A 125310-nucleotide genomic window follows, 5' to 3' on the forward strand; every position below is an offset into this window, starting at 1 on the left:
AAAGTCTCGTGCGTGGGTTTTTTCATGCATGTGGATGAAAAGTGATTTTGAAAAAAAAGAGAGATCACATATTTCTCAGAAATTACTACTATACTAGTCAGAATATGTATCCCAAATTAGAAATATATAAATTAAATCCCCCTTTTGCTTCTTTCAGAGCAGGAATTTCCTTCAAAAACCATTGCGTCTGAAAAAGACATTTCACAAGCAAGTTTAAAAAAATAAATTTAAAAGTTTCTTATATTTCTGACAAAAAGGTTTTGCTCTGGACTATCAGACAAGGAGAAAAATGATAGCAACTCACATTTGGCTTAGAAACATCTATATTTAAACCAATCTTTCACTGAAAGAAGACTCAGCCCTGAGTGCAGACAGAGCTGACCATTTCATCACCTGCTCATGGACACGTGAAGGTGGATGGCCGAAAACCTGCCCATTCCTGTCCCTCAAACAGCAGCACAAGAATGGAGCTCTTAAAAGCCTCGACTTCCTCTCCCATGCCACTTGTGCCTTCCTGAATCCAAAATCTCGCTGTTCCTCCCCTGAGTGACAATGCTGATGTCAGCTTCTACTGCTGAGCAGCTCAGAGCCAGCCCAGACTCCTAACCGGCCAGGCAGCCCTTGAATCTGCCAGGAATTTTGCTGAAACACCAATGAATTAAAAAACTTCTCCTGCTTATTATGTCAGCAGCATGTATGTGGGCCTTGCATATGCTAAGGAGCAATAAGGAAACATCATCAGAGTGTTCACACATCTCTCACTCCACCACTTTAGACACTACAAGCTACTGGTACAGCAAAAATTTTACAGTCTCTCCTGGGTTCATAAACCCAAGGGCCTATATAACTCTCAGTATCTCCTAAACTCTACCTCACATTTAGACAGACACAGCACAGCATTTCTTTCATGAAATGCATGTTGCAAACAGCCATAAAACTCCTTGGATGAAGCACAGTTGGAATGTATTCTGGGGAAGTAAATATTTCACCACTAATTATGACACTTCTCAGGAGCAAGGACAGAGAACATCAATGTTTAGATCACTAAAAAACCCATATTTGCTACACATGGACACCCTTGTTCAGTTATAGCCAGTAATTTCTCCTGAGCTTGGGGCTTTGATAGCAAATGGATGAGTGGAGAGTGGGATCAGTAAATAAATCACTGCCTGAGAAGCTGCTCTCTTAAGCAGAATACACTGATATTTCTTATAGGAGAAAGAAATACTTTCTTGGCTTTGACACAGGTAAGCCTGGTGGAAGCAAAAAGCAGAAGGAAAACCCTGCCTCAGGTGTCACGCTTTGCCGTGCAGCTCACGCTCCATCCATGGTCATTACTGCACTTATTTTTCAGAAGTGAAGTTTCTTCACTTTCTTGAAGAAACAGTCTGTTTCCATTAATAAAATCCCTACTGTGTGTTGAACAGATGGAAAGCATGAACTTGTGCATGGAAAAGTAGGGGGGAGGATTACCAAAAGCATTTTTCAGTTTTTAATTTCTTCCACAGTCTGAAGAAAATATAACCCATATTATCTCTACAGTTGCTTCAGCCAGTTCTTGCTCTTAAAATTCAGGGAAATAATAAATTTCAAAAGAGCATTTAAGGGCCACTCAGGATTCCCAGCCGTTTTTGAATCACGAGAGAGAAAACTCAGCAGATCACAAGAGATAAAGCTAGAAGGAGCCAAACTCATAAGTTTAAGTTTTAAGACATCTCCAGCAGATCCAGAAGGATTTGGTCCAGAGTTTGCCTTGTAGTCTAATCATCCTAAAGGCTGCTGGCAATGACAGAGCACAGTTTCTCTTTTTTCATAGTGAGAGTCACATGAATTGATAAATGCTGCCTCATTTGAAAGCTGGGTGCTTATTCCCTGGCTCTAATAACACTCTGCAGACTTATGACTGATTAATTGACAGGCATTTGGGATGCCTAGGGATGAATACCAACAACAAAGTGAAATGTCAGCAAGTGAGTGAAATATACTGCAAGGTTTGTGTGGATTATGAGAAGCTGTATTATCAAACAAGAGAATGAAGTCAAGGGATAAGCAAGTGTAGAATCAGAGCATGCAGCAGGATAGTGATAATTAAGTCCAGGGAGATAATTTTATAAACATAGATTTAACAGCTTTACTCAAACGCTCATCTTTTCTTGTATAACCAATAGGTTTATTCAAAGATCATGTTGGTAATCAACTCGAGTAGAAATGGCAACGTGAGGAGAAAAGGTGTTGCACAGTGGAATGATTAGGTTGAAGAAAAGCAGAATCACAGTCTCCCTGCTGCCTGCTAATGATTTAATGACCTCAAATGTGATCCATAGAGGGCTGCAAAAGAAGCTGTCTTTTGAAATTCAAGAAGTTTCACATCTGTTATGCCCATTTCCAGACATAACTGTGACAATATTCATATATAAAAAAAAAAAAGTCTGTCACTTTGTGCTCAAGTGGCAAATCTTTTCAGTAAATATATATAAATATATATCAGCAAGTAAGCTATAATGTCCCTTAGGTTGGAATGGTGACCTCAATGTCACACAGAAAGCAAGCTGTGTGAATTGCCCAGCAGCAGTGCCATGAAAATAAACACATTTATTTATGAGAATTGCCTGTTCTTACACACCTGTTATTGGGTGCCCCATAAGCACCATCTTACTTTTATAATGAGCCCGGCCAGAAAAGAAAAGAAAACCAAATGAAATGTTATATATTTCACCACAGAGTTTTGCCTGCCATAAGCATGAGCTGGAACAACTGTGCACAGCTTTAGGAGAGGACAGGAGAAAAGCACAGTGATAAGATCAATTGCTGCAAATATCCAGTAGTAAACCACCATTCCCTGAGGTGCCTGCTTTCCCAGCAGCTCCCCAGGCACAATACTGCACAATCAATGTTCCACACTGCATCTATAAATGAAATCTGCAGCCTCCAAACCCATAAGGGGTCCATGGAGTGATTTTAAGATGTCCAAGAAAGGGGATTACGGAAGCAAGCTCCTATACTCTCTGTAAAGGTTGGAAAGGGAGTTTTTTGGCCCACAGTTGCTAGAAATTGAAATTCTCTGAGTAAAGTCTTTAAAAAGGCTAATGGGAGTGATAACCACAATCACAAGGCATGACCTGTGGTCTCATAAAGACCAGCACAAATGTCTGTGCCATCAGATGATTCCTCAGCCTTTCTGCTGCAAACACCAAGCCAGAACCCGAGAAGCCTTTGTAACAGACATCTCATTAAAAGGTGTGCCTAAAACTTGCCCTTTCAGCAGATTTCCCTACATCCAAAACTTTGTTTTAATAATAATAATAATAACAATAATAATAATAATAATAATCTGAGACATACACAGTTTGCAAAAAGCACTTCGGTTGTTGGGTTTCATAAGCTTAGAATCAATGGGAATACTGGAAAGAAGCTTCAGTATAGCGAGAGATTACAAGCAGAATTATAATAAATTACAATGACAATAAATGCGTATTAATTTTAAAAATTGTAAAGACTGATTTCATATTTAAACCATTGTTTCATTAAAAGGGATTTTAAATACCTATAATTACAGGTTAGTTACTATTGTTCAGAGCATTTTATATGAACACATAAGGCAAATGCTCAGAAATAAATTCCAGGCACTGATTATTTTTAATAGTGCAATGTTTCTTCTATGGTAATTACTGGGGTACAATGTCTATTAACCTATTCAGCATTCCTAGAGGAATTTAAGTCAAAAGCAATCTGATTAACTTTAAGGTACAGGCTTCCCATCTCTGCTTTCTCTCCCCCTTCTCCACTCAAATAAATATAAATGTGTGTTAGCTATGCAGAGAATCAATGAAATTATATTAAATTTGCAATTCAGCCAAGTGTCTGCAAATTCAACTAATTATTTATATTTTGAGTCTTGTTGATGCTGCAGTTATTGTAAAGCTCAACAGTCCATCTCTTTATTGTAACCAGTATCTGAAGCTTTTACATGTCCATTTCATTAAATTTGAAACATTTTGTGGCCTAGTTAAGTGGCGTAGACAGTTTTCTAATTATTTACCAGAAATTGTGAAAAATGGTTTGGTCTCCTGAAATACGTTTTATAAAGTAGCATATTTTCAATAGATGCCAATAGCTTAGTACACATGCTTTTAAAATATTTGGATGTTTGGAAAATCATTACTGACTGAGTTTCCCTCCCACAGGACTTCTGTAAAAAGCTTTGGGGGTGGCTGGAGAGCAGCAGGTCCTTTCAGACTCCACAGCAGGCCCTGCTCCAGGAAACCGTGAAAATACCCCCAAGAAAACATCGTTCTCCCTATTCCAACAGTAAGAAAGCAATTAGCTTGATGTTAGCAAATCCTGACAGGGAGAAGGAAAGCCTGCCCAAAGGCGTTGGGCAATGATTTTGAATCTGTAATATGCCAAACATTGGTGCAAATACTTCAAAATTGATTTGAATCCACAAGGAAGAGTTCACTGCAAAGACCTGCCATCCATGGTTGCTAAACACCCCGTGACATCTATCAGAGGAGTGCAGGTAACAATCTCACTTTTCCTTGGCAGACATCCTGCCTCTGTGAATTCAGCTTTAAAAATGTCGAGTGGATTGTACGTTACTCATTTCTGGTTTAAAAGGGTCCATTATTAGCAAAAATGACATCTTGGTAGGGAAAGAAACTTTCAGTGTAATCGACTGTGGTGGTGCGAGAGTTGTTTTGTCAAGTTCTTATGTGTTTTATGTAAGCAGTTTTGTATTTTTAGAAGAAGTTCTGTGTAATGGTTTCTTCCTTGTACCCCCTGTTTTCCCCAATGGTTTTTTCCCTATGCATGTTATATAACCATTCTGTTATCTGTCAATCACCCTACCTTACACCTGTTCCTGTCAATCCTCTCTCTCTCTCCCCTCAGGCGCCCTTCCCTGGATTCTGGAAAGCTCCAGGGAGGGCGTCGAGTGATAGGCTGGTGCCTGGGAAATCCCCTACTCCCCGTCTGTGACTGGTTCCCCTGTTCCACGGTTACACACCCAGTTCCACCCCATGTGATTCTGATTGGTTGTTGCCTCATTACCACCCCCTGGTCCTCCCCCATTTATAAGCTCATGTTCAAGCTTTGTTCAGGGCTCTCCTAAGCAGCAGTGATCAGGCTTGGAGCTTCCGTCAGGTCTCCCCCATAATAAAGCCTTTTACCCTGCTCAGAGAGTCCTCCTTCTTACCGTCGCCATGGTTGCCAAGAACATCTCATCCTACGCTGGGTGTGGGGAACCAAGTATCCATGGGGAGGAGGTGGCTAGTGAGACTAGCTGCCCCGACCCAGAGCTGCGGTGTGGACATTGAGCTAGCCCGTGGGCCAGCGCTGCCAGGCGCAGGCAGGACACTGTGACAGTCTACAAAATGATTTGCAGGGATTTCAGCAAAGCAATTAGGGAAATTACTGGACTACAAACACTGTAGTTTGTAATTTAGATTGTAGATTTCATCTTGACTGATAGACCTGTTGGGATTTCCATCTAAATATACATCTGTGTTTCCCTCTTGCCACACCAACCTTTAATGAATTATATGTGAAATTTTCTTTTCTTGTATTTTTTATTAGCATCTTACCCAATTTAATCCATTTTAATCCTCCTGTTGTCCTGCTGAGCAGAACAGATGCCCAGCAGGACTGCAGAAAAAGGGACAAATGGATGCTCTGTCTACAGGGCTCAGGAGCCACTAAAGAGAAATGCAAACCAAATTAAACCTCTAAAAGTTACCAAGTGCTCATTGGGCAGGGGGAGGCAAGGTAAACCATTTTTAAGTTCATAAGCAATCATAGAATGACCTGGATTGGAAGAGTCCTTAAAGACCACCTAGTTCCAACACCCTTGCCGCACTGGGACACCTTTCACCGGACCAGGTTCCTCAGAGTTTAATCCAGCCTGGCCTTGAACAATCCCAGGTATGAGCATGTTCTCTGGGCAACCTGTTCCAGTGCCTCACTACCCTCTCAGTAAAAAATTTCTTTCTAATATGTAATCTAAACTACTCTCTTCCAAATTGAAACTGTTACCCATTGTCTTGTTACTATGTGTCCTTTGAAAAGTCTCTCTCTCTCTCTCTCTCTCTCTCCATCTTTTCTGTAGGTTCCCTTCAGATACAGAAGGCCACAAGTGGGTCCCCCCAAACCCTTCTCTTTTCCAGGCTGAACAAATCTGATTAGTTTTTCCTCATAGGAGAGGTGCTCCAGCCCTATAATAATCATCTTGGTGGCCTCCTCTGGGCTCACTCCAACACTCACTCCTCCCGTTCTAGGGACCCCAGGGTGGGATGCAGGATTCCAGTTCCTTCTGACTGCATGGATGATGCTGCTCCTGATATGAGCTCAGTCTTCTGCTCTGCTGTTTGCTGTAATAGTCAGTTCAGACACAGCCGTGCCAGCTGCACTGGGAGGGAACACAAGCATGGATAAACAGAACATTCAGAATAATTAGATACCCACAACACTACAAATAACTTAAATAGGGGTTTTCACACGCTGAAGAGTGGGATGGAGCTGTTCATGGCAGATTATTTTGTGGCTGCATCTGAACTGACTGTTATAGCAAACAGCAGAACAGAGGAGTGAACTTAAAGCAGGAGCAGTCTGAACCATCCATGCAGCCAGAAGGAAGATTTAATTTCCAACTTTATGTGTGCCATGCTGCAGCCCTTACACATAGACCATACCCAGCCCTAATGGCTGAAGAAGAGGTTATGTTGTGATAGAGGGGTGGGAACAGTTCCAGGTGCACAGCTGGAAGCACAAAGATTTGAAGGTAGTATCAAATGGCAGATGGAAATCTAGCATCGCTGGATCAACATGAAATCCAGAACATGACAGAATTAGCAACTAGGAGGGTCACAAACACCAAGAACTTTTAGCATCAGGATGCTAGAGGAGGCTACCTGAAATATTTGTTCCCTTAAAATCCAAAGTTACTGTTCAGGTAAAATACAACTTTACACATCATGTGCCTGAAAAGAGAATTGTCATCATTGCTCATTGTCATTGCAGGCAGATGAGACAGTCTTCTCCATATATTACACAGGAGGAGATGGAATACATGTGGTACAGACTGATGCTAGTGGGACAGAACTGGGATAAGGAGGGATGGTTCCCTCCACCTTGCAGGTGAGGTAGGTAGACAATTTGCCACAAATCACCAGGGAAATTCAGGATCACATCTCAAACTGAACATAAACTGTCCCAGGCTCTGCAGCATGGTTTCTGCATGGCAAGAAAGGAGATGTTCAGTGGGACAGCCCTAAGAACAGCAGTGGAGCTGTGCCTGCTAAGCCAACATGAATCTGATACATTTATTAGGAAGGGAAAATAAATTAGTGAATAAATTCACTGTTGTCCCAACATACAAGGGTGTCCCCATAAAAAAGTGTCTCTTCTCACTGCTGGCATATCAGAGAGATTAAGAGATTAATGGAGCAGAAAAAGATGGTGTCAACAGCAAAATCTGTTACTGCAGCTGTACCCCTCCAGAGCATTAAACTGCAAATTAGGTATTTGCCCCCTTCCCTACAATTTCTCAGGGAGACCACCTTAAGAATACAATGAGCAAAGTCCAGATACAGGCTCAGTCCTGCCAAAACTTCACTGTAAATGAGGAAGGGAGTTTGCAATCAGTTTGTAAATCTGGAAATATTTGGCCTTAGGCTCACATCTGGCATTAAAATGTGGCAGTTTCTGGTAAGCAGGCAAGACTGTTTTTCTCATCATAACTTACTGGTCTTCCCATCATCCTCCAGTTCACCAAGGCAAAACCCTATTCCACCTACCTCTGAGAGCATGTGAACGTTCTCTTTCTGGCAGGATTGCCCAGCTAGTCCCTACTTACCATCCTTCATAATGCAAGCTGGATGCTGTACCTGCTTGCACATCCTGAAGATGTGACTTGGCAGTTTTTCATTACTGTCTCTGAAAACCATTCTGTATCCTTTTGTAATGCAGGTAGATAAAAGTGTTCTCTCCCTTCAGGCCCTATAGTGGTTTAATTTTTCAAATCTTGAGTAAAGCAAATAAAAAATCATATTAAGTGATTCTTTTTACTGCTATTTATACCTAAGATATGCCATTTAACGATGCATTAAAAAGAAATATGTATGCCAGAACAAAGAATTACTAAGCTTCACCCACAGTGCATTGTGACAAAGCATTTATTTCTAGCTGTGTTCAGCCACCAGCAGTGACTCACAGTGCATCCTGACAGCTGCCATTGGTGTGTGGCCTCCTGAGCAGTCCTCATTAGTACAGTTTCTTAGCCTATCATTTCACAAAAAGAAATTACTATGGAACAGCTCCCAAATGAGCACCTCTCCCTGCAACTCAAATTCAAGGGTTGAGGCAAGGGACAGAATATCTGCCAGAGAACAGGGTATTTTGTAGGTTGATCAGCAGTGGAAAGCAAATAAACCATGTTCTGAAAGTAGAAAATTGACTTCCTCCAAATCAGTAGAGATTATAAGCATGTATGCTTACTCTGAAAAGGAAAAGCAAGTGACTGATTCTGCATACAAGAGCAGCCCTGGACAAAGGCAACGTAGCTCCCCAGCCTCGATACTGTTCAGCAGGCAGAGGAAATGATCCCTTTCTCACAAAGGCTGAGGTTTCTGGATGATGGAAACACTATCCCTTCAGTGTAGGCAATATTTTAAGGAAAAAAAAAGGGAGCGGGGGGGAGGAAATTGCCTTTCTGACTCTTTTGGTTGGTGCCTTTTAGGCTCTTGGATGCTATGTCCTTGGAACTAAAAGCTCAAATGTGACTGCAGAAACAGAAGGCTGTTTTGTTGTGTTCCTCCCAAAAGGCTTCTTCAGCCTTTTGTGAGGAATAAAAGCATTTGCTTACTTATCTACCTGTAGAGAAACACAAAGCAACACTTCATATATCCATTCCAAATCAGAAACAAAAGGTAAAAGCCAAAAAACTGGGTGCCTGCTAAAGGTTCATAAATTTCTTTATGTGACTCCATTTCTTTAACAAGCTTCTTTTCCTGAAAAATCCTCTACTTTAAAGCAATTCTGGAATGGCAGAAAATAATTAAGTGACCAGAATACTTCTCTGAACATGTTTCAATTGTTCATCATGAAGTTTCTTGAATGTATTTGACTGGCAGCTTGCTCCGCGCCCCCCCCCCCCATAAAAAAACTAGGACTAGAAACAGCAGAGCAGGAAACAGAATTTGCAGGTTATTTCCCTCCAGACACTTCTCTTAAGTCTAATATATAAGGGGAACATATCTAGAATGTGGAAGACAGCTCTGTCATCATGTCAAAGATGAATAGAATATCAAGGTATATATTTTAAATATTCAAGTATGGAAAAACTCTTTGACTGCTTGTCGTTAATTATTTGGTTGCATGTAAAAAGTTAAATTAACAGAAAAAGAAGTTCTCTTATTCCCTAGACAAGCAAATCTGTCAAGCACAAGATATTTTTGTTCATTTTTTTGGCTGGGTAGTATTTTTGTATGGTACAAATTGTTAATAGTTATGATTATAAAATAATTACTAAAATATAAGATCCATTTTATGGCATCAATCCAAAATCATTTGCTGCAGCACATAAGCCAGTATATGAAATTTGCTGAACCGAGGCTTTCACTCCTGCTATAAAATCACAAGACTAGAATACAAAACAGACCATTCAAATACAAAGACTTTTATGAACATTAACATAACATATAACATGTGTTTAGAGAATATGAGACCAGAGATGCTCAGAATAAGAGGAAGTGTTTACAAAGTATACATAGTCCTATTCTTTGGTCAGTCTGTAACAGCAAAAATAGTTTATATTTGGGGTATTTCATCCAATCTTCAAGATCTCTCATAGAGGAGTATAATGATAAAACATGGGGCTGGCTTTGGCTTTCACAACACTGAAATCAATCAAGTACCTGTATGCAGTCCAGAGGGATGATAAATCGTGTTTGTCACACCTACAACCAATTTTCTCGGAAGAAGAAAAAAAAAATCTAACAATTTAGAGGAGCCTAGATGCCCTGTATTTATTCTTTTCCTGAAAGCCATAAGTGAAGACAGAACACATCTCTCCTTTATCTTTTTTTGTTGTTGTTTTTTTTTAAATGAACATCTTTTTAAATAGAGCCTTTCTTTTTAGAGCTAGATTTCTTATTACAGCTGAAGCTTCTGCTTGAGGCAGAAGCTATTTGAAATGTTTGAAAACACTCAGGGCTCAATGTAGCAGTCTAGACCATACTTCATAAAAATGAAGCTATATTAATCTCAGCATTTATCAGGAAGCATAAAAGAGGTTAAAATGTCTCAGATTTTTTATGAAAAACAGTATCATGAAAAATCTTTCCTATTATATCTGTTTAATTTACTACCTCCTTCTATGTATACATTCTAGTTACAAGACACGTTTGTTTTCTTCATTGGTCAGTCTTCACTGACCTTCTTCACAGGTCTTCATTAGGACAATATGAGATTTTAAATTGGAAAAAAAAGTGCTCTTGTGAGCTCTTAGTTATAGAATTACTCATTTCCACTAGATCTCTTAGATACATCACTGATCTATATAATCCTAATAAATATTCAAGCAGGTCAGTCTCAAACACAGCTGCCTGCTTATCAGGCAGATGATGTTTCTGGAGCTAAAGAAAATACAGGAGAGTCATTTTCTCTGCATCAAGTCCAGCTGCCTTTGGTTACCCCCAGCCAAAATTACCAGGTATACAGAAGCGTTGATGTAGGTTCAACATGAGAGGTGAACTTGTGTCTCTGAGCACAAGGTGTGCAGTGAGACTCATTAGTTGCACTGCAACAGTGACCAGACAAGTCTCGGGAGCACTGGGACTGAAAACACAACCTGAAGTTAAGGTTAGAAATAAACCACATACAAAAAGAGACACAAGAAGAAGAAATGTGAGAGACATAGAAGAACATCCGTGTGCAGAAATATCAAACACAGTAAGACTCTTCTATTTACAAAAACAAAAACTAGAACCTGCTAGAAGATGAAAGAGAAGGTTTTCACACCCGAGAAGGTGAAAACAAGTTCATTGTTGTTTCTCATCATATGACATATTGATATAATCAGACACCCAACTTAAAAAAACATTTTTTCCTGTAATACAAAATCGCATCATGGAAACACAAGATTGCGAAGATAAAATATGTAAGTTACTTCAAAAGGCTGCTTTAAAATTCATGGACTACCCAGAGAAGGATCACTGCCCACTTGTTTCCTTCCTTTCCTTAGCACCCAATGAGTTGCAGCTGCCAGGTATGAGGTATGGACTAGAAAGTTATAGGACTCCTTCAGCTTAATCAGGTGGCAAAAAATTCATTTCAATTCAAATGTTCAGGGAGGAAAAAGCAGCACCAGTAGCAATGAAAATTTAAGATTTGCCCATCAGAATAAACAATATACAGAATAGGCAGTAAGCATATATCAAGCTTGTTATTGCTATTCTATGCTATGAGAATTAGAGCTGGGATTGAGAGATTGCAAGCAGCTCCAGTACTCATCGCCTGAGTTACAGAGCTGCTTTCTAACCAAAGGCCTTTAAAAACAGAAGGCATCATGACTAGTTTGTGGGCATAATTTTTACTTATTTTTATTTTGACTGAAACAAGCAAAGAAATCCAGGCTTTAGATGCCCTTGTGATCACTCAAATGCAATTGAGTGCCCTAAAGCCCAATATATTAAAATAATCTTTATAAATAATTTTGAGCTGACACATAAGAGGTAACATGGCTGAAATGACAAATTGTCATCTCTTGATGTGCATTAGCCCAGTGTCACTCAAACCGAATGTATTTTAATTCATATAAAATTAGAATTGCCGGCTCCTGTGGACTTTTCTGTCTTTGAACAAGGTATGGCTGAAAGGCCTGCCAGGAGAAACCCATATTCCTTTTGTAGCAGTCTACAAACCTTCTGCATGTGCCACTAATGTTGGACATGGGAGCACAGCTGCTGCATGTCAAAATGCTTCTGTGGTGGAAGTGGTGCTTTGGAAAACAAACCAGGCTAATAAAAATGTCTTTTATAAGCTGACAAAAATATTACAAAGCTGAATGAAAGAGATTTGAACAACATCAGAAAGAAGACCTGAACTGTTCTGTCTCGAAAAGTCCCAGGCAAAGAAAGAAGCAAAACTTTCTGAACACGGAGAACAGCAACAGCATGACTAAAGGCCTTGTCAGACACAAAATCATCCTTCTCACAGACGTACATGACAAACAGGCACATTCCTGTGCCCTTTGTTGTCATTGCAATTCCACATCCATAATCCAGAATTAAGAGTCAGAAAGTGAAAGCCCTTGTTCATACAAGAGCTTCTTCATTGTCAAAGATCCTGAAAAAGTTTGTGAACAGCATGAGAACACAGACAGTAAGGGAGGCCCAGACTTCATCTCAGGGTTATTTTGCATATAATTTGATTTGATGTATTTTCTTACTTTGTATTCACTGATTTCAAATCCTTCCTCAGTATCCAATTGCTCATACTGGATAAGCAAGTGGTCAATGAAGACCACCGACATAATTAACATCTATTTTAACAACCCACCTCAAACCTTCAATTTATAAAACAACGCATAAGTGTAAAAATATCACTAGTCACAGTCCTTGCCATTTCAAATTTAATCATCTGCCCCTCATATTTGTTACATTCACTCATTACATCATCTCATAATTTAAACTGTAAACAATTGGGAACAAAAAATATTCTGTCTTCCATATTCTTGTGCTATGATACCGTGAACAGTGAGACCCTGCCACAATAGCTCCTTTGGAAATAAATATGTGTTAATTAATATTATTATAGCCTTCCAAGCTTTTCTTTATAATTTTAAAGTATGATTTTTGCTATATTTTTTTTAGGAGTAGCAATGGAAGCTGCCATCTGATTGGCACCTCTTTGCGCTTTGCATGACGTGCCCCTTAGAGCACATATCTTCCATGGAAAAGTGTGTTGTAGCAGCAGTCAAATAAATGAATTCAGACAGGGTTTGTCCTTCAGGGGAAGATGCCTTGGTTTTGTCACGCTCCATATTTTTGTTGTGCTCTAAAGTCACAGGACAGCAATCCACAGTGCACAGCACCTCAGAATTGTGGTGGAGATTAGGAATGGAAATTGTGTTCTTTTGGGAAAAGCAATCTTTCACACTACATCTATTGACCAAAGTGCTGCAACTCAGGTGGCTCGTTAGCATTTTAGCAACTTCCAGGTTCCCACAGCCTGATGGAGGAAGCAGGTGGATCTTCAGACGTTCCTGGTACATATTTTCTCTCTTTCCAATTCACTGAACACAGAACACACAAAAAGAGACAATGGCAAAATGAAGTTTGCCTGAATGTTTCCATTAAGCCAGAGCTATTTATTTCTAAGAGCAAACCTGACAATAAAATCTCATATGGGGAGTGTTTTCAACTGAAAACCTGCTCAGAGAGTGCACGCACAAAATGGTCTCCTGCCTACCAAAGGGAAATGCTTGTGGCATTGAATCACACACACACACACACACACACACACACCCGTTAGTAACAGTGAATAGGAACAGCAACATTTTCCTGTAATAATGGAACACTATGCCCTGAAAAGATCACTTTGTACTATTTGGTTTGCGGGCAGGTTTAATGCCACAGTTCTTTGTATAGTGTGATTCTGTGCATTCATAGAAGTGAAAATCTATACAGTTTGGGATTTTTTTTTTTTTTTGAGGTATTTGTATTCTAACAACCATGAGTATTAAATAAAGTCCCTCAGATGTTACCCACAAGACCGCCAGTTTTTCTAAGTACCTGATGGCTGTTGAGTCATAAGAGACCACAGCCCATGTCCCGTTTACTGTACAACCAGTTCATCCATACAGAAAACAAACATATTGATGCTTTTCTGCCTCCCTTTTCTATTCCAAAGCCAGCCTGTGACCCCAAGGACCATGCTGAACTCCTTTCAGTGCTAACAACTGTTCTGAAACATGAGCAAAGCAGGACTGATGGCCGACAGAAGCCTTCTTTACACTGGGAAGTTAAGATTTTACCAGTCACTTACAAACATCCCACTGAGACTAGTTCAGAAGCATATCTTTAATTATTAGAGTTCAGTCTTCCACCTGGCAGAACAAACATGCAAAGTAACCCATGGGTTTAATAATTTACCCTCTGCAACCACAATTGGGTCATACAGCTAATTCATGCTGTAGATTCTGCTGAGTGAAGCACCATAAATTATCCACACAAGCAAAAAACCCAAAAAACCCACAAAAACAAACAAACAAAAAACCCCACACTTTCACACTTTCAGGGACTACATTTAACATTCAAGTATTTGCGTGCAAGACTTTCACTACAGTGAACCATGAAGACGTTAACACCATATGTTATTGTCCTAGGGTGTGCATTTATTTACTTAGAGCACAGGAAAGAGCCAACTTTCCATTCCCAAAACAGTCATTCAGCAACTGTTAAAAATTAAGACTTCTAAAATACCCAGGAATAGCATGTACTGGTGTTATTTGTTTGATTTTAATTGAAATATTTTGACATTTGGATTTTAAAGGACTGCCAGCAACCTTCAACTGGTAGAGAGAGGAAGTAAGATATTTCTATAATATTTCTACCATTTCATTTTAGTTCTCAGTAATAAAAACATGAGTCCAAACTACCTTGCTTATCTCCTTAGGCAGCTATAAACTGAGCATTCAACTTGTGAATGAACTCTCACATGAATTTAACATGCAAAATCTGAGTTTTCTAAGGAGCTGGTCAATGCACACGGTACAGCCCACCTGCCTGTCAGACCCACATTCCTATGCTCAGATGAAGTCATGAAGAACAGTTTAGTCTGATCTAGGAACCTCAGTCCTGTTGAGGCATAATACCAATCACAGGATAAACCTTCCTCGGTATAAGGAGTCTATTCACTTGTTTATAATGTCAATTTAACAGCTATTAAAAGTGGTCCTTACTAAAGCTTGAGATGCCCTTATTTAGACAATTCTTCCAGATTTATGAACAACAGCTCTTAGTAATTAAATGATCTCTAGTTATGACGATTAAGAAGAGGACAACTGGAAGAATGACACTGTATACAGGGGTACTAGTTTCCTTTCTGTTCTAAGATTTTGTTGTTTCAAGCTACAAAAATCTCCTCAGGTGATTTTTGTTAGAGAAAATGATTATTGCAGTCACTCTCGCTGAGGAAGACTCAGGTTCAGGTCTACTAACATGAAGGGGGGGAAAAGTAGCTTATTAGGGGCAAACTTCTTTCCTGGCAATAAGCTCCCCTGAATTAAAAAACCTTCAGTAACACGCTGTAATTAGGAAATGTAGCATTTTTTCCTTCAGTTTAAATGTATTTAGAAGTTTTTTAACAATTCTTTCTTATTAAGATTACCACAAAATACTGAATAACTACAACTGAAGAGTGTAAGTGAACTTTTTGAAGCAGCATTAAATTCTATTTAAGAAAAAAGCATTTCTAGAGTTTGCTACTTGGTGAAAAATAAAATCAACTACAACTACGCCAGAGAAACTGAATCTAAACTGTGAACTGAGTGTGCTGGTTGCTAGCATTACTGCAGAGTACTGGGCTTAGTGTTCTAAATCTGCACAGTAGACAATTTAATAAATATTGAACGTATCAAGTTATGAAATAATCATGTGCTAAGAACACTTCTTGCAAAAAATATGACAAGTCTGTCACAGTGCAGCTGTTGTTATTCAGACATAAAACCCATTTATAGAAAGCACTTTAACAGAACCAGTTATACAGCTGGATGGCATACACAGCGATATGATTCTTTCCTCCCAGATAAGCATTTAAGCACCTTAAGTAAGTGTCACACAGGTGAACTGGCTTAAATAGGTTCCAGCTACCTACAGGAAACAAGCGGCTCTCCTCTGCTGTCTAATTTGATGCATGCTGGGAGCACATATTGCAGTTAAAAAGAGTGAATATCCCATCAAACTTGCTTGATGGCCAATTTAGATATTCCAGCTTGATGGTTGTGCTTCAGATAATTTTGGCCTTCAGGCTGGAAGCAGTTCAGCAGGCTGAATATTCTACTGTTTTATTTCTGATAAGGATAATGAGGTTGGTTTGGTTTTCCCTCACAACTGAAGTCCCATATACACACGCTCCAAAACAATTCAGAAATGAAAATAAAAGCTTTGCCTCTTGTCATGGGTTGGCACAGTTTGGTTTTTAGTCAAGAAGGAATATGGAATGCTTTTTCCCTGTCAGGACCTTGGAATTGCTTTAGAAAGGACAGGGACCTATCAGGAGGCTAGTTTGGGATATTGGTATCTGTTTTGACCACTGAGGATGTCATATGCGACTTTGGGAAGTACCCATATAAACCCTCATTCTCTGCAGGTTGCTCTCTTGCCTTAGGGTCAGTCACCAGGTAACATCGTGGGCAGCAGAGGAGGGCCCGGCTCAGGCCACACTGCCTTTAGGCAGCTGGGCTGGGCCGGGCAGAGCCTCTGGGAGCTGCTGCCCGCACAGGGAGCAACCTGGGCCGGCTGAGCCCCCTTTCCCCTGGCTGAGCCCCCTTTCCTTTCCCCCAGCTGAGCCCCCTTTCCCCCGGCTGAGCCCCCTTTCCCCCGGCTGAGCCCCCTTTCCCCCGGCTGAGCCCCTTTCCCCCAGCTGAGCCCCCTTTCCCCTGGCTGAGCCCCCTTTCCTTTCCCCCAGCTGAGCCCCCTTTCCCCCGGCTGAGCCCCCTTTCCCCTGTCTGAGCCCCCTTTCCTTTCCCCCGGCTGAGCCCCTTTCCCCCGGCTGAGCCCCTTTCCCCCAGCTGAGCCCCCTTTCCCCCGGCTGAGCCCCCTTTCCTTTCCCCCAGCTGAGCCCCCTTTCCCGCGGCTGAGCCCCCTTTCCCCTGGCTGAGCCCCCTTTCCTTTCCCCTGGCTGAGCCCCCTTTCCCCCGGCTGAGCCCCCTTTCCCCTGGCTGAGCCCCTTTCCCCCAGCTGAGCCCCCTTTCCCCTGGCTGAGCCCCCTTTCCTTTCCCCCGGCTGAGCCCCCTTTTCCCCAGATGAGCCCCCTTTCCTTTCCCCCGGCTGAGCCCCCTTTCCCGCGGCTGAGCCCCCTTTCCCCCAGCTGAGCCCCCTTCCTTTCCCCTGGCTGAGCCCCCTTTCCTTTCCCCCAGCTGAGCCCCCTTTTCCCCCAGATGAGCCCCCTTTTCCCCCAGCTGAGCCCCCTTTCCTTTCCCCCGGCTGAGCCCCCTTTCCCCCAGCTGAGCCTCCTTTCCCCAGCTGAGCCCCCTTTCCTTTCCCCTGGCTGAGCCCCCTTTCCTTTCCCCCAGCTGAGCCCCCTTTCCCCTGGCTGAGCCCCCTTTCCTGCGGCTGAGCCCCCTTTCCCCTGGCTGAGCCCCCTTTCCTTTCCCCCAGCTGAGCCCCCTTTCCCCTGGCTGAGCCCCCTTTCCTTTCCCCCAGCTGAGCCCCCTTTCCCCTGGCTGAGCCCCCTTTCCTTTCCCCCAGCTGAGCCCCCTTTCCCCTGGCTGAGCCCCCTTTCCTTTCCCCCAGCTGAGCCCCCTTTCCCCTGGCTGAGCCCCCTTTCCTGCGGCTGAGCCCCCTTTCCCCTGGCTGAGCCCCCTTTCCCCCAGCTGAGCCCCCTTTCCCCTGGCTGAGCCCCTTTTCCCCCAGCTGAGCCCCCTTTCCCCTGGCTGAGCCCCTTTCCTTTCCCCCAGCTGAGCCCCCTTTCCCCCGGCTGAGCCCCCTTTCCCCCAGCTGAGCCCCCTTTCCCCTGGCTGAGCCCCCTTTCCTTTCCCCCAGCTGAGCCCCCTTTCCCCTGGCTGAGCCCCCTTTCCCCCGGCTGAGCCCCCTTTCCCCTGGCTGAGCCCCCCTTTCCCCCAGCTGAGCCCCCTTTCCCCTGGCTGAGCCCCCTTTCCTTTCCCCCAGCTGAGCCCCCTTTCCCCTGGCTGAGCCCCCTTTCCCCCGGCTGAGCCCCCTTTCCCCTGGCTGAGCCCCCTTTCCCCCAGCTGAGCCCCCTTTCCCCTGGCTGAGCCCCCTTTCCCCCAGCTGAGCCCCCTTTCCCCTGGCTGAGCCCCCTTTTCCCCAGCTGAGCCCCCTTTCCTTTCCCCCAGCTGCCAACGGGGGAGAGAGGAGGCTGCAGCTCGGCAGTGCTGGCCACGTGCCCGGGGCCACAGCAGAGGGGGCCAAGCCATGGCCTGGCTTAATAGCCACTGGCAGCGGAGAAAGAAAGCCTGCAGCTTTGTAACTCGAAGCTGAGCCACGCTAAATGAGACCAAGGGGTGGAAAGGAGGACATCCACCAGCCTCTCCCATCAGCAAGGCTTTGCATCTCCGCATCCTGGGGCAGAGAGCACATGGCTACTGCAGGCCTGAGCAGATTTAACCCTTTCCTAGCAACATGAAGCTTCCAAGGCCTAACCCTTCCCTGAGAGAGAGAAGAAAGAGACAGAGTGGACGTGGAAAATACACCGCATGAAGTCAGTGGATCAAGAGTAAAAAAACTGATAATATTATTGGACAATGGGATTGAGGAAGTGGATATTTTTAACCAGACTTCTCTAGGGTTAATTATGGAGAAATGGACTGTTCCTTGTAACATCTTAATGTTGTTTGAGGGAATGCTGGTTCTGATCAAAGTTGGGGATTAATATGATTGAGATTTAAGTGAGAATCTCAAAGCCCCTTGCTCCTGGGTTAAAAGGAGGTCTCAGCCTTTGAGACAAAGATGATTTTAAAGAGAAAGTGATTTGAAACCCTTGGCTCCTGGGGTAAAAGGAGACCTTTAATTCTTTAAAGATAGAGACAATTTTAGAGATAGAAGAAGAGAATCCTTGTTTTGTACTAGAAGAAGCATTCTTAAGCAGTACCCCAGATATACACTGAGAGGCCCATGAGTAGCCAGGAGAAAGGCTGCTAATGGGTGGAATTGCACAATCTGCAACAATTCAGGGCAGTTGTAGATTTGTGACATTAGGAGCCACTAGACTGTTATAATCTTGTGGCGAGTGTCTCCATGGTACTCTAGAAAGACTCCTCTCCCAAAGTGATGAAGGATTATGTTTAAATGGTGAAACTGACTTAAAATCACAGGTTGTTTCTCTCTATGCTGTTTTGTAAGAAAGTTAACATTTTGCAGGAGGAGGGAAGAGTGTTTTGGAGTTTCATTCTGGTTTACTTTTTTCCCCAACTTTCTTTTTTCCATCCTTTTAGTGTGTGTTAATAAAAATATTTGTTTATTTTTAAGCTTGAGCCTGCTTTGCTTTTTCTCCTAATCTGTCTCCCACAAAAAGAGAATAAACCCTAAAACCACTACACTAAATTTGGCAACCAAAATTTAGCAACGTGAAACCACTACACCTCTAGAACAGGTTTATAGTCATAAGGCTTCCGTAGTGTAATTACACTCCCCTTGTTTAGAAGCAAATTTACTTAACTTCTTTACTTATCATTTCATTTGATGGAAACTTTGGAAGGGAGGAGTTTATTTCATATGGCCTATGAAGGTCTTCAGAATTTTCATTGTGTAGGGACTTTTTTCCTCGGTGATATAGGAAAAAAAATTGAATTAAGTTGGATTCTTTAATCCAAAACTACAAAATCCTGAGGTTTCAAGGTAAGGCCTTACATAGGTCATAAGAGGGAGCTTAAACCAAGAGGAAAGAGTCAGAAAATCTGTGAATATTAGTGATGAATTTAAGAAGAACATTCAAATGTATTTTTCCACTTCATAATACATTTGAAATTTTTACAAAACAAAATTATAACAGTCTTTAAATGAATGGTACAAAAATGAGAAATATACTTTTTAAGGCTCATTTCTAAATACACCAAGTAAAAATAACCTGGGAAAGGAGTAGTGCGTTTCTTTCACATATGCTTGCATTCAGCAGATTATTGTGGGTGCACTACCAACATATTCAACCATTGTAACTCTGATTACATACCCTACAACTGATATGACACGTGTATTTAAATAATTATTTCCATTTTTCTTATTTGTATGTTGATTTAAATATTTGTATTTGTAATTCTTGATACACTAAAGTAGTGATGAAATACAGAAGTAAGACCATAGGCGAATACTTTAAATTCAAGTGAAAATTTCCCCACCTGTAAAGGACTGTATTTCTATTAATGCTAGGTCCTGGAAAAAGAAGTTTTACAACTGCTCCTTAGGATATTGTAATAGAGCAAAAAATTGGATCACTGTAGATAAAACCACTCTTGAACACTGCCTCTGGATTTAACCGAGAGAATGGAAGAAAACCTTCACCTCCTTCCTAAGACACAATTGACAAGGTTTCTCCTTTTCTTCCATTCAAAGTCATATAGTAACTCCAATTATTACTGGGTTTTACCTACAGTATGTTAAGAACTTTACATATTTTTAATTATGCTCCAATATCAAAGATCAGATCAGAATCAAATTCAGCAGGTTTCCTGGTATTCTTCTACAGCCAACCATTTCTCTGAAAACTGTAGCTGGCCAAACCACTGACAATTCAAAGACCTACACATCAAGTGGTTGAGTCACACATTTCTGACTCTTCCATCTCTCTTAGATTCCCTCTATATCCCACCCCAAAGCACTACAGTAGCTGCCTGAACCAAGGAACTTTCAGCTTAGAAGATTAAATTTGTATTAAGCATAAAAATAAACCCACACGTCATAGACTTTAATGGTCAAAAGGGCCAGCCAGGCCATCTACTTTGAATAGCACGACAAGGACCATTACATTTCATCCAGTGCATGCATCCATTTGACTGGTTCCATTTGAGCAAAAACACTTCTGATCTAAACAGATTTTTACTGAAGTTCACTTTATGAGTCTGGCCATTGAGCATGGCAGAGACTTTCTGTTTGCATAACACCTCTCATGATACAACTCTGATCCTGATTAGAATGCAATATTTTTCTAAAAAATAAACATTGTGCCATATCTTCTTCTACTATACTGATGTCTTTTTCATTCTCCCATGTTCACAAATTGTCTTAGAGTTTATGATTACATGACAAAACATCCTCAACTTGGCTGAAAATTTTCAGCTAGAAACACAGCCTCTCATGTTGCTTTCATTGTGGTTGTACTTTTTATTCTAAGAGAAACTGAGAGTTCATACATCTTCCTTTTTTGCAGCCTGATCACCAAGTTCTGCTCTCCCTCAGCTGACACACACTGATATCACCTTCAAGTCTCCAGCTAGTAACCTACTTTTCACCCACCCTAACCCACTCCTAAAGTCTTCTAGTGCTTCCTCTGTTAATAAGTTGGTATTTAGGTATCTATTCCTAGTATTTCACAGCTATAATTCACTCTTGACATTTTCCCAACCATTTTTATACCAGTTTTTCAATCAATTTACCTATATAAACACTTCAGGTTCCTTATGGGATTGAATTACACCCATTGATCATAACCTTTGTCCAATTCAAACACTGTAAATCCTTCAGCATTTGAGAGATTTAAACAAACCTCAGCAAATAAGTGTGTTAAGGGGTGAAAGTATTTTCCTTTCTGTCAACTAGATACCACAGGTAGAAGTTTTGATGTTGAGATAACAGCATTACCAAGAGTACTTCATGAGAACAAGCAGAAAAAAGTGATTCTTCTGTGGGTTTTTAAAGGACTTCAATGGATATGGATTTTAGAATATATATATGCTGTAAAAAAATAAATAACTGAAGTATCATGATGTGAAATACACCTGAAAGAACCACTCAAATATGAATATATCTTTCCATCTGCAATTCATTTGATTTTCCCGATATGTGCTTGGGGAAAACAAGGAAAGCATCTCTAATTGCTTGCCATCAGTAAGCCTACCTGAAAGCTCACACACACCACAAACTCCTGGGAAGGGATAAGGGGAAAGGGTATAATCAAAGAAAAAAACCAAACCAACCAACCAACCAAAAAAAACCCACAACAAACCAACAAAAAAAACCCCCCCACACCTCATGGGTTGAGATAAGAACTGCTTATTAACTGAAACTATATATATATATATATATATATATATATATATATATATATATATAATTATTATAATAATAGTAATGAAAAGGACAAAGAGGAATAAAACCCAAGAGAAAGAAGTGATGTGCAATACAACTGCTCACCACACACTAACTGGTGCTTAGCCTGTCCAAGCAGCAATTGGTGACTCTCAGGGTTTATACACTGACCATGACATCCTGCAATATGGAATATCCCTTTGGCCAGTTTGGTTCAGCTGTCCTCTAACTGTGCTTCCTCCTGGCTTCTTGTGCAGCTGCTCACTGACAGAGCATTCAACACTAAAAGTCCTTGATTTAGAGTACATCCTTCTCAGCAACATCTAAAAATCCATGTGTCATCAACCTCATTCTGATACTGAGTCCAAAACACAGCACAGTAACAGCTACAGGAACAAAACTGAATATATCCCAGCCCAAACCAGGATAAATTACATGGACTTAAGACTGTCTGAAATGTTCACCATTTTCAAAGGAATCTCTCAAGTCACCTCCATTTGCTCTACTTTGGCTCACACTGCCAACCAGCCTGTGGTGCGAGCAAACTGGGTCCCATCTGGAAGAAATTCACACAAAAGGCACATTCTGCACATGCCTCTACCTGCTACTGACCTCTCCAGCCACAGTGTATAAGAGAAAAACTGCAAGGGAGAAAAACTGGGAGGTTTGAAGTAAACCTCCCAAAACATACTGAGGGAAGGCAGCGTGCTCAGCATCAGGTGTGTGGCTGTGTGGATCTGCTCCTATGGTGCTGTGACGGTGGTGGCAGCTTGTGCCATTCCCCATGCCACGGCAGAACTCCTCACCTCAGCAGAGCACTTAAAGCCACACTCAGCCTGGGAGCTCCTCACCCTTCCTTCTGCTGAACACCCAGCAGTGACGTTTTCTTCATCTTTAGATCTTGAAAGGCTTTGAGGACAGAGACTGTTTTATTGTATTTGATGCCCTTTCACAAGGTTTGGGCTGGCATTCCTTTTGAAACATCCAACTCCAAATAGAACTGTGGCACATTTGAGATCAGATGTTGGATGGAAAGAAAACTACTTGTTACATCAATATGGCTGCTGCACAGGGCTATGTTCTGGCATAGTGCAACCCCTCAGAAATGCAACCAATTATCTCAGTATCTCCTTTACTGATGCAGACTACTGAAGTGTGTTCTCCAGCAAAATTTCAAATTTTAGATGTGTGTCTCCTGTTCTTATTCAAGTAGTAAAATATAATAATTTACTATAAAGATATACTTTGAAGAGTTGATACTTGCAAAGAGATCCATCTGCAATGCTTTACTGCAGAAACACATTTTCTTTTCAACTTGTAAAACTGGGATTGGAATTTTGAAGGCTTCTGGTTATAGGTTTATTTGGTAATCGGGTTTGTTGCTGTTTTTGATTACTGCATAATTCTATCAGGGTGACTTTATTATCAGAATCCTTATTTTCTGACCACAACAGAGGAAATGTTTTCAAATGAATGATTTACATCTTCTTAGTGATTCTGCTTTTCTAATCTCAAACAGCTCCGTAATCATAGGACAAGTGATTCTCACTGAATTTACAAAGCAGTAAGAGTTTTAAGCTCCTCAGTGTCCAACAGCTCAAAAGGATTTCTCTTTTGGATTTTTCCATTTTTCCATCATCGTTTCCAAAATATTCAGCTTACGAAGGAAACACCAAAGGGTCAAAATATGTGAAGTATGAAAATGAATTGCCATTTTCTTCAAATTACAACAAAAAGCATTCATTTCCATCTTTTGTAAGTTACTTGCAACTGTATGCCATAATCTGTACATTTTTCTGCAACTTAATTATAGTCCTCCTCACTAATAAAAGGAAAGAAAATATAGTTTATGGCAATTTGCAGTACTTCTAATCAAGTGATCTAAACCCACAATTAACCCATACCCTTGTCTCTTGCACTTCAGTTTAAGATTTTTCATTCAGAGAATATATGTCGTTATATTCTCTTCATTGCAACAGACTCTTTTTTCAAAAAATTTTATGCTTCAATATCTAAAAATCAGTTTATTCTAATATAGCAATCCACTACAGAATCCATGTACAAATAGCCCATTACCAACATCCATTTCAAAGCCCAAGCAAATCTCAGAAAGGAAGATCTGCAAGTTTGTCTGCCTGAGCAAGTTAAAGCTGAACCAGAAATTACATTTTTTCTTGGATCACGTGCATGCACTGCCTTGATGACCTCATTCTTCTCCCAGCTGTTTCACTTAAGACCATAAATCTCATAGTATGTCTGAAAGAGTTTAATTTCTATTGAAAGAATCCATTATGTCCACTTCGACACCTCCAACTCAGGTATTCAGTAATGCTAAATCAGAGGACGCTTACCACTTCCAAAAAAACTTCAAAACCCACAGATTTTAACCATCTACTACAAACCATGGACTTCCACACATCAGGTGGGGTGATGCTAGGAGCTTAAACAACAGGAGAAACCACCCTTGTAAAAGGATCTGTGCTTGGCACTTGGATGATTTGTTTATATCCATGGAGCCTCTGGCCCCTAAAATCATAAATGAATTCCTTCTATACAAAATAACTACTTTTTACTTCCTTGCCATTAGTCACAGAATTATATCAGAATCATTATAAACAGGCAGCACGGCACACATCTGTACAAAGCTAGGCTGTTATTTGAGAGACAAAGTTATAGCTAAAACAAAGCTTCAGGCAGGGCAAGGCAAGCTCAGAGAAATGGAGGCCAGTGAGTCTTCATGTCAAGGCCTCACCGAGTTGGTGCAAGTCCCTAGCAATGACAATACTGTGTTTATGTGGTTAAAGGCTGCACTGGTAGCAAGGTCACTCTCCAGGGAGGGCATAATGTTGCCTTGAAACTCCTTAAGCAGCAGGTAAAATAAAACTGAGGTCTTTTAAATCCCTGGGAGAGTACCCAAACAGCATGCTACACAATACCATTTCTGCTTGGAGCTCCCATCCACCACAGGATGGTTTCTGCCAGGCTGAAAGCAGTTTGTGTGTTGGGCAACCTGGGCTTTGGGAGAATGGGTGGAGTTTAGGGGACCCAAAGCTTCATTCAGGCGGCTGTTTAGCTTAGCAGGACCAGGAAGCTCCAATCACACTCAGACTTTGAGGAAACTTTAAAAGAAATATATACTAATAAGCTTTTAGCTTCTTCATAATGAGTCAGTTAATAGAATATCTTTTCTTTTTTTTCTACTTTCTTACATACAGGTGTCTAAACTCCAATTATGTTCTCTTCCAAGTATCAAACCAGCTCTCTAAATTTAGTGTCGAGGTACAAATTAGGAAGCTGATTTCCCTCAGCTCCTCATATAGAAGAGACAGACAGACTCCTCCAGAGGGTAATTTTGATCGTAAGAACTACAACTTAATTACCATCCCAATATAGCTAAAAAAAAAAAATACAAAAAACCTCTTGCTTTGCAATATTTTTATTAAGATGATACATAGAAAAGTGATCACAAAAAGAGATAAAAATATTTGAACTTACTGAAGAAAACCAAAAAAGGTAATTCAGACAAAAATTACTTAATAATCATGAAGAAAGTTTCATTTCCCCTCCTTAAACACAACCTATAAACAGCTTCCTAAAGCAGTAAGAATAAATACTGGATGCAATTACAGCTTCAATATTTATCTTTCATTTTTTCATCGTACTAAAAGCACTAAATGCTTTTGGTCTTCCAGGTGGTGAAGTGCATATTCCTCAGTATAGGGACAAATCCTAGAGAAGGGAAAAAAATGAAAGAAAGAAAAAATAACACAAATAACACACAAATAGCACAGCTACTTAGTCTTCAGTGAAGTATGCTTCCAGTCCTTCCAGTTCTGTATCAGCTTTTGCATTTGAAGAGGCAGAAGTAGAACTTGAATTTATGTTTTCCTGGGTATTATTTTTTTGTTGAAGGTTTCCTGAGTTATTGAATTCCTTCTTCAGTTCTCTACCACCATTTAACAGCTTCTGACTCTCTGTAAAGTACTGATTAGGATGATTCAAAGAAAACCCAATGTCATCAACCTGCACATAAAAGGAAAGGAATACCAAATTATTACATTTATTTCTAAAAATCATCTTTTCCATATTCAAGAACAGATTAATTAACAATTTAATAAGTTCCGATTTTGTTAAAGAAAAAGGCATTGGTTTGTAAATAATGTCTCAGTAAATTTTAGCATGACACGAAACTAGTTTCATCAGAAATTTTCTTTCTCCATTGTAAAAATAAGATAACTTTAGCATATTCAAACATTATTTCACACTGTCTTTACTACAGTAGCGAGAATAACAAAACATCTAAACAAACATAACATGTAAAAAACCATCTAAAAACACATAAGTAAAATGGCATCTCTTTAGAGATGTAGGACTATTGAACATGCACCTTAAAATGGACTTTCAGCACCCAAGAGAGAGTGAAAAAAGTTTAGAGTGCAAATGAAAGTGGAAAATACTACTAGCAGTTCTAGCAACTGCACAGTATAAATCTAGATCTTAAGTATCAGTGTGAAACTGCAAATGGGAAAGGGTCGCTTCATGTCTTCTCCTGGTTTCCCCAGAAAGCACAAATGCAATATTTACAAGGCAGTGGGCTATAGCAAACAGAAACCCTGCAGATCAAGCTTATCTATGCTCCATCAGTGCCACCATAAGCATGTGGACGCTAGATTCACAACCGTTACCATAGAACATTTAACCTTCAGAGCAAAAGAATACAGAAAACTAATGCATAAGGTGCAGCATATTTTTATTACTACTTTTTACTTAGCAGGTGCATTCTTTCAGCTCTGGAATTACATGATCAACAAACATTCAATTAATGCTCATCAAATACTTCAAATCAACAAAGCTTTCAGCTTTAAAAGGAAGCTATTCTGATGTATTCAGCACAAATCAAAGTTATAACTTTTGCATTTCTTTTGGGGAAGCTCAGAATTGGAAATGCTTACTTTAAAATATGCTTTCACCTCCTATTCAAGGCAACCTGCAACTTTCATTTGCTTGTCAGTTCATGTGAATTATAGGAATCTTGTTTTAAAAATACTGCTCTTAAAATACATTGGAAGAATTACCAAGCATGGGGTTCAACACACCATGGAAGACTAAGAGTCAGTCATATACCTGTAAATTTCTGCTCCCACTATATTCACTTTTTTCCAGAAGGGAGGGGCCAATTCAGGCATAATAAGCAACTCTGCACACACACAGAGTCTCCTGAGGACATACTGTGGCTAATTTAATATGCCAAACCCCATCAATTTAAATTTCAGCCACTTGTGAATAATCATAAAGCAGAGGATCAGTGTGTGCTCTAAATGGAACTCTGATTAAATGCACTACCACTGCCTAGCTTAGCTCCATTAGAAAATGGCGACATGGATAACAAAATCTAATTCAGACATGAATTAGCAACTGTAGTCAATGACCTTGCTTGAAAAATCTTAAAAGTAAGTAACAGTCCTAGCACTTTAATTTGGTACTCAAAGGCATAATGAAAAAAAAAATCCAAAAAACCTAACCCAAAGTCATCACTGAATTTGATTTTAGTCTTATCTGGATGAGTTTCATCCAGACAGCTTTCATCCATGCTCCAATTTTCATTACATGAAAACTAAATTACTTCTTTACATGAAAAAGGCTTAAAAAGAAGTGATATAGTGAAAAACTGGCATTCCTTTTAGAAGCTCTTAATGAGCTCTGGTTTTTTTTACCTTAAAATCTCAGTTCTCTTCAGGTCAATTTAAGAGTCACTTTGTAACTCTTAATTTTATTCTAAACTCTCCCCAGCAGTCTGGAATAAGCTGTAAAAGCAGCTCATTGTATGAACAGAGCCTACAACCACATCTTCAGTGGTGATTGATGGTATTTGTGAGTTTTAATTTGTGGGGTTTTAAAAGCTATTTACAGGTAGTTAAAATTGTTGTATGATTCCATGTACCATTTTTTCCTTTTCAAACTTGAATGCTACTTAAATAAAACTCTTATCAGATGAAGCTTAGACAATGTTTAATTAAAAAAATTCCACCCATTCAAACTTTTTGTGAGAGCCTTACAAGAGAAAGGGGAAGATTTTTTCGTTATCTTCATTTGTGATATGGTACTATATAGAAAGAATTCTGTTCTCTGTAATTTTCAACAGGGTTCAGTAAACATTTCTCTGAATAAAAATATCCTGCTCTGGCTGGAAATTCATGAAAATGAGTCTTTTTTTACATTATACTGCTCATACAACTTTATGCAAGTTCTACCATGTTTTTAAGTAATATAGATCAAAGCACATTAATTTTAAAAGCCTTATTATTAACTTAGTTGTAAGTTAGCTGAAACTTACTACAAGAAAGAGAGAAAGTAGATTTCTCTAACAGCTTTGCCAATTCACACTGGTAAATCTATCTGGAATCCATCATACCCAAAGTTTGCTGGCAAAACTTTAAGGTTTTAACATGCAGAAGCTTTAAAACTTTACATTTTTAACCCAGCAAAAAGACCTGCCACTTCAGAAAAAACTGTATAATCCATCTAAGTAGGTGATACTAAGACTTTTTTTTTGATTCAGCACATTTTGCACACACTGGCTCTCATACAAACTCCAGTTTAGTATCCCTGATATAGCAAATATTGTTTTGAAAATCCTGAAATAATAATTTTGAAGCTATAAAAGCTTTGGGTTTTAACCAAGAACTTCTAAAATGACAGCTGCTAATGCTACAGCTGATATCAGAGAAAAGCCATGTGGAGCAATCATGGTGCTACAGATTTCCTTTCCCACACTTACTGAAGAGTTAACAAATTGCCTACACACATCTTAGTTCTTGCCAGGTCCATGCACTGGACCACACAGATGATGTCTGCCTTTGTTCTGTGGTTGTGAAAAAGTGAAACCAAAGTTCAGGAGAGGTCTAGCATTGAAGATAATAAGCCCAGGTTACAGAAAAGGCTTAGAGCATTAGGCTTTTTGTTAGCTCATGCTATTTGAACCAGTAGCACTGAAGTGCAAGGACACAACCCCCACCACCCATCCCCCAAAAATGTATGCAAACATTCTAACTCTAGTCCAGCTGCATGTATTAGCATAGTCTTAGTGCCAAGCACGAGACAACTTAAGCTAACCCTCTGAATATCGAGAAATAAAATCTTGAACAAGTCTGTTACAAAGTAATTCACAGTCAATCTAACCCACATACATCATACTTTTAAGAACTGCTGGCTGCACCAGCTCTTCCCAACACATATCAAACACTTTCTTGGTAAAATTTTTACATAATTTAAGTTAAAATTCTCCATGTGAGCAAGTCCATCACTTCCATGAAAATTTTACTTAAGATTTTTCCCCTGCTCAAAGAAACAAGCAAAGTTATGCTAATTTATTCTTCTGAAATTTCCTTTACTAAAAAAATCTGCTACTTATATACAGGAAAGCAAAGGTTTGACTGAAAACAAAGGTCACCAGCTTCAGAGACACAACTTACCACCCCACATAAAAAAAAAAAAAATGAATAAAGCATATAGCTGTAGAATAGAAAAATCAGTCCAAGCAGACTGGTAACAGTAAAAGTTGAGCAGCTAAATTCTGTAAAAAAATTGTCATCATAAGCATGTGTCATTCAAACTACAGTGTCTATGTATCCTGCTTTCTCTCACTGAAATAATTATCAAGAGCAAAGCAGAAAGACGACTGTGAATGCAAGCAGCAAAGACAGATATTTATATTACCACAAAGCTGATAAAAATGCTTTTCTGGATTTTTCTGTAGAAGAATGGAAAGACAGTGCTCCTAAAATGCACAGTACTGATTTATCTTTTGATGAATGTTGATCTTGGGGTCTATAGTCATTTGGGGAAAATATTTTTTCTACTGACATGAGCTTACGCAGAGCGAGTGTTACCTAAATTTAAAATTGTACAGAATTTTGAATTTCCTTCCACATTATTAGACTCGTTGTCAAATTTTCTAACATTGTAAGACAAAGTGTTCCTTTCAAAATACAGCTGCCAAAACAACACTGGACATGGGTTTAGGGTACACCTTTGCTATACATTCATACATATGACTGCTGGAAATACATGAAGACAAACAGTTCAACTTAAATCAACTGTGAAAACCACTAAGAACAAGAAAGTCAGTGATAAATGCCTCTGGGTGGGTCATCTAATCCTCCTCCATATCCTTAGTAAGACTGTTCCACAGTCTGCTGTTCGAAAAGGATGTTTCTATTTTTTGGTTTTTATAGAGAACAAAGCTATAAGAACAGCTGTACTTCACTGGGGTTTTTTTTGATGACAAGGAATCTTGAACCAGTGCAAAATCTGGTTCTTTGGATTAAGAAATCCCACAGGAGATGGGAGTGTGGCCATTTGTTACCTTAAAAAGTTTTGGACAAAACTTTACAATAACTTTGCTTACAATTAAGCAAATGGGAAAGCTCTGAGAATGCTCATCTTGATTTAAAAAATAATCATACAGGACTACAAATGTGAAAAAATGCCAAATAAAAATTAACAAAAGGAACCATGCAATTGCTGGGAGATTAAATTAAGAGGTTTTAGATACTTTTATTTTTTAAGTTGTATCTAAACACATCAAACTTGCTCAATGCATTAAAGCCTACAAATGTGATTATAAGCAGGATATTGAAAAAGCTAAATGACTTGAAATAGATAAGATTCAACAATATTGACCTTCTTCGGGAAGACAGCATAATGTTGTACTACATCTTGTAATGTGAGGCCATTAATAACATCAATATATAAATGCAGAAAATTACAAAAGAATATTTGAAATTACTGAAAAGAAAACGATCAAGGCAAAACAACTAATGATAGATGGGGAAACTGAAAATAGTCTCAGGCTTCATTCATGATTTCCAAGGCCTTCCTCAAGACAAAGTGGGAGATTACAGCTGAACAAAGGATAGTAACTACTCACATCATGTGTCAACTCGAAGTACTTCTGACAGGCCAGTTGGTAATGCATGCCCTTCACCAGCTCCAGGACCTACATGGAGGGAGAGGAAGTGACAGACAGATTCACAAGCAGCACACATTCAACTTATTGATACTTTCAACAACAAGGTATTCCATGACTGCCTTGTACAACAGCTCATGGACATCTGCAGCACGTGACGCCTGTGAATCCGACTAATAACTGACAACATTTTAAAATGCCCAGGCTACATTAAAAACAAGAAAAAACAACAGGAAAGTATGCCCGACCCTTAAAATGTAATTTCAATACTCTTAATTTCAAGAATAAGTTGAATCTATATTTTGGTAATATAATTGTGACAGTTATTGTCAAACCATCATATTGCAACATTTCTTCCATAATTGCAGACATAAATCTAGCAATTCAAGTGGTTGAAGCATGAAGCAATCAAGGACATGATTTGTATTTTTATTTTCCACATTACCAGTTCATGCAGATGCACAGTAAAATACTACTGTGCTCCCATCAAGAAAATTTAATGCAAATCCTTAAGACAAGTATCTGTGAGAGCGGAACGCTTTTACCTTCAATCAGATTTGTCCTTTTTGAAATGAAGCTATTTCTAGTCAAGCTCAGCAGAATATGTGAGTGAATATGCTGTTTTGAACACGTATTAGGAAAATCATGCCATCTTTTGTAAATACAATTTGCTTTCCAATTCTGCTTCAGGTAATCTCTTCTGTGCTGCATGAAGTCCCATTCTTATCACCAGAATGCAATGCTGGTTGAAATATTTTAAAGTTTCATTACCTCCTCCCTCCTTTATATAATCAAAATGTATGCTCTCTCTGCTTATCAAACAGAGAAAATTGCTGGAATTAAGAGATAGCCTCAGTGGAAGGAAAAACAGTTTTCAAGAAATGCTAATTTCAAGCCATTTCCCAAGGTTGACCTTTGTGTCAAACACAGCAATATACAGCTTAAATCCCTGCTGTACTCATTATCGGATGCTGCCTTGTATTTATTGACAGATATATAAATAAATTACATCTGTGAATGGATAAAAACAGCAACACACTGCCAGGAAAGTACTTAGCCCCATTATTTCTCTGTAATAGCCCAAGTGATTACATTTCTATCCCTCTTGCCACCTCCTGTTAAACCTGCTGTAAAACAGAAAGGCCAAGGCCAGCTAGGCAATGAAGTCTGAAATCTGCCACTGTCTGTGTACATACATATATTTTTTCTCATCTCTCCTTGAAATTGACTGAAAAAGTTAGTAGCTAAGGATTGAAAAAACTCATCTATTCTAAACACTTCAATTTCATATTACCTTACCTTTGCTTGTTTGTTCCTTACAATATAATCTACGCCTCACAAAAGAGCCATCTTTATTTTAAAGAAAATTCTAGCTATATGTATATACTTTCTTAAAAGTACTTTTCACCTAATATGGAGTAATTATCAGAAGACCTATTGGTCTGTTGGTTAAAAGAAACATTCATGATATTCTGTAGCATTCAGACCTGTCTAACCTGAATTTTCCAGTTGAAAAAAGTCAGCTAATTCAGTCCAGTTCATAAATACTCAAAGGCTTTCTCAAAATTCTTCTTTTTAAAATCAAGATTACATGTAATAAAATTATATAAATAAAAAGTTTTCTAAATTTAGATGTAAATACATTTTAAATCTCAGAACCTTATGCGAGCAAACAAACTCAGGTATGGACAAATTCTTAGTCTAAACCCTAAGAGATTAAAAAAGTTAGTATATATGTAAGTGTCAACTGGACAAATCAAATTTAACATATTTAAAGAAGAACAGCTTTAGCACCTTAACTTGCTTTATCAGGGAAGAAGTTGCTAACAGGAAACAAAAAAGGTTGAATACTGCAACAGAATGGAGTCCAGCTAGAAAGGAGTCCTTCTGTGTGAGAAACTAACAATCCTCTGTTAAAATAAAACAGATTTATCATCCCTAATAAATATTGTCTTCTCTACTACATTTGTGTTCATAATGAAAGCAAGCTTGCAGCTGTTTTGTCCTAGTACTTCCCAGAAACAGACCTCCACTCAAAGCTTCATTCGCAGCAGCATTTCTTTTGCCTCTACATACATTAAGCCATTTACACTGCATTGCTTTATTTTGTAAGTAAAGGTACACACTCAAGGACTTTTCCTGTTACTCCTTATGTGCCTTTGTCTTCACTGCCATCTGCAAGTCGCTTTTCTGATGTTGCTCTACTGACTGCTAATGAGGCTGAGATGATGTTTGGCAGATGTATGCAGCCACCTGCTTTTACAGATCCCCAGCACTCAAAGTAAAGATGTTGCACGGATACTTGGGGCTCTATAATTAGACACTGTTACTTTCAATTTACCCAAAGCAAGTTTGGGTTTGGGTTTTTTTTTACGTTGCGGAAATAACTTATCATGAAAATCTTCCTACTTGCACTCAGCTATGTATGATTGATTTCTAACTTTTCCTGAAAAGCTTCTTTAGCTGCAAGGGAAAATATTTTTGCAGACAGCAATAACCTAAAACTTTTTAAATATCAGATCAACAGGGAGAGTGTTAGGCTTTTTTTCACTGTGGTGGTCTTGTGGTGGTTTTTTTTGCAGGTTTGGCAGCTTTTTGTTCAGTGTTTTGATGGAATTTTTTTCATTCATAGTAACATATAGCTGTATCAGAGGCCTAGGCACAGACTGGCTTATTTATTTCCATCTCTGTGAAGAACTTCCAACCCACCAAAACACTAAATCTGTTGAAGAATATGACACAAAGTTCAGTGAGTGACTTAATCAAAACCTTTAATTTAATCCAGTGATAGGGGAAAAAATTAAATTAAGAGAAAAATTCTACTAGAAAGAACAAGCTGCCTTCTGAAGTTATGTGCTGTTCATCAACCTAAGTATTTTTCCCTAAAGAATTTTTTTTACTCCTAATAAAAAAGCAGAAAGAACAAGTCTAGACTCTGTTTCTCCTATTTGTAGAACCAGCAATTTTTACTACTTTTTGCTTTTGCTATTGTTATTGACATGATTTGGGAAAAAGGTAATTTCTCCAAGAAAACTTTCTGAAACAAATAATAGATATTTCAAAATCACTAATTCAAAGCCTATCATTTCTATCTCCCTATATGTTAGATGTGCAGGCAACACATTGCAGCACATTTAGTACAGATAACTACATCATAACAGATGTATTTATCACAGAATCATAAAATGGTTTGAGTTGGAAGAGACCTTAAAGATCATCTAGTTCAGACCACCTGCCATGGATGGAGACACCTTTCACTAGGCCAGATTGCTGAACGTCCCATCCAACCTGGCCTTGAACACTTCCAGGGATAGGACATCTACAGCTTCTCTGGACAACCTGTTTCAGCAACTCACCACCTGCACAGTAAAGAATTTCTTCCTCCTATCTAGTCTAAACCTCCCTCACTTTCAGTTCAACGTCATCATTCCCCCTTGTCCTGGCGCTACAAGCACTTGTCTCATATGTAAAGACATATCTTAACATATACTTTATATTCTTCAAATTGATTAGCTATTATCAAAACTGATTTTATTAAGATTTTACCTAATTAGCAGTATACCAGAGAGAAAAATGAAAAATTATATACGATAAATTCAAATGCACCTACAAATTCACACATTAGGTACTCAGCTTCTCCAAGAAGCATTAAAAAAAAAAAAAAAAAAAGGTACTATCACAAATATTGACTAACATAAGGAAAACATTCAATTAATAATAAAGTTAAATAATTCAGTTCTTGGAATAAGCGTCAGGATTAGCTCTCTACTTTAAGCACTCTGATAACTAGGCAAGACCTCTAAGTCATCTGCTGCATTACTTTGAGACAATTACTTCAGCAGATACAACCCTAGACAAGATACAGCTTGAGAAAATCTAGACTGGAACAACAGGTTGGATCCAAATACTTCAGAGCAAGCAGATTCACAAATTCAAATGCTTTGATCACTTTTTTCATTACTGACAATACTACAAAATGAATGTACTGAAAGCAATCTAATGCTCAGGCTGACTACTGAAGTCATGTGAGGTCTGGCAGTATTTTTGCTCTGTTACCATCATCACACGGTCCAGCTTTCCCTTTTCCCACCCATCTTGTGAAAAAGCCCTTTGGGATAGGGTTTGTTCCTACCACAGCAGTCAAATACTTCATCTGTACTGGAAAAGCTCAGCAAGTCTTATGAACCTTAAAGGAAAGGATGCATGTCAAGAGTACGGAGAGGCCCAGACACAGAAGGCTGAGAACAACACTAGAAAACTGAACATCTTGGCTAAAACCACAGCCATTAGGGCTAGACACTAGCTCCCATTGTGGCTCAAATAACAGCCATGAGGAACAAGCTTCAAAGACAAGGAAGGGCCTTGTTTGTGGGTTTGAAGGGAAATGTGAGCCCTCTAAACCAAAAGATGAAAATCCCAGCAGGGACCAATTCATCTATACATAGTTAAATTCAAAACAGATGTTTAAAAAATTATGCATAATTCCTAGAATTTTGGAACAGATCAAGGAACAAGCATAAGAGGTCCTGAGCCCCAGAAAAAACATACCATTTATTTAGCTACTGGAAATATAGTTATGTGAGACCATTGAAAGACTGGCAAACTATCCACCCCTAATATCTACTCACAGAGCTAAAGGAAGAAAACAATTCCTGATGCTCAGCAACTGTCATCGGCATCAAAGAAGACTCCTAAAAGCCACAGTCTGGACTGAAGGATCTTGATATGTTACTAGTCACAGAAACATTACTGGACCATGAAAATGGTGCAAAAAGAAGGGGTAGCAATAATGACAACTTGGAGACAGATGGCAACAATTTTTCTTCCTCTTCTCTTACTGGATATCTCAAAGACTGTCTGATGTAAAAGATGAATTTCTGAGAATAATTGATTTTGCATTATTTTATTTTAGTTTTATAAAGTCTTGCATGGAGGGTGCATAATTTTGTGGGTTTTTTGGTTTAACACTAGGAGTGGACACTGAAAAGCACTTCGCCCTAATTGCACTTAAACACCACAGAAGTCGTGGACAGGACAACATCCATTTCTGGGCAAAGAAGATGTTGATGGAGACTGTTTTCCTGAGTCACTTTTGATAAGAAAATATAAGACTGCTACTGAATCCAAATTCTACTTTACCAAAAAAAAAAAAAAAAAAAAAAAAAAAAAAAATCACAATTCACATTAAATAAGGAACTACATTAAATATGAAGATACTGCCTTACTGTGCAAATTCACTGAAGAACTAACCTCTACTAAATCCTACCCACACACACACCAAGGCATCTAAGCCAGTAAATCCTCACCAATCTTTCCAATGATTAGCAGGATAAAAATCCCAGACCAGCATCAATTCTTGATGTATATATAAGGAAAAAAAGCCAAAGGAAAGTATCTCTAGGTCCTGTCAGAGATATATAGATGCTTATTGATATGAACCAGAAGAAAACAGGGAAAAAAAAAAGAAAAAGGTAAAAGCACTCCCAGGAAAAAGTAGGAGTATTTCAGGAATTTGTCAAGAATTACTATAGTGAACAATAAACTCTTCAAAACTATTCTCTTTTAATTTGTATCTTAATTAATCCTTCCAAAGGAGACTGCTTGAAGTAGAACTTCCACATTCTTTTCCATTTGGTACAACAGTTTGTTGATGCCTGATAAGTAATGGTGACATTCCATATGAACTAAAGAAAACAATTTAAAGTGGGTTTTTCCTATGGACCTAAAGCAGGTTCCAGTCAGTTAATCCACAGAAGTATTTGGTCTCAGCTTAAATCGCACCAGTACATCTTCTTCCAATGAAAATGATGACAACCTTTTACTGCCTAAAACTCTTGCTAGAGCAAGCAGTGTGAGTCACAGATCTTCAGGACACATCTCAAAGTTCCAATTCCTCCTTTTTTTTTTTTTTTTTTGCTATATAAGATAGATTTTCAATTTAAGTTTACATTTTTAAAAAGCTGATAAAAATTACTGCTTAATTTCATTAGGTGTTTTATGTGTTTTTTTGTTTGGAGGAAGTTAGCACAACAGATAATGAAGTATGTGAGTTTTAGAAGTTTATTATAGAAAAGAATTACATTTGTATACTGACTACACAGTAGTCCTCCACAAGTCACTGCAAGAATAAAAAAAAAAATCTCTAAAACACTGCCAGAGTCATTTAAACTTCTTTTCTAATCACAGTGCAGTAAAACAAGGTATTAAAAAATTCTGGATTGTATCCACTATTGTAATAAACCTACTTATAATATTAAACAATAAAAGGTGGTGGTGATAATCATCACATCAGTGGGAGCCCTGCAGCCAGAAAGCCCAGATTCTGGTATAAACCTTTTATAAGAAGAAATATTTCACAATACACACAGACAAATTGCATATGGCATTCCTACATGAATAGAAAGTAAAATTGAAAAGCAGTGCCTTAATGAAAGTGTCAAGCAAAATATGCCTTACCTGAGTTATTCCACTGGGAGGGATCTTGTATGACTGCAGCTTTTGCTTCAGTAGCTCAGGATCACTGTGGCGGAATGGGCACCCTGACAGTAAAAAATAAGCAAGCTCACAAACAAGGCAGTTTACTCAGGAGTTAGTGCAGTAAGGCACTCAAGAGACCAGCTAAGCTGTTCCTAATTGTCTAACAGCTTATTAATAGGAAAGTTAATTACCCATGTGTACAATTGCTTTTTTTTTTTTCTTTAAATAATTACTCTACTGCAGAGTTATCAGGGCACCACAGGCTCAAGAGTCACATAAAATATCCCACCATAAACAGGCCACAGTTATTATTCACTGACAGGAAAAGAGTTTAAGTTGGTTCCTGACTAACAATGACTGTGTTGGTACATTTAATGTCTCTGGAAAAAAGACAAGAAAATAAAAGTAATGAGAGACAACTGGTCTTTAAAAGCATAGAGCGTTGTAAAAATATCACCTTTTAAGTACTTCAAAAGTTCCACCACCTAAGTAAAAGTGGATTTTTTTTGTCCTAGAGTGAGTTTTGAGACACAAATGAATGAAAGACTTAGCATAACAACAGTGAAGCGAGTGCAGGTTTTCCATGTTTAGTCATACAACTGTAGGAGATTTTAAAATACCCTAGCAAACTTCAAACTTCCTGTATGATTGAATTCATATCTCAGAACACCTCTAATTGGTCATTTCTTAAAGTATCTGCATATTTAAAGTCTCCTTGGACTACATGACACAATGTATATAAAACCAGTAGTTATCAAGTCTGATCTAAAGAGGACAGCTCAAGACCCCTATGGTCTGGAAATTAAATACATAATTTAAGAGACTACAGGAGGGAATAACTTCTCTAGCCAAGGGATTCTGCTGTTTGCTGAACAAGTCCTGCTGCTGCTCCTCTTGGAGCTGCAAATGGTCTGGTTACTCCTCAAACACAGCAAAGATCAAATAGAAAGATGGCTGCATTTTAAATTCCAATCTCTGCATGAACCTGTAAATGCTTGGGGGTTTTCCCCTTAAGGAACTCACCATGATAATCTCCTTGGCTTGGTGGATTGGACATGATAATCTTCATGCAGCTGTATGGGGTATAATCAGTCCTCTTTCCTTCTTTCCCATAGTTGTGACGAATGCTGTAAGCATATCCTTTGTCAAACTGAATAAAACCAGAAGAATAAATTCTTAGATATTGGGTCAGTAATGCTATCTTCTCTGCAAATAGAAATATTGAATAACAAAATAAATTTTCCAAACGTACTCAAACTGAGGAAAATAAAAGCCTATTTGCTGACTGCTAGCTTTGGGTTTATATTACACAAACTTGCATTTATATTGTGCATATATTATGCAAACTTGCATACATGCTTTACAGACACAATTCAAGAGAAGTGTGTGACTGCATTGATTAAAGGTCTCTTCAGCTGGTTCTGTAATGGCTTTAAAGATAAAATGATATAAAGGTCAAAATTTTGGACACCCCAATATTAGTAAATGGAGAAAACATGGTAATTTAAAATCCTACACAAATGTCCATAAATTGATTGTCTGATCAGAGAAAAAAAAAACAGAAATACAGACTGCTTTACTTGGGTTTACGTTCTTGTTCTCCCAAAGTATAATGCTACGTCTATACTTCAGCACTGAAGTTAAATTCTTCAGATTCTAAAATGAAACATACTTCGCTTGTATAAGAAAAGTTTGCTCTTTTGTCTACCCATAGACTACGAATGCCTCCAATAAAATGAAATCTTCTAAAGGATATAGATGTAATCAAACATTTATCTTTACAGCAGAACACAAAATTATCAATATATTATTTTAGATAAGTCCTGTGGAAACCATTCAACTGCATGAGTTCATATCATTTTTATGTGCTAATGGGTGATATAAAATTTGTAGAGCAAACAGATTACTTAATATATAGATTCCATTAAATTGCATTAGCTACTATAAGACAACAAGGAACATTTGTTCAAATAACATACTTCAAGTTCTAAAACCCACAAATATGATAACATAATGAAGCATCATATTTAGAATTACACCTCTCCAGTCTCTTTTTGCCTCAAAAAAGAACTATGACAATAATAAAAGGAACAACTCTGCTATTGCTCAATTCAAAATTATAGCATTAATCTCAAAATCTTCATTGAAACATAGACAACTCCCATAAGAATTTAAGTTTTCTTCTCAAGACCCATTTTAAATTATTTTTTTACTCTGACTCTGGTATTTTACTAATAGAAGGCAATGTAATATATTGAGAAAAATCATTCAAACATACCACTATTAACACTACCACTGCAAGGATATTCTCATTTCTACCAATAAAAGTAGTTCCCTATTTGGCCTGTGGATGGCCAAATAGTACTTCAGGATATTTATATACCTATGAAATCTCTTGACTGGCCTAAAGATGACAAAAACAAAATAGAAACATAGGGGGGTTGGGGTTTTTTTTGTTTCTGTTTTTGTTTTAGTATAAAACACTTCAATGATTTTGAAAATATAGTTACTTGAAACTCTATAACATACCATGCAAATATACATGATAAATGTGTATAAAAATACACAGAGACTTTGAGAATAAAATCCTAAATTGCACCTGACTCAAACAGTAAAAAAAGAAACTTCTTCATCAAGATGCTGCTCATAATCAAGTCAATACAAGACGACAACTAAAATTCAGCACTCATCCCTAATAAGGCTTAAGGACATCCAAAGCTCTGAACAAACATTGATTAATTAATCCATACTGTGCATTTGACAAAGTGACTTTACTCTACTTGAAAAGACTTTTTAAAAAGCAGGAAGGAGAAGAAAAGAGAGAAAACAACATTTTGTTTTCCAGCACAGCCACAGGCAGGATCAAGCAGGTGGGAATACTCCTTCCTATCTAGTCAGCCTTTTTGCTCAGGAGATAAAAGAACTGGTTGGTTGAATAGCAAATGAACGCTACTTTTTCTAAAAACAGAGTTGGGCTTACCAACTCATTAGAAAGAATTCTCTAGGTGTGTGCTCACACTCAAAGGATCAGGGAACAGCTCCTCACCTCTTCACAGGGCACCAGCAGCTGCTGAACAAGTCCTGCTGCTGCTCCTCTTGGAGCTGCAAATGGTCTGGTTACTCCTCAAACACAGCAAAGATCAAATAAAAGATGGCTGCATTTTAAATTCCAATCTCTGCATGAACCTGTTAAACTGAAGATGGAATCTGTGATCCTGTAGCCACCTATTCTTCTAAACAGAAGCTCTGGAATATTTCCTCCTTTTCAAAAGAAGAATTAAAGCACATTTCATCTTCTTAACAAAGGATATTTGAGAAAGCAATTAAGTTAGACTAAATTTTTTTCAAGGGTAAAGCAAATCATGAATGCTTCAGGAGGTACTGCTTAGTTTCCTAGAAAATTAACACCCCTGTTTAACAGTTCTGTATACTAAAATCTTGAGCTGTACTTCTCACATCCCTCGCCTTAATGCCCACAGAAATTACTTTTAGTAACTAATTCATTACTTTATGCTGAGAAGCAGCTCTTGCAGTAAATAGAAACAGCTACATAGGAACAACACAGCCTGGGGACAGGTTTGGTATTTTCTCGTAGTTTTCTTGTAATCGTTTGGTTCTCTCTTTTTGCAGTGGCAGATGGCAGAGAATAGCACAGCTACGTGGGGCAAGTTGGCACATGTGCAGTCACATGCATCACTGAGAGCTGTCTCATCCCTGTGATTCAGTTTTTTCTTATCCTTGATCAAGGAAGCAGGATTTTAGCAGGGCAAACATCTGACAGGCTGTGTGGTCCTCCTCAGCAGGAAGAAACCACGAATTGGGGCATTTCACTACAGAAAACACATCCTGCAGAGCAGCCTTCTTTGTGCACTGGGGAATGAACTCCATGGTCTGCCTCATTCTTTCCTAATACCATTACTCTAGGATGTGCATAAAGGAGAAAAAAAAATAACCACGAGGAGCAACCTGTTTTGCTAGAAAAAGGATCGATGTAAAATCAGACATGTTTGAAATCTGCAGAAACAAGAAGACAGTAGGATCTGTTCCTTCCTATTTAATCTAACACTCCAAATTGAAGCGGTTCAATTAAAGTTCCTTGAACAAAATAAATTATAGACTGCACATATCATGCATGTAGGTGTTTGCAGGGTCATTTTAATTGCTTATAAATTGCTTTGTTTTAAACTATTCTAGAGAAATAGCTTAAAACCCCACCAAACTACTTATTGCCATCTATTCTAACTGCATTCTATTAAAAGGGCATTATGGCAACAACCTGTAAAAGGTCAGACTCGAGTGATTTGAAAAATCATCAAACCTTTTTGGTGATTTTTGTAAGAACTTTTGAGGGTCTTATTGAACCCTGATATGAACTTGCTCAACAGTAATGATGCTGCAGGAGCAAGTACATTTCCCGTGTACTCTGCGTGACAGTTTCCACTGAGATGAAACAAACACAAAACCAAAAAATTACTCATAGAAAAGCTGGGTACGTTCTACACATCCCACCACATTTGTGCTAAATATCAACAGAAACTGCTATGAAAGTTACTATGAAATAGTAATACTGAAGCAACATCATTACACTATTGAGATGAGCTCCTGCTGGTCACACTTGACAGCAAGGATTCTCTACAACATTTTAACTGTATGGCCCATGTCAGGACCATCTCACTTACTTTGCCTCTATTTAGCTCTCTGAGCTTTCTAAAATCTGCAACATATTTATAGTTTATGTGTGAGGTGAATGGGCCATGGCTTTGGCAAGGGGGAAAGATATCAAGAAATACATCTTATTTAAGCAATGAAGGATTCACACTGAGGCCAAGAAGCTGAGGCAAAGACAGCCCTATCAAAAATTGTCACTTGGATCTTGGAATGTGCAAGTCCAGGCATTAGCAGCAGGGTGAATTTTTGTTTTAAAAATACTGCAAGTCAACTCTCCAAGCTTTAACTCTTTAACTTGGTCACTAAAGACAAAGTTTTTTAGGGACTTCTCTTTCCTTTAGGCATGGCTGTAGGATGCACGTGATATCAGCAGAGCACTTCAGACCAGACAAGTGGGTAGTTTTGAGGTTCTATGCACCAGTGTCTGTTGTAAAGAACTGACATGTCCACTGTACGATACTCAATGTGCTAACGGTGACAGCGGGTATCCTGGTGGCACTGAGGCTTTCTTAGACAACCTCTCCCTATAAGAAACAAAACTCTTAGTACTGGTAAGTGGCACAAAACCGACAGTCCAAAGCCAGAATCAAGGAGGCTTGGGAGACAGTTCATTTGGTATAGATAAGTGTACTGTAGCCAGGCACTTACCTTTTGCTTTTATGGGGTAGAATCACATGAGTATCAGGGTAATGCAGATTAATTTGTCTAGTAAATGTTAGTTAAGGCATTACGTACTTATGTACGGTACTAGACAGCCTTCACTCGAAGATATAGAAGTTACAGATTATAGTATAAATAAAAAGGAATGGCTATAGATACAGACATGTAAAAACTATAAATTTGCAATTGGTATAGCCTAATATCAGATTACAATATTCCAGATTGGAAGTTCAGGAAAGGCTTTGTTCAATAAGTTCTTCTCACATAAACGCATACAAGATCTTTAGATATGGAATGAGGATGTTCCTAAAATTTGAGGACCATTTGGCAGGTGCATGTTTTCCTTTGAAGGAAAGTTTTCAACAGACAAAGCAGGAAAGCATGGCTCCTGTCTGCCCCATAATTATCAGTTTGATATAACAGAACACACTTTCAAAAGAGAGCGACAAGAAATGACATTCCCTAGCCACTCCAGGCACTGAACAATAGGCATCCTGGCATCCCTGGCAGTTACCTTCCTTATATCACTTGCCATTATTTGCAGGTTAGTATCTGTAAATAGAACTAGGTGTCCCATAAAATTTGTTATCAAATCTGATATTCAGCATGCATATTAGGATGGAAAATAATTTGCTCAAAGGTGTTGCAAGCCCTGTATGCTCAGGTTTGCACTTCCACAAAACTTTCATGTTTCAGTTAAAACTACTTTTATATATTCTTGTACGATTTTATGCATCTACTTCTTATAATACTGGGAAATTTTTTTATTTATTTAAAGTCTATCAACTAAGCAAAATGGTGCACTAACTTTGTCTATCTTCTTGACTGTCCATCTGATTAGCTCCAAGTCTGCAAAATTCAAAGAAGTAATGGCTTAACACCTTTTTTTTAAACAGTCATTGGGTAATTTCCTGTCTAAAATTGCTGAGTCTGTATAGATAACAGCTTCAAATTCATAAATTTATCTCACACAGTCGTGTATCTGCTGAAATAATTGGTTCTCCTTTTCATCCATTTCCTAGGCAGTCACTTAAATCATTATTGTTGACACTGCTTAGTTGGCATATCTTTATCCAAGCAACTTTTCTTTTTTTAAGCTCATTCCTAAAATAACCTCAACTTGACATTATCTTTTTGCAAGCACAGTTGTATTTAGGAGCACAAATAAATGCTTCTCTATCTGCCAACAACAAAAATTTGTCTTAAATTACCATCCTGTAGCCCAATTTCTATCTCAAAGGTACAGATCAGAGACATCACCTAAAACCAAGCTGGAAAACTATTACATTGTGTAGCAGTAAGCACAGACCAATTCACAGTGGTATAAAAAAACCTCTTCTCCTCCAGGTCCAGAATTATCAAACTACATGAGGCAAGAACCACTTAGCCCTGGAGATGGTTTCATCTACTACAAGAAAATCAGATTTTTTTATATCAGTCAAACACCTTGTATACTACCCATATGAGTATAAAGTGTGTGGCTGATGAACTAGCAAACATATGATACCACAGGTTTTTATTTACAGCAGTCTAAGCTTGCCTTTGTATAATTTAGCTAAATACACAATTTATGTACACAATTTCTTCACACATTTACATGCACCAAGACTTTGAACCAGGAAAAGTAAAACATAAACCACAGCAGGCTGTCGTCTGCCTCAAGACAATGCATCAGATTACCAGCACAACACATCTTAAAACTGTCTCTATAACAACTTAGTTTTTTCTTAGGCACATGTTTGGTCACCTAGAAAAGATTTTATTAGCTACTTCAAATCATTGCAATATTTCTTTCTGTATCTAAATTTTTCTGATGGTTTCAGTTGGGATAAAGTTGATTTTATTTCCAGTAGCTGGTAGGGTGCTATGTTTTGGATTTAGTATGTCGTTAACACATTGATGCTTTGGTTTATAATTAGTGCTTGCTCTGAGTCAAGGACTTCTCAGTTTCCCATGCTCTGCCAGTGAGGAGGTGCACGAGAAACTGGGAGGAAGAACCGACAGAAGCTGAGAGTTATTCCATACCACAGAAATCATGCTCGGTACATAAACTGCTCTAAGTTGTGTGGGTGCTGCTGGTCACTGCATAGGGACTGAGGGGGCATAGGTCAGCACATGGTGAGAAAATTTACTATGTGTCACTTGTGGCTTGTTGAGGGGGGATGTTTTAATTTGGGTGGGGCAGGGGCGGGAATCCTCTCTCTATTTTTATTTTGATAACTAAGAAAGTTCAACAAAAGTAGAGTAGTAACTAACTGCATCTGCAGAAATAAGATTCCATTTCAAACATCTAAATCCAGACATCTCCCATTACCATCAATGGTGATCAATTCAATCAGAGGAGTCTGGGGAGCAATTCCATTTGCCCAGGAGGCTCATTAAATAAATCATTCTCTAGACACTATTGACTATATAGGCTAGATTTCTATTGGTCATAATGGCAGTTTATTATCCAAGTGTAAAGAGAACGTATATCAAGGAGAAAAGAAATTCAGTATGTCTGTATCAAAACTGAGAGAAATCCATACTTATATGTATGCCACAGCACCATGTATTACAGATTCACAGAGAACGTGCATGAAGACTGGCCAGGGACACAAAGTCCAGAAACTAATTTCCTACTGCTAGTTTAAGCTCTGTCAATTCTCTAAACAAGAATGCTCTCATATGATGTTCTATAATTTTGAAGCTTCAGATTTTCAAATGCAGCAGCATCACTCAAAGAGAATCAGTGACTGAAAAACATCCCTTCAACCAAAGTGACAAAATTATCAAAATTTGATACAACTGTGACAAAACCCCCGGCCTTTTACTGAGACATGGTTAAACCTCTTGGACAAGGATCAGTGACAGAACAAAAGGATATTAAGTCCCAATCACATGTTTCAAGATGTCAGCAAATCCTCAGTATAAATGCAGATCTTTTAAAAAAATATTTATTTTCTAGATAAATTGATCACTGGGAAAAAAAAATCAAATCATTCTTAAAATAACAAGGAGAGACTGAATAATGAAGAAATTTCCTCAGACAATAAGTATTCCTTATGACTAGTCTAGAAACATATACACAACTTTTTTGAGGCAGTCATAAAAGAATGACAAAAGCAAGGCAGTGAAACACAAAATAGTACATGGATGGTTGATGTTTGTTAACCCTTTTGAACAAAGAGTAAACCAGATATTGGAACCTTCCTAACAGCATAGTTTGGCTCAAGATCACTGGCATTCTCTCTCTAAAAACTCTGCTGTAAAACCAGATATTTTTATTTATTAACAGGACAATAAAAGACAATATTAGATTTTAAGGTAATGATCAAACAGAAGTGCAGAAAACCAGGTATCAGCCCTTGATGTCATAATGAATAACTGCTTATATACAAAGAGCATTTTATATAATTGTATATTCCGTCTTATGCAAAGTGCACTATAATCAAGACATATTTCAACTTGAGACTGCAATTATGACAAGAGCCTCTCTGCACTTGACAAAAGAAAGCTTGTTTCAAAAAAGCCTATTTTCCTTTTTTTGTCTGTTTGTTTGTTTTATTTTTTTTTTTCTTGACTAAAAGATTACTTGACTGCAGGGAAAATGGGAATACAGAAGAATACAGAAGCTCTACTACCAGACTGCTCTGAATTGTCTCAGAAGAAGTAACACACATCTCATCTTCATTGCCTGCTGTAAACTCCTAAAAACAGGGAAATAACTGTGGTAACAAAGTAAAAGAAGGAGCCCAACTATTGTAATTGTTTTTTTAAAAAATAAAGTTTGTTAGAATTATTAGTATTGCTCCAGTTTCCATGCCCAAAATTCAACTCCATTGAGTACTCAAAATAAAAACTGGAATTTAAACAGTAAAACTTGCCATACACATTTCCACTTGTACAGCAGGGGACCAAAAGAAAAACAGGGAAGCAGAAAACAAACGATCAAAACAATCCAAAACCCCAAAAGACCCACAAAGAAACCATATTTGCAGACATTTTGTTTCTCTTCTTTGTAAGGAGACTTAAGATGGGATGCAAAGAGAAGTAAAAGCCTAGCACATACCACATTCTATGGAATTCCGTTTCACAGCTAAATAGCATTGTACATTTCATACAAAATTAGAATCCAACCTTCCTTCAAGAATTAGTAACACCCATAATGTCGAAATACTTAAGCCGCATCACAGTCATTTCCCTTTCCTAAATCAATATATTAAATTTCCAAAACACAAATTGCACATAGAACAAATAATGTATGAAGAGCTGTTCCGCCTTTATTCATGAGATTCAACAGATTTCAAAGACATGAGGCAGAATGTTAAATCAATTCTGAAAGCAAAAGTACATTTTTATTTACATCATGCCTACTGTGATATATCAGCAGAGTGCACATTTGATACAATATGCTGCTTTTCTGGATGACTGAATATGAAATATAGCCATGATTTACTGGCAGAATATAGACTGAATACGACAGCTATATAATCTTACAGCAATTATATGGACATTATTTAAAAAAAAAAGTATTCAGAATTCTGGGGTTTGTTTTTGAAAACAGTTTACACAATTACAGGATATCTGAATGTTTGATAAAATTATTTTAAAGAATTGCTTCAACTAAGAGTATCAAGATTAAAAAAGAATCTATCAAAACTTTTCTGTTCAAAAAGCAGAGGAACAAAACAGGAAGAGATCTGCTGTGTCATTCAGCTTGTCCTGGAGGGCAATAAAAAGACAGGGATGAAAAGATTTGCATCTCAAAAACTGCTAACCCTGTCTGAGAACTTGGAGTAAATAGCCAAAGAGCTCAAATACATTACCAGTGGTGTGTGCAGCAATGTGCAATGGGCATTTTCCAGCAGATGGTTAGAGAGAGGTGTATGGTTAAGAAGGTATTCAAGAGTCTGCTAAAAGCTCTATATTTAGTGACACTCAGATACTTCAATATCCCTAAACTTAGAAATTGAACAGCCACATAGGCAAATCCATCTATTACTTTTCTTAAAATGTCATGGAATGACTTTCTTGCAGCTGCTGCAAGGGCCAATAAAACAGAAACCTCTTCTGACAAGTACAGTCCATCTACACTGATAATGAGGCACAAAGACTGACAAGTGATTCCGAACTACAAAAGGAATCTTAGAAAATTAAAGGTCTGGCTTCAACATTCATTTTTATACATGCAGTTCTAACAAGACACTACATCATGGAATATCTACAGCAATGTGTGTTGCTGAGAAGAAAGTAAGTCATAAGAGAGCACATTCTGATCTAAATTAGTTTTAGTACAGGAAAGATAATTATTGCTTTCACTCTCTTCACTGCAAGAACCATATCACCAACCAGCTCATACATCAGATTATTAAATACAGATTTCTGTGTCTAATATGTAACAACTACAGAAAGTGATCCTATTTCTTTTTATAGTAGCTTGCACAGTTAAACACCACTAAAACTTCGCTAGCACTGTTAATGTCCTGGAAGAGAGATTATAGCTAGAGCTCTTCTCTATCACTGAGACATGCCACAGGGTGAAAGACTACCCCAAATTTTCCCTTTTAATGTGATTCAGAAGATGAAAACAGAAAATCATACATTTTTTACAGGTAAAAAAATGCTGAACAAATTAAAGAATTTTACAGTGCATAATCATAGGCAAATGCCACCATAACCTTGGCATTACAACAAAGACTGCAGAGTCCAGTTTCAACAAGAACAACAGGGAAAATTGAAAAAGGGATTGAGTTTGGAGCGAAAGAGCACATATTTTTACCATCACTTATTACTGTAATTCCTCAAATACTTAAGTGCACACTATAGCCTTCATGTATATTACAATCTAATGTTCAATGTTTTCTAGTACCTCAATTTCATTTTCAGTTGGGATCCATTGGAATAACACCCATGAAACAAAAATATGGTGAAAAACAATGGGTCTTTACAATATCCATTTCATTTAAGAAATACTGCTTTAAGAATTTGAATCCGTTATGTAAAAACTAGTGTTTTCTTAATTAGAAGTTTCTGTAACAAAAATACTCTCTTATGAAAAAGTTATAAAATGAAAGTGAAAGGGATTTCTGTCAATATTCCTAAGCTTAGATAACTGTAAGAGACACTGATATGCTGATTTTTAATTTAAGGCTTGAGAAAGGGAAGTTTCAGAGGGAAATACATGGAAATATGGCTGAGTTTAATATGTATCTACATTAGCTACAGGGCACAATTAAAACATAATGATGTCCCAAAGACATTTCCTCCTTAGAATCCTTAACTTCACTGATAAACCTGCAAGCACCTTGGGTTTCAAAGGTCAGGCAATACTGTTTAAAAGTAAAATAAATTCTTACAAGTAAAAGGTAAAAAAAGGATCTATTTTGTTTTTATTCCTTCTAGTGCTCAGAACTTCCAGTGTTTCAGTCAAAAGAACAAAGTATATGCAAACTGAAAGAAAACAGTATCAAGTGAATACAGATTATTCCCTTGCCAATCTACCCTTGGAAGGTCTGTGCATGTGTATTTATGTATTTATGTTTACATAAAGTTGTAAGTTAACAGTACCTTTTCAGTGTTGATTACGTATATAGTGTATGGGCAGAAATGGTGAAAAGAATTACTTTCATCTTACTTTCCTAAAAAAAGTGGAAAATGTATCTTATAGTCACATCTAGTTTTTCATTATCTGACTTCTTATGTATCAACTGGAATTATGATGTGCTTTGTTTACTTGTTTGATTTGTAACCAAAAGTAAAACAAAATATAAGAGAAACAGCCACAGAAAAATCTGTATTTTTTTTTTGTTTAGTAAAGAGGTTAGAGCAGCAACATCTATGAGCAGCAAAATTTATGTGAGAACTGTGAACACTGTAGTGTTACTGGTAAATCTCTTTGCAGTGAAGTCAGAATTTTTTATCCATCGGGAAAGAAGAGATGGTATCAACTGCTTTTTAAAACTTGTAGTATAAATCACATCCGGCAGCAACATCCGCAAATGCAACGTGGCATGTTGTTTGAATGACAGCAATTCCATACTATATCTAAGTCCTAATAAAAACCATTATCTGATGCAAACAACTTTAAACAATTCTGATTTGATCTCACAATGCTTAATTAAACAGGAAAAAAACCAGCTATCTCTAGCTCTGATTAGATGAGCTTATTTTCTGCAGTCCTTCCAGAATCACTGTGTACACAAGACTAAACACAAGTAACACTGACAACACTAACAGGGACTTCCCTCTAGCCACGGTTATACCTTTACAGCATTGCTAATCATCTCTACTGATACAGCAAGCAAGGAATCTTGTCCTAGTTCCTTCTTATGATTTGGAAGAATTTAACAGAACTCTGCAAGAAGTTATTAAAGTATGATCACAAAAACATAGAATAATTTATGTTATGTTAGAATATTTTATGTTATGTTAGAATAATTTATGTTTCAAGATTGAGCCCAATCACAAATTTAACACTGCCAAATCCACCACTAAGCCATGTCCTTAAGCACCCTCCTTCTTGGAATACAATCAAATGCAACCCCTGTGAATGTGCTTTCTCAGTCCTCTCACTTCCAGAATCCATTACAGATGTGCTTCCTATTGTTGTAGTCACACAGCAATATGCACACAAAACAAATGGACAAAACCAGAACACGCAGGCCAGTGTGTCAGTAATCCACCAACAGGACTCCGATGAGCTTTCAAAATTCTGAAGCACTCCAGAAGAGAAGAGAACAGAATGCTAGCAAGCATAAGCAAATGTGCACAGGACACACATGACATGAAGGAAACAAAGGACAAATTCCCACCTATAGAACACAACTTTAAATAACAATACATGACAGCCAGAATCTTGCACAGACTTAACACACATACTGTGATAGCCATAAAGCCAAAAACCCCCAATTTTAATGGCAATTGAAGCTTATTTTCATTCAGCTAAAGAAGGATATTGTGATTTTTATGATTCTAAACTCTGTGGCCAGATGACAGAGGTTTTTCAAGAAAATCCTAGTTGCCAGGCTCAGCTCCAGCCATTCATCTGGAATCAAACGGTGAATAATAATAGCTGCCACAAAATAAGTCCTCAGGATTTTCAGTTATTTTAGTTTTACTCCTCACTGCTTATTAGCAAACTACCACTGCCAAAGGAAAATAAAACAAAATTATTTTCCAGCTACAACCAGCAAGAATACTACAAATTCATCTTGACTCAAATGTAACACCAGTAATCCATCTATTTATAGCTTGACGTCATGCTTTTAGTTCTCATGCCTGGTTGTATAAATTTTTTACTATAAAACAAATTCACTCAAAACATCTCTTCTCCATATTGCTTATTTAAATACAAAAGGGACTCCAGACTATTCTCTTCAGCCAGAATCAAGGCAACTAATCGATCTCAGCAGCCATCTGTCTTCATGTGAGCATCACCTTCAGAAACAGTTACGTCCCATTTGAACAACACACCTGTTCTCCTCCAGGCTTCAATTCGTATGCAAAAAACCCATTAAGGAAGTTATATGAAAGGAGTAGATCTCCTGATGTTTGACTCACTGATATTAAGCTGATTTCTGGAAACTAACATGAATAGCTTTTTAACATGGTGTTCAGCGTATGACTTGTCTCAGAGGCTGTTCAGTTCCAAACAAACATCTCAACATATAACTCAACACCTTGGTTCAGTCACTTTGCAGTTATGCACAAATACTCTGATTTCATAGATTTGGCTTTCTTTTCTTTACCTGGCTCTTTTCTTTAGCCTTTGGCGTTAAAATTCAAATTAAATATTAATTTTTACTTCAAGCCTACATGCCTAGGATGCCTTGTACCATCTAATTACTGTCTTGAGGCCCCTAACTGCACATCACTGCATCTTTCTTTGAACTTGCACTGAAAGAAAGGTTTAATGTCAATTAAACAGTAAGTTTGGGAATAAAAATTAGCCATGCAAATAAAAAATGCATTTTCATGTTTCTTCTGACAATTAAATCACTTGTAGCTTGTTATTAAACAAACTTCAAGAGCTAACTTTGTAGAATACAAAACACATTCTGAAACATACTGTTTGAAACATACAGTTCTACTACACAAGTATTGCCATCCAGCATATAATAATGTTACAAATAGAATTTAATTTTGCCAATAATAAAAAATATTTACTCAAAATCTTTAGAATTCACTTGTTCTATTTCACTTCAACTAGAGTATGAAAACATAAATTCCAAATAATCGAAAACAAATACCGACAGTAAGTGGTTCTACTGAAGCTAACTTTTACAGTCATTGGTGGAAGGGAAAAAACTTCATGAGTTTATGATAAGTTTAACACAAAAATACAATTTAATCAATAATGTGAATATCTAGACCCCTGATAACCAATGAAAGCAACAACAATATTCTTTACTATATCAACACTTTGTTACCATGACACAGTCCTCCACTGCAGAATTCAGGAAATAAGATCTTACTGCTAATATATGCTGCACTTTTATTACAATCTTGTTTTATATATCCTAGAAGAGAAAACATCATCACCTTGAAGTTCTATTTTAGCCTTTATACATCTCAGGAGAATCCAAGCCTGGCCACCTATTTGCAGTACACTATTACTGATGTACAATTTTTTAAAATGAGATTTTAATCCATATAGAGGGATTTCAATTTTATCTTTATCTCTTAGATGTTAAATATTGTGGCTTGCTCTCCAAAATGTCACTCTAGCCTGCAGATTTGTAAAGTTTAAATAATTCAAGAATAAAAATAGCAGATGACATTCAATTAGAGAATGATAATTAAAAATGTGACAGAATAAAGATCCTTTTCTGATTTATGAATCAAAACGTTCCTAAAATAGTGGTCAGCACTACTCAATATAAAGGGGGCAAGTAAGAAAAAAAAAAAAAAATCTAGGAGCAAAGCAACCCACGAATCTCTAAGAAATGAGAAAGTAAAATACTATACCCAGATGTAACCAACTGACTGATAGAGAAAATATTCCTGAGGATTTGAGCAGGTGGAGGTTATTTTAAAGAACCACCGTATCACCCATGCACTGGGGCTAAATTGCACTGGGGATAGCTGTATGTGTTTAAAATCACTGACCTGAAGATTGCCAAGTGCCTACTTCTACTTTCATTTATATACACAGGGCTTTTTAAATAATATAATTGTATAGACTAACAAAGCATTAGAATATAAACACTTCTAATTTACATCTATACATTATATTTGTTTATTCCATACTATCTTGTCTCCCTCTAGTGGCCGGCTCTCACAAATAGGGGCTTCTACCTGGATTCAGCCCTGTCTGCAGAATCACAGAGTAATTCAGGCTGGAAAGGACCTCAGGAGGTCCCTAGTCCAAGCTCCCCCCCAAGGAATTTCTGGTTTGCCTTGGTAGAAACATTCATCACCAGCTTTCTGCAATAAAGGCAAAGGCTCTTGAATCCAGACTCAAGAACCTCCTAAGACCATTTGGAATAGAAATCAAAGAGCCAGGAAAATAGTCACTGGAACTATAATTTGGGATGTATTGTCATCTCAAAATTTCACTGTTTTTTAACAGAGTAGGAGACGTATTTCTTTGCCTGTTGATGCCGTATGTGTCACTTTATCTGTCCTCAGCTCCATACATGACCACCATGTGTGGAAGAAACATGTAGAATATATCAATGATCAACTGAAGTTCAAATGCTTCATTGTGAAAGGTTTGCTTCTTTACAAATAACAGACTCTGAGCGAGGTTGAATTTGAGTAAACTTTATTTTTTCTTCTTCCAGCAAAACATCTGTCACAAGGACCTTCACTAGCAAGGAGATGAAGAGGCGTACCTCAGACAACTAGAAAACAACATGCTCCTTGCCATTTGCAAACAACTACAATAGAAAACAACATGCCCTATGAGCCTAAGTAAATTAAGCTGGAAGACTGAGTCAGGATGAGTAAGAGGCTTTGCTAGCCTGAGTGCCACATCTCTGAAGAAAGAGTCCTAACACGCAGGGGCTAAGTGTCTCATTTTCCCTAAGAAGTCACAAAGACAAGAAAGCTGTTCTGCCACAAGGATAATTCTGTAAAAGTAGTAATACTACAGTTTTGGAGATTTGCTGAATAAATAAACCCCCACGCTCTTGCACAATTTTAAGGTGGCTTCAGTCGCATATGCAATAATAACTAAAATGAGTACAATATCAAACTGCAGTACCAAAGGAACTACTTTTCAACACAGGAATGTATAACTAGCAACTGTTACTACTGCACAAAGAGGTAAAAAATCAGAGTACTAGAAGAGGGCATTTTGTACCACCATACACCAATTACTGCTGAGAAAAAGAACATGTATGACAAGTATATTTAGCAATGGAAAGCAAAAAATGAGGGGCTGCCTCAAGGCCTTCAGTCTGTATCAAAATCTCAGACTCAGGCTATTAACTAAAGAAGTAACTGAATAAGCCCTTAAAAAACCTGATTCTGAATTCCTTCTTTCCTTTGTTTGAAATACTGCATTATCTTTCAACTCCTTTTAATATTCACAGGTTAATAATATAAAAATATCTGAAAACAGCAGCAATCTCCACTACAATGATCTCTGTTAGAGGACTTTACTTTCAACTATGAAAGCACTTTTACATTTGTACTCTAATTATTTAATTTTTCTTGTCAACTTATTACCTTTGTGTATTTTTAATTCACACTGAAGTTACACCCCCTCTCACTATCTTCTTTTTTTTCTTTTTCTTTTTTTTTAAATCCTGACACAGGGTCAGGAGTTAATTTTTTCAACAAGAACAGTGGAAGAATCTATGAGACTCAATATCTGTTTAGAGTAAGATCACAATTTATTAAAAAAAAATATCTTAAAATAACACTGAAGTTATGAAGCCAATTGGTACAACCATTCATTCAGAAGTAATGCATCCACTCCTGTTTGGCTGTTGAAACTTTCATCTGAAAAACAACAATTTACCATTTAGGCACTCTTAACCTAGCAATTTGCAGAGTAATTTTAATTGCAGTGCCTAAATTAGAAAATGTTCTATTCTGCATTCTGCATTTGTCCCTGTTGTGAACATGCCAACACATGACCATTCCCTCCCACACCCCACCAACAGAGCATCTCTACCAGTTTCAGCACTTTCTTTGGAGGTGCTACTTGATTTATTTTCCCACTGACTAAGCAGTTTCACACTTCATTCATACTTCATGGATTCCTCTCCAAAGGTAAAAAATAATTTCTTAAAAGCTTTTCTACAGTGTTTTTATCAATGAGCCCTGAGATATGCCTGAATCAGTTATTCAGAGCACAGGAGGAGTTCTTTTTGGTGCAAATTGGCCATATGCCTTATGCTCAGCCTGGAGACCTGGATGCTTAGCCAGTTCACTGCTAATGTGTTCATGGTAACCTCCTTCCTGCTGAAGGCTGAAGTTGTGTGCCAAGGATTCTTAGGATTGAAAATTGACATAGATGTTACAGCTATTAAAGACAAAAATGAACAAACAATTTTGAAATCATAACCATTTCCAGAAAATTGAACACTCTCTCTTTGCAATTTAAGAGTCAGTAGGTAATACATCATTAACCTTCATCTTTACAAAGTATCATGCATGTATCTTCACAATGCTCCAGTAAAATGAAACAGTGTAATTAATTATCTCCACTCTACAGGAAATTAACAATGCCACCAATGCCAGAAAATAAAAATGTCAAAAGAAGAAAATAGCAATAAGAATTGTATTAATCTTCCTTTTTTCAAGGCATTAAACGTTGTATGACACTACTGTGAAAAATCAACGGCCACCAACCTCCGTTAGAGGCATGAAAAATTAGTTTTCTTTTTTATCTCAGTCTGAAGTCGGTATCTAGAACTTGAAAAGGACCAAAATTACATGGAAGTAGTAGCTTGCTTGTGAAAAATGCAGTAACCAAAGTCCTTGTTTGATTCATAGAAAGTTATGACCCTGTCATGGAAAACAGGATCCAAGGTGCATACATGTCTTCATACATGTGCATGTACATATTTGGTCAAAGCACAAGTAGGTAGAATCAGATGTGTTCCCCAATATTTTTTGAAAACAGAAATAAAAAATGTGTGCTGTTACACCGTTATTCTTTCTAATGGCTTGTTTTTATTCTTTCAGTTCCTTTAAGCACAGGATATGGCAACTGAGAATTCTGGATTTTCCTGAATTTAACTAGTGTTGTGGGTTGGACCCTGGCTGGATGTTAGGTGTCCACCCAAGTCTCTCTCTCACTCCCCTTGTCAGGTGGACAGAGGAGAGAAAATATAACAAAGGACTCATGGGACAATACAAGGACAGAGAGGGATCACTCATCAGCTACTGTCACAGGCAAAACAGACTCGACTACTGGGAAAAGCAATTTATTACCAATCAAATCAGATGAGGGAAATGAGAAATGAAAACAAATCTTAAAACACTCGCTCCTCATCCCTCCTGTCTTCCAGGTTTGAGTTTACTCCTGATTTTCTCTACCTCCTCCCACAGGTGGTGCAGGCAGGCAGGAAATGGGAGTTCACCACTCATTTCTGGCACTCCTTCCTTCTCAGGGGGAGGACTCCTTATACTCTTCCCCTGCTCCAGAGTGGGGTCCCTCCCATAGGAAACTGTGCTCCATGAACTTCTGCAATGTTGAATCTTCTCACATGCTGCAGTTCATCACAAATTGCTCCAGCATGGTCCCTTTGTGGTGTGCAGTCCCTCAGAAACAACCCGCTGCAGTGTGAGTGCCCAAGGGGTCACAAATCCCACCAGCAAACCTGCTCCTGTGTACACTCCTCTCTCCATGGGGCCACAGGTCCTGCCAGGAGCCTGTTCCAGCATGGGCTTCCCACTGGGTCACAGCCTGCTTCAAGCACCCCTCTGCTCTAGCATGGGGTCCTCCACGGGATGCAAGTGGATCTCTTCCACCTCGGTCCTTCATGGGCTGCAGGGGCACAGCTGCTCCACCATGATCCGCTCCATGGGCTGCAGGGGAATCACAGCTCTGGCACATGATGCATCTCCTCCTCATTCTTTTGCACTGACCTTGGTGTCTGCAGAGCTGCGTTGCTCTCACATATTCTCACTCTCCTCTCACTGGCTGAAGCTGCTATTGTGAAGGGGATTTTTACCCCTTTCCTTGAAGATGTTATCCCAGAGGTACTACCCACCACTGCTGAGGGGCTCAGCCCTGGCCAGCAGGGGGTCCCTCTTGGAGCCAGTTGGGATTAGCTCTGTCGGACAATGGGGGAAGCTCCTGGCAGCATCTCACAGAACCTAACCCTGTAGCCCCATCCACTATCAAACCTGGCCACGTAAACTCAATACAACTAGTAATCAATTGGCATTCCATTGCAAAATTTACTGCCACTCTTGAGAGATGCTCTTGACACCTTTGTGAAAAAAAATGCATTTTGAAGGCCTTTTTTAACAAACTACCTATCTTCTTCTAAATCATATCACATTGAAGGAACTAGATAAACACAGGTTTAGATACTCATTCAAATCATACCTTTAAACCCCTTTCTCCTCCCCAAAAAATTTGCACTTGATCTATCTTCTGAGCCTTGAAAGAGGTGTGTGTACCATCATTCAATTTAGCTGACTTTATTTTTTGCCCTGTATCTTGTATAAATAGCCATGGCCCAGAGAACCTAAGGCAACGAAAGATTGTCTACCAAGCACTCCAAAATATTTTACAGTACTCCAGAAGGCTGAGATCTTACAATGCTAAATATGAGGTATCACACTCCACACAAAACTGAGATAAGGTTTCAAACTCTGCTCTAACACATACCACAGGCCAGGCAGAGAGGGATGGGAGAGGAAGCCTGCTTCGTTGTACCTGAATTGTTCAAGAAGGAGCAGTTCCCAATCTTCCAAAAATTAGACTTTACATCTTCCTCACCCACAATACTCTCAAAAATATTGGCAAGAGCGAGGCCAATGACTAATACGTCAGTAATACCTCCCATTACACTGAATAGTATTTTCTCACTATTTCCTTGAACATATTCTTCTGTCCCCAGTTTCTTCTTTCATTCTTCAACTGTAAATTTGCTAAGGCAAGACTACTTCCCACAGAGCTGTCCTTTTTTTAATTAAACAACAAAAAAGGCTGACCTTGTCTTTCAGACAGTACTGGGTTTGGTCATTTATCTGCTTGGTGAATTAATTTACTTACATAGTACCTGTATTTCATAAAGGACACTGGTTTCTCAGTAATTTACTGGTAAGGTTTTTCTAGTCCACATTTATAAAAGCTTCTTTACGGTTTGCCTTTTTTTACCCATAGTTTAGGTCAATACTCAACAAAGGGATTAAAATTATAGGCAAAGAGAGCAATAAAAAACCTCCCACCTTTGAAATACATTACTGTACCTTTTGCACAATTTTCTACTTCAAAAAGCATCTAGTCAAATTTGTAGCACAATGTACACATCAATTACATCCCGACATTTACATATTAAGATACTTCTCATTTGTTGAATTACCTTGTCTGCATCCACTTTTCCTCTGATAAATTCCTTCTTCCAAAATTCCAGTGCCTGTTCCAGAGTCAGGCCAATGCCTTTTAGGAAGAGCCCGTACTGCATCCGGCCTCCGTGACGGAGGTGGTGGCTGTCACGGAGGGCTCTGTGCAACTGCCGCATGCAGAGAGGAAATGACTTCACTGAGAGCTGACAAGAGAAGAATTTCTGTTTAAGGCAGAGTGATCATTTAATTTGTAGGACATATGTTTACTGTGATTATTAATTAGCTCCATTTGAAAATGCCGATGGCTGGAAGAAAAGATATACATGTACAGAGAGCCTTGGGACTGAATTCATGACACGAGTGAGTCCATAAACTATCCAATGCAATAACCATCTCAAGAATGCTGTCCAGAGGACAGAGTAATACAGCTGGGTAGCATCAGACTCTCCAGCTACAAAGTAACAAAGGTTTAATTGCTGTCAGGAAAAATATTCCCACACTTGCATTACAGTATTTCTTGACTCTGCTTTGTTTTAGTATCTGGAATGGCAAAATGACCTTTGATAGAGTTTTGGTGAGTTGGGGAAGGGGAAGGGATTTTAATTCACTGCCAGAGAAACACTATCATGGTTAAGATGGACGCTGAAAACACATGATTCCTAAAATTTGGATAAATGAATTATAATATGTTTTTACTCAGCTCTGTACAATTTATGCAGAGTGTTTTACATCCCAAGTTTTACTTCCATTTAATTTACTTCCTTGTTTTCAAAACCCCTCCTGTAAGTTAAAAATAAAAAAACAGCATTGGAAAGACTAGTAACTGCAGTACAGTAATCATAACTAAACATCATGGTTTGCAAGATTGTTAAGTAAGAAAATTTTGTTAAATTCTCTTTATAATTATGTTAGATATTTGTGAAAGTACACAAAATTAAACAGCAAATTAAGCATTTCACTGCAACTTCACTCTGAGTCTGAATCCTGATTAGATGCATTTTCGGCTGATTCTGCTTTGTTTTGAGCTTAAACACAATTTCACTCAACAGTTACAAAGCAAATATGAATAAAAATAAGATAAAGGCTTTATATTTAGTTTGCACATAGAGTACTTGAATTTAAGAAGTTATACTTCGACATCCTATATAACTCCAGAAACACAACTTACAGCATCAATTTGATCTAGAGAAATTTTTCCAGTGCTCTTTTGGACGCTGTAATCCGGGCCAACATAAGAATGGCTGAAAAAGAAAACAAACAGTATGGCATCATTTAAAGCAGTTCCAAAATATTTTTAAGTTTACAAATTTAGAAAGAAAATAATTTATCAATTATAGGCTGCAAATATTTCATATCAGGCAGAAACAAGAAACCAAGTAATTAGGACTCAAAGCCAAGTACTTTTTCTTAGAATCCGTAGAAGGGACTGACCTGGGGAGAGAAGGTCCAAAGAGAAGACACAGAAGTTTTCCTACAAGTGGATGAGGAAAGCTTTCAGAAGTTACTGTTAGAAATAGGACATGCTCTTTGAATCTTGCTGACCACGGTATCTGGAGTTGATAGAAAACTCTATTGCGAGGACAGAAAATTCAAAGCTAAGTGCGGCCAGGAGGGAAAAGAAGAAATTCTACTTTTCAGATTCTGAAAAGGTTGAATATTCTTATCGTGGTAAGCAAACAGGAAAAGTTATTAATTTGTTAAATTAAAAAATAGTATGTGACCTTTACAAGGTCAAATTTTCTTGATACCCCACACCACTAACCAGAGTCCTGAACCCTACAAGCTACCTTCAAAACTGATGCCAGTCTGAAAACACATTACAAACAAACTAACTAGGTTTGTGATCTCACTTTCTTTTCATATTTTTTGCTTTCAGTTTTAGTTCTTATTTGGACTCATTCTTTCTTCTATATGACATAGCTATTGAGATTACTTCCTGACCAAGCTTTGTTCTCACCTAGAAATATCTATAGTTCCTCTTAATGTATTTTTGTGATTTACTGAAATGCAAGCAGCAATGTCTTCAGTTTCCACTTTAAAAAGCCTGACTCAATCACTTAGAACCTATTCTTTCTAAAATCCAAAATCTTAGTTGCCAGATGTTTTCCAAACACATCTTGCAACCAAAGATTAGTACATACAGTCACACAGGAGCTGACCAAGAAAAAATCTCCGCTACATCAGTGTTTCCAAGAATGAGACTTAGTCTTTCAAATAAATAGCTGCAGGACAGTTCTGATAAATATTTTATTATTCACAGATGTGTTTGTGCATCACAAGATTTAGTAAGGATATGAAGGGCACTTTGTAGATGTTGAGAATAGAGAATGATACCAGTCTCTCAAGGTGTGCATTCGTGCACGTGAGATGAACATAAGCAAGAAGGAGGGTGAATGTGTCTGCGTGAGTATTGTGTAAACTGTTTTAAAAATCCAGTCTTGCAAAACACTTGGCTTCTCTATCACCCTTATGAACTATCATTTGAAGACAGAATTAACAAAATCATTTAAATGTTGTTTATAAAGGATGTTAGAAGACCATTTAGTCCCACACCCCACTTAAAACAGGATTACTGACAACACTAGTCAGGTGAACCATAGGTTTTTCTAGCCGAATCCTAAAAATTTCCATGAACTAAAATTACCTGCCTCTGGGCAATCTGCTGCACTATCATTCCAGCAGAGACATTTTTCCTAATGTTTGATCTAAACCTCCCAAGCTGCTAAATGTGACCACTGTCATTTGTTAAATCCTCTGCTGCCACTGAAAATTCTAAAACTAAAATGTTTGTCCTCCAAACAGTTGTAGGCTGTTTGATCTCCCCTAAGCTTCTTTTTCACTGGAGTAAACTAAGACAACTTAGCTTCTCCCTACAACTCATTTATAGGCCCAGTCCTATAGTAGTGTGATGGGGTTACATACAAAGGGATGTGTTCATCTGAAATTACTCCTAATGAATATTTTAAACAGTAGAGTGTTACAAGCCTGTAAACCCCACACAAAGCAGGAGTTGCAAAAGTGTTCTCACACATTTAGATATTAAGGGTCCCCCTCTATTAAATTGTTAACATTTCAACAAGTTAAATCTCTTTGTAGCCTACTGTGAGCATATGAAATCCCTAAACACAATCTTGCATAAAATATTTTAACATTTTAACTAAAAATGTTCTCTTTTTTTTGGTCTAGTACAAATAGTACTAGCAAGCACCAATGAAACAGAAGAGGATAAAAAGAGTACTAAATCACAGACAAAACACATAGTCTAGTCCAGAACCATCCAATTAAAAAATACATGTTATTTCCTTTAAAAAAAAAATAATGAACATGGGTTAAAATATCTATGAAGGCATAATCCACAGTAAAATAACCTTTTCTGAGGACTAGATGATTTGTAAGTCACACACAGATACGAATAGGTGCCAAAGCATGTGTGGGGCATTAAAAACTAAACAATGCTCCGTAACCTTCAATTGTATGCTCTCTTCATTAATTTCTAAGCTTTTGCTTCCCTCACAGAAGTCTATTGACATATGCCAAAAATAAAATACTGCTCTATGAATTCAAATAATGAAGGTAAAGGAAAGCCTACAACTAGCTAATATTCTCTTTTCTCACGAGCAAGATGAAACAAAATGTATCACAGATTCACAGAAATAAATAACAAAGGTGACCTATTTGGTCACCTGTCTGTTTATTGCCAGAGGTGGCTTTTCAAGTTGCTATGTCTGATATATTTGTTCATTTTAAAGGAACTTCCAAACAGGAAACTTGGAAGCATTTATATAATTTTTTCGGTTGGTGACAAAATAAACTGGAAGCAATCCCTCCATTTTCACAACAGCAAAATGGAAGTGATTTACCAGTTGTAAAACATACATACCCAAGGTAACATAAGAATGTACAAAAATACCAGTTGGCATAAATGTGGGGTATAGTATCCCTGTTAAAGTACCGTCTTTTGGAACCTTTCCTTTTTCTGTACTAAAAAAAAAAAAAAAAAAAGCACAGACAGGACTGATTGTGATACTGAAGGACTATTCCTCTTACACAGAACGGAGCATACATCAAAAGAAATTTTCAATTTCTCAGTAATTACTCCTAGAGAACACAGTTTATAAAAAGCTGACTTAATTGCTCTTGATCTTCAAATTGAGAAAGGTATACCACTGAGATGTATTTTTACAATCCCAGTAAGATGTAGGGTAATAGAATCATGGAAGGTGATTGACATTCAGAAGTACCCCCAGCTATGTAACAGTAATAATGACACAGCAATTCTTGTTTTCATCCATTGCCCTTGAACAAAGTTCAATCATATGTAAATAAGCAGACATACAATGAAAGCTATTTTTCCTATTCTGATTTACACTAAAAACAACCAAACATAAAACTCTACCTATATAATAAAAATTATGAGACTTTTAAAAATCAAAATAAAATGTTAAGGTTTGGGAACAGATAGCTCAAGCAGTACAGCACTGTAGAAAATAAAATAGAAAAATAAGGAGCGTGATCCAGCAAACTAGACCTGCATCCCAATTCCCCACACAGTGCTGCCATGATGGAGCCTGAACACTTCCATTTCTAATTCTTCCAACATCATTTCAATGATCTTAATGCTAAGATATATGTGTTCAAAACAGCTTTCATTGCTGACATCCAATATTTAAGTAAATTTCTGTCCTTAGAGACATTAAAAATTCTAGAAAAACAAACATCTGAACAACCTGATCTAACCAGATCTGTATTGAGCACAGGCTAGATTAAATCTTCTCCAGTGGTTCACTTCAAGCTAAATTATTCCATGATTGTAAACCAGCTCCCCCTAATTGTATGGACCTTGTCCACCTGCATATGAGCATAGTAAGAAAAGTCTCCCATATAGACTGGTAAAAAGCAATCACATATATAAGAAAGAGAGCAGAGTGCTTTGCTTACCCTCTTTTACAAATAAAGCACAAAGCTTGTATACATATATACATCTATACACACACACACAACTAAGAGTGAGGCAAACCATTTACTCTAATGGCTCACACTTTCAGCAATCTACACAAGTCCATTAAAAGAACAAATTAGTGCTCCATTCATCAATTACAGCAAAATCTACCAAAAAGAGCAGAGAGCATAGAATATTTGCAACAAGGCCCATACTCTGAGCACTGTAATTTTGAATTTGTTTTGTTCATAAAGGAACTTAACGACTTTGAACTTGCTGTAAAAAAAAACCAACAAACCTTTATAAAAAAGCTACAACTATTTTTTGTTACTTAGAAGCAACACTAGTTCTATAAATTATGTTCCATGTAATTTGTAAAGCTTTTGTTAAGTTGAAGAATTACTTTTGGGGTTTTTTTTCAGAGCCAATCACACAGATGAAGTCGGTAAAAAAATCTGTATCTAAGACATTCTACCAAAACAATTACTTTAATCTGTATGAAGGAATATACTCCTGCTTTCATTTTACACTACCTGAGATGATTAAGCAGAGGTTGGAGTCTCTCATCAGACTGTATGGAAGGTAGTGATCGTGCTGTCAGCTGGAAGAAAAAAAGGAGTACAGATAATAAATTATTGGCTAAAAAAAACGGATAGCACAAGGCAGGAATTATGTTAGAAGTCACCATGCATTGTTACAACTTTATCCAACATTGGGTAGGACATAATTTCTTCCATTAAAAATAACTAAGCACAGCTTTCCAGAATCTGAAGCTAGCAGAAATATTTACAAGTTAACAAACAGTGAAAAATTATTTTTCTAGAATTACAATGCTATTAGAATTAATTAGCAAGACATCATTGAAAGTGGTATACGTTCTTCCAAACTTATTTCGACCAGAAGTCATACTGTGCCTAGATAGCCTTCTCCTAATCAAAATATAATCCATGAAGCTATATTATGTATCATTTACATTTGTATAAAAGCAATTTACATAGTATTTAGCACTATGTGACTTTTATATAAACAAGCCTCTGTGTACACTTTTTTTTTTAAAATGGGCATAACCTACTTTGCAATTTGATTGTTCTAAAATGAATATTTTTTCCTTCTAATTCATGTAACTAATTAAAACATTCAAGTTTTTCTGCAAAAATAAACCTATCAGTCTATAGATCAACAAACACGTCACAGTATTGTAGAATATTAAGTAATTAGTGTATTAACTAAAATAATTGGAAAAATTTGCTAGTTATCTGTATATAAGATGGCTACCTTCACCTATAAAAGCTACAAAATAAAAAGCTAAACTTCGGACAATTCTGACTTGTATCTAACATAAAATATTTAACATAAATATGCATTTCATGATTCTGTGGCTGCCAAGTTAGGCTGTATTTTGAAAACTACCTTTGAACAAATTAGACATTTTAAAATATTTCACACCATAAGCATCAAGTCCTTAAGTATTTTACAGGTAACTCAAAAATAATATGCAGTATTAATTACTTTAATAATTTTACATACTAATTAAAAATATGTAATTCCTGCAAGACCACCCATTCATTACATCCATTTCACAACCTTTGCTGTTAGGCAGAAGTCAGCCTGGGATCAAATTTGAAACTTGCACCTCAAGCTCACAACACCATCCACCAAGTGAGTGAGAGGAGGTTCAAAGCAGCTTTCTGCCAAGGGAAGGTTGATGCTACTAGAACACAAATGTACTCATCCCATCTGACTGCTGCAGAAAATGCTAACCTGGCACTCTCAGCAAACCATCCATCCTCCTTTTAAAGAAGGCAGCTATCTTGGCAATTACAGCATGATCTACATTCCCTTGTTTTATGGAACTATCTAGAGATGCATACGATACACTAAAATGTCAGTAAACTCTGCATTTATTTAGAAGTTCCTTTCAATTTAAAAAACCCCTCATTTTCCTACCACTGAGCTTTAATTTAAAGGTCAATATATGTATTGTTCTATATTCACGTCCTCTATAAAGTAATCCTCTAATTTTGTTTTAAACACAACCAGAAAATCAGAAGTTATTTCTGAAAAGAAGCCTTCTAAACACCAACCAAAGTTATCAGAACAAAGACTGAACCACATACGGTTATGGTTAAATACCATATGCTTCTTTCTCCATTATTAACTTAAGAGATAGGTATAATTTTACATACAACAAGTACACTGTATTTTCCTCTATGAAGTACTTGAAATACTGCATTTAAGACAGGATATTTATGAAAGTCAGATTGGACAATGATGGAAGCAGAAAAGAAAAAAATAGGTAACATTCAAAACCTGAAAAGGTATCAACATTATTATCAAAGTTGCATATACAATAAACTACATTTCTGTGTAAGCACTATCAATTAACAGAAACACTGATTTAAAACTAACTTAGGAGACTTGTAGTAACTGCGGCAGAACCAAGACCTAGTGATCTTTAACCAAGATTTTTCTTGATGCAATGAAAGAATATGGAAGGGGTGGCCTATGCTTGGAAGTTTCAGGATCCAACATTAAAGTGCAAAAACCAATCCCTTGAAGCCAAATGAGAATCCACCTGGCCAATATTTTTCTGAATCTGCAAATCTTAGGAGCAAAATTACTCCCCATTTTCTTCTGTTGTGTTGCCTAGACAAGGTAATGTTCTCTATAGACTATGGTGTTGTGAAGATGAGATCTAACACTTTTCAAATCTTAGAACAAATACTTTGTCTGGTTATTTCAAGTGTTTATTTTCAGGAAGATGTGAGATCCTCATGACACTTCTCTTTTCTATCTAACACTAAGGATAGCTTTCCTTAAACATAGTTGAGGAGACCTCATGAAAATATTTGAACAACTTTAATTGAAAGAGCACGTTTTCCTTCAACTTGCCTGGATCATAAAAAAAGGAAACATTTTCAAGTACAAAGTTTCTTCTTATAACCTTATGTTTTTATTAAAAGAATCACATTGTAAATAAAAGCAGCTTTTATAAAGGTCATGGTAAATAATTGGTAGTGTTTTTAAACAGATAAGAATTTTATGAGCTTTTTCAACAGCATTTTTCTGAAAGATAATCCCTATTATACGTTCCAAACTGAGATTCTGAAGACTTTTTCCAACCACTCTGAAATGAAATTTAGACAAATTACTACAAGCACAGCCTTGCTTTCACCTCTATATGATACTCAACATAAAGATCATCATACCAGAGGGGAAAAAGAGCAAAAACATGACATTTGACATTTTAGATACATGAAAGACATCAAAATGTTGTCAAGTAAAGAGCATAGCTCCATACTCTAATCATGTTGAAGCAGTTTAATTTACAGAGAACATAAAACACTGCTGACTTAAGATAATTCAAGTCTTCCCAAAGCCTGGATGATCAGAGGAGGGGGCAGAGCAAGCTGCAGACAGGCACGTGCAGACACCTCTGAGCTAAACTGAGATGGTGACTTTATCACTTCAAGTTCAGCAATAAGACTGAGGGGTAGTTTTTCCAAGGTTGCCATCACTCAAGACCTGGCTGGGCATCAGTCTGTTGCTGGTAAGCATTGCTTGTGGGTTTTTTTTGTTTTGGTTTTCTTTTTTATTTAATACACTGTTTTTAACCTCAGTCCAGTTGTGCCACTGGTCACAAGACTGAAAGATCAGTGTCTGCCCCTCCACTTCCCCTTATGAGGATGCTGAAGACTGCAATGAGTCTCCTCCAGGCTGAACAGACCAAGTGACCTTACCTGCTCCTCATACCCTCCCCTCAAGGCCCTTCACCATCCCTGTGGCCTCCTTTGAACTCTAATAGCTTAATATCTGTCTTACATTGTGGCACGCGAAACTGCCCCCAGCACTCAAGGTGAGGACACCATAGTGCAGAGCAGAGCAGGACAATCCCCTCCCTTGCCTGGCTGGTGATGCTGTCCCTGATGCCCCCCAGGACAGGGCTGGCCCTCCTGCCTGCCAGGGCACTGCTGACTCAGGTGTGACTTCCCATCATCCAGGACCCCCAAGTCCCATTCCACAGAGCTGCTCTCCAGCCTGTGCACATTCCCTTGTCTGTGCTCACAACCAGGGTTGTCCCATCCCAGGTGCAGAATCTGGCACTTTCCCTTGTTAAATTTCATATGGATGATGATGGCCCAGCCTTCTAATTTATCAAAGTCTCTCTGCAGGGCCTGTGCCCAACTTACCGCCTGACCTATCTGTGCCCAAAAAATGCACTATGGTCCATTTGATCCCAAAAAATGCACCACCCAGCTGAGCATGGGCCTGCACAGTAATGAAGTACAAGAGGGAAAGAAGGTAAAGCTTCTTCCCATAAAATATGGAAACAAAGATATGAGTAAAATATGACACCAAAGTAGTGCCTGAAGCAGTAACTAATCGAAAGGAATGATAAACAATTAGAAGTTCGCTTTAGTGGAATGAAATAAAATTACTTTTTGCTCTACTAATCCAACACTATTTTACCTATTCAGGTCTTTCTCTTGAACTTTTTGAAACAGAGACTGCCTATAGTGACAGCTATTTAATATTAACAGGCACTACACTTGTTCCAACTAACTCATTAATACTAGGCAAACTTTATTCAAAGATCTGCTTAGCCAGCATTTTAAGACATTTTCTAAAAGTAACCAATCTAACACAGTATCAAATTCTATGTAAACAAACAATTTATGGGTTTTTTAATTGACAATACTGTAAGTCTGAAATATCTGAAAGCCAGAATAACAGATCCCAGCTTTCCCCTTTCACCGGGAATAACTGAGAAACAAGAGAAGATAGTAAGGTGTTTTCTTGAAAGTTTTTACCTTAATTCCATATTTTTTCCTTAACCCTAGTTTGTCTAGATTAGCTATCCTTCTGGAGTATACATTTGATCAAAAGAAAAAAAACAATCTTCAGAAGATGTTACTAAAGCCTTTGGGAAGTTTTTCTCTCCTCACTGCCATTCCAAGATACGGAACAGGTTAAAAATAATGGTGTAGAAACATTTCAGTTCTACTCACTTAAAGACTGTGTCATAATATTCACTGTATTGGTACAGATACACTACACACATCCCAGAGTACTCTTTACATATTTATAGGACCAACATAGAATCATAGGATGGATTGGGTTGGAAGAGGCTTTAAAGCTCATCCAGTTCCAAACTCTCTGTCATGGGCAGTGACGCCTTCCACCAGACCAGAGCCCCGTCCCGCCTGGTCTTGAACATGAATTACACAAATATCCAGCAAGATCACGATAAATAGCAGGCCTTTAAGTCTCAATTCCGCTTAGAGTCCAACTATAAGGCCATGTTTTTATATAAAAATGGGAACTCTACTATACAACAACATTTCAAACATAAATCATTTACGTAAACTCTCTTTTCCACTGCAATCTGCCTTCAGCAACAAAAACTAGTTTCCATGTATGTTTCATTCTAGAATTCAGCCTAAACAGAGAAAGTAATAGTTGCAAAGGACTTCTTAATGCATTTCTCTCTGATTAGAAGCATTGCTGATGAATAGAAGCTCTAAAACTTTAAAACAACTTCATTTTCAACAAAATCTGTATTTTAGCTGGCTATTCCCTAAAATGTATTGAAGGATATGAATTCTCCAATAAGGCATTTCAATGCACCGGGCACCAAAATACTTGCTGTAGATTAAATTTCAGACACAATGTCTAGAAAGGTTTTGTACTTCTGAGAATACTAAACCAAAGTAATATTAGTATTACTTTGGTTTGCCTTTATTTTTTTTTAAAGACATTTCAGAATTACCTGGTTTGTATGAATTTGCACTAAGAAGTCAGGATGTGCAGATATTGCCAGAACCCAAGAATTCAAGTTAATTACGCTCCAGAGAAACACCTTCAACATCCAACTAAGCTGCAGGCTGTCTCATACCAACAAAAAGTGATTGATTTTGAAACATCAGCTATGGTGCTAATGCTGTTACAAAATGTCACAATGCAAATGCTACGCAGCTGGGGAACCTGGAATAAGAGAGCAGTGTTTGCATGCCAGTATGCTGCTGTACCTAGACAGTTGACATTTTAACACTGATCAATTTTCTTTTGAAAAAAGTTGGGGTTTAACCTTTCACAGCATCTTACAAATCTCAAGGACTGTACAAAATTAATAAGTAATTTTTGCTAAGGCTCCTTCAGCTATTAAAAGTTATTTCAGCAGCACTTCCAATGAAATATGCTCAATAAAAGCTACACCACAGAATTAATGTTACACCTATTCCACAACACACAACCTCTACAATAGGAAATAACATTCTTTGAAACTAAAAAAACTATGCAAATAATTCTTTCAACATTATCAAACTTTTTTTTTAAAACAGGTCAATATAATTTAATACATAAAGCATTTAGATTATTTCCATCAAATTTATGGAAGAAAGGAAATAAATAATACAGATTAGCTTTACTGGGCTTCTAGTACAAATGTAACAATTCTGACATTTCTAAACCACAGGAAAAATTTCCCTCTTGAATCTCTAGTGGATGATATAAATGTCAATCCAAGGCTGAACTTGGTTTTGTGGGTTTACTTTTGTTATTTAATTACCTAAAACTCCTCATACACACACACCTCTTCACAGTAATACAAGCTAGGCAAAAGAAAACCACACAGAAGACAAAGCTGCATTTATGTTTAAGGAAAGCAAATCAAAAGCAGCAACTAACTTATTTTAAAAACAAACAAACAAAAGAATTAAAGTTATATTATTAGCACTGTCATTTTCTTTTTGGACTCTAAAAGGCAGGGCACAATAGTTATCAATGAGGCTTAGATGCTACATCTAAAAATTTAAAACATATATGAGTATAATAAAACTCATATAAACTCATATGAAACTAATATAAACTATGTTGTAAAATATATAATCTATATTATAAGACATATGTAACTTTTTTTTTTCATTTTGCCAGTTAATTCAAGCTGTCAATGGACAAATTTCTGTAAGAGAAGAAACAAATTAAGAGTTGTGAAAAGTGTCCTTGCTAGCATGTCCTAGATATTTACCTAATACTTTAACAACTCTGAAAAACCAAAGTCCACTAATTTCAGCTCAGCATTTGTCAAATGCACCCACAATAATAATTATTGTTTTCCTGAGGCACTTTGTTCTGAAAGTAATTGATTTCTTTTTTTCCATTTAGAAATGTCTAGGCTTTCATATTCACACTGAGGTATAAATAACACCTGGATTAGAGTCTCAAATTTAGTCTTTAAAGCAAAATTTTTCAATCATTAAACCTTGTTTAATTGCTAAATGAACTATTGCTGGGTTTTGCAGCATTATTACTTGTGCATATAATCATTTCACTGGCATGTGAGGATGACAGCATGTATATGACCTCATCTCTTGTACTTTTTTGCATACTAAAATAAAGCTGAAGTTGACACTTATGAAGATGCTCATTAGATATTCCCCCCCCAAAAAAATAAGTTATTGTTTTCATCTCACAAGAGTGTCTAGTGTGCTTCAGGCTTTAATTATACGTAGATTGAAGCAGACATTTAAGAAGATACCTTGTCAGCAAAATCCAAAATCTGTTAAATAATACTGCTTCCCATGGTTATAAAGGTTCTTCTAGTGATTTTATCAACTGTTTCACCACTGACTCGGCCTTGACAGAAAGCTTTCTCACCTTTAATTTAGTCCTCAGTCCTTTTTTTGTATCAACTTCCAGATACCTAGTAATTTTCAAACCAAATAAACAGTATGCTGGAACACTCGCCTTTGCAGCAAGCATGGAAAATGAGATAGTTTCTTTTATTTCACTATGAATTCCTGATTCATGCAAACAGTTCTTCATCTCTTCATTACTGCTTACTATTCTTTGGCTACATGCAGATCTTTTGTTTCTTTTTCTGGCATTATTTATGAACAGTTTGTTGTTTTTCCAGTCTTTCTCCCAGGTTCACAAACTAAATGGTGATTCCAGTACTCCAAAGTGATCTGGAATGTATTCCTCAGTTCAACTATACAATGATGTTTTAATTAACTTGCATCCATGCAGCATTACTGAAGTGGGAGAAGGTAACTCAGCACTGATTTCCCCTTAATGTTACTATTTTAAAGTTTTACACACACACACACACACACCATCCCTTGCACTTCATTAGTGAGAAGGAAATTAAGCCAAAACCTCCTCATAAAATCTCTTCTTGGTAGAAGCTACTAGCCAACATTACACAAGAAGCAATTGGTTAAAACATATGAAAGATTATTATTTAAAGACCCTTAAAATCACTGTCACAAACCATGGCAGATGTTTCCCATCACAAACTTCATCAGTCTAGCACTGTGTTCCAAAACTGCTTTCAGAACAACCACACTCAGCAAAAGTTCTCCAATGATGAAGACCATATAGTCAAAAAGAGAAGAAACAAATCTCTACATACCCATCCAATGCTTGATTAAAAGCTCATTTTCCATAGTCATGATTGCTACTACAGGGCTTCATCAATGTAGGCCTTCAAAAAAACCTTCAGTTAAAAACTGTTATGTATTTTATCTTTACAAACCCTACTACCAAAGCCCTATGCACTACAGGAAATAAATGTCTGTTACTGTATAAAAATCAGTTACTATAAATCAGTTTTATTACAGAACTTCAGAAGAGATATTTAGATTTTATTTGTAACAAGATTTTACCACTGGGAATTTACTACTATCTGTCCAAGTTCTAGGCTCCCCTCTACAAGAGAGATGGACATACCAGAGGAAGACCACAAGGATGAAGGGACTGGAACATCTGCTATGAGGAAAGAGTGGGGAGAGTTGGAACTGTTCAGCATGGAGGAAGGAAGGCTCTGGAGGATTCTATCAATGCATATAAATACCTGAAGGGAGGGTGCAAAGAGGACAGAGCCAGGCTCTTCCATGGGTGACCAGTGACAGGACCAGATGTGGACAACAAACCGGAACACAGGAGATCCCATCTGAACATCAAGAAACACTGTCTGTATTTTGCATGGTGTATTTGGTTTTCAACAACTGTGATTCACAATGTGGCTGAGGTTTGAATGCACCCCTGAAGATTATCTGGTCCAGCCCCACAGATCGAGAAGGATCATCTAGATCAGGACTGTCCAGGCAGGGTTTGAATATCTCCAAGGATGGAGACTCTGCAATCTCCCTGGGTAACCTGCTGAAAACCAAATGCACAATACATAATACAGCCCATAATACAGTATCAAATATTCCTGAACTACTAAGCCCTCCTGTTTTGCATGAAAGAACTTCTATTCTCTAAGCAGCCTCCAATTGTAGGGAAATTTTAAGAATTACTTGTGATTTTCCTAACAAATTCTAACAAGATTGTCAAGTCCTTTTTCAGGAGGATGAAATGAAGGGATTTTTTGAAAACAAGATTTCCTTCAAGGAATAATTTTTAACAAAAGATCTTAAAATCACTTGTTCTTAGGGACCAAGATTATTTATTGAAGTTGACACTTATCAAGGCTGTGCTCTTATTCAGTCCTTAAACAATAAGATAGAGACACTAACATCTAAGGAAAAAGGATACTATTGCAAAACATATTTCTGTGTTTAATAAGCTTCTCAAATCTCCATACCTTTACTTTTTTCCCCCTGACAAATTTACTATACAATTGCAAATAAGTTTAAATAATCCTTAGGAATTCCATACCCGATCGTTAGTAACAAACAAGATAGAAAAGATTTTATTACAACAGCCTGCATGACACCAATCTCTTGCTTTCAAAACTCAGAAGGCAGTATTTGAATTTCAATTTTTTTATTCTTTCAATGTGGTTCTGCTTGTTTTGTTGCTAAAATGTAGAAAGATATCAATCTCTTAAAAGTAAAAAGATATTTGGAACACTTTTTGTTCATTTGTGCATATTTTACAATATTGATTATCTTTTATTAAGAAGCGGAGTCAAGTCTTTGATCGTTTAATAGCCAGCCTTTGATAGTTTTAAGCCCCAGTTTCCCATATGTTCAAGTACCAGTGATTACATCCTTATCTTTAGTGAGTAGAGCTAAAAATGACAGGCACTCAAATTTCATACAGCTAAAACCTAGCATTAATCTGAGCCTACTTATCATCATTTTCCAACATTTTACTTCATCTCAACTGCCAGTAACAGCAATGACACTTCCCAGACATGAGAAAGAATTAATGTTTAAGTATTTTCTTTCCAAAACAGAAAAGGATATTTGTATCAAAGAAAACTACTAGCAACTCCATGCAACATGTAACGCTCTGATCTTTTTTAAATGTTGATTATCTGCATTTACAATTACTACAAATATTTTACTTCTGAATAAACAAATACACTGTGACATAAGAACGCTTCACCCAGGAGTAAATTTCACGAAGCAGAAAACCAAGCCTTCAAAAAAGCTACTTATTTATAAAACATAAATATTGCTGCCTTAGTACTTAACTATGGAAATGGGACCTCCATTTGAGCCTTAGGAAGGCCTGTGGCTCAGTGCCTTTCAGAGCAGAAGTGCACACAGCTGCTGAGGTGAAGCTGAAGCTGGTGGCTCCAAGCCCAAGGGGTGTTCTCCTTCCTGGCCTCTTGCAGCCAGGATGCTGCCAGCCCCTGACCCCAGCCCCGCTGACCATGTACTCCTCATATACACACACACACTGACACTGCTGGCCACCTCAAGAACTCCACACACACAAAAACAGGCACCAAAAAAACTATGGAGTCCAGCAACTAAAAGTACAGGATTGAAAGATATAAGTTGTTTGAAGCCAGATGAATGCTCCAAGGAAAACCAAATAAATACTAAATCAGGTACTGCAAGGCATTTCAGAAGATAAGGAAAGCTACTTTACAATAATGCCTTCAAATACAGGAGGTACTAAAAAAGTTTTAATGAAGAATGTACTCTCCAAACATTAGTCTTTGAACATATCTGGTATCCATTTTCTGAAGAAAGAACAACATATTGTTAAGCAAAACCTGTTACCAAATATCCTTTGTATTCTTGTATCATTCTAACCTTCTTCAAACCACAGTTTATGATCCATTGGGAGCCATGAAAATATACAACGGTATTGGCCAAGTGTCTGGCAACAGACCACAGAAGTTTGGTTTCTCCTAAGTTACAGCAGTTCAGCACCCTCAGGGCAGAGAAACAGAGGATGTAATTACTACTGGCAGAGGATCAGAGGCTGTAATCAGTAGTTCAAGTATTTATATTAGCCAAGGAACTCTTGCTGCTAGCATCAAATCTGTTTCACCATGGCTGCTGAGTAATTATAAAGCCCTAAAGGATCTCTAAAGCTGCTCACAATTACTTGCAGCACAGTCTCATAATAGAGAAAGAGTACATAAAGTACATAAAAAGCAACTTTCTACATAGTTCAGCAAATCCATTGTTAAATATAGTATAAAAATAATAAGGTCTATACACAATTAAAAGTTAGAAGTAACTAGATCCAAATATATTTCATATCAGTCACGTTCTGGGTAGTTTATCAACACAGCAACAGCAAATAAAAATTTAAAAGATCACTTACCAATTAGAGTCAGCTTACTAATCCTTTTGCAGATTGGTTTGGCATAACCCTTGGACACCAAAATGGCTCCAAAGTCCTCACTAAACTGGGACCGGATGAACTGAGTGACACCTTTTTTATATACACCCATTAGCTACTTTCTTATTTCTTGAAATAGTGTTCACAAGACCTACTAAGCATACTTCCCTACAGTACCAAGCATATTGCATCATCCTTATGATCATAAAAACACAGGTTCCAAACCTGCACAGTTCTTTAATTTTGCTTTTTACATCATTTTCTCTAATGGTTACTGAAAATCATGTGAAAACCCATTGTCTGTTTTGCATAAGAAAATTAGCTTCTTTTCACACAACTTGCGACTTTACCATGACTAAGCCTGTACAGAATACTCAAGTAGGAGAAAAATTATCTGAGACAATAAGGTTACCAAGGTTGGGAAAATCATATTGTTTTCATCTATGTGCAAGAGATAATGGAAGAGGTTAGGAAAAAGCAGAAAACAATTCCCACAAAATTCCAGAGCAATCGCAGTGACTCCTCAGCCTATACAGAACATTGTTCTAGAAAGCAAAGTTAAATGGGAAATTATTTGTCAAAATTATTATCTCTTTTCTTTAAGGTCAGTTCACTAAATCAAAATAGAAGAACACATGCAACAAAACATCCTTATTTTCCTTTATTCAAACTTTCTGTCCCTAATGCCTTCAAGAAGCGACATAAATGACTGTGTATTGACCAAATGTGCTTGGAGGTGTCACTCAGAAAATAAGGATTTGACTACATTTTTCCAGCTCTAGCTCTTTAGATGCTACCAGTATACACCAGTAAAATGAGGAAAGCACAGCTGACTGGTGTAAGCTTGCCTGAAAAACAACATCTGCCTCATTCTAATGGTTTAGGTATGGGCAGAACAAAAACAAGAAGAATGGATGAACTCATAAGAACTTTGCATTCTTACATTTGGGCCAAAATGCGAAACAATGACAGTGCCTCAGGTAAAAACAGCAGGTGGGCTTTAGATACAGAGAAGGTCAAAGAGACATCACCAAGGCGTTCACTGACAGCTTATGCCAAGTGCCTAAATTAGAATGCAACAAATAAAAAATTATAGCCCTGAATAGGAGGAGGTGACTCACCCATGAACATTCAACACCGCAAAAGGCTGAACCCAAGAGGGAACCATTATGAATAGAAGCCAAGCCACCAGACAAGACCTGACCCATACTGGGAGTGCCCTGGTCAGAGTCCATGGTACCAGTCACAGCTTGACAATAGGAGATTTGTTTGATGTAACTCTCTTCAAAGGATGTGAGAGCTGGTCATGGAACCATTTGGTGGGTAGACCTTGGCTAAGGGTCTAACTCTCACCCAGCCATTCGCATACTTCTCCTCTGCAACAGGAAGGTGGGAGAAAATAGATCTACAAGTCCATGGATTACTTATCAATTGCCATTATGGGCAACCTGGGGAAAAGCTCATGTATTAACAATGAAAATAGATTTGGGTGGTGGGAAACAAAGACAAAAAACCAAAATGCAGCCTTGCTGTGACCCTCCTCTTCTTCCCAGGCTCAGTTTCACTCCTGTATTCCCAATTGCCATTACCCAGCCCTACCAAATGGTATAGGGTGAAAGGAAAATGAAGAGAGTAAGTCAAAACCAGTGTGCAGTGTTTTAAGAGACTGCAGTGTTCTTAACCATATGCTCTAAAACACATACTAATTGTCATGCAGGTTTTTCAACTGTATTTTTTGTTTTTAATTAGCCAATTAATCTTTCACAATATTTTTCAATGAAATAATCTATATATAAAAAAAACGTACAGAAAACCTACTACCAGTGAAGCAGCATTAAAGATGATTGGCTCTTTTGTAACATCTAGGAGGAGGTTGTTTTCTGCCAAGTAAGGCCAAATGCCTCTGTCCTGGTTTAGGGCACGTTTAGGAGAAAACCCCTGAATAGGGTCCCTCTGGGGAGCAAACCCAAACAGCCCCTCCCCTCAACTGGTCTGGGAAGAACTTCCTTAGAGAAAATTGGAAAAAACTATTTTACTTAACAAAGTGCATACAAGTACAAAGAATGAATAGTATGAAACAGTAAAACCTCTTGTTCTGGAGTGAGATGCCAAATTGAGAAAGTTCTTGCCGTAGGTGTAGCTCGGCGCTCTCTCAGTCTCTCATCAGCCCCAGTCCCTCTGGCGCTGCTGGAAAATGCCGAGCTCCAGGCCCCGGTGGGCCGCAGGTGCAGCCCCCAGTGCTCCCCTGGGTTTTTTCAGTCCAGAGCAGGTTTAAACAGTCCCAAGAAAAAAGGGAAAAAAAAAAACAACAGTCCGGGGAACTCCTCTGCCCTAGCTAGCTAAAACTAACTAAAAGCAAAAAGATCTCTGTCCTGCAGTCTCTCCAAGCCTACGCCGAACACCTCGTCCGGAGAAGAATGTGAAGGAGTCAGGCAGTTTTCTCAAAACAAACTCCGCGCTTCTCCTTGCTCTCAGAACCAGTCTTAAAGGCACAGAACTCAATATACAGCACAAACAGAGCAGACGACTGGGGATAAAGTCACCCTAGGATAGCCTCTTACTTTCAGAAAGAGCCACTTCAGTTCTCTCTCTGACATCCACTGCCACTTCAGTTGGTCCTCACTGAATGTCATATCTATAAAGTACTCCAGATGAAGAAGATAAAGTATACAAGGACTATGTAATTTTGTTTGCCTGAGACAGTCTGAAGCTTGGATAAAGACAAGGATCACAATTTTCACCAAACTAGTCCCCCGTTATCTACAGCACAAAGTAATATTGTATGGGAGCATCTGCCTGCTCTTGAGCTGACAATTGCTAAAGCACTTTTCAGCAGTGTCAAGCTACCACAGGCCAGATCAATATTTTTCAAGAATACCACCACCATGGAAATACAACTGGATAGCAAAACATGCCAACCTTGCACTAAACAAGCATCAAAGAGACCAAAACAGAGCAGAGATCAAAAGCAACATGCAAGAAAAATCACAAAATTCCATCAGGGCTTCTGGGTAGAAACAGGCAATAGAACACAAGTTATACAAGCTAAACAGTCAAGTCTAGATGCAAGAAAATTTAAAATAAAAACCAAGACAGTCTTAATAAAGCATCATTTTTTAACTCAAATATTACTTTTCAAATCCTAAAAAACATCTCAAGTTCTTTCTGAACCAAAACACAGAAAAGATGTTTAAAATAGCATGTTCAATTTTTGCATCTCACCAAATACTCACAAACAAGATTCTGCCAATTCCCACATGTCTTTTTAATAAAAATGGAACTATTTTTCACATTGTCCTAATGGTTAACCAGGTACACTTTAACACACCCATCAAAAAACCAACCAAACCAAAACCCCTCCACTCAAAACAAAAAGAACTTTACATAGCAGTCTATTATGCGCCAAAAAACCTCAGGAATCTCTAGCAAACCCCCATAAACTTTAAGTTCACAGAATCACAGAATGGACTAGGTTGGAAAAGTTGTTTGAAATAGTGTGTTTGGATTTAATCTTCCTTACGTGTTCCTGAGAATTTTTAATTACTTAGTTGATATAACAAAGACTGAGTAAATCCTCACCTTTTTTTGAGAAAAGTACTCAGGACTGATGGGTAACTTGAAAAGGTAAAATAAGCAAACAAAAACATAAACCATTCTCACCATTCACCTTGTTCATTAATAAGGCAAATCTTGTTGTAGGAATGACACATCCAGGACTTCAATATTCAAACACTAATATGTCTTTTCCATAATGACTGTTCAACCACAGCAGTGACATGTATCTTATACTTTAATTAATAATGTATTAAATTCAGTGACTACAGTGATAGGTCTGTTTTATTTTCCTAAATTTACATATTCTCTTGATTCAAGTTTTAAATAATAAAACATAAGAATAAAAATACTATACATATATATAAAACTCCATTAGTTAGCCATTACAAGCATTTAAATGCACTGTAAAATACACCAACAAACAGCAATTAACTTTTTTTGTAAGAAAAATTTAATTTATCAGGACTAGCTTGAGAAAATTAGAATACTTGTTTTAACTCATACAGTGCATTTCTAAGGTTGGCTTAGAATCACTTCATATACCAAAGATATTTTACTTCATCTTGCAGATAATTAAAACCCTTTTTAAAAGGAAAGTAAATAATTAGGTATACCTGACACTACCCTTCTTCATTACAGACCTGCAGTTTCATGTGTCCATGCTCAGCAAGAGGCATGAAAAAATCTTTACAAGTGCCTAAAGTAGCTTCGGCTATCTGTCTTTTTAAACAGATGCCTGTTTCTAAACACTTGTGGGGCCTACTAATTTAATGCTGCATAACAAGATCGTAAGAGTTGATTAATTTAATTCAAAACTATATTTTCAATTTAACACAGTACATAAGTGTATACAGCACTGCTATTCTGACTGAAACTTCACAAACAAGGCTTAAAACTGCAAGTCTAGGAAAACACAGAAGAATTTTTATCACTAAGGTATCACTAACAGGATTAGGTTTTAAAAAGTCAGATCTCTACAACTCAGGAAGTATTATGCCTTTTATTACTTTATTATTTTGAGAAAGACCACTACAAACTGTAGGAGGAAATGTTGTTACAGGACAAAACCAGCAAAACTGATTCCTATATAGGAATCGTTGCTTACAGATAAATTATGTCAGAAAATGTGTCAAATATTTTTCAATGCTATTTTATTGCTTTATCTTGCTGCAAGAGCAGACAACTGCAGAAGCATTCCAAACTGATACGTTTTTTCACTCAAGCCTCTCTTTCTTCATTGGTTTACCAAGTAGAACATAGACAGTAACAGAATTTCAGCTTGTTCCTGATATGTGAAGCAACCTAAATTTATATGGCCATTTAAATCAGGTAGACGTGAGCTGAAGTAGAAGCAAACGTCGACTATGTTTGCACTATATTTAAGTTCACATGCAGAAAAGTCACAATATGTAGAACGATTTTCAGAATGTACTCGCCTCCACATGTGCTAAACACACACAGCTTTCACTAGATACCACCACAAGTCCTAAGAATTAAATCATCATGTTAGCAAGGTACTCTGTGGCTACTTTCATCTACTTCTCAGTCATAGCTTGGCATAACAAGATATGCTGTGGAAGGTAATAGAGCCACATGTCACTAATTCAGTTAACTCTGCAGTAAGCTGCACCGTTACCACCTAGCATAACTATTTTTTAAGGCTGTGGCTCAACAAAGAGTAAGTAGCATGGTTTGTTTATTTCCTTTTATTGCAGCTTATAGTAGAAATGTGGTTTGATTTTTTTAAGCTTGCTGAAGAATTGGATTTGTTGCCAGGCAGGAAACACACAACTTTAGCTAGATCTGACAACAAAGAGAATTCAACTAGAACACAAGTCTGGGAGAAATAAGATTGTAAGATGCTACATCCTCTCCTTGAAAAGTTTTAGACACAACCTTGAGATAATAGCTAAAATCTGGAATACATCCTTTCTACAAGGAACCTGACATACAATTTCATAGCAGTGCTGACAAGAATAAAAATCTGTGACTGAACCCCTGTGCCACTGTGGCTCCAGAGGACCTGGAATAGGCTGTGCTCTTCTTACAGTATTGAATGCAGGACAATGCTCTAAATATCCATCTGGTAAAATGGTATCTACAGAGATCCAATATACAATATTTGCAGGAAAAGATCAAACACAGATCTTAAACTAGAATACTGGTCATACTAAGGTTAGGTGTGATGAATAGAACCACACTGAGGCAAAAAACAAAGTTCTAAACACAGGATGACTTTTACAGCCAGCTGTCCACTGATGATGATACATCTGCAGTATTTCAGGTTATAGAGGACTTGAGGGAAAATGCTCAATCAGTGACCTCAGAAAGCTGAAAAGACAGGCAAACAGAAGCAGTTTTCGAAACAAATGAGTAGTCAGTTAATTAGTAACAGTTTTCTGCTTTTTTGGTAAATCCAGATAGCATTATTTTCCAGGATCAACACTAGTTGGTAGAAAATATGCAGAAAGAACGAACCACTCATCTTTTAAATAGGACAAAAAGCTTTTAACATAGATTATTAAAAAAGGAACAGATGTCAATTTAGAAAGAATACAATTACATCAGGAAGAAAATTAACTAAAACACAAGGGAAAGAAAATAAGAACAAGGAACTGACCATAGAAATCAGTGATAAGCAGTCTCAACAATAAGTAACAAGAAAAATATAATTGCTTATTTATAGTCAGATACTTGGTTTAGTTGATGCTGAATCTTATGGAATGAAGTCTAATGACTGAAAGATTAACCTGTATAATTATAGCCCTGTCATCAGGGACAAAACAAAATATTACCTAAGACACAGAAAACTTTGAATGCACCAGATGCAAAAGATTGAGCTACAGATCACAAATACACAGAGGCTTCAGGAAGGCCATCCCAGCCCAGGAGATGCAGCCACAGCCTCGTCCTGCAGAGCTCCCAGGCCCACAGGGAAAACGCTCCCGCACTTCTCCCTAAGCCACACCAGGCACAACAGCAGGCGCCCAGACCTCACGGCATCACCCATGTGCTGAGCACAGCTAAACCTGCCACGTAGCTTAGAAAACAGCTCAGAAAACACAAAACTGAGAAAGCTACTATGTAGTGGTGTGAGAATTGTTTTATTAAGTTATTAAGTTATTCTTGTAAGATTTTTGAGTTATTTTTGTAATGGTTTAGTCCACTGTATACCCCTGTGTTCTGTATTGGTTTTCCCCTTATGAGTTAGGTTGTTTAACCAGACGTTTTCTGTCAGTCATTCCTTCCCTGCACCTGTCCCTGTCAGTTCCCCTCCTCTCCTCGTGGTTGCCCTGTCTGTCACTTCAAGACCCTTCCCTGGATTCTGGAAAGATCCAGGAGAGGTGTCGAGTGGTAGGCTGGTGCCTGGGGAATCCCCTCCTACCCTTCTGTGATTTGTTAATGGTTCAAAGGTTGACACCCCTGTTACCACCCCCGTGTTCCCTGGTTGGCTGACCCGTTGTCAGCCCTGCCCCATTTATAAGTGGCTGTCAAGCTTTGATCCCTGCTCTCTCTGGGCAGCAGCGGTCTGAGGCAGAGCTCCTTGCCAGACTCCCCTTAATAAACTACCTTCTACCCTGCCTAAAGAGAGACGACTCTTTTTCCGTCGCCGCAGTCGCATACTCCATCAGGTCCACTCGCTGGTGTGGAGAACCAAGAACCTACCGGGAGGAGGTTACTCGCCCTGCCTGCAACCCCGACCGATCCTCGTAGTAGCAGTGCAGAACTGAGCTAGCCTGCATGCCCGCCAGGTGTGAGAGGACACTGCTATACTACTCCAAACTCCACACTCGGTGGGTAAAATGTCCAGCTGGACCACATGATGTAAGCTGTGGAAATGCAGCAGCCTGGAGAGAAAATTCCTACAAAGAATAGGATTTTTAGTGTTTTGCCTGAACATGCTTTTCTAAAAGTTTCCTTAAACTGCAGCCAAATACAAAAAACAGTGCATTCACAGAGCTTACTTGAAAGAGCTGAATAAAGACTTCAGGAGGCAAAAAATTCTAACTTGAAAACTGACAGAATTACCCAAAAGTATTTATAAATTCCCTCGCTTTGCGTTTTGAATCCTGTAAATACAGGAAACTTTTGAGTCCAATTATGCAGTCACTGAAATATAATTGCTATAGCATTTCCATATAATATTAAAAGTGCATAGTTTAATTATGTTTGCTAAGTGACAAGACATAGTAAACAAAAAAGGAGTATTACATATTGACTTTCCAAATTTCCAGAAGTAAACAGAAATCAATTTGATCTTCAGTATTTTAGCTTCTAAGAGTAATGCCACAAATTAGAGATAAATGCAAGTTTGAGAGGAATTCTAACCTTCACATTTTTTTGCTCATCTTTACTGATAAATTTCCAGACATTTACACCTTATAAAGATTATTTTAGGAAGCAAAGAACTGCCAGATAGTCAAAAAGGATTCAGTATGAGATGTACTAAGAAATATCCTCTCATGCAAGTCTGTGAAACTTGGCGGGATGTACCTGAGGGCACTGAGAACTGAAGTTATGGAACCCACTCTCCCACCGTTGCTGGAAGGCTACTCTAATCAGGAGAGGCTCCTGATAACTTAAAGGGAAGTCCTCCATCCATCTTCTGATAGAGCAATAAGGATGAGTGGGAAACAACAGGCCAGGCAGTCTCACTTTTGACCCTGGGAAAGTCACAGAGGCTGGTATTCTTGAAATGCACTTATAATTTATTTATTTTTAACCAACATGGTTGGCTTCTATCACAAAAACAAGTACATCTGTGAGTAAGGAATAGCAGATGTCATTTGCTTTGGCTTTGACAAGACTTTTGATACCAGATCCCTGTATCTAAGCTGCAGCTTTATAGTCCAGGTTAAATTAGATGGCTGAAAAGCTGTTGGAAGGTTGGAGAGATGCTAACCAGTTCACTGCTCACTGTAAAATGCAAGCAGCTAAGCCTGAGTAAGTCAAGCCTGGACTGTGCTACAGTGCATGTGTTACCTGGGCTTGTGTTGTGCCACCCATATTTCCTGGCTGCTGAAGAAATTTAGATGACTAATTGTAATTGAAATTCACCAAGCGCAACTAAGAAATCCTGTGCCTATGACAGAATGTTACAGGATGATGGGCAACTCACTGGAGAACAGCTCTTCCAGGGAAGAGCTGAAAATCTGGTAAGCAGTAGGTTCAACTTAGGCAGTAAAGACAGACAAAAAACACAGAGGGTAGAATTTTACAAAACTTGCCCCAGTTTATCAATATCTTTCTTGTGCTGTGAGTCGCCAAACTAGACATAATATTCTAGATGTGGTCTATTAAGTGTAAAGTCAAGGGGGAATTAGTTCTCTCTACCTACCTAATTAGTTCACTCTACCTACCTACTAGATACAGCCCAAGGTACTGTTTCACCTCTGCTGCCAGGGCTCTTTGCTGGCACACACTGAGCCAACTGTTTAGATGTGAACTACACTCAATCCAAACTGCAACATTTGTACTAAAAGTTTAAGCGACAGCATCACATAATCCCATTGAGGTTGCTTTTGCTATGCTATTTAAGGGGCTGAAGAAGCAAACATCAGTGGTCAGGGAAAATCTTGATGACTGTGACTTAGGTTTCACCAGTGATACCCAACATTCAGAAAAAAAAAAAAAAGGAAAAAGTAACAGAACTAATCCTGAGCTCACAGTAATCACTTGTCAGATGAGAGTATGTTACCATTTGCTATACAAAGTATTATGTTTCTGTGCTGAACTAGGTCTTAAAAATAAAATAAAAAGAAACAACAACACACACACAAAAGAAAGCTGCTTCTTTTCTTGAGAGGTTCTCTGTGGCTTCTAGAAATTGTCACAAAGGCAAAGGATGTTATGAAAGAAAATAAAATGGATTTTTCTTTTTTTTTTTTTTTTCAAATATCTCATATCCTTCTGCTTGTAATAGCATTCATGCCTGGGGAAAAGTTGTCCACCTAAAAGAAGTGCTCACAATGACCCTCACACAGCTTCTGCACAGATTTGCCAGCAGTGCTGGCAGAGCACCCTGCACTGAGCAGGACAGGAACTTTCATTCTCCACTACTCCACATCTGGTTCTTAATCCCTCAGCAGCAGCGCACAGGTTTATGCTCATGCCCTGTATGATGTATTCTCCCTTGCACCAACTGAAATCAAGTATCCCACATCCTGCAAAAAATCCAACTCTTGTAAGAGCCAAGTACTAAGCTGTGTACCTCATTTCATAAGAAAAACCCATTTTCTTGGAAACACTATAAATTCCAAAAGTCACAGATCTAAACACAGTGGTGGTTTGAAAAACATGTAGCTGGGAAGAATTTTTTTATTATTGCCTCTCTAATTATTAGTTCAATCATCTCTGTTCTTATTGCAAGCTCTGTTCTTATTGCAAGCTCTTATCCTACGACATAAGAAAAATATACAGATGAATAAAAGTGTCTGATAGTTTTCCACTAGAAAGGGCACTAATAATGAAAATCAGGGATTATTCACCAGCCTAAAATTTGGCAAAAGCACATCATCAGATGATTCCTACTACACTCCCCTCTTCATTCCTCCTGAAATAACTTAAGCTCAAATGTCCAACTGGATTTGCTATTTAAAACTGGTTAGTCTAAAATAGTTGTACCATGAGTGATAAAAGCACTGAGAGGAAAGAAAGAAAAGGTAACTACAGGCATCAAGGTGCCTGCTCTCCAAAGCCTTTTGTTTCTTAGAGAGCAACATCAGAGAATATACCAAATTTAAAAGCAGATTCACTCCAAGATTTTCATTTGTTCAGCAGCAACAATCTAGAGAAAGAATTTCAGTAAAGCTTAAGATCATATTTCAAAAGAAATAGTGTAATTTGCCTTTGAAATCACACTTATTAAAATATATAACACAGCAAAATCTATTGCGTATGACAGATGAGACTGATTTTAAATTTAAATATATCCTAAATTAATTCATAGCTCTTATTTTTTCTTTTACATCCTCCTATTACATTTCTTTTATTTACTTGCTCATGCAATATGAGCCTATCATCAACTTTTATGGAAAAACAGGTATTTGCTTTCTGTCAACAAGGGGTGTCACATGCCTAGCATTCTACAGTAGTGCCTGGGAGACTCAACTCTTCCAAAAATTACTTTAAAAGCCTGTCATCTGGAGTAAGAAGTGATTAATAGTTTCATTCATTCACTTTGACAACTGGTGGCGTTCTATTCACTTTGAAAAAAAGTAATTCCACATTTCCACCATCCTCAAAGAAGATTCTCCTGATTCACACTTCAGTTTTAAAGAGAGAGGGTGAGGGGCAGTGTGTTGGGATTTCCACATTTCATTTTATTTTTACTGTCTAGAAATCAAAAGGATGGAGTAAAAAAACATAAATAAAGTTTGGGATTAAGAAATCCATTAACAGAACAACCTTCACCTCGCTTTGCTATCTACGAAATAACTACAAAAAATAACAGGGAAAACTCATGGGTTTTTCTGTTACTTAAAAAGCTCTAAGCAGCAAATTTAATCCTTTTTTTTTTTTTTTTTTCATGTATACATATAACAAAGGCTGCAGTCATTAATAAACCATGTCATTTTGCTTAACTTGTGACAGATGGTAATAAAAAGACCTTTGCTTTCTGATATTTATTCAAGAATACGGATTATTTAAATTCAAATAAATCCTTACAGAGAAATACTAGTATTTACATGAAAAGGAATTTGTTTACATAAATACCAAAAAAAATTATAGCTAAAAAGATCTTTCACAAGCTACATGTAAATTGAAACTGAGTATCTTCATTGATCTGTTCTTCCGCTTTTCTACAACTCAGACACTGAACAGCTAATTCAGTGTCCCTGCAAAAATCTGCAGAGCACATGCAAGATTTTACAAAATTTCACATTGAACTGGAGAATTCCAAATAGACCATCACCTTCCAAAATCCATTTTTACAACAAAATATCTATATTATAGTACTTTACTGCCTCCACCCTCACACAGACGAGATCTCATCAGACCAATGAGATGATAGAAAAATTTATGTTTGTTGACACTACCAAATGTGCATAACTCACCTGGGATCCATGGAATAATTGTCTTGGATTAGGTAACCAAAAAAATGTGTATTATATTTCATCTGTTGAAAGCTTATCTCTCGTGACTCCAGGTGGGAGGTGGCAGCTGCCTTCTGGTAATAGCCCAGCCATTAAAACCAGGTGGGGCAGTGTTTCTTATCTCTTTCACCACCCCTCCATCCTCCAGGGGGGCATCTTCTGGTAATGGCCCACCAATGACACGACACATTCCATCATCCCATTGTGATATGCTCCACACAGTGGGGGAGGAGCCAACTGTTCCAAGATAAATAAAACTGGGACTGAAGGACACAAGGTATCTGATTTTTTCCACTGGATGCCCAGAAGAAGACCGGACCCATCTCGTCACCATTGGACTTTCTACAGGACCATCTCTACTTCACAGAACCACATCTGTTACTCCAGGAGGACTTATTTCGATTGCTTCCAACATCCTGACCAACAGGGTGCCAGGTCGTATCCCTGACTCTGTGAGGGCTTTTCCAGTTTTTTTGTTTGCTTGCTTGCTTGGTTTTTTGTACTACTACATTTTTATTTTCCTTTTTTTAAAAAAAATATTCCTAGTAAAGAACTGTTACTCCTACTCCCATATCTTTGCCTGAAAGCTTCTAAATGCAAAACTATAATAATTTGGAGGGAAGGGGGTTTACATTCTCCATTCCAAGAGAAGCTCTAGCTTTCCTTGACAGACAACTGTTTCAAAACCAAGACAATAATTCAGCAGGAAATCCAATCAAAAGAAACCCCAAATCTACAGAGCATCCAGAATCAGTTGAGCATTAAGACACTGATTGCCCTACTTTAAAACATCCCTGCAGTCAAAACATCCAGGGATACAGCAGAGCACTCCTGAGGCAGGAAAGTCAATGGCCACTAGAAGGAAAGTGATGATCCAGTACGAGCACAGGCAACGCAGAGGCACCTGATGCTTTCCTGGAGACAAGTCATTGCCCAAGTAGGGACCTGCTTCTTTTCAAGCCATAAGTACAAAAAGAAGCCACAGCTGGGAAGTGAGGGGTGCAGGGATCACCAACAGCTCCACAGCTCATATTTGCAGCCTGATTAAATCATGTTTCTAATATTTCAGGAAGACAGCACTCCAAGAATTCTACTGATAGCCTATACAGACTGTCCGTAAGACACCAAGGTGTGATTTTATTGTAAAAATTCTGTTGAAATATACTGCCTCTGAAACATACCCTGCTTTCCTATTACTAGGAGTCCATTTCTTCTATAGCATAGGTATGCAAATTACAATTAACTGAAGAAGTAATACATTAACAGATGAAATATCCTTTGGGAAACCATGGTAAAATGGAAAGTCATAAAATGAGGCCACCCAGAAATTAGCTGCAGCAAACTGACAGTGACAAGCATTTCTAAAAATATTCACTTCATCTCTGAAAATGAATATTCAGTAAGTTCAAAAAGCATATTGCTATTTTTTTCTTCAAAAAGTTCAAAACACTTGAGTTGTGTAATCAGTAAAATTAGTGTGGCTTTTTAAAATTAGTTTTACGGTAGAATTTCTTTTAAACATATCTTGGCAAAGACATTGCTGAGACAAAACTTGTGCATACTTTACTCTGACACTCACAGCTTAAAGGAGTCCTCCAGCCTCCAAAAAGATTGTATATGTTATCTGCCAAGACATGATATAACTACCAGGTGTTCAATTTATTTCACATCTGATTTTGATCGTCTGATAGTCATTTCCCATTTTTCCTTCTGACTGAAAAAAGAATATAAGATTTAGCCCTTCCCTAAGGGTCAGCCAATCTTTATCATTAGCAGGAATGGCAACAGACATGTTAATGTCACACGTGCATTGTACATTCCTTGGCTTAGGACATCATAACACTTTACTAAGGAGAACAGCCATTCTCCCTATTTTATTGCAAAATGTGCGGAAAAAATATCATGTAATTGGAGAGGTAGTCATCACAAGTTTTAGTGATTCAACCCATTTCTTTTTGCCTGCTCCATAAACTTGCTAAGCCAGAGTACAGTGGATGAGATTAACTCCAGATAGATACTGCTACAGGTATCACATAGCAAATGGCTGTGGGTCACAGACCACCATAAGAAAATAATCAGGAAAAAGGCAAATTTGCAACACAGTGTCATCCTGAGATACAGACTTCTGTTTACTCACCAACTGCATATGCCTTTTCAGTTCTTTCTCACCAACTAAAGTGCATCACTCGCAAATTACTGCTACCAGCATATTAATAAATGACTTTTAACAGGTGCCATATTAACTGAAGAGTTTTCAGGTTATCACATTTACCACATAACAGAGCAATAAAAGTGTACTTGCAAGTGATATGTATTCCAATTTTTTTTTCTGAAATTTGGGGAACTTACTTAGTTAGGCAAGCCTTCCACATGCTAAAGCATGTGTACTGCAAATCTTGTTTTGTTAGCTTGACTATCATGAAATATTGATGTGGATTTGAAGATTGAAGCATTTCCATACAAATCAAACCAGACAGGACTATGTAGAGACCACAGCAACTGTCTATGCTGCAAATTTTGTACTTAACTCTTATACTCTGTATGAAAGATGCAAGAAAGTAAGAGAAGAAATAGAAAGAAAAAATACTGAATACAGTTGAATTTCATTTACCCTCCTAACGTTATTTATAATTACATTATGCTAGCAATCTATGTCTCTATAAGGAACACACGTACTTCAATTAGCAGAAGATAAAACACTAAAGGATGCATTTTAGAAATCAGACAACAATGGGACAACAGCCAAAAAGAGCCAAAAAGGAAAGTCCAATAACAAGTCCACATACGAGCTTCAGTCTTCTCTTGACCCACACACACTCTAAATAATTTCCCTGAATATCACTTCTCCCACTCAAAATATCACCATTTTATTCAGTTGACCTCTGCCTTGGACAATGACCTTGTAATACCCAGAAACAAAGACCAGCTGCTTCTCTGCAAAATTCTCACTGCAAACTTTACCTGAGAGATTCAGAAGACAAAGTCACTGTAATCACGTTTTACCGTACACTGCCTAAGTTATTACCTTACTAACCTTGTATGTGCATATTATAAAAATCATCCATTTATGTTACAGTGAATTACTTTAAGTTAACACTGGGAACACAACACCTGAAATGAATTTCAAGTGACAAGACCATCATCAATCATACTTTCTGAACATTAATGCCATCACATAAAGCCTTCTGCTCCACTGCTTAAAAATGTAGGTGTTTTAGAAAGAAAATGTTTCACAAGTGGTGCTGTGTATACTGATACTTTTCTGAATTAGGAAGTTCTTTGTACCTATAGCATAATTCAACCAAAATAGCCTATTTGTCTGACTAATATTTCATTTTAAAAGACAAATCATTACAAATATTAGCAATGCGACTTTTTGATTCCCATTTCTAACTGTTTAAAAAAGATTACATGCCAAACCAGGAAAGGAATCAAGAAAAAATATACAAAATTAGACCAGTGAGGTCTTCATTTTGCAATCTCAACACCCAACAATTTTATCTGTAGACATTTTGTCAGATTACACAAGATAATATTTCAAAGTAAAAAATTGCAGGTATTAAATTAGGAAGAAAAATGCTTTATCAAGATTGTATGTGTTAATATTGGAATCAATTTCTTATGTAACCAATTAGTGCTATTTCTATGTTACATTTTGCAAACAGTAAGATCTTATATGATGTTCTGACAAAGTATTTTTACAAAAGCAACTTTTTTGCCTTAATTCAGAGACTAGCCAAGTTATTACTTCAATTGCTAGGCGAAAAAAGAGGCAGTATTTAAATACAAGTATGATAAATCTATGACTCAATTATGCTAGCACAGATAATTACCAGTCTTTGTATGATAAACTCTTCAACACACCATGAAAGCACTCACACAGCAGGAATATTTACACATTCTCAAGCATCAGCTTATGGCTTTAGAATATATTGTTAAAAAAACACTAAAACTTTAGGACAGAGCATTTTCTGAATGCAATGTTCATTAAGGTAAAATGACAAAGATTCAATCTGTTTGATTCAAACTGGAAGCATGCCACTCAGAATCAGGTTTTTCAGTATCTAGGATCCCCACATCTTGAATTTATCAAGGAGCTGTTTTAGAGAAAGAGCCAAGAAAACACAGAAGCTAACGTGGCTGTGTGAGCTGGAACCAGAGTGCTGACCCTCCTTTCCTCCAGCATCCAGCCTCAGCAGAACTAGAAGCCTTATGACAAAATATTAGAAGAACAGTCTTAGATAACTCATCCCAACCTAAGGGGTCAAATTCCCACCCAGAAGCTGATACAGACAGGGAGATTGATAAACAGTTACCACTGCAAGTGAAACGGACTCAGCGTGAGGGAAATTAATGTAAGTTATTGTCAATTACACTTAGGTAGCAAGAAGCAGAGACAAGCATGGTGGCACCTTTGTTGCCTTCTCTCATCAGCTGCACTGTGCTCCTTCACCCGAGATTCCCACCCCTCCCACCCAGGGCAGCTGTGATGGCTGCAGAACAGCTCCTCTCCACAGCTCAGCCTGCTCACAATTCCGCCTTCTCTGGCAAGGGCTTTCTCCCATGGGATGCAGTCCTTCAGGAAAACAAAAATGCTTTTAAGCATGGGTTCTCCACAGGTTGTGGTTCCTTCAGGAACTCTCCACAAGCTTCAGTGTAGGTTCCTCCTTCCATCCTGTATCCATGTGCCAGCTGCTTCTTCCATCCTCTCTCCCTTTTGTCCCACTTTAGATTTCTCTGGAGCAATCCTCTTTTGTGCAGTATTGAGTCCAATACAGCTCTGATATGGGTCCATAGGTCTGAGCCATGACACTAAGCTGAATCTGCTATAATTTTTTTTTAATCAAAATTTAAAACTACTTCCCTCAAATATGAGATGCATAATTTTGTATGTTAGCGTAAACACAGTGAAACCCTCATGAATAAAACATTAAGCAAACTTCTATGAATTTAAATTGTGTTACATTATAAAACAATTGTTGAGCTAACATTACAGCTCACACATTACAGAAAATGTTTAAGCTTTCTACAGTTTAATCTTCATTAATGGCACAAGGAAATTATTTACTATCAAATGGGTCAGAGAATACATAAAGAAGACATTTGCAGTATTGATTTTGCACATAAAACTAACATCTTCAGTTGTACTTGGAACTGCCAGGAAGGCCTGACTAATACCAACTCCTCTTATTATAAAGCCTCAAGAAATAGCCACAGTTGGGATGTCAAACTTGTTTTTAAATGATGAAAGAGAAATTCTGAATGCTTCATGGGCTTGACTAGTAAGTGATTAAAGCATAACTGACTGAACTGAATTTCTGCCAGTGTCAACATAAAACTTTTTTTAAAAGTCAATGCTATTAATTATTTACTCTTCTTTCAAAGCTCAGTGCCAACACATCAATTCACCCTCATTCTATTCCTCCCTTATGACCCCAACTAGAATCACACTAACATTCAGGATGGTGACATACATCTGCAATGTAGTGAGCCATGTAACAAGGCTGGGCAACCACCCTAATTATTCAGCGCTTTGGAGATCTAGGAGGAGCATCTTTAGCACAAGCACATTCCCCTAAGATGTACAATTTCAGAGCACCTTGGAAAAGACAGGGCAGGCCTTCATCATGATATCACTCCTGCGTAGGCATAACGCCTTCCAAAAACCTGTGCATGTGACTACTTAAGAGTAGCACCAAAAAAGCTCCACAAAGCAAAACATGGATCAAGTACAAATAATCAATAATACTGCACAAACAACCCAGACTTGAAAACTACGGTGCTTTAACATTGAAAAATCGCATCCCTAATGAGAGCTGTAAGAAACTACATGCTTGAAAAACCATCTCTCCAATATCTATAACCAGGATATTTTGTCCATTAGAAGTATACAGCAGACTGTCAAAATCAGAAATATTGCCCAAAGTCTCAGAATCACAGAACCAATTACATTACAAAAGACCTGTGAGATGATCAAGCCTAACCTATGACCAAACACCATCTCATCAAACAGACCACGGCACCAAGTGCCATGTTCAGTCTTCCCTTAAACACCTCCAGGGACAGTGACTCCACAACTTCCCTGGGTAGCCCACTCCAATATCTAATCACCCCCTCAGTGAAGAAATTCCTTCTGCTATCCAACCTGACCCTCCCCTGGTGCAGTTTGAGGCTATGCCTTCTTATCCTGTCACAAATTGCCTGGAAGCAGAGACCAAACTTGCTACAACCTCCTCTCAGGCAGTTTAGAAAATGATAAGGTTTCCCCTGAGCTTCTGATTCTTCAGGTTAAACAACCCCAGCTCCCTCAGCCATTCCTCACTTGTGCTCCAGACCCTTCCCCAGCTCCGTTGCCCTTCCCTGCACTCACTGCAGCCCCTCAATGTCTTTCTCACAGTGAGGGGCCCAGAACTGGTCCCAGCACTCCAGGTGTGGCCTCAGCAGTGCTGGGTACAGAGGGACAATCACTGTCCTGGTCCTGCTGGCCACACTATTGCTGGGACAGCCAGGATGCCACTGGCCTTCCTGGCCATCTGGGCACACACTGGCTCAAGATCAGCTGGATGTCAGCCAGCACCCCCAGAGCTTTTCTGCTGGGCAGCTTTCCAGCTACTCTGCCCCCAGCCTGTGCCACTGTCTGGGGGTGCTGTGACCCAAGAACAGGATCCAGCACATGGCTTTGTTGAACCTCACTCAGCTCATCTCCACCCATCTATCCAGCCTGCCCAGATCCAGATCTGCAGAGCCTTTCTGCATTCCAGCAGATCACACTCCAGCCCAACTTGATGCCATTCATGAATTTGCTAAGAGTGCACTCAATTCCCTCATCTAGATCATCAGTAAAGACGTTAAATAGGACTGGGCCCAATACTGAGCCTTGGGGAACGCCTCTAGTGACCGCACACCAATTGGCCCCATTCACCACCACAGTTGGGACTTGGCCATCCAGACAATTTTTAACCCAGTGAAGTCAAAATATCTAACAAAAGATACAATTTTTAAAACTAATTTTACTAATCCCTTCTTCAGAAATAGCATTCAAGACTAATTCAGATTATTACACTGTTACAGTCTTTAATTCTCAAATTCTAATACAAGGATTGTCCACTAGAAAGTGCTGAGAACAAAGTGTGAACACCCAGATACTGCAAAACCACTAAAACATAATCCCAAAAGAACACACAAGTAATGCTTACCAAAGTGGTAATGTTATCAGAAATATTCATTAAGACACAAATTAAATAACAAAACAGGTGATGATGTTCAAGGCTTTATTACTTCTTAATTAAGTCTGCCCATGATGCACAACTTCTCTGCAAACTCATGAAGACCTCCAGATCACCAGAGTGCCTGAAATGAAACATTTCTCTTGGCTGATTTCTCCTTTGCAGCAGACACAAAAAAGCATCCATGTCCTACAAAAGCACAGCTAAACCAGCTGTACTTGCAGAACTTGGGCCTAGATCAAATAGTATTTCAACAACTTCTTTTCACAAACAATACTTGAATTGTGCTATTGTGTCATAACTTCTGCCTCTTCACTCTACACATGGCTGAGGAAGTCCTCTGGATTTACATATACACAATCCTTTGTTTAGAAGTGTATTCTTAGTTTCACTGAAATGTAATTGATGCTTATAGTTTTGTTCCAGTGAAAACTACACTAAGTATCCAGCTACCAAGTATCACACTTCTATTAAGCCTCTAGTGTAACAAAGTTAACATTAGACTGACCTCTGTAAAACATGCTGGAACTCTGGCCTTCATTTCCAAAGACTCAATAATATCTCTAGCATCTTTCAGCGGTGCACCGTGCTGGGTAAAATCAGCTGAAACAGTTTACTAAATACAGTTTCTCAAACTAAATTAGTAATCAAAACCCCCCAAGTTCAATTACGAGCTTTGGAATAGGACAGAAATCACTAATCTTTTATCCCTTACCTAGAAAACACAGTGAACTTTAATAACTAAAGCTTATATATTGAAAGACTAATGCGAACCTGAAGCACCACAATAACTTCAAACACAGCAATTCTGCAGAAGATATTTTCATAGGTCATGAGTGTTCAAATTTCTAAACCATGACTACAAAGTATAATATAAAGAAGTATACTTCTTTCCTATAAAGCAGTTGTTGGCTTTAAGAAAGCAATCTGGGTGAAATTAATATGTAAGACAGTGTGTGTGTGTTCTCAGATTTCTGCTCAAACTAAGTCAGGGCCTGCTTCATTGCAGTTCGTACTGTTTTTCACACTTCTCAGTTATTCATGCAAGATGCAAATTTTACAAGTCACAAAGCTTCTCAAAGGTATTTTGATTAGATGCAGATAACCTGCACATTTAGCCACTTTTCTGTAGAATATTTTCTTTTTAAATCCCACACAAGTGTTATCAGCTTTCAGAAAAAAGCTTATGCATCAGCTCAAATACAGTCATTTCTAGCTGTAGTTCTGTTAAAGAGTTCCAATGAAAATGTTCACATAAGGCTATCACAATTTTCACTGTGCATTAAATAATTCCAGACTCCAGTTATATTCAATATTGATAAGATTGAAGTATGCTAATTTTCTAATTTGATAAAGGAATGCATTTTTGCTCCCCACTGTTTACTAAGTGTTTGTGGTCAACCTTGGCATTAATGTAACGTAACAACACAAGGCTTTGAAAATATTTTTGAAAAGAAATCCAAACTGCCTTAATGTTATTCAATGCTGCATCTTCTAGGACTAAAATTTTGTGCATTACACATGATCAACCACTTTTAAACCCTGTGAAGAGTCTCATATTGTAAATCAAGCAATTCCTGAGCTGATCACCAAATTACTCTAAGGACATTCACAGACAGTGTCTTACCACAGATGTCCTAACTACATATGACAACTCAAATATTCATACAACAAAAAACTTTACCTTTGCCTGACATATTCTGGATTATCCTCATTTGAGTTCACAGAACTCAACAGTGTTAAAGGGACCCACAAGGACCATCAAGCCCAGCTCTTAAGTGAGTGACCTGTACAGAGACTGAACTCATGACCTTGGCATTATTAGCACCATGCTCTAACCAAGTGAGCTAATCTCAGTTCTTACCAACAGAGTTTTTACATAGAGTAAAACCCCACAACTATTTAACTTGTTCCAACAAAAAAACTGTTGCAAAATGTTGTGGGAGGAAAGACAGATAGGAGTAGAAAAAACAGTTGTGTGCATAAGGGTAACATGGTGAATGAAAGGGCACGTTACTATCTCTGAGAGAAACAGCTTCTAAAATCCTCCAGCACAAATTTCTTTAGAATGCATGTTATATGTTAAATACCATTTGAAATTAGTGAACACTCAGCTCACAACAAACATTTTTTAGTGCAGCCAGTACTTGTAGTAAGGTTTTTGGTATTCTCCAGATGGAAGCATTTAAATTTAGAACCCAAAAAGGCTATTGTCCACGAGTGTCACCAAACAGTACAACAAGAGTTGTAAAAATCAGACTTTATCTGACTTACCGCCAGTGCTTTAGACAATTTTGTTCTATAGTTATTCAAAACAATCACGTCAATCTCCTTAAATGGCACATAGGCAAAGCCATCTTTAATAAATACTCTTCTGGCTCTAAATAAATCCACAGCATCAGCAAGTCCAACCTGAGAAAGAAGAAAAGCTCACATTGTGGAACAGCAAAATAACACAGTAACAATGTTTACAGCCCTAAGATTCAAGATGGACCAGTAAAGCTTTAAGTAATTTCCTGTCTTTTAAAGCTGTCTCCAGACAAAATTCAAAGACTGTGAAATTTAATGTTGACTTAGGAATAGCTAATCATTATTTGGGTGGGAAAATATTGCTTGCTTACAGAAAGTCATGAAACTGGGCAAAATAAGCTGCTTCAAAATTCGTGTCTACAAGTATTGACCCAAATTGACCAAATATTTGGAAATATTTGATTCATGTAAGCTACATACAGAAGGTTTTGCAGACACATCTTGAACCCAACCAACTTTACTCCAAAGAATCAGTGGGCCACATTACAAACTTTTTCCTCTCCCCTTGCTCTCTTGCAAAACCAATTTCTGACTAATACAATCAGACCAAACCTAATTTCAGCAATAGATGTTTGAGAATGTCTCCGTCTTGAACAATCTGACAGCCAGGCAAATTAAGTCATTTGTCTGGGAAACATTAAAACTTAAGAACATTTTTGGGGCAAAAGTAAGGGATGGCAGAAGAGGACAGAAGACGTTATTAGTACTTTGAAGCTTCTTTCATTTTCCCAGTCTCTTCCTCCACCCTTATACTCCCATGAAGTAGAGGAACTCTCATTAGTCTTTTAGATACTTGGATTCACTGTGACTATAAGGTAAACTTAAAATTAGTAACTTTGCATTTAATTGAGAGAGAATGAATGCAGATCTGCAGGAGTCAGCAATTTTTACTTACCTTATAGAACATTTGTTCTTTTACTTTAGGCAGACTGAAGCCAGGGGTTGATGCACTCAGCTCATTAGCCAATTCATTTTTCAGGTCTTCACCAATCTAAAATTAAGAATTTGTTTCAAAACTGTTGAAATACTTTAGGATAAGGCTTTTTTATTTTATTAGCATGAGCTAAAATATTACTTAATCTGTAATATTATCAGTTTAGTTGAAAAGAGAAAAAGAGCTACATATTCAGCAAGTAGTCACTAATAATTAATTAAGCAGAAAGCATCAAAACACTAGTGGTCAATAGTGTTAAGCAACCTTCCCTCTGGAGTAGAAGGGTAGATTTTATGCTACAATAATTTTAAGCATTAACAAGAACTGTAAACACACTTTTTAAAAGTCAACTGCTCTAAAATGAAACTTGTGCCAATCTTTGCTTGTCTCTAGATATGCATTAAAACAAAGCAAGATGAATAAATGGCAGTTAATAAGGACTTAACTTCACCAGATTTTAACAAAAAGAACAGTTTCAGCTTACTTTTAAATACAGATTTAACAAAACTGTATCTAATCTTATATTCAGGAGTTTAACTTTCCTTTTGCTAAGGAGTAAGAACAATGGTATCTTTATTGTCCTCCAACTGCTTTTGCAGTTCTTGAAACAAGTAAGTAAAGCAGAAATGCTCTAATTTAACAACTTGAAGTATTTTAAAATCATGATGTTACCTTTCTTAATCAAAAAAACCCCAAAACCCTTTAATAGTGCATATACATAAATACACATCACAGAATATACTGAATTGGAAGGGACCCATCAGGATCGTGAAGTCCACTTCCTAGCCCTGCACAGGACACCCCAAGAATCACCCCATGTGCCTGAGAGCATTGTCCAAACACTTCCCGAACTCTGTCAGGTTGAGGCTGTGATCACTTCCCTGGGGAGCCTGTTCTATTGTCCAACAACTCTCGGGGTGAAGAACTTTTTTCTAATATCCAAACTAAATCTCCTGCTACAGCTTCAGGCCATTCCCTTGGGTCCTGTCATTGGTCACCACAGAGTGATACATTTAATAAACTTTTCAGCCTCAGTCCAGTTGTGTCACCGGTCACAAGACTGAAGAGAACAGTGTCTACCCCTCCTCCTCATCCCCTCATGAGGAAGTTGCAGACTGCAACTTCCCCTCAGTCTCATCCAGGCTGGACAGACCTCAGTGACCAAGTGACCTCAGCCACTCCTTATACAACTCCCACTCCAGACCCTTCACCATCCTCATGGTCCTCCTTTGGAAACTCTCTAATAACTTTATATATCTTTCCTATATTGTAGCACCCAAATGTGCACATATTTGCATAACATGCTTTTGATGAAGTACAATGGGAGCAGTCCCTGACTGAAAGGAATTAAAATGTTAAGGAAGGCAGAATACCTTCTGAAAACGTAGAGGGACAGAAATGTCACCAAAGCATAACACGTTGTGTGACACTGCTCTCCATAAACTGGATGTGTGCTCCAATACCTACAGAGAGCACTACTACAAGGTTGCAGTCAAGGTAGTTTTTAGAGACTAGTCAGGAACCAAGCTCAGGCCATCACATGCCATAGATGTGCAGACTCCAAACACAGGGTGAAGTCACCCAATGTCTTTCCTCTCCATGGGAAGGGATGTGCTTAAGCAATTTTATTCTCTGAATGGGGCAGAGTATCTGATTTGTTGACCAACACTGATATGCAGTTAAATGGGCATTTAAACAAAATTTTTCCTTCTCAATTGAAAAACCCAAGAAAATGAAAAAAAAGCACTTCTCTTGGAAGTCATGGTAAGGACCATTTAATTTTAAACCTGGAGGAGTAGCTTAGTAAAAAAAAGATTTGATATATGCATATGAAATAGCCAAGGCAGCAATGCTGAGAAGGCTTATGGTTACCCTGTCTGCATCTTGATGTAATCTGTAGTACTCGCTCAGGAAAACCAGCTTTAAAAAATAATAAAAAAGATGCCAGCAGTGGAGAAGAATGTAGCTTTGAAGAGAGAGGAAAAATACAACAGCATTATACTTCTGCATGTAAAAATGTAAAGCTCAGCAGCCTGTAAAGAAAGCATTCTTCTTTAATAAAGTAGCTGTATCAAAACAATTAAATGTTTCTGTAAGTGAAACGAGAGAATACTTTCTATAAAATACTCTCATTAACAATCTTATTCTTGTTAGACTTTGAAAAATTCCTGCTTTTCAAATATGACATACAAACTATATACAAATTTCACACAATAGTACCAAAACTCCATTATTCCTTCCTGATTATCTATTTCTTGTCTAAGTACGTATAAATCTAAGTCACTGCATTAGCCTGCAAGCCTGCCTTTCACCTACCAGAGACCTGAGTTTTCATTTTAATCCCAAAATAGTGGCTTCTATTTTCAAATGTAACAGTTCTATGCATTCTTAGTAGAATTTCCTTAGGAGAACCTGTCCACCATGTCATTTCAAACCCTCACTGCCCACGTAAATACACTGACCAAGTAAACACAGTACAACACAATGTACAGCAACGGTGGTTACAATTCCATTATTTCTTCTAGGATATCTTACTAAAAATAACTCCCTCAAACCAAGCCAAGGACAGAGTAGAGTGTTTTTTCCAGAGAGCTATTAAAGGAGTCCAGAAACTGTTTTACAGACAGGTCAGCAATACTGAGGGGGAGAACAATAAGAGGGAAAGGCAAGGATTCCTTCTTTATTTGTTCTTCCAAAACAAATCAGCTCAATTTCACCAACATAAACATTTTTTCAGTATTACATTTTATTTCAAGGGGGATTTGTTCCAAACTTCACAAGTTGTCTACCTCCTTCTTTATTAGTAATTTGACCAAATCAACTTTGTACAGATGTAGTGACAGTCATTTTAGATTTTCTTGCATGTCACTAGCAAACAATTTAAAATTGTTGGGGTAAAAGTGATCCTGGTGAACCCTCACAAAAAACAGGTTAATGGGCCATGACTAAAGATTTAGATAAGACTGTGGACAGTGTGACCGAAAATACAGTTTTATCAGAAATTGTATTTTTTAAACAAACATAAAGATTATTGCACAGCACTATTAATTATATACATAAATAATATACATAAAGCTGTTAAATAATTTACTTCTTACAGGCTCAAGTATCTTATAGGTTAGGCAAACATTCAGCAGCCCCACAAACACTTTGCTCCTTGCCTTTTCATCTAATTCACAATGCCTTCATGTTTTCAGCTAATAAAGAAAAAGAGGAAGAAGAAACAAGGATAATCCTAGCCCCTAACTAAAGCTGGAAAATGTCTCCAGAATGCATTCAAAAATGAAACTGGTTTCCCTAAAGACTGGAACATGAAAAATAATCCTCCATTTGCATTAATGATTTCACCATTTTCACGTCAAACTGACCAAAGGTGCAATGAAGAAATGCACCTCTCATAGTCTAAAGTCAGACTCAAGCTTTAAGCCAGGCCATGTCCGTACCGCTCATTCAGAGCTTCATGAAACACATATTTTTGGTTCATGAAACACAATTTTTTGGTTCACAGAAGTTAGAAAAGCTACTTTTTACTGTTGTTTTGGAGTTTTTTTAATTATTTAAATAAGAGTACTACAGTTTGTATATTTAATAATTTCATCCTAAAATAGCACCTGTAAAGACACATTCCAGTAATCATTAAAAAATAAGATACAATTAAAATACAGCTTTTAGGATTCTAAGTGAGATTAGAAAGATAAACAGGCTGCTTAACTTCTGACAGAACTTAGTGACCTCCCCTAGATAAAACATTGTGTTGCTCAAAATATAAAAACAAAAAAAATATATAGATTACTTCTGAGGGTCTCACCTGGTGGTCATCTGACCTTCCACACAGAACTGATTAAACTCACCCCACAGGAAACAATTCACCAGTTTTGCCTCATTCATTTGTAGCCAGTTTAGTAAGCTGCTTATCACTATGTCAGACTTTGCTTTGCACAAGCAACAAACACCAGAAAAAGGCTCTTCCCTTTTCAGTGATGTGGGTCAGGTAGCATAGCTTGAAGCAATTCAACAACTCACTGTAGATTCCTGAGCCTTATGGAAAATAAAGATAGAAAAAGAGAGGAAGGGAAAGAAGCAAGTACTCAGGACAAGCTGCACTATTTCTAGTTTTCTTGCCTTCTATGTGCAGTTTATTCATTGACATTTAATTACAGAACTGTCCTGGAAACACAAAGACACATAAATTTAGATTAAAATATGAATAATTTAATATGCAGGGCTTGGTTAAACAAACAAGTCAGTGAGGTAGTCCAAAAACTTCAAAATAAATTTGATATCCCTACCCTGTTTTAATGATGCATGCACACATTATACTGCTATATATGTGTAACTATTTAGTTTTACTGTTTCTAAGTCTCCCAGTAAGGAACAAGAACTCCATGCACAAGTCCCTTTCTTTTCCAAGACTCAGCTTTAGGTATTTATGGGCACATGCCACCGGTGTCCTTAGAAAGCGAACTTCCTAAAATTTGCATTTCTCACCTGGTACTCAGGTGGCACAACGCCCTTCCCAAAAACAAGTGGTGTCAATCTATACTTTGCTAAATTGCAACTCTAGACATGAAGTAGAAATAAAAAACATTTCCTAATCAATCTTCTCCATCGCCCCACATCACACTACAAACTAAGCTAGCACTAGAATACCAAAGTATTAACCTAGATACCATTAAATTTGAGAATATAAATTTAAAGTGTAATCAGCCAGTTAATGAATACTAGCTTGATTAGCAAAGGACACCATTCCCAGCTCTCCTACCAATTAAAAGGATGAAGAGCCTTAAAGAAAACATTCCAGAGGCTCATAAATCTGTCATTCACAAACCTGACGATTATCAACTTCATTCTGGCCAAGTATAAATTAATTAAGAACAAAATTTTATCTTCTAGAGTATTACAACTTTATATTTTAGCTCAAGTTCAGCTTGCTAGCATACCTAAAAATATAAAGGGCAGCACTTGGAATTATTTGATACTAGTTTGATTTCATCAATTGAAACATTGTTTGGGCTTCTTTTTAGAGTCAAGAGTGGAAACAGAAAGAACATTTTATGATCTGCCTCACTATGCAGCTAATTCATGGTTACCATTATCACAGAGAAATTCAGTGATACAGGTTCCTGACACACATTTCCCTATATCCATTCAAATGAAAGCTGAATGACACAGTTACTACAGCATTACCTAGAAACACTAACACATACATGTTAGAGTCACACATGACTGAAGAGCTAACAGAAGACCCTTCTGATAAATACAAATCCTTCTGTTAAATACATCAACCAGTTTTCTTTCATTTACAAATCAGAACAGTAACTTCAGATGCAATTTTAAAGAAACTTTTTAACAAATGTTTCTCTAGATTCAATCACAGGATTAGCCAGGAAGAGTGTTTCAAAGCTGGCAGACCATTTTCTGAAGCTTATGTCCAAAACAGCTAGTAAATTCTACTTGCAGAGTAATTACATCCTGTAGAAACCATCCTATCAGCTTTTATGCTGCTGTATTAAGGAACAATATAAACATATCCAAAGCTACTGCATTCGCTGCTATGTAAAAAAAATTAATTCATTTTTCAAACATTATTAACTTCAACCACTACAAAGAATTTAACACCTTGATTATTCAAAACCAAATTTCTTCTTGTACAACATATGGGTATAATTTTTAAAAATACACTATATATTCCCCAATTTTCTCTTTTCTCATTCCCCAAAAAGAATGTCTAAAATATTTATAGAAAAATGAGGAGACACTTTGTGACACCTTTCTGCTTGTCTATACGAAGTTTCTTCCAAGAATCCAAAATTACCAACTGCTAAGAACTGAAAATCAATAAGGCCAAGGTTAGGATTTGCTGAAGAGCCTGGTGTACAAGATCCTATTTTCCACTACATTTTTGGCACAGCTGCTATTTCAATTTTACTTTAGAAATCCAGAGTTACAGCAGAACATCTGCCTCAGAACTGTATTCCAAATGTTGTCTAGCTGCTTTCAGCTAGATTAAAAGAATGTTTTTATTCATCGTAAATTTACTGCAGCTTTTTCTGCAACTTTTATTTCAAAGCATACAACTTTTTCAAAGCAGCTAGAGAAGGTACTTCATCCAGAAAGAACATATATGGTACCTGGTACTGAAGGATTCAGCCTTACAGTGGACTGTTGAGTTCCTATTTAACTCAAATTATGATGTACACATAGCCATTTAGTAAGAATCATAGTGTCCCAGTGCTCTTTTTGTGGGGTGGTTTGACTTTATTTCCACAAGTCAATTTTAAGCAATAAGAAAGACCTTCTAAGAGTCCATTTAGATTTCTGCCGATAATCAGCATCTGCTTCTAATCAAACTGAGATGATTGCCAAATTAAAACTTTTAATTAGCATTTTGCATCATTTGCAAACTGTTGTTCATTATGTTTATGAAGGTGAAAAAGGGCATCCCCAGAAGAAATATATTCTTTAATCATATCTATTACTTGACCCTACAATTTCACAGAATATCACCAACACCATATGTGCAAATAAATACATGCCACTAGAATTACTGTAGCAAAATGCACCGGTTTTCTCCATAACTAATGCAATGCTTGCAGCTCAAGGATCCTTTAGAGAAGAGTAAATAAAGAGACCTCCATACATCCTGCCAGTGCACAAAAGAAGAAGGAAAAAAAAAAAAAAAAAGAGAGCGAAAAAATTTAAAATCAAGCTTTATTTTAAAAGTATGTGAGAAAATATTACCACTCATTTTAAGCTTAAATAATTTAATCAATCTCATCCCTCAAAACGTTAGGTCACTAGAACACCCAGGCTGCTTGGCAATCAACCCAATTACTTTTAGATGAGTATAACTCACTCTGTTTTTTTAAGCACAAACAGTACATGTTTCACTGTCTTATTTCATTAACCAACTCTAGCACTTAAAAAACCACTACTCCTAAACCTTTCCACATACAATTTTGTTTCTGTCATGACTCTAAGCATGGAGTTAAATGACAGAATAGATATTTTTGGCAGTAAGGTACATTTCCCATTTACGCCTGCATCACTTACGATGATGTCAATTGTAAGAAAAGCATCACTTATGATGATGTCAGCTGTAAGATAAGCATCACTGGTTTTCAAGCAAAGGGAGAAATACAAGATTTAAGTAGTGGAAAAATAAGATACAATTCAGAACCATTTCCTTTGCAAATGCAAGCCATAGCCTACTTTTATAGTTATTGTCTTAGCTTGGCATAAGTTTCCACACAGTAATATAGACTCCGGATGTTTCTACTTTTCCCCATCCTGTTTGGGAAAGGAAGAAATATCATTTGATGCCCCTGAAATGAGAAGCCATCAACCCTAAGAGAAGAATGCTCTGGATTAAATACCTGTTCCAAAATGGATAATTGTAGTCACAGCTGTTTAGTGGCTAGACATGATACTGAGTATTCTTTCAAATGTAGCTGTCCTTAATAGGGACCCAAACTAGTCCCCATTCTCGTTAATCCACATCTGACTTTAGGATTTTCTGGACCAAATAAAGGCAGTCATAAAGTGTTTTTTTCATGAAGCTGAACTACAAATATTTATACAACTGCCCCACTACCAAGATAAAGGTTTTTGGAGGAAGCATAATAGTGATATCAGAAAGTCTCTCATAGGACTACTCTGATCATAAAAATGGAAATTAAAGAAGTTTAATTTCTACTGCTTAAAGCAGCTAAAAAAGCACTTCAACTGCATCATCAAAGAGCTACTGTGGAGAAGAATTCCATCACTAATGCATTTTGCTCTTTCCATTTTATTTTGCAGTTCTTATTTCTTCCTCTCAAATGCCTGCAGATGCACTAAAGACCTTTAGCTCCCCCAGCTGACTATTCCCATCTGCCAGTCCTTCCCCATTTCTATGATCCAAAGCATTTATTAAAATAAAGTGCTTTATAACAGCATCTAAAAATTAGGACATCTGATTCTGCAATAACTGGCTGTTACCCAAAAGATAAGGCATCTAAAGTAGAAGTTATTTAAAAGGTCATAATACTTTTTAAATTTCAAGAGGCTATTCAAAGGTAAGAAAGTTCAATTTAAACATGATTTTTTTTTCTGCTCTGCAGAGTAAAAACAGCAACACAGATGTATTCAAGATTAAATACATCATATTTAGAAGTTTATTTCTTTTACACAATACAGAAAGATAATAGTGAATAGAAGCATTGCAGGAAATATAAAACCAATTATACAACATCCTTACACCACAGATTAAGACATGATAATGACTATTAATTTTTCTTTCTTCTGGAAGCAACAAAGAGGTACGAACAGTCTGAAGATAAAGAAACCAGAACAATCAAAATGATTACCAGAATAACACTAAAAAAATAAATTTAGAATTAAATTTTGCATTCTACTCCACTCCATATTCCAGCATGTAAGTTAAATTCCTGGAAAGGTACAGCAACAAATCAAAGCACTCAACAGTAATTAAGGAAAAAACACAAGACAAGCAGCAATCCATGAGTGTCATAAAACCCCAAGTGTGTTAATCTGATTTTATGGCCTGTATCACAGTGCACAGGCCTCAGGGGCACAGAAAAAAGCAGCTGTCATATTGTGTCAAACACCCTTGAAGTCACCAAAAGACACTTTCATATGCAAATGACCAAACAGTTCCACTGAATCTTCTACAACCTGGGTTCCAAAACCATTGGAAAAGCTGTGTGGAAGAACTGAACTCAAAATGAAAGATGTTTTAAGCCAAGTTCCACAATCCAAGTAAAATTTAATACCTCAATTCCTAACCTGTATATTAAAACAGGAGCAGATCGCATACTAAAATGCCATGAGGCTGGGGGCACTGCAAGAGCTCTAGAGAACAGCATCAGAGAAGAAAATCTGATCTAAAATTGAAGGCTGTAAAAACGACAAAGAACACTCACAGAAATAACAAAACACCACACAAAGAAAGGCATAAAGAAGAAACAAGAAATCTTGACAGAAAGAAGGCAAATACAAAGAGAAGGAAAAAACAAACAGGAAAAAAAGCCCAACCTTTCTCAACTAGTGGATAGAAGAAAAAGAAATATGTTAGGTTTGACATTATTTTAAAAAAGTTAAAAGGCAAGGAAAGCAGCAGAATGATGACCACCACTGTGAAGCTTGAATATACAGATGCAAGGAACTTTGCAAGCAAAGCCATGACAATTTCATGGGCAAGGCAAATGGAACTACTGTCATCAAAATGCTGTTGAAAGTGTTGACAAGGAAAAAAAAAACAACACAACAAAATAACTAAAAAAAAACCAAAAAAAACCAAAAACCCACAAACCACCTCACCCCCTCAAAAAATACCACCACACACACAGAGCACTCTGAAAGTAACCACAAAACATTTTGTCCACTTGAACAGAGGAGACCCTAAGACCATCCCCAGGGAAAGAAAGTGTGACTGGTTAAGGTGAAATTAAGGTGAACAGGTTTTGTGGCAAGTTTTCACGAGAGCCAACTGGAATGGACCCAGAAGTTGATTAGATGTTCCAAATCAGCACAAGATGTATCACAGACCTACAGCTGCAGATGCTAAAGGGAAAAATCTTCTGCTTGGTATCTAAGAGCAGGTGGCAGGTCTTGGAGACTTAAAATTATGCAAGGCAAAGTAGACTAAAGGCTGAGACTCAGACTGAGGGCTTCAAAGGAAGTATTTCTAACGATGTCAAGAACAGCTTTGTAGTTGAACCCCAAGTATCACATACTCATAAACCCATTTATTTTATATAATTCCTTCATATCCTGAACAACTTACTTTGAGATTAAAATATTTTCAATGACTACAATATTTTAAATATTCACAAATTTCCCTTTAAATATCTTTAAATCTGTTAGTGCCTTTTACTGCCAGAAACTGTCAGGCATCACTGATGTAATTACTCATTTATAATAAGATTTTAATACTTTAATCTCCTAAATTGATGTAAATCTCAACTGCACACCTGTGTTTGCATATTCTCTTTGACAGGCTCTGTCACCTAAAATGTCAGCATTTACTCCTCCTGAGTGCTGCTTAAGGATTTCTGATGCTCCCTATGTGACTGACTTTGCACATAGATTATTTAATACGCCTGGAGTGCTGAAAATTACATGCCATACATAAAAAGCTTCCATATTTATCTGGATGATGGGAGTACTGTCTCTTAAACACCTTGATCCTTCCTTTTTTTTAATATTTAAAGTATAACACAGACTACAAACATTCTGAAATACCTTCAGAACCATTCCATTATTCTCCTTTTACTGTGCTGGCAAACGAATCAACGTATCAGGGGAAAATGTTCTTCAGGCACAGATTTATTCTCACTTTGCTTTTACTCTCATCCTTTCTCAACATTTTATTCAATATCATGCACTCTACCTCTCACTCATGCTGGCATAAATTGGTAGCTATAAACAATAATATTTCAGAGTACTGTAAAATTTTGAGCACCAAGGCAATGTTCCACTAGGCTGGGCAGCACCAGTCCAGGCATCTTCCAGATATCAGAGAAGAGACAAGCCAAAGCTATTCCTACAAGTGATTAAAATGCAATCTACATGTTAGTAGTTAAAAAAAGTATCTCAAATAAAAACTCAAATCAAGCTTAATTTTTTTTTCCCAAGAAATCCAGGTCCCAGAGGCTTCTTACAGAATACTGAAGACGGACTAACTCAATCCAGTGCCAGCTTTGTAAAAACTTTTCAAGGAAGAACTTATGTAATCCTCAAATTTCCATGACTTATATTAAATGTAGAGAGGCTTATTTTCATAAACATTGTAAAAATTTTGTATTGTAGTAATCCTATGCATGTTCAGACATATTCATCTTACTGAAGTCATCAGGTTTAACTGGAGTATAGAAAAGTTTACACCCTTCCTTTCTCAAGTGAAGGGCAACTTTATAATCAGGTAAAACTCTGCAGAGCAGGCATTTACTAACTGTATTAAACACTGTACCACATATTTTGCTCCATCAGCAATACAAATGTCAGCCACTAGACATAGGAAATCCTATTAAAAAATTAAAACATTAGTTTTCCTTAAATTCTATTTCTATTTTTTATTACAGGAAGCTCTTGCTCTTTGATTAAATATTTCTTTAACCATGAGATAAGGACTACTATCATATCAAACTCTCTATAGCTGACCATCATATAAAAAAAGCTTTGGAAATATAATGATATTTTTTTCTTCTAGTTGTCAACAACTTCATTCTTTCCAAAATTTGCTATATAAGATCTTTTTATTAAGTATTCAAAGATCTTCAATACGGAAAGATCTTATCCATTAGTGGGATTGAAGATTTCTTGATTCTATAAAGCAATAATTCTCAATCCACAATTCACAAAATCTCAGAAATTAGTCTGCAAAACCTCTGCAAAATATATATGTACATATCACTTTCTCAAGCATGTAAGCAAATAAGAAAAGGTGAGAGGTGACAGTTATTGAATTCTCAATTATAGGTTCACTTTGTTGGTGCTGTAAATAACGACAATGATGACAAAACTGTACAAGATAATCCATTTATTTCTCCTCCCCACAAAAGAGTTGACCAGTTCTTTTAATAAATACTGAGAATCACTTCTTACAGCGCTTCTTAGAATTGTTAATGTTGCTATGCCAGACTACACCTAGTTCAAGCTTTAGCAGGGCTGGCCCTTCTCAGATTACAGCTCTGAAACCAGAAACATTATCTAGAAAATGCAAGCCACCTCTCTCCTCATTAAAGAAATTTAACTAAGAGTTTATTAGTTTATCATAAGCAATTTCAAGTTCCATAATAGAATTTTTATCCATGTATCCATATAGAAGATGGATTGTAACATCAAAACTTACTTCCTTTTTCTGAACACCATCTCTTTCTCTGACAGAGCACAAAATTTGATTTCTGTCTTGTTTTATGCACAATAAGGAAAGAAAACATTGTAACTTCTAAAAGGAAAGCATGAGGGGAATAGTTCATTCTAATTTCCTTTTCAAAGGAAGTGTTTCCATTTACAAAGAGAGCACTGAAAAAAGAATACTGCTTTTAGAGTAGCCATACTTTTGTACTGGCCTCTACATAGCTCCACAGCATTTAGACCTGATTCAAATACATATGGAACTCATTAATAATATTCAAACGTTTTATACATTTGAATAGTGTAACAAAGGATTAGTTTTGCCCAAATTCCCATAAGAATTCAAAGCAGGGTCTGAAAGCAGAAGTAGGGCATTAGATTTTCAATAAAATTATGGGGGTTTTTGCCTCAACATCAGTAAGAAAGTAATACCTTCTTAATCATTTTGACATATTGAAGGAACATTCAGTAGCACAGAACCAAGCCATACTTCTAGCTATTCCCAGCAACCTGCAAACATTAATTTATTCCTACAAGCCCAAATGGTGAAACTGTGACAAGAGAATATGAGGCTGGGGAATAAGCAACAAAAATACAACAAACACACCAAACACACTGAAAGGTCTGTTGAACCAGAGAATGGCATTTCTAATAGCCTCTCAAATACACAGGAAAGCCTCTGTTACTCTTAACACTGCACAAATCCTATTTTACCAACATGCACTGATGCAAGATATTTCAGTCCAGCAACACATAATGTACATCAGCCACATATCCTAGAATATTTAAGTTTTTAGAATAAGTAGTATTTTAAGAGAAAGGCTTTCTCAGTGGAATGATGATTGCACATTAATTTTTATTCACTCAAGTTTACAATGAAAGCTACAGGTAAAGCTGGAGTTTCCCAACAAAACTGCACTGCAAAATACTGTTAAAATCATTAATGCAGGCACTGCAATAGACATTTTCATTTAATCCACTCAGACAAACAAAACAGTATATAACAGCAGGAACTCTTCTATAATATCCCTAGAACACCAACAACAGTTGTTTGTCTAAACAGATTTTGCATTTTCAAGGTTTTTCATCAAAAGAAATAGAATGAGTTTAAGTCAAAAGGGAAAAAGTTTTGAATTTAAGTTATAATTAGAAAACAACAACTGTGGAATAAGAGCATTTACAGAGTTTTGGACAACTTATATTCTGCATTCTCCATAGCACGTACTTAATGAGCAAAAATCAGATTGTCTATTAAAAAAAATAAGATAATTTACATTTATATGTGCATGTATGAAGTCTAAGTTACAATGAAACTTATTTAATTGTATATAATTTCTCTTAAAATTATAAATAATGCACAATTTGTAGCTACTATATTTAATGCTAGCCTCTAATTTTGTGTTATTTAAGCTAAATCATGGTCTTGGTTACACACCTATAGCTTCTGTAACTGTTTATAAAATATGCACAAACAGGAAGAGTCAAAATTGTTTTTATCATGCACAAATATGTAACCATATGTCCCCACGGAGACAATAACACAGAATGCTACATTTTTGAGCAATCCATACAGGATTTTCATACTTGGATTATTCAATTTTAACTATGTCCTCAACAGCTATCATAAGCATTCACCGAATGCACTTATTTTTCATCTCCACATAGTTTTCCAGATGTCAGTGTTCACAAATGAAACAATGCACAAAGTCCCCGGGTCACTGTAGTTTGCTGCAGTTTCTACAGCAAGAAGCCACATCTTAAAAGTAGTTTAGTAGACTGCAAAGGTTCTAGAGCAAAGTTTATGAATAAAAACATATTCTGACCACAATTATTTTTCAACTGAAGTCCACAATGTGATGAGAACAGACTGCACATACAGTTCACATAAGAATCAAACACAGGCATTGCTTTTCTTATTACTGAAACATTTAGGGTGAATTATCACACATTTCACCAAGAAAACAAGGTAATTTTAACATCAGTGTTATTTGGCCCAGATGGCCAGATAAGGCAGATAAGACCTTATCTGAGGAACACAAACTATGCTCTTATCTGAAGAACACAAACTAAGGACCTGATAAGATGCATCCCAGAGTCCTGAGAGACTTGGATGATGGAGTTGCCAAGCCACTCCCCATGATATTGGAAAAGTCATGGCAGTCTGAAGTCCCAAGTGAATGGAAAAAGGCAAACATTGTATCCATGTATTAAAAGCTTAGAGAAAACCCTGTGAACTACCAACCAGTCAGCCTCACCTCTGTGCCTGGAAAGATCACAGGACAGATCCTCCTAGAAGCTGTGCTGAGGCACATGAATAATAGCAAGGTGATTTGGGGCAGCCAGCATGGCTTCACCAAGGGCAAGTCCTGCCTGACCAAACAAGTGGCCTTCTATCATGGAGCGACTACATCAGCAAAGGGAGGGGCTACAGATGACATTTATCTGCATTTCTGTAAAGCTTTGACACAGTCCCCCACAACATTCATCTCTCCAAACTGGAAAGAAATGGATGCAATGGGAGAACCATTAGATGGATAAGGAATTGGCTGGACATCTATGTTCAAAGGTCAATGGCACAGAGTCCTAGTGGACATGGGTGACAAGTGGTGTCCCTCAGGAGTCCTTACTGGGACCAGTGTTATTTAATATCTTCATTAATGACAGAGCTGAAGGGATCGAGTGCACCCCCAGCAAGTCTGCAGATGACACCAAGGAGAGTGGGGCTGTGGACACACCTGGAGGACAGGATTGCATCCAGAGGGACATGGACAAGCTCCAGAAGTGGCCCAGGGGAATCTCATGCAGTTTAAAAAGTGCAAGGTTCTGCACCTGGGTCAGGGCAATCCCTGTATCAATCCAGGCTGGGGGATGAGCAGATTGAGAGCAGCCCTGATGGGAAAGACTTGGGAGTGCTGATGGATGAGAGGCTGGGCATGAACTGGTCTTGTGCACTCATAGCCCAGAAATCCAACTGCATCCTGGGCTGCATCAAAAGCAGAGTGGCCAACAAGAGGAGAGATGGAATTGATGACCATAAACTAAAACACAGGAAGTTTCAACTCAACATAGGGAAGAACTGCTTAATGCTGTGGGCTGCAGACCACTGGAACAAGCTGCCCAGGGAGGTTGTAGAGTCTCCCTCCCTGGAGACATTCAAAACTCACCTGGATGCGTTCCTGTGTAACCTGCTCTAGGTGACCCTGCCTTGGCAGGGTGATTGGACTGGGTGATCTCCAGAGGTCCCTTCCAACCCTAACAGTTCTGTGATCCTGCCCCTCTGCTCCCTTCCTGTGAGACCCCACCTGCAGTGCTGCATCCAGCTCTGGGGTCCTCAGCACAGAAGGACATGGACCTGTTGGAATGAGTCCAGAGGAAGGACACCAATGTGATCAGAGGGATAGAACACCTCTGTACTAGGAATGGTTGGGAGAATTTGAATTGTTCAGCCTGGAAAAGAAAAGGTTTTGGGATGGCCTAATTGTGGCCTCCAGTACTTGAAGAGAGCCTACAAGATGGAGAGGGACTTTTCACAAGGGCCATGTGGTGGTGACAGGACAGGGGGAATGGCTTCAAACTGAATGAGAGTAGGTTTAGATTAGAAGTAAGTTTAGACTAGGAAAAAATTCTTTACTGTGAGGGTAGTGATGTCCTAGAATAGGCTGCCTGGAGGAGTCATGGATGTCCCATTGCTGGAAGCGTTCAAGGTGAGGTTGGATGGGACTCTGAGCAACCTGGTCTACTGAAAAGTGTCCCTGGCTATATCTAGTTGGAACTAGATGATATATAAGGTTCCTTCCATTCCAAACCATTCTATGACCTATGATCTAATCCACCCAAAATTTTGATTCAAAAATACTTATCAGCTTTAGTAAACCTTGTTTACTTACATGTGTAATTACTTGTTTTTTCAGTTGTGTTTGTAGACTGAAGCAGACTGAGCTTCTCTTGTAGCACAAAATCTCATCACTTAATCCTCACGCACCCTATTCCCCAGTTTTAGAAGTTCTGTGTGGTTAGGTTTTTTAAAACAATAACTGCACTTTCTATTTCTTAAACACAATTGCTAAAACCATCTTAATGAAAACTTTAAAAAAACAACAGACATGTGCAACATAAATACAGAAAGGAACACACTTACAGCTTCAAATGATAAGTTAACGTGTTCCAGGAATTTCTGCATTAAACTGCCAGTTAGTTGATTGAAGCGATATCGGAAGAGATCCATTTCTTGTTGAAGAAACCAACGCCTGAGATCCTCACTAAAAAAAAAAAAAAAAAAAAAAACATTTTTTGAATATACATTCATTATTTCTTGGCTTGAAAACTAGACCGCAAACCTAGTAAACACAACAGTAATGCTGACAGAGAGAAGACTGGAAGTGAAGGCAGGAAACCTTCAGCAATGCACACTCAGTCAGAAAAGACTTGTGGAGAGACAATACTTTTTACTTGTTTTGGAAAAAAAATACTCAGTTGTAGGTAACATTCTTCCTTGGTATTTAAAGGACAGGTCTTTTCTACAACATGGCACAATAATTCTTCACTGTACAATTAACATCACAATTAATGTGATGAGGCAAATATATTTTGAAAGCTACTTCTTTTAATTCTCACTTTTGATGTATCTCCAGCTGAAGAAATATGCATGCATCTCAGAAAATATGACAACAGTGAACTCTATTCTAGGCAACAAATAGCCTGGAAACAGACAAAAAGAAAATATATGGCAACGAGGTTGAGTGAGGAACACAAATAGAACATCCAACTCTCGACAAAAGAGAAAAAGGGGTTAAGCAACTGCAGGTGAACAAGTAGAAGAACAAACAGGAAGACAGAGACAGAAGTCAGAAGCCTTAACACTGAAGCCAATCCAAGTACTCTAAGTACTCATGGAACCCTTCACATCCTAGTGCTCAGATTCCCAGGTATCAGCACGCTACTCAAAGCTACAGCAAGTAGGCACCAGAGTGCCAGTAAGAAAAGTCACCCTGTATGTGCAAGGACAGAAAGCAGATGATGCTGTATCTCACTACCACAGGGCACTCCCTTAAACTGTCCTCTGAGAGCTACCCGGTAGGCCACTGCCAATGGAATTCACAGAGCACAGAAATACTGCAGTCTTATATGTTCCCTTTACAATATTTAAGCATATTTTCCCATAGGGAACATGTGAATCACAACAGAGTTGTTTGTGGTTTTGTGGACAAAACCTCTGCTTGAAATATGGCTTGAAGAAAATTAATTATTATATAAAACGACCAAACAGAAAGGTTGTTAAGGTGCTTTGTAAAATAAAATCCGGTGGACAGTCTCAGTGCTTGGGATGTAATAATCAGTGCAGCTTAAAATGGGAGTTAATGCTTTAATGACTCATCTGTTGCAATTCTTCTGTGGCCATCTTGGACTGTAGTTAAATCCTGGGATGTGACAATTTTTTCCATATTCCTTGATTTACAGTGCATTTGCTTTCCTATGGGGAGAACCAAACAAAACACCAACACCATACACACAAACATAAAAAAACAAACAAACCACAAACACAATTATATAGAATTGCTTTGGAGGTCAACCAGTCTGTTGTTCCTTTCCTTTAGGAGAGTAGATCAAATGCTGTAATCCCACCTACCCACTTAAGTTATCACAATAAGAAAATACTACTTTATCTGTTATACACACACCTAAGTGGATTCTTCCTACAGCTGACAAAAATAGCTGACAAGGTGACCTCACACTACTGTATATGTACAGCAAATGCCTTCAAATTGACTTTCCTGGGATCATCATCATTAGGGCATTATTTACATCACTTCTGAAGCCAAACCGTACTTTATACTCATTATTCACATGAAAAAAAATCATACACTGTCATCACAAACTCATATTAAGTAACAATATTTATTATCAAAACCCCAAGCTTAACTGAAAAGCAATGTCGCTGTCATTAGATAACTAACCAAGCTGCTGCTGAAGCTGAGAGAGTTGCAGGTCATTGAAGAGCAGATGTTAAGAATATCTCATTTTTTGCCACTTAAATTTCTGGCAGATTACTCAACAGTTTAAACCAGTTCATAGATTCCCAACTATAAAAATAATATTTAAAAAGTCTCTTTCATATAGGGAACAGCACCTGAGGGGCTGGGGTTGGAATAGAAATACTCTTCACCCCAAGAAGGGGTATGTTAGGAAGCATAAATATAGAAGCACTTTAGGAAAGGCATGCAAATGCCTGTAAATCTGGAATTTAAGACTAGTAGCTCACATTCCACAATTAACACAAGAGTTCCAACAACTTAATACTGATTTATGAAAACTCTGGGCATGGGCCAGATCACTGCTTTACTAAGCAACCAACACCAATGGATTACTCAGAATTTAAGTGTTAAAGACTAGACAGCAAGGGAAACATGAGTACAGATAAAACACAAAAGAAAATGCTGCTCAACATAGGGGCAGCAATTTTAGCAGAGAAGTCTAATTTATCTTATAGAAAAAATGTCAAGGGGTAGTGAACAGGCCTTGCTAAGTTTGAAACAGAATTTATGTCCTTGTTATGTGACACAGACACAAATAAAACAAAAAACCATTTTAAAAAGACATAAAAGCATGTTTGAAAGTTTCCTGAATAAAAGAGTTTTGCTGTCAGAGCAGAGGTAAAATTTATTTCTTCCATCTTAAAAAAGTAAAGTGAAAATTATGCTCCTGTGGCTTTCAAGGCTTTTCACAGCTGATTTGCTGTGACGAGAGATGCAGTAGACAAAAGCAAAAATGCACACTCCTGTCAATGTGCAAATAAAATTATCTTTACATCTGCATCTGCCATGAAAGCAAATGAAAAGAGATTATTCTATTTCCTCATCTTTACAGATCTAAGTGACATTAGAAGAGGTGTGAAAGAAGGGTATGGATGAGACTGTTTCTCTTGAGACTGTAAATACACTATCATAAGGGAATAAGCTTTAAAGTCATGGATTTCAGAAGGCAGAAGAAGGAAAAGTCAAGAGATGTTGACTACCTTACAAATTTAACTGACCAGAATCGAGGAGCTGGTCACATGGAAACCAAATCAAAACAATCCAATTTACTAGTTAGGACTGATAGAAGCTAAAAAAGAAAAATCGGTATCAACTTTTACCCCTGGATGGCACTATTGGTCAACTAAAAACTGGAAAAGCACTGTCCCAGGGAAATGCAAACACATGTACACATGCCTCAGGAACTGAATTCAACCTAGTCTGCAGTTATACCTATTTAAGTGCACTTTTTCAATCAACCTAATGATTATGCCAAGATTATTTTTCGGACTTAGTATGATAAAAACTAGAAGTACAGTATATTCTATTTGCCTCTCAGTTTTATCTTCTGGAAACTTGCCAGTTGTAGATGATAGAAATATCCCCAAAGTATCTTGCTTTTCAAAAGAGAACACTGGGTACAGGCTCACCTCATTGTTCTTAGTATGCTATTTTCCACATTATGAGTAAGCACGAAATCCACCTTTTCAAAGTACAAGCAAAAACTAACAGCTGTTCTATCAAAATGCAGCAAATACATATAAATGAGAACATAAAATGGCATCTGCACATTGTCTAAAGGGTGTCCCAGAGTCTAACCAAACCCTCCTCCACTAAAGATTTAGTCTTTCCCCCAAGACTACAAAGCCAGGCTCTTTCCTGCTGTTTCTGTGGCCCAAAATAGCTTCTGTTCATTTCTGCACAGCAGCTCACCTTCAACAACCTACCCACTGCTGCCCTGCCTATAGTCTAATTTTGAAGATGCTTCCCCAAAACACAGGGTTTGAACAGTACCTCCAATTTATTTACTAAGCAAGAACTTCAATCAGATTCTCACATTCCACAAGAGTAGAATTTTCATCAACTACCAACACCCACAAAGCATCTCATCTCCCACAAAAAAAGTAATGGTCTAAATAGTCTAAATAATAACTAAATGTTTAAAGTAACATTCTGGCTTTGGAATTAAGACAAATTGATTTTTCAAAATGCCACTAATACAAACCACTATCTTTTCAGGGGCCTTTTAGACCCCAAACTACTTGAGGATACTACTTTTCAGGGGGTTTTGGTAAGCTTACAATACAGGTAAAGCAAGACAGCATCTTGTGAAAATCAGCAGGACTAGTACGATTAAGGCAGTTCATAAAAATACAACAAACATGGGCACTAGAAAGAAGGCAATATTACACTTAAAATTCACAATCACAAATTATACATGTAGAATACAGAAGGGATTTCAGTTGCAATTCTGTTATTCAATCTGCTCCCTTCTTTCAGGATTTCAAGCTACATTATCAGAGTCACTGCAGTGAAGGCTGGTATTGGTCTCCACATCCACAACCTGCTCCTCACTGTACATGCATCATGGATCTAGCAGGCTCATTGATCACACACATTGACAAACGGTCTTCAGCACAGCCCAGATGCCTTTTGGAAGGACAACAGGATGGGACATGAGTGATCTGAAAGATTCCAGGGTGTTTAAAAGTCACCCAGGGCCTCTCATGGAGAGGTTTCATCTATCTGGAGACAAGCTATTGAGGCCTTTGCTACTTCCTACTCTGATCAGATGTTCTGCAGCAGGAATCCAAAGTCATTCCAAGAAAAGCCCCACCCATTCCAGCTCCATATCCTGGCTTAGACCACAATCCCTCCTACTCACCTTTCCTGTCTGAATGTGCTTACAAATCTGTTACCATGGCAGCACTTCTGTCATGTCAACTATAACAGCATCATAACATGCATTCTATCACAGTCACTTAAAATAAACCGTATTGCAGCCTTAAGTGCAATAAAATCAACAATTCAACACACTTCATATCTGCCTGTTTTAATTCTTAAAAAAACTGTGAGAATAAGAAAAAAAGAGTTCACGTAAATGTAAAGCAAAACAACCTACAGACATAAAGCACTGACAACCTCTAATTTCATCCACAAACCACAGGGGAAACAAAAAGAATGTGCTTTACAGGACCAAGTTTTCACTCGAAATTTCACATAACAAAAAAATTGCAGTGCAACCAGCCACAGCAACGAATATAGACAAAAAACAGAGGCAGCCAATGAAACCTCAAATTCAGATGGTATTTATAGTTGGTCAGAAACAGCGTTCTCTGTACAATAACATAAAGTCTATTTAAATTAGTCAAGTCTTTGGTCAGTTATCAACATATATGTTAATACGTACATATACAGAAGTTAAACTATGTTATCAATCACTGCATATGTCTGACAATCAGTTAATACGGATGTGCTTACATTTAAAAAAAGCTAAAAAGAGATTCAAATCAATTGTATGTGTTTAAAAGCCAAAGTTTGTAAATTTTTTTAGCTATTAAAAAATCTAGATATTAATTTATTCCACATATCCCTTTTCATCACAACTGAAATCAGATTCCTAGCAAAAAATCCTCTTTGAGCCTACCTCTCTCTTCAGTAGCGATGCAACTCTAAAGCATCTGTAATGTTTATAACAAAGCACTGCAGTATCTGTATATATTTAAAATTAATAATAAGAGTACAGCATAATCCAAAAAGTACTTACGACTGGCAGTAGGCAAGGCGTAGTATGAAATGAGAGATATGATCTTTTCTTCTTGCCTCGTAATCATCCTCAGCCAAAGCCTATGGAACATATTCTTGTTATTTTAGAGAAATAATTTCTCCCAGATTAAAAATTCAATCAATTTACCGTTGCTGTTCAACAGTGTATTAACAGTCATCTTTTAGACAATAAATGCCAACTTACTGAGGAAGGGGGTTACCCTAAAGAAAGAAATACATAACTTCAAAGAAAAACTACACCTCTGACAAAATGACAGAACTGCAGTTTTAGAAACAGCATTTCATCACCTCTGCTTTTACTCATTATTCTTGAATCATATAAAGAAAAAGTGCAAGAGAGTTCCGTGCCTTGATCTCTACTCACTCTGTAGGGAAACTTCAGTTTCCGGAGCTCAGCCTCCAGCTTAGTTTTGTATACTTCAGTACCTCTTATATAGCTCACACCAAGATTTTCAACTACTTTAAGCACTGGGCAAAAAAAGAAAAGGTCCATGTTAGAGACAACAAGCTAAATATATGACAGCCTGGGAAAGGTACAAACTGTGGTAAGGCCACAGGAATTGCTTTTAGTGGTATATGGAGCAGAAGAGTGAGAAATATGGAGGATGAAGTGCAGCCCATGAGTCCTGAACAGCTGGATCAATTCTGGGATCCCTACTGTCAACAAGGAAAGGGAGACAGCTAACTCTGAAGGATCAGTCTCTGAACATCAGTTTCAACTCTAATGGAATCTTGGATCCAGCAGTTTTCAGGACTTTAGGGGAACCCCTGGCCGCCAGCCACAAGGACCTGAAATGCAGTACTGAGACATCAAATATATCACAACACATACAGAATGTGAAACGTGCTCATAAACCAACCCCCCCGCCCCGTGTAAACCAAAACCACACAATCCCGACAGCTACAATAAACGCTCATTGTGAAATCTGTCTCAGCTCTCCGAAACGCCCGAAACAACGGCTCCCGTTTATGTCAGGCGAACATAGCATCCAGGCCTGCCAGAAATACACACAGCCAAGACAGGAAGGGTTCAAAGTAACGACGGGAGAGAAGGGACGGGAGGAAGGAGAAGGGGAAGGGGAGAAGCGGGGAGGAGGAAGGGAGAAGAGAGAGACACTACTCACGCCTCAGGCGGTCGACGGCAAAGCTCTCAAACTCCACCAGGGAAATGCTTTCCGTGGGGGGCTCCAGGTAAAACTGCAGGCTGTGAGGGTACTGCTCCCGCCGGTCTCCAGTCAGCCGCGCATGCTTCTGCCTCACTCGGCTGGAGAACTCCATCTCCCTCGCCCCGGCGCTGCCCCTGGCCCCGTCCCGATCGCCCGAACCCCGATCCCGCCGCTCCGCCCGATGCGACCCGGCGGGACCCCAGCTCCTGCCCGCCCGGCCCCGCGCCCCGGCTTCCCGCGCTCCGCCGGCCCCGCCTACTTCCGCACCGGGCTGCGCCTGCTGTGCGGCCATTGGCTGCTGTAGCGATGTGGGCGGGGCCATGCTGGTCGGCGCCCACACCCGGCATGGCGGTCAATGCAAGGGCGGGGTTGGCAGTGCCCACACGCAGCATGGCTGTCCCGGCACAGGCAGTGCCCACACCCGGCATGGCGGTCCCGGCACAGGCGGTGCCCACACCCGGCATGGCGGTCCCGGCGCAGGCGGGGTTGGCAGTGCCCACACCCGGCATGGCGGTCCCGGCACAGGCGGGGTTGGCAGTGCCCACACCCGGCATGGCGGTCCCGGCACAGACGGGGCGGTTCTCACAGGTGTTCACACCTGCCACGGCCGCTTCCGGCACCGGCATGTTCTATACTACTCTAGAGTTTTATGATTTTGTCACTTTTCTGAGAGAACTGCAGGATTTGCTATTTTTGCCGCTCTGTTGGCCATTTTGATGCCGCTGAGGTTATGTTGTTTTATGCCCCTGCCACAAAATGCTACTTGCTTACTAATGTTTCCCTAAAAGTTGGTTAATGATCTTGCAAGAAGTTCGGAGCGTAGAAGGGTGGGAAATCAGAACTGGCTTACAGTTTGTGCCAACAAAGAGAGGAAAATCAGTAGTTTAGGCTGGCAAGTTCTTAAGAGCAACGATAAGATCATGGCTCAGGACACGCACTAGTCCCGGGTCCGCGGGCAATACCAGGGGCACTCCCGAGTGACCGACCGCAGCTTTAACAAATACTGCCCTGGGAGCCTGGAACTGCAGCCTGCCTCTGTACTGACAGATTAAAGGTCGTGTTGAGCTCAGCTGAGGTGGGATAATCCACCTCCAAAGCACATCCACATTGCCTACAGTGCATGCTCCTATGCTTGCGCTGTTTCTCAAACTGTGGTGTCTTCCTCTTTGGTCTGGCCCAAACCACTGCCACGGCGGTATCTGAACGTTTTAGCAGGATAGAAAGTCAAGTTTCATTCTCCAGGACTCCTCCATAATTTTCCAGGGGAAAATACACTATTAATATATTTTTATGTGTTTATATTTTTGTAATATTTAACCGGAAGCAACTTCCTGTGTATATGTGTGTGTGTGTGTGTGTGTGTGTGTGTGTATATATATATATATATATATACACACACACACACACACACTTTAACCTGAAGCAACATTTTTTTCAAATAGCCACTGGTCATCCCACACAGTTTCTTCCCTTCACCACCTGGCTGCAGCCTGTGTTGCTTAGCAGTAAGGAGTGCATCTGCCAAAATCCTCCTAATATTTGCAAGAAGGTGGAGTTTTGCCTGTGAGCAGTGTGTCAATACCCAAAAGATCTTACAGAGACTGGCAGCACGCTGTCCAGAGCAGGTCAAGGACTCCCATCAGAGTTCCCACATTTGCTTGGAGTGCTGTTCCCAGTCTGGACCAGAGGAGGAGCAATATGATCAATGCTGAGGAGCGCAGCAGAAACCAGAGATGCTTTTCATTATAATTAAAATTAATTTCTACTCATGTTTTAGGTTTTGGCACATAAGCAGCACCACACCTTTGGAAACCATGGCTTGCAGTTTGCTGTCCATCACTAATTCTACTGAGCCACATCCTGCTGATTTTTGACAGATCAGCAGCTATGCTTACATCTGTTGTCTTCTTTCATTTGTTTTTACTTCTAGGGGTTGGGGGGGGGGGGGGGGGGGGTGTGTTAGGTTTTGGGTTGGTTGGTTGGTTGGTTGGTTGGTTGGTTTGTCTGTCTTTCTTTCTTTCTTTCTTGCTGAGTACTAATCCCCAATTTGTCTGTAATTAGGTGAAGCTCTATCCTTGTTTGTTTGGGGGTTTGTTTGTTTGTTTGTTTGTTAATTTCAGTTAACTGGTGACACTAACAGCATTGCAAAAGGTCACACATAAGATTACTTCAACAGAAATTAAGGAGCAAAATTAACATCTATATTACTAGACTTAATTACTGTATTACTACACTTAAATAAAACTTACAACACAAGACCTTACCCTTTCACACAAAATGCATTTTCTTGGGAAAAGAAAATAGACATATTTTCGCCTTGGTGTAACACACCACCCCTCCCCCAATTTCAAACTCTCTTACTGATGCATCTATTGAAACCTACAGATGGTAATATTTCTCACTATATTTTGGTTACTTTTTTCTAACTATACTTTCCCCACTCCCACAGTAACATTACTACTGGGGGCTGATTCTTAAAGTATTTTTAAAGAGAATTATTGATGTTGTAACAACTCACCTCACAAATGTTTTACAACAACATCCATATGCTCAACTGCCAAGCTGTCCCCATCATCCCATGCAATCACAGTCCAACTCAGCATACCCCAAACTGTTCTGGTACTTAATTAATGCCCTGTTGGAAGGAAAGGGTTAAAAGCAGAGGAAAGGCAATGAGGAGGAGGATGAGGATGGTAGCTTCACTCAAGTGGCCTTGCAGCTGGGAATGTCAAGGCCTGGAGAATAACAGTGAGGGGAGGCCTGTATACTGTGCCTAGTGTTGTTTATACTCTGTTTTGGGAAGCATTTCTGTGTAGAGATAATGTAGGTGTTTTGGGAGACTTGGAGGCACTCTCATGGACATGCTTAAGCTCCCTGGTTTTGGGAGAGAGAGGGTCAAAGCTCAGAGATCATAAAAAAGCCCAGAGGAGATTCACAGCGTGTTGGTAAACTGTACGTGCATGGATCCATGATAAATTGGTGCAAACAGCAGGCCTGCCTTTCACTCAGATAACTGAGCCTTACAATGCCTGCCTTCGTGCTTGTGTGTATCTGCCAGGGTGTTGCCTTGGGATCTTCCACTTAGCAAGGCAATGCAATACATTTACTCTTTGCATTTTAACTGTGTTTTTGTGCTTGTTCCAGCTGCCTGTCTGTGTCAACACAGACACACAAACATACACAAACACACACACACACACACACACACATAATCCTTATTCACATTAAATATGTATCATTGTACAGTTGCTACTCCCACTTTTGTTATATTAACTAGTAGAGTGCCTAATGCTAATCTGCCAGAGCCCCGTTGTTCTCTATTTGCTTAACTACATCTGCTAATAAAAAGGTAAATATGGTGATGCTGTGTCATGGGTTGGTACAGTTTAGTTTTTAGTTAGGGAGGAACGTGAAGTATTACCCTGTCAGGAACTTAAAATTTTTTTAGAAAGGACAGGGACTTATCAGAAGCTAGGCTGAGATACTGGCATCTGCTTTGACCATTGAGAATGTTAAATACAACTTTGGGAAGTACCTATATAAGTCCTGATTTTGTTTAAGTCAGGCCTTTTCTTCTTGGCCAGCTGAACAGGTAACATCGAGTTGGGCCTGCTGCTTCCCACCCCTTTTTGCGGGGGGAGCTGCCCCGAGGCCTGGCCAGGCTCCATCGGCTCCCAGCAGGGGAGGAGAGGTTGCGGATTAACATCAACTACTTTAAAAAAACCTCCCCGGAGCCAGGAAGCCCCAGAGCAGGGAGGGATCTCTGCCGGGCCCTTGATAACAGCTATGGGCCCATTTAGGCCGAGGCCACCCCGACTGTCACCGAGGGGTGGGCAGAGCTCTGCCCGCTCCCTTCCTCTGGTGATTCCCAGGCGGAGAGGAAAAGAGTGGAGGGGAGAAGCCCAGCTGATCTGAGATACAGCGGGGGAGAGACTGCTGCCTGGGACAGAAATCACCTGGCAGCTGCAGGCCTGCGCAGATTCAACCCTTTCCTGGAAAAATAAAGCTTCTAAGGCCTAAACTTTCCTTGAGAGAGAGATGAAAGAAACAGAGTGTTACTTTGACACAGTATGAAGTCAATGGATCAAGAGTAAAAGAATTTATAAAGATTATTACAAAGAGGGATTGAGGGCGTGGACATTTTTAACAGGACTTCTCTGGTGTAAACTATGGAGAAATGGACTATTTCTTGTAACATCTTAATGTTGTTTGGGGGAATGCTGGCTCTAATCAAAGTTGAGGATTGATATGATTGAGATTTAAATGAGAATCTTAAATCCCCTTGCTCCTGGGGTAAAAGGAGGTCTCAGCCTTTGAGTTGAAGATTATTTTAGACAGAAAGTGATTTAAAGCTCTCAGCTTCTGGAGTAAAAGGAGGTCTCTATTTCTTTAGAGATAAAGACAGTTTTAGAGATAGAAGAGAATCCTTGTTTTGTACTAGAGGAAGCATTTGGGAAGACCCCAAATACACTGAGAGGCCCATGAGTAGCCAAAAGAAAAGCTGCTAATGAAACTGCACAATCTGCAAAAACTCCAGGCAGTTGCAGATTCGTGACATAAGGAGCCACAAGACTCTTTTTGTCTTGTGGCAAATGTCTCCATAAGATTCTAGAAAGACTCCTCTCCTAAACTGATAAAAAATTATGTTTAAATGGTGAAACTGACTGAAAATCACAGGTTGTGTCTCTCTATGTTGTTTATATGAAAGTTAACAGTTTGGAAGAGAAGAGAAGAGTGTTTTGAAGTTTCATTCTGGGTATTTTTTGGTTGTTGTTTTTCAACTTTTCCATTCTTTCAAGCGTGTTAATAAAACTATTTGTTTATTTTAAAACTTAAGCCTGTTTTGCTTGTCCTGATCTCCTCCCACAGAAAGAGAGTAAACACTAAGACCACTACACTAAATTTAACAAACAGAATTTGGCAAACGTAAACCCACTACATGCTGATATGTAGTCTGTCTTTCAAACCCCATTCATACCTCATGTCTGGGATGTTTGGATCTCTATGGATGGCAGTGATTAGCACAAAATGTCCCTTCCCTGCTTTGAGCTCTCTTTCAGCTCTTATTGTTAACTGACAATCTTATTGCATGTATCATCCGCCTGATTGAATTCTCATGCAATTCTGTCTTCAAATATATTGTATTAATATCTTGGAGTTTTGGTGTTTTCACCTCTTAACATGTTCTTCTTGAAAAATTTTTTAACTTTTGTTTGTTCAAAATATTTACTTACCTATTTTCCCCTGTTACAAGAAAGGAGCTGAGTATCAAACAGACATCAATATGATTAGGTTTTGATCTCACTTTATTATTCTTAATAGCCTGTATTTATGTGGTTAAAGGCTAAAGCAAGCACTGTTAAACAATAGATGATTGGTCAAAAGCTCATGTTCACATGCTCCAAATGATTGTCCATTGGTCCACATCTTTTGGCTGCATGGTCAGTTTGTTCTGTCTTGCAATCAGCATTTCTGTCTTCAGCATCCACGAGAAGGAAGAACAAGTTGTTGCATTAGCTACTTTCCTGCTAATTCAGGCAGTTCAGGAACAGCGCAGGAAGAGCACAGATCTCATACTGTTCCCTGATGGCAAGGATTGTTCAAACCTCCTATCACAAGATGGTGGCCTCGCTCTTCTAAAAACTCCTCTACACTTCCCCCTTTTTCTTTTTGAACAATCCACACTTGATTTACTACTTTCTCTAAACTTTTCTTCACACAAGATAGTGTCAGGCATCTAGCAAGAGCAAATATTAGAAAATATCCACAAAATCTCAGGCCTTCTTTAATTAGTTCTTTCAGCCAACTTGGAATGTTGCCAAACCAATTAGTCAACCAGCTATCTAACAGGCCTTGCTCCTGTTGGATACTCCGACCATGCTGTTGTAAATACTGCAATTTCTTAT

General features: G+C 38.0%; 1 protein-coding gene across 1 annotated transcript; it reads right to left on the reverse strand.

The window, feature by feature from the left end:
• Positions 1-25394: 25394 nt before the first annotated feature.
• PRIM2 (DNA primase subunit 2) lies at positions 25395-119534 on the reverse strand. The gene is made up of 13 exons (XM_040059188.2): positions 119363-119534; positions 118603-118706; positions 118219-118298; positions 112799-112919; positions 96763-96858; positions 95832-95969; positions 63679-63746; positions 59375-59447; positions 58224-58409; positions 38443-38569; positions 37399-37481; positions 30904-30972; positions 25395-25997 (listed from the first exon to the last, which is right to left on the reverse strand). Exons 1-13 carry the CDS (start codon positions 119514-119516, stop codon positions 25770-25772), a joined length of 1527 nt encoding a protein of 508 aa, XP_039915122.1. The 5' UTR covers positions 119517-119534; the 3' UTR covers positions 25395-25769.
• Positions 119535-125310: the final 5776 nt, after the last annotated feature.

Source organism: Hirundo rustica, chromosome 3 (genome assembly GCF_015227805.2).
Source record: "Hirundo rustica isolate bHirRus1 chromosome 3, bHirRus1.pri.v3, whole genome shotgun sequence".
Lineage (NCBI taxonomy): Eukaryota > Metazoa > Chordata > Aves > Passeriformes > Hirundinidae > Hirundo > Hirundo rustica.

Excerpts from the sequence above, each read along its gene's own strand:
- PRIM2 (XM_040059188.2), bottom strand. The coding sequence starts at position 119,516 with ATGGAGTTCTCCAGCCGAGTGAGGCAGAAGCATGCGCGGCTGACTGGA. Across the intron at positions 95,970-96,762 it reads AAGAACAAATGTTCTATAAG|GTTGGACTTGCTGATGCTGT; the intron begins GTAAGTAAAAAT and ends CTTCTTTCTCAG. Across the intron at positions 37,482-38,442 it reads AAGCCAAGGAGATTATCATG|GGTGCCCATTCCGCCACAGT; the intron begins GTGAGTTCCTTA and ends TTTTACTGTCAG.